The sequence below is a fragment of the Falco biarmicus genome, chromosome 4, assembly GCF_023638135.1.
Source record: "Falco biarmicus isolate bFalBia1 chromosome 4, bFalBia1.pri, whole genome shotgun sequence".
In the NCBI taxonomy this organism is placed as follows: domain Eukaryota; kingdom Metazoa; phylum Chordata; class Aves; order Falconiformes; family Falconidae; genus Falco; species Falco biarmicus.
The window spans coordinates 49,351,572-49,470,649 of NC_079291.1; the positions used below are offsets into that span (position 1 = coordinate 49,351,572).

Below are 119,078 nucleotides of genomic sequence, written 5' to 3' on the forward strand. Positions count from 1 at the left end.
TTTTGGTCTGCAAACCCTTGAGGTTAATGGTTGGGGTTGAAGAAGTTGGAGCACATGGCAGTGCTTTGAATATGAAAGGAGGAATTTGCACAATATGGGTGCATTAGTCATTTGCAGTTCACTAATTATCTGTTTTATGTTAATGCTAATGCTCCATGTAAGTAAAGTAAATTAACACGATAACATAAGAGAAGCAATTAATGGAATATATAACATTTGTAGCTATAATAAAACTGATTTTATTCCACACACAGAGAAAGGGTCTATTTAGATCTCTGAAATAAATGAGGAGCTTGCTGAAACCTTGCTGCTCTAAGTAACACCAAGGACAGACTCACATGACATAATATTGTTGCCATAGTAACAGGGATGTGCACCAGCGGAATCATGCCCATATATCATTAATTTAGTGCTCTGCTAACCACAAAATAATACCTCTCCTAATTATATTGTGCCTTTGATTCTTAAGAATGTAACACCACAATTATGTAGAGTCAACGGTATGAAATTTGAGGCACGATGGCTATCAGAATGTACAACTTTACCAGAACATATAGGTCATTGTATACTTTCTGGGATATGAAAAAAGAATACTAAAAAAAATTAAAAAAAAAAAAAAAAAGGAAAAGGAATCCACATCCACAAGTCTCCCATATCCACAAGTCTCCCCTAATTCTCCTAAATATGCCAGTGAGGAAGCTAATTGGATGTGTGCCATTTGGCAACATCCTTCTTTACAGTCTTCCTGAGGCTCTGTGATATCAGCCACTTCCCAAAGCTTGGAGGCTCAGCTTGATTTAGAACTGCATCTGGTGCTTTTGGGAAGCACACTTGATATCAGCAATCACATTGCACACACACAACTTCCCAAATATCGCATCCATACCAAGAACTCTCATATTGGCAGCCAAAAAGGGGGAAGGGAAAAAAAACAACAACCCAGCATAAAGAGCTGTGACTAAATTTACTGATGAGAAAACGCTGATGGTGGTGAAGCCACAGGATGATTTGAAATGTTAGTAATGTTACGAAGTCACCTTAGAAAAAAATCACCCTGCAGAATAATGTAAAGAAAGGCTATTTTTATGACAATGAGTGTTTCATCCAGGTGATGAATAGTTTCCAAAGGATCCACGAATTCCAGGAGGTTGCAGGATCTCAGGCTGCTCTCAGTCCTGTTACCTTACTTCTGTCATTCACTCTAATTCAGTCAGGTATTTCAGTGCACGCAGTGGAAACACACCATGTGGTCTTGCTGAAAGCAAAAGCACAACTCATCTCCATCAACACGTCAGCGTGAAAATGCCTTCTGGATCTGGAGTCACATTGTTTTATTTTCCTGTACCGTGATCCTCAAGCACATCACGCTGCTTCCTTCTAAGTGGGTTTGCATGACCAGCTCGCTCATTTTAAATCTTAGCTTCCTTCTGATTTGTGAAGAAGGCTGGAGAATTGTGCTGAATGATGGACTAATTTCACAGCTCATTTCTCTAGATGGAAGGGAGATCTCTGAGAACCTGCAACACCCCAATATCTTTTCTTACTCTCCAGTGCTGCTGACCCATTTTGCAGGACAGCAGTTGGGTGCACTTCTCCCTGTAGCCATCTTCTGATATTCCCCAAGATCGATGTATTTACATTATGTTTGATTTTCTGCTTCTTCCATCAAGAAGGGTGGAAGGATTTTTCCCTCGCCCCTGCCCCTTAATTTCAAGCATTTTATTAAAAAAAATAGAGACAGAAATACTGCTTTCTTTTAATATTCTTATCCTAATCCGAATTCAGTCCCTAGCCTCAGTTAACTGCATGGATCTCCTGAGGTGAGGACATAATAACCAGCGTGTTCCTTATATGTATTCAAGTTCTATTTTTAGCGCCTTTTAAACTCATAGGGGATTTTTTTTTTTCCTGAAAAGACAATGTAATTTGTATGCAGTTTTCCTAGTTATTATTCTGGGGGACATTTTTCTTCCAATGATGATTACAGTCCTACCGAGGCTGAGCGCCTCCCCTCCCGCCCCCCGCGGCAGCGCCATTGCAAGGAGCGCAGCGCCACCCAGCGGCGGCTGCCGCACCAGCCCCCGCCGCCCCCCGCGCTGCCCGGCTGCTGCGGACCCTGCTGCTCGGCAGGCCCGGCTCCGGGACAGGCGGAAAATAACAAAAAATATAAATCACAGGCAAGCTGAAGAAATCCAGTAGGCAAAGTCTGGGACTAGGTGTTGCTGTTGCTCTCTAGGCAACCAAAGGCATCGCTTCGATAGTTCTGTTTGGTAAATATGTTCTCTTAGACAAGGACTCGTGTCATTCACAGCACTGTCGATAAGAGCTATATGCGTGAATGGGTGGGAGGCTATCTCTGTATCTATATCATGTATGTATGAGATATATATATATATATCATACACACATGAAAACCCACTGCAGGCAAAGGTCAAATAAATTTAATGTCGTGCACTCCTACTTTTGATGCCTGCTTGCATTGTGTGTAGTATAGAACCAGCATGTGGCAAAGTAACCTGGTTTGCTTTCATCCTATTTCAAATTTGATTACTCCAGCTTTTACATTATTGAGGCATAGCAGGCACCTGATTTGTAATACGATATTAAAAGGGAAATTACTCCTACCAGTAGTCTTAAGTAGCACTTCTGGCTGCTGCTTCTTCCAGACAGGAGCCTTCTGACAGATCTGGGATTACAAGATGGATTTGCCTAAAATAACCTCTGGTTTAATAAATCAGCAACAAGAATAATCAGCAGAAAGATTAGGACACATACTGTGCTTTGGACCAGACTCTCCAGTACTTTTCTTGTTCCAGTGCCATCAATAGATATACTTGTTTCCTTTGTCTAAGGATCCAGTTGCATATTTCTTGAGTTCAATCTCTGCTACTTTTGGTAAGGGGAAGGAGCAGGGACAGGCTGTAGTGTTATTGTCACTGCCCTAATGCAGGGGTTGTACAAGAGTCTGCCCAGCTCATCACAGAATACAGCTTTGCTTGCTTTGATCCTCAAAGAGCACAGAAGAGTTGCAATGTTCAGCATTCATCAACGTTCCCCAAACACTCTAAAATCTTTGTAAAGTGCTCAGCCAGGCTGTAAGTCTGTTTGTGTCCAGCCTCTCATAAAGTATCCTCTGGGGACCACTTTTGCCTTCTTTAAAGAATGGAAAGGGAAGCACTGTTATACTGATTAGCTGTCCTTTGTCACTTTATGCTGAGGGCCTTTGGATGGAACCTGAACAACGGAGCACTGGGTCACTCTGTATCTTCTGGAGTCTTCTTGATGCAATTCATGTACAGCAAGTAAGAAATTCAGGCACTGAGAAAAAGCAATATATTGCAATTAGAAGGGACCAGAATTTTATAGACTGTTTTTCATGTTAGAGAAATGCTTTATAAAGTAGTGATTAATAATAGTGTTTATTGCAATTGTTTAGGCAAATGTGACAGTACTAGGCTCTTAGCAACAGCTCAGCCATATCATGGAGAAGCTGAACATATTTTTTTCCTAGAAGAATGAGGCTAGACAAAATTAAGGGGTACAAAAGGACAAGTGCCATAAATTTGCAAATCTTCAAATTACGCTATCTTATATAACTTTTGCCTTGGTGTGTGCCACAGCCAAATTTTTCCTCTCATTCTTTCAGTACGCAGCAAGATTCTAACGAGGGAACGCTTGGTAAATATACCTTTTATCCTGGAGTCCAAATTAGCTTCTGCATCTTACTTACCAGAACACTACATTTGAAAGGCATGAGGAGTTAACGGTGGCTTTCCACCTTCTCCTTGTAACATCATAATCATCTGGGGGCAGGGGTTGTGTCCTCGAGAATGTTGTTGCTGGACAGAAACAGAGTGTTATCATCTGTACCGCTGCTAACTATGTAACATTTCCATGCAAAGAAGCCCCAGATTGAGACTGGAAGTGCCTAGAAGAGAGATTCACCAAACAAACTTCCGAGCAGACACTGGAGGACATCATCATCCACTTGAAAATATTTCTGTCATCAGAAAGAACAGCTCTATTTTTCAAATCGCATACCCTCTACAAATTACTCCCTCCACTGTAATTAGGAACATGCCCCCAAGTATAAATAAAACAGACTGTAAAAAGCAGAATTTCACTCTGACATTTGACAGGGGCACTTTGTGAGAGGTTGATTAGGTTTCTTTGTACTTAAACTAAAAAATGAATCAGATCCACACTAATACTGACTCATTGCAACAAATTAGCCATCAGGACCTGAAGCTTTCCTATCATAACCAGCTAAATTACACCATCATATGCTGCATCGTTCCACATGAAAATGAACTGTGTGTCTGTTTTCACAACATAGTGTTGATAATTTTATCTTATTTCCCTCTACCTTTAGCCCTTCTACACAGAATATCTTTTAATTGCCATTAAAAACTGAGTATCACTGACTCAGGACAGATTTGGCATGTCTGCTTTGTTGTGAAACATGATGGCGCTGTATGAGTGCCTCTTAATGGCTGTGGTTCCTAAATATTCTTTTCAGGCCAGTCCCAGCATCCTGTAAAGTCAGTGGAAGTCCTTCCTTTGATTTCAGTGGGAGTTGGATGAGATCCTTAATTTAGAAATTACAAAAGCAGCTGGAATTTGAGACAATTCCTCAGATTGAAATCTACAGACCTCTGGGATATCTTACAACTACGGTATCTGAGGAAGGGGAACATGGGGTTTTATTACATAGTATTTCCCCTAGGAACTTACAGTGAATTATTGAAATAAGACATAAGGCTTTGAACAGCTTTACATTCAGCATTTCATGTTCTGAATATTTCCGGTTTTCAAATAAAATAATGTGAGATTAAACAGACATTATATGTCTTTTACTGAAGGGTCTTACAATGCTTTAGAAGCAGCAATTAAGCTTGCAAGGTATTTAAGTGGTGGTGCTACAGATGGTCACTAAGGCACCAAGACATTTCCAAGGTCACTCAATAAATCAGTGACAGCAACAGAACTAAACCCCAGGAATCCCTCTGGTCCCACTGCTCAAAACTCTGCAGCCAGAGGCAGGACCAGACTGTATCTCTGCTCAGTGGTCTTACTGTCCCACGTATTTATTTCTTTTTTCTTTCTTAGAGGTTTTTGTGAGTGTTGGGTGTTTGATTATACAAAGCAGGCAAGCTAATCGGCTGATGTAAATTGGCTGGGTTTGATTGACTTCCGTGCACTGCATCATCTGCAAAAGCAGCATTTGCATTTAGCTTTGATACAGAATGATGTGAAGTATGACAGTTTGATGCAGTTGGCTGCCGTCATCTTCGGGCCCTGCAGGTCTAATTTAAAAGACATTGTCACTGACTTCATTGGAGCTATGACAGTTGAAACTAGCTGAGGATCCAACCCAGAAATCTCATAAAACCTTTGAAAAATACAGAAGAAACTAGCATTTGATACAACAGGAATGACTGATATATCACAAAACATATTTGGGCACCTTATGTATTTGATAGTCTGTTTTAATTGCAGTTAAAGATTTGGTATGCAAATACCCCAAAAATTGATAGCTTCCTTTAGTTTGTTGAAAATACACAAATAAACAGAAATTGAGATTTGCTGACTTCAAAGAAGCCAGGAGTAAATGGCTCTTTGTTACTACATGTTTCTTTTTGCACAGTGGAAGAACTCTGAAACCATTCTCATAATGCGCTGCTATGAGACAATTTTCATTATCCATAAAAAATGTTTAGTTTAAACCATTAGAGAACATTTGGAAGGGGGAAACTGAGGCTGACAGCTGGCGACTTTGCCTTTGGCCACAGAACAGGTCAGTAGCGAAGCAGGGTTTATACTTCAACATTCCTCAAATCCCCATCCCATATTCACTCCTCCAGAGCTCAGGCTCCTAATTTAGGAGGCATGTATTTAGTGACACACTGTCAAAACAAGTCATCATTTTTCAGGGAGAGATAATGTGACTGGAATTTACGAGTACCAGAACCTTTGCCATGTTTGATCATCAGCATAAAACTCCGTCTGCCTCCTACTGCCAGATTTGCTCAAATTTGGAACTTTTCCACTAAGCATAATTGCACAGACCAGTAAGTCACCATTTCCCAGGTCAGCTCATCTGAGGCGCTGACTAAAGCCTCATCCACCTTCCACTTACAAAGAAGAACGGGAGCGTCTTTCTGAATTTTTTACAATCATTACTCAGACATACATGTTTGCCTTTAAAATCAAACAAAAACTTTTAAAGATTGCTATTAAAAAGAGAAAGACTCTGGAAACATTATGGCCTTTCACAGGCATTTAGATGTTATAAAAAAATATTTTATTACTGACTCATGACCAGTGTACAACATTTGGCCATATTCTGAAGGGCAAGAGAGAATGTCTGGATGGCAACCAAATGTTATCTCATTCTCTGACTATTTTAAAATATTCATTAAGGTGAACCTAAGCTTGTAAAATTGAATAATTATTTTAGCACTTTTATCATAATTTATAACATGGCCATTGCATGCTAGTAAGCAAGAAATAAGCTCATTGCTCTAAAATACCTAAGGAAAACTAGTTTTGGAACTGACTCATTTCAATGAAAACTCATAAGACAGACTGGAATAAACCAGAAGGCATGTGATTGTTATATAAAAAACATTCCCTTGTTAAAGATTTATATTCTTTTAAAGTCATTGTTATGTTCTTAGCTACTCTTTCAGAGAAAAAAAGGGTGAATTCTTCCACTCCAAAGCCCCTTGACCTCATGATAGGAAGTAGTTTCATGTTAGAAAAACTATAAACATCTTTTAACTAATTTGCTGCTAAGTAAATCTGAGCTTCTAACATCTATAGCTCTAAGGTAGTAGACTGCAGTTAAACTGCCAAGCACATGTTGGGTTAAAAATGAAGTTGTTCACTAGAACAGGATTATCCTTATGCTTATTACTTGAAATGCTTTGCCACATTTGCAGACATGCTATGTTTTCCCAGGACAGACATTTTCTGAAACCAAACGCCCCTTTTAATTCTCCCTTTTAATTCAGGTTGTTGATTCTAGATGCTGTGGGAAAGGAAATCTTGTAGCGATTTAAGCAAGCACCCAGCACTCATGTAAACGTTTATCCTCCTACAAAAACCGATGTTATTTTTTTTACAAACATTTCCATCTCTTTAATGTTTCTTGGTGCTAGGTTATTCAGTCCCATTTGATTTTTCCCATTTTCTCTCAGGCTGCAGTCACTTTTTTTTTTTTTTTTTTGTAGTCAGCAGTTTCATTTGATTTGTAGGACAATTGCTTTTAGTGCTTGGGGTATCATTCTTGGATTTAGATTTCATAAAAGATATGCTGAACTTGGCTTATTTTATTGTCCCTGGTACAGAATTTCACCCTGTCTTACAGGACAAAATCTGCTGAAGCACCAGAGCTCCACACATGAACTCTATCTGGAGATGTGATCTCCAAGAATTCTGGTTAAACAAGGAGTTAATTTATTTGAATAATTAAGGAAAGTTCTCTGGTTAAATCTCAGGAAAATAAACTGAGAGGCTCAGCAAGATTTCTGCATATGTTTAGGAGCCTATTAGTGTGGGAGGAATTAAAAGTTTTAAGATTAATTTTGTTATCTGTAAGAAATACATCCTTCTGTAGGGCGACCATACTTTTAAAAGTCAAAAAGGTTTTTGCTAGGTTCTCAAGTTCAGTTGTTAAATTGAGTCTATTTGGTAGGTATCGGTCACTTTTCAAAATCAAGAAAAGATGAAAAATCATGAACACAAAGAACTGATGGAAGTTTTTTAATAACAGTTAGTCTACGTATAATGTCAGACCTGCACTTGTTTGCTCGCAGCTTAGTCAAACAAGGGAGTAATAAATGATAACTAATCCATACTTATAATGTGAATCATGACCAATTGTGCATTTGAAGAGCACCACTATGTACAACTTGACACCAGGGATTTTTCACTCTGTCATGATAAATGTGATGCTTGTTTACCATCCCTGCTGCCTTTCACTCTATATTGACTTCACTTCACTGGAAGTAAATTTGCATCTGGCACATGGATAATAATGAATGGTCATTAAACCTTAATTATCATCTAATTCTTAATTATCATCTGTTTATAATAAACACTTTGGGACAAGGCAGTGCCTACAGACCAGGATGTGTCAATATTTCAAGTCTGAAGACTTGGTTTAGATTAACAAGTGGTGATACCTACTGCTTAGGAAATCCCTGTGACAAAGCGAGTGGACAGTCAGTTAAAGCATGACTGGGCAGAAAAAAGAAAAAAGACAAGAAAAGAAAAGGAAAAGACAAGACAAGAGAAGAAAAGGCAAGACAAGACAAGAAAAGGCAAGGGAAAAGAAAAGAGAAGAAAAGAGAAGAAAGGAAAAGAGAAGAAAAGAGAAGGAGAGGAGAGGACAGGACAGGACAGGAGAGATGTGGAAGTGAAGTTGGTAGTTCAGTATTTAGTAAAGAGGGAGGGACAAATAGGAAAAGACTACAAGGTGGAGCAGAGGCATATTTAGAAGTGATTCATGAGATCCTGAAGGTCTCTCCATTTCTTGTTCAAAAGCTTAAAGAAAATTCCGGGCAGTAAGGCAAGAAAATGCTTAGAAGTGTTTTATTGCTCTAGCCAAAAGTTATGAATGACTGATTTGGAAATGGTGCTTGTTCCTAGTGAAGAAGTAGCAGACAATGAACTGTTCCCAAAGATGTGTGTCAAAAAGACCAATGAATAGGAGCAGATTCAGACTGAGAAGCTAGGCCTTATGGCCTCCACTTGTCCATACCCATACTGTTTATATCCAAGGTAGGTGCTTACAGCTAGTCAGATGAATCCCATCCAAGGTACTTACTGCATGTGAGCCAAGTGTGTGAGGCCCAAGCACACCAGACAGTCAAGTGCCCAGAGGCAAGGGGAACGCTGCCAGGGCTGGCATAGTATAGACTGTCCATTTAAATTGTCGTGTAAGTCTTAGTGCTGATAAGAAAGGGAAATAATTCATCTGTTGATTAAAATGAATAGGATCTGACTAATCCCTCTGCACTTCTTTGCAAATCCAAACCTCCATTTCCTCCCACTGTTAAATGTTTATAATTTTATAAATATAAGCTGTCTTCCTTGAAAACTTGTTTTAATCCACAGAGGCTAGATATTTTTTATTTGCTCATATCCCTGAAAATGCATGATTCATGAGCTGTGTGTATTGCAGAAAATTTCCCAGTTTATGCTCTACATTTCACTTTTCCTCTTTCAAAGGTGCATAAGTAAATCAATCCTTCTGCTGCCCACAAGTCTCCATGATCTCAGCTGTATCACAAGACTCATTATATGAGTCAGGTTATACCAGGTAAAATCACCTCCCTGGGAACAGGGACGAGTGAAGGCTCAGCCCTTTCTAGTTCACTGTCCACCCAGGTCCTCAGTGGTGAGGAACGAGCATTAGGTGTAGAGGTGAAGCTCCTCTCGGGCTCTGTACCCACCTGTAGCCTCCGCCCACGAATTCTATAAAACCTAGCATTTTTATACTAAGCTTCTCTGAGAAATACAAGTCAACACTTCGAATATCAATGCTATAAAGAGCATTTCTTCTCATAGGAAAAAGGCTGCCGCATCTGCAGCCCTTTCCCAGGGAATCACTAAAAGCAGGTGATCACAGAACAAACAGGAAACATTGTAATACCTGCCAGAGTCCAGAGTCATGACAGATAAATATTGTCATAAACCTATGGCATGAAGCTTATTAAATCTTTCAGATTTTGTATTATCATTCACTATTGTAAAGGAGGATACTCTTAGGAACTGTATAAGCATCGAGCCGTATACGTTTTAATCTTACTAAGTCTTCAGTCTTTACAAGAAGTTTTAATATTTACCTGCTCTGTACAGCAATATATTTATTTTTATCTATTTTAAATTTGCCACCTTTTAATTTCATAAATGTCCCCATATTTTTGGGTTATGAGACAGAAAGAATAGATGCTCCTGATCTACCTCTTCTATATTGTTTATTATTTTGCATATTTTTATCACATTCCCTTATTCGTCTTTTTTATCCCAGTGTTTTCAATTTCTTTTATGAGTTTCTCCACTGCTCTATTCATTGTATACCTGAAGATGAAAAATGAAATAACTTTAAAATACTTAAATCAGATAAAATGGTTGAAGCTTACAAAAAAATAAAATTACAAACTTTTTTTTTGGGGGGGGGGGGGGTGTTATATTTTTTCTTAAAAAAACCTCTTCAGTGAGTCCAAGGACAGAAAATATTAATAACAAAATATGTTCTTTGAGACAAAGGCCCCAATTTGAAAAATAATATTATTGTTATTATATATATAAACACAGATAACATATACAAAATTGCTTTCTCATATACACAGATCTGAATATATACATGTACACATGTACATATAATAAGTTTGATTTAGCTGGGGGAATTGTAAGACCTATGTAAGTAGGTCAATGAAACAGTTGAGTTAGAATTGTGGCTACATAGATCTGCCAGTTCATGCTACACCTCAGCATGTTCCAGACATTGATTTCCCAGATTGTTTTAATAGAATAGACATGAAAATAGCAGAATTCTGGTTAAAATAAAATGTTCACAGTGTTATAGAGCAAACAACACAGTGCCTATAAACCTGTTCTGTTAGCAGGAAAATTAAGGATGGGTCTTACACCAGCTGCTGAATCCAGTCTTGCAAATATCACAAATAAGTAACTTTACTCAAATGCATTTATCTTGGCTATGTTAGTTTTCTCATCTTTAATCTAGGCCCCTGCTTCATTTGATTTATTGCAATCATTTCCCTTTTAAATCACAGTCTGAGACACCTTTTCGAGTTGAAATAGATAAATATTCTAGTTTCCTACAAGTAATGTCATATATTTATTTATTTTCTTACTCTGAAGTTGTCCTTTTACATTATAAATGACAGTGAATGCACTGTATTTGAACAGTAAAACTGTAATTCAGTCTAGAATCTCGGCTTCCTTTCCAAACATGGATTATAATATGGTTTACAGTGACAGCACAATCCTTGGCTGCATTAATGTCTTAAATCACCAGTAGCTTCCATCTGTCTACAGTTGATCAACACACACAAAAAATGAGAGCCAAGGTACAGCAAACATTTGCTGAAACTTTTTATGAATGTGTCCAGTTTATTTTACACTTCAAATAGATAGAAGTAAAACTGGGAGTGAGAAACATAATCTCACACAAATTAATCTCAGTTTCAATTACCATTCAGCAACACACTCCATGTCAGATCATCCGCCACGTTGCACCAAGTTCTTATTTGCTGAAGCAGAAATGAGCTCGGGAACCATGGTGAGTACACAGCCTGGCATTGATCACGGCACTTCCACACAACCCTGGGAGAGTTCAGGAAGAACAAAGCTCCCTTAAAGAAGACAAGTGAAGACCATATTTGCACTTATTCACCATCTACTCTAAACCAAAGGACAGATCAATGGCTTCTGCCTGTCCCTGCTCACTTCTGAGTCGTTTGGGCATCACCCCTTGACCCAGGCGTGAATACTCTTGTAATCTGCTGAAGTCAGGGCATCGTTTCCCAGAGAAAGAAAAATCTTTTCTCTCCTGCTCTTCACCTGTACTACAGTCAGCACAGTTGGATTAGTTAGCATTATCTATCCAGCATCTGTCCAGGGAGTAATGCGGTACAATACCTTTGACTGGGAAAAGACAAACATGATCTTTTCATGCCCAGTGACAGTGGAGATGGGGCCAATTTCTTAAAACTGCTAGCAAAGTACAGTGGAAACTGGTACCTTTGCAATGGCATTTTCCTGACATACATAGTTCATTTTCCAAAGGCTGATGTAATGCATACTGAGTTTCACCCTGTGATTATAGAAGAACTATAAGTGACAGAGCCAGAAGGGAAAAAAAAAAAAAAAAAGTCAGTCCTATAGGACTTCTGAAGGTTTCCAACTGAGATCTGAAAATTTTCCTTTCCATTACAGAACAGAAAGTCAAAATTTTAATAATTTTTAAAAATCAAGTGGCTGGATAAATTTCATGCTCCATTTAAACAACTGAAGGCTGTTTCATTTAGTTTTAAAAATATTACAGCAGGATACTTTTATTTTTTAAAGTTCTTCAGAATGGGAAATACCCTAAAACTGATTCCTTCTGCAGTTTCAGATATTTTATTTTTTTAAAAAATGCTGGAAAATTCAAATGCAGTTCTGGAGATGGAAAGGCTGATTTATCCCTTACAGACAACAATGGTCATATTATCTAAATCAAGGGCAATGTTTCAAATATGTCTTTGTATCATGTCAGTTTTGATGGGTATAAACTCTTGAAACTATAAGTCTAGCCTATGTTTAACTCATTCACTGCTCTTATAAGGCCAAATACTTCTGGTTATGCAAGGAAGGCAGGTGTCTGTGTGTGTGTGCACATTCTGCAAAGATCAGTTTTTTTCTCAAAGCCAGGTTGTGTCAATGTACTTCAGTATGGAAGAAGTTGAAGATAGATGTATCCTCGCCTGCAGATTTGGGGACTGCAAATTCAAGTTATGTTTGGATCAGCTGGCAAAGGGCTTGCCAGCTGCAACAGCGTGGCAGAAAGCCTATTTTTTTCAAACACAACATAACAAAGAAAGCTCAACTGTAAAAAACCAGTACCTGTGTAACCATTTCAGATGGGTTTTTTCACATGAACAATCTGCAGTGAAGCTCCCTCCATAGCAAAGATCTAATTCTCACTCACTCCCTTCCACAGATGCTCAGCAGAAGGACTATCTAAAGGTCTGCTGGAAGCTCAGGGTCTGATCCAAAGCCCATTAAAGCCAAGAGGCTGTTGGGCCCCAAATCATCCATCCTGCAGCATTTTCACGAGTCTGCTCAGTTGGTATCAACCGATCAAGACAAGTAGCCAAATATTTATCATCCATAACTCCACCCAGCCTGACCACCTGGTTGCATAACATGTCTGTGCTGCATAAAGCCTGAGAAGTTATTCAAATTCAGGTTTCCACTAACTCTAAGCTAAAACTGTTGGCAACTGTTATAATAAAACCTGACAAGATGTTACTCTGCCTACAACGAAGAGGAAAGCTATGGTTCTACACAAGGACTGTCTGAAAGAAAGAAAACAAACACCAACACCACAAATTTAAGAGGTTGCAACAAAGACTGACTTGGTGATTAAAAGAAATTTCTCAATTCAACACATGATGTAAGTTTCAGCATTGTTTTCAGCTGTTAAAATTCCTCAGAGGGACATTTTTAACCATGATTTTTTGTGCTTTCTCTAAGTGGCATGGCTCGGTACACAGGAGACCAAAGGATGAGGCCAGTACAAGCAGTATCCGAGCTGGCTGCCTTTAATGCCCTGCTCCCTCTTGACCAGGGCAGACAGATGACCATTAGAGATGAGAGTCTCCATGCCTATCCCACTTCCTGGTCTCTCTGTCTGCTGACATTGCCAGAGGGTCGTTTTCAGATAGAGACAAGAGTGCATCACAAATGCATAAACATGTCAAAATGAGACTGTTTAAAACTCTGTTTTATTACGCTGGAGCTCGCAGCAGTAATCAGGAATGAGTGATGAGTCTGGGTTTGGGGTTTGAGGATGGCCAAGTTTTCATTAATTTACATCATTTTTGGCCTTGACCATTCACTGTTACGTTTTTTTAACATTTCTGCTGGCACAGGCCTTATTGATCCCCATCCAACTACCCATCTCGAAACAGGTTTACCTCATGCTTTTCAAGAGAGGTTTTATTAGCATTGTCTAGTGGTGAAAAGAAAGCTCCAAGAGCCCGGTTTAGCTTTGAGTCAGAAAATGCCATGCTACTGATGTATTAAAAACCACTGCCATAAGTCAATGGAACAAAAAAGGAGGAAAATAAGAAATAATAGTGATAAAAATAAGAAATGAAAGAGGAGATTCTTCCATAATTAATAGATTACAGAGCTCTTCACTACTAATATAAATTCAGTTCAGATACCTTTGTGTTCTGGACCTTCTTGTTCTGCGTATGCAACTGTTTTTCATTATTAGCTGTTCTATCATGTCTTTATATAAATGCATTCTGTCACAGACCCATCTTACTCTGTGTCCTGTATGAAATACTTGCTCATTCTAGGTGATGAACAGATAATGAAGTCATTCATTACAGGCTCCTGGTCTACCCCGCCATAGTGTTACTCAGTTTATTCAGCAGAAAAAGTGGCTTGTGGACATAGATGCAACACTTTTGCAGCCATTCCAGTAGGAGATATGGTCCTGGGTGACTATATTTTCAACAATAAACTGCACAAGCCACATTCCCGCAGGTGCCTCTGCACGCTGCCTGCAGGCTGTCCTTGCTACCTGCTGGCTCACACAAAGGATTGCACAGGTACTCCAGGAAAGAGTCCCTGGTACAGAAACCTGCTTACCCCCTCAGGCTGGATGACAGTGCTCCCCAGGTAGTTTGGAGTTAAGGGTCCTATTCTGTCAATCTTTCTGGAAGGTATTTTTCAGAGTGATGTGCCCCTCAAGCTTTCCCCTGCTCCTTGCCTGGATCCTATTTAAGATAATAGCTGCAAATGTTATTTTGTCACAGAGGAGAGCCTGTTACTCCCCAGAGTCCTTAAAAATTACACATTCTATGTTACAAAATCCAGACAGGAAATCCAGCTACGGAGGAAAATGGGAAAAAGAGATTCCAGAAACCCTATAAAATACTTTCCTTCATTGGCAGATGTAGTTTAATGCTTAATGTCAAAACAAAACTGAATGGACTTATTTACACTTGGGAATGTCGAGAATTTCAATTTAAAACCTTTTTATTCTGTGGAAAATTCTAACTATAGTAATGATCAAAAATTCAGATTTAAAAAAAAAAAAAAAAAAAAGGGCTGAAATGAAGGAGCTTTCCAGAAGAAGGAAGGTCTAATTTTCATTTTGTTCTAATTTCCAAGTTCACCATTAAATCTCAAGAGATTCCTATCTGGCATAAAAGTCTCCACAAAGTCTCGCTACAGGATGGTGGTTTTTTTTTAAACTGGTTACAAGAATTAAAAATAGCTGACAAATTCAAAGAACTTCATAACTGAAACTAGTTTCTGTCACTGTGGGCTGAGAACATGATTGAAGAAAGCAAATAAATGCATTTAGAATTTCAATTATGTTCAGAAAAACACTTAAGTACATGCTTAGCTTTCAGCAGGGCCAAGCACAAGTGTTCAGTTAAATTTGGTTAATATGCTTTCCTGAACAGAGATAATTTTCTGCATCAGGTTGTTAATGAACAAATGGTAAGTGAGACTTTTTTTTTCCCCCTACATGTACAAACGTATCATGGTAATTTCAGACCAGCAAGTAATAAAACTATATTGTGAGGAATACCTTACTAAGAAAATCTACTATGAAATGTTATAAAAATATTAAAATAACAGATTGTTCTGCATTTGATTTCTCCAAATGATCTCATTTAAATGTAAATTTTAACTAAGTTATGCTTCCCTCGGTGGTATTACTGTTTAAACTAATTGCTGGCTGTTAGAACTCAAAATCATGTGTATGCAGCTGTGAATAATGAATTTCTATCGTCTCAGTAAAGAGCACACGTTTTTCTCTCTTGATGTCGCTTTGTCTTCATGGTATTATCAAAACTAGTTTTTCCACCAAATGAAGTTCAAGAGAGGTAACATAACAAAACTTAAACATAGATTTTGTAAGAGATTAGATAGATCTCTTCCGAGGAAAGCATCAGTAAGCTTGCACAATTTGACCTAAGTCACTATAAGATCATTTACTTCTCTCAGCACAAAATGACCTCTTGCAAATCTTTGCTGCCTGGCTTTTAATTTTTATATACTTCTTTTCTCTCATCAGAGCAGTTTATTTTTGGCAAAATTTCCAATATGAGAAGAAGAATCAACTCCACAGATTATGGATAAATGGTATTACTATGTTATATCTCATAACTGTAACTTTTTTGTCACCAATTCTCTTCAGTTTGTAGTTGGGAATACTGCACGCTCATGGCCTTTTTCAGATCCCCAGGTCTGTTTGAGCTTTACAGGCATGACCACATGCAAAGGCCAAGATTTGCCCCAGGCAAATACACATGTAAGCACACGGTGCAAAATATTTCCCCCAGGCAGTCTGAATAGATCAGGTAGAGATGGGGCTAAGCATGCTGGACAAATTGGAGAATAGCACAGTGATTTGTTCCCAAAACAGCATCTCTTACTCGTATATAGAATAAACTGGACAGGGAGTATATTTGTACTAGCTCTTTAGATCCACCCTTGGGATCCAAAGTACAGGCCTTCAGCCCATACATACCCTTGTGTACACTAAAAGCACACTGCCATCTATGCCGACCTCAGAAGCTCTGCTGAACATAGAATCACAGAAACATAGAATGGTTTGGCTTAGAAGGGACCTTAAAGATCACCTAGTTCCAACCCCCCTGCCATGGGCAGGGACACCTGCCACTAGACCAGGCTGCTCCAAGCCCCGTCCAGCCTGGCCTTGAGCACTGCCAGGGATGGGGCACCCATAGCTGCTCTGGGCAGCCTGGGCCAGTGCCTCACCAACCTCACAGTAAAGAATTTCTTCCTTATATCTAACCAAAATATACTCTCTTTAGTTTAAAACCATTACATGTTGTCCTATCACTACTGAAAAGTCTGTCCCCACCTGGGTGTGAAGCTCATTCCCCATTGTCTGCCTTCCCATCCTTTTTACTGTGCATCTGAAACCTGCCTTGATCTTCCACTCTGAACTTAGAAAATGTGCCAGCAGTCTTCTTGGTTCTGGTGTTTGGCTCTTCTGCCCTCCCCTCCCCTCTTCTGCTTGTAAGTAAATCCATCACTAATTTCTAAAAGGTTTTTAATGTTGCACAAAGAAAGGAAAAAAGAAGAATCACAATGAATACATGATTTTATGTTGGAATAATGTAGGCATGGAGTGGCAGGTGGTACAATCTCTCTGAAATTTATGGTTTCACAACATGGGTGACCTTGGAGAATTTTTATTCTATATTGCAATATTTGTGAAATTCTGAAAAAAAAACCCTAAAAAGAGTACTGTAAGTGCAAAACTAAATCTTGTGATGTGTTTGGATAGTATGGTCACAAAACCCCCCATAAATGCCGGTATAGACATGCAGAGAGATAAAGCTCCAATGAGAGTATAGTCAGAAGATGAAGTGTGAGTTCTGGCTACTTCTGAGAAACTGGAGATTTTGGAAAAAAAACAAGTCATCGTTTGAAAAAATAGGTGAACTGACTGGAACCCAATGTACAGTTTACATGCATTATTTAAAAGCCAGACTACTTAAAAACACAGTCTTCTTTTATGAATCTCTTGCCAGCAAAGCTGAAATATTTTACTTTGTCCAGTTTCCATGTTTCTGCCAGCACCACAAAATAAATTCATTCATTCATCTTGCTGCCACTTTGCTTTAAATTAATTTTCTAAATATTCATTTAACTTAAAATACAAGCTGCTGATGGTAAGTTTAGCCCAGAGGTGGGAGTTTTAATGATTTAGGAGACTAGCAACTGGGCAGAAACTTTCAGCTCTGATTACCAGTTTAAACCTAATCAAAGCGTAACCTCTCAAGGGCTGGTTATGAAATTCATCGACATCTTGCACTTCATTCCTTGAACAGGAAACCACTTTGTAACTGGCACTTACTGGTTCACTTGTTGGCAATCTAAGCAGAACAAGTAAGGATTTAAGAAGTTTGGGAATTAAATCTTTTCCAAGCATCGAAGAGTGCAGAAGGTCCTTCTGCCGCTGTAGATGACAGGCTCAGCTCCCAAGATGGAATTGCTGGGAGTCCTTTCACTTCCCACATGGGCTTCAGTTCACAAGTTAAAGCCTAACTTCAGTTTTTCTAGGCAGTTGCTCTGGGACTGTTAACACCCATAGTGTCATTATTTATCACTGTAGTTCATGGGCTGGCAGTACGTGTGTTTTAAGGCTCCTGTGTATAGTGCTAGGAAAACACTAACGTAGTAAAGAAATGGATCCTCCCTCAAATGGTATAAGCTTTACGGTCACCAAAATTAACACACCTATACCTAACACACCCATAGATAGACAAATTATACTGCAAGAGTTACCAGGTCACCGTATAGTGTCAACAAACTTCCAAGTACTGCACCCTTTTGTATATAAGTTCATGATTCCCCCCATTTAGAGAGCAAAGGATAGAATTCTGCAGTAGCATTTGGGAAATACTGATTTCTCATAGTCACTGCTGGAACATAAACTGTAATCATGGCAATCAATAAAGTTACATTTGATTTAAAGAATGATTTGATGCTCAAAATAAATGGGAACACTTCAATAACCATACATTTTGCTCTGTTTTTTAGTCTCCTGAAACAAATGGAAATTACATGAAAGTATATCACAAAGATATAATAAGAGTTTGGAAATGAATCAGGAAACAAGACTATGTTTCAGACCACAGCCATTATATTTTCCACATTGCATAATGTAGTTGCAGCATAACTTATTTTACTCACTTTAAATCAGGGTTAAGGCAGCTTAGATTGAAATTCTATTAATGTTAACTTAAAAGATACACATTGAATCTCAAGCAGCTTGAGACAAACCTAAAACACATTTTTCTTATATTTGTTCTTGTTCTTCGGAAGTGAATTACATAATTCTGACCAAAAAAATGGGCTTTCTCTTTGTCAAAGGAGAAAGATAGCATTTGTCACTTTGAAATACTGTCTCCATTGAAACAGATTTATCAGGAGAGTCAGTCATTGTTATATTATAAAATTAGAAAAAGAATGTAGAAAATACCTTGAACAGCATAAAGCAGGATCTGCAGCGGGGAAACTGTAAACCTCAGCCCTCCTTTTGGAGACTTGCTCACACTCTCCATAAATTCTCTGCTGACTATCTTTTTATTTGCTTTCATGGATTGCCTATGCAGCTATGGAACATTAGTTAAATTGAACCAATATAGATATATCATTTTGTATTATTGAAGGCAATTTTCTTTAATTAGCATAATAAGAGGAAATTAGATATCTTAGCAAGGGCCACTTGTGTCATTTCCCTGTGTACGCAGGTCTTTCCAGCTGATTGTTTTCAATCAACCTAGAAAGCACTATGAACAAAGCTGCTGGAGCGTACCAGTCTTACTTCCAACATTATTCATTTCATACATGACATTTTCAAACATTGTTTCTGAGATCCAGACCACATGAAAGGATTTATTTTGACTGTTTCAAAAAGTTTGCGGTCTATCTGTTCGCTTACAGTCATCATGGAAAGACTTATTCAATGACTATGTTTTTAGTGGTTTGCATTTTTTTCCCCACTTTTCCATCTTGTGAGTGAAGATGAAAGAAGAACCTAATTACTCTAGGATTAAACTTCTTTATATGAAGGACATTTCACTGTGACTTTGAACATTAACATAGCTAGAAAACACAGAGACAATAATTTTCATTTACCATGCAGGTTCAGATGATGCAATGTGCTGAATGAAAGGATGTAAAACTATAATTATATACATACGGCTTGTCAGAAAGTAAAAGGAATGTTATAATAGTTGCTAATTAACTTTTACAGCATGAGTAAAGTTGGTTAGGTATTTTTAATTATGAGAAGGTGAAAAAACATACTTCTGCACTGTGAAATAGAGTGATATTAGCACTTCCCCCTACCACCACCCGAGAGATCACTTAAAAACCAGATAAACTTGTATTTGAAACTTGGCATGTCAGGAATGACTACTGATCATGTTCTTTGATGCAATGTAACAAATTTGGTTGTCAAATAATACAGGGCAAGTGGCAGCTATGGAGGTATAGCTCTAAACTTTTAAAAATGTGTTGTCATATATGCACATTAGAAGTAAATCTAAGGATCTGTCACCAGAAATTACTTTTAGCAGTATTGCTTTTCACTTATTATGGAGGGTTTTTTCATTTTCAAGGGAAAACTTTGTTTTTGTTAAATATGAGAAAGGGAGCAATTTAAAGAAAACAAAATTGATCTTTAAAAGATCCCAGAAATAGTAAAAATGCAAGTTTTTGTTGATATTTTTTTATCATAAGACTATATAAAAAAATAAAGGTATTTCCATTTTCATACTTATTTTACACTTTTTGTGTAGATAAAAATAGTTTACATTTCTAATAAATTACAGTAGAAAATAAAGGAAGTTCTGAATTAGATATTTTTTATATACACCCACTGTCAAGCAGCCATGATTTACAAGCTTACAATAGTATAAAACTAGGGCATGCACACCAGGATAAGTAGCTAAACTCTATCTTTGGCTAAATGTTCTCATCTAGATAAGTCTTAATTACTCACCTAGAGCCAGTCTGATAACTTTATCTATAGTGAGCAACACCCAGCTTCACCAGAAATCTTATAATGACACTGGGGGAATGCTGACTGAACAGAAAAGTAAAAAAATCTGCCTTGTAATACGAATTCAATCAAAATCTGTATACACCACATTCTGCATTTGTTTTGAGGAATCTAAATGAAAGTTCTATCCATGTCACAAAGTATTGCCCGGTGCTTCTGAGCAAAATACTGATTTTTATTTTAAAATGACCTCCTACAAAAAGTCAGATTGTCATTTAAAAAAAATAAAATCATCCAGTGAAAATTCCATTTGCAGAGAGTTTTTGCAGTTGAAGTTTTCTTCTATTCAAGCCAAATATCCAAACCTCCAATCCTTTTTTTACTACTTTTTTGATTCCTCCTGCCTTCACATGAAGGATATCACTCATTGACAGTGGGATCATCTAATTTCACACATTTCAAGCAAATCAGTTTTCTTCTTGGCATAAAACTGTGCAGGACTATTACAGCTTTGCCATGTGCAAAAGCAGTCATGACATAAACCCCAGCATATCATGTGTCAACCATATTGCTTATGTGCCTGTAATTCTGAGGTATGATGTTTACATTGCAGTTCACAAGCCTTTGAGCCAAACTTTCCTGTTATTTATCACCTGGCTTTCCATTCTTTCCGGTACATGTGCAAGATTGTAGCATCTGAGGAGACATGTTATTTGATTTTTATAATAACCAATATCAACATCCCCTCCAGGTTGCATCCTTCTCAAGTAAGAGACTTACAAGAAAAAAAAAAAAACACAACACTTTATGCTCTATTAATTAGCATTTCTTTTGCAATGACCAAAGGCAAGGTCACAGAGAGTTGGAAAGAGACCAGTTTTGTAAACTTGTGCAAATTCAGTGCCCATGCATCTCCGAGCAAATCAAACCCAAACTACTTTCTGCCTAGAATTTTTAAATGTGAATCTCCCACAGAAAGCTCCTCCAGCTTTGATTCTCCATCTGGATTACCTGCAATTGCTTGCAAGTGCTTAGATACAAATAAGCACCATTTCCTTTCAAGATGAAAGATTTATTGGGTGTCAGATTTTATCTCTGACAATCACAACTCTGTATGCATAAGCCTAATGTTGTATGTTCGTACATTCAGAGTCCCATGTTCGCTGTGTTAAACAGAAAGTAGGTCATTGCCACATCGTAAGTGAATGAGCATAACAGTATAAGAAATCTATAATTTTCTCTTGAGGGTTCAACAAGGGAAGTAGGGAAAGAGATTGGATTAATTCTACTGAAAGAGTGTGGTTGGTCATTATTCTTTATGTGGATCAATATGAATTGAGTCTGAGCTATTCTAAAACGTACTGTTACTTTCCAGAAGGCAGGGAGCTATTTTGGTGGTGTGCTCAAACCATAATAGTTACATTTGTCAGATTATCTATTATACCTCACATCTCCATAAAAACTCTCAGTGCTCTGCTGTGCTGTTAGAATCATCTTTGGTACTTTTACTTGGAGGTGAGATAATATAGCTGGACCTATTCTGGGCAATTTTTTAATGATCAACCATTCTTTAAAAAATATACTGAGGACAATTTGGTTGTAATTACCCCTAGCCATCTTAGCTATTTTAAAAATTCATTTACTGTCTAATCTGAAGGCATCAGAATATGACAGGATTAGACCTTCAAATATTAGATGCCATCTTATTAACAAAGCAGTTACTGCTTAGGTTTTTCTCCCTCTTTAAATTATGCAGCTTGCTTTCTTAGCACCAGAATTCCTACAGATGCCCAAGATGTATGAAATCCCAGTTGCCTCTTGGGAATATGTTTCATGGTGCTGTTGATGTCTGCAGATCTGATCCTGTAAAGGGCTGAACAGCTTCCAGAATTATTAAGTTCCTTCTTCTAAGGAGTAAGATTTTTGCTGGTGTAAACTACTACTGAAATAAGGGGAAGGACTTCAATGGATCTATGATAATTTAAATCAGCTAATATTTTGCTACCACTTTCATGATTTCAGAAAGTGTTGAAGCCTTTCAACACCACATTGCAGGATGGAGCCCTGAGGAATAAAAGTTTAAAATCCCCTTACAACCTCTATCATAAGGACTATGTGCTTAGAATGTGTATTCAAGAAAGTGTTTAGAGCTGCATAATATATGCTGTGCAAATGTCCTTCCTCCTTTTGACATTGACACAGATTGCCTCAACTCATCGCAGAATTCTTCCTGCTTATAGCCAACTTCTTTTTCATTTATTATCGTCACTGTATCTAATGATAGTGGGTGCAATGTGCAGTCATTTGGACCAAAGCAGTGTGCTTATATGCATTCCTAGTAAATGGGAATGAAGCAAGAATGTCCAGAAGCAAAGGAGGACTGCAAGAAAGATATGGAGGGCACTGAAAAGTCAGCTTTTTGAGAGGAATATGTAAGGAGATTATTGTAATCATCTTTATATGAAGATAAAGCACTCGACCTTTACCTTCACTGCAGCATTTAAAGGACGGGTGAAGTGTTTTGTTTTTTAATTCAAAGACAAGAAATAAAATGTGTAAAAAAACACTTATTTTCAGTGTTAGCTGTATCAAGAAAAAAAAATCTATTTTCTCAGATAACGTTTTGGAGACACTGCTGCTCAGTAGATTAGTCAAAATGAGTGAAAAGAGTTGTGAACAGTGGCTAAAAATCCTTTCTTCTCTCATTTGTTCAGATTTCAGTCTCTTTTCTCTTGAGATGTCATAATTTCATTGTCTCTCCAGTTACCATAGAGTCTTTCAGGATGGACAAGAGCTGCACGCACATAAAAGAAGAACAAATGACTAAGCGAACGAAAGAAAAACCCAGGGTTTTTTTCTTTTTCAAAATTACTATTAAATGAGAATTTTATTCCTGAGAAGATAAGTACAATGGATTAAAATTAAAGCAATGCTGACATTGTGACATAAAAATGCAAGGTCATTATTCATTTACTACACCCCACTGAGTCACAGAATTTAGAAAACGTGCACTATCTCACAGTGTATTACCTAAGGTCCTTGATCCTGCTAACATGCACTTTAAATATGGAAGTAATTTCATGTGACTGTAATGGAAAAACTGGCATGCTTGAAGTTAAGAAGCTGCATAAGCCTTTGTGGGATGGAAACCCAGATGCACAAGGCAGCTGACGTGAATACAGAAATTAACCCGAATTTCTGTGTACTAGCTAAGGAGAAATAAATGTTAAGTTTACTTCTGCTGGAAATAATAGCTTAATTTTACCTTGTGGGTATCATCACACAACAGGAATACAAATAAAACAATATATTACATTTTCAAACTGAAACCCTTTGAAGTATAGAAATTCCAGTGCCTAAAGGTAACGTTACACACTTCCTCAATGTATTAGCATTAAATCAACAGGGAGCGCAAACATGCAAAACCCCTACGAACCTGGTCGTTTAGTGACGGCAAGTGACTAAATGTGGATTAGGGATTAGGATTTTAAAACAAGTTAGATCACTCCTCTGCAACACTGTCTTCAAATCTAAGTGACTAAATTATTTAAATGCCTGAATCTTACTGTTCTTCCCTTTGATCTCCTGAAAATCCTAGCCTAGCATTGAAATCTGGGTCCCATTAAAGTCAATAACAAGACACTCACTTAATTTTAGCAATATCAGGATTTCACCTGGGATGTCTAATTTTACCCCTTCCAGAACAAGCATTCTCTAGGAGCTTGTTTCTTCACCCACTAATGATTTCATTTAGAGCTAGACTGAGCCATAGGAGATTAGCTTGTCTTCAATCCCATTTAAGGTGAACGACCTTTAAGGAAAACGATCATATGGTGACAGTAAGGCATGAACAAAATAGCCCCAATAAAAATCACAGATTTCTGTAAGGAGGGCACGGGGGGTTTATTATCCTTTGAACAGGCAGAAGCCAGAACTGCTGATCTGTGCTGCCACCCTGCGTCATTCAGCACTCTGTCTTGTGATTTCCGTTGCTAACACATGAAGTATTTTCAGAGCAGTTAAAAATCCCTTACAATACTGGCCCCTTTTTCCTTTCCTTTGTATTGAACTTTGCCCAGAGAAAACACTCCACACTAGATTTCTATCCAGTAACTGGAATATATATACTCGAGTCGCATGTATGATGTATCAGCCTGGTTCCAAACACATGCGTGCCTCAACAGTTAAAAAATAAAATCTTTCATTATACCAAAGTCAAACTTATATTTATTTACCACTAGGGACAGACATCATTGCATGATAATTGTCAAATAGGTTATGCCCTGATTTAATTGGAAAACCACAATTGAAAATGATGGATAATGTTTTCATTATGTTTATTTCAAGGCATTGCTTAATCTTACTTATAGCTCATGATGGGGAAATATTTTAATTGGATTTCACTTGGCCAGTCTGGGGACAAAGACTGTCCTTTCATTTTCATGTGAAGTCCTTCAGGCAAGAAGATTTTGATCTTTAATCATGGCCTTTAAACAAAACTACAATTAATAAATACATAGTTTACATACATACATATATTTAGCTGTAAATTATAACTTTTAATTCGGTGCAGATGTGCAAGAGCTTGAATGGACATGGGAAAACCCAGCTGGCTGTTGCCTCACAGGACAGTAAGTGTTTCCCTCTGTTGAAGGATGCAAAGGGCAGAAACATTCATTCCTTTCAACCACAATGTTCCAGTTCTTTAAGAAAATATTGCATATAGAGAATCCTACAATCTATTTGTTAAAGTTAGCTGCCAGCACAACCACATGGTGCCCTCTCCCTTGGCAGACAGGACAGGTTTTAATTAAAGAATGATTTTTTTGCACTGGGCAGTATTCACTGATCAGTGAGTGCCCAAACATTGTTCTCTTATATTTGAAGTTGAGAGGCCTCCGCTTTCTTCTGGTTTGTCATTCCCTTTGGATCTGTAACAGCCAGGAAGTTTTACAGAGCCTCCGCAGTCTTGGCTTTGAGTCAGGCTGCGTTTTTTCATAGTTCAGTCATTTTCCTTCTGTATTACCTCTTTCCCAGGCTGCCAAGTAGGGCATTTCTCAGGGGTCCTCTCTGTTTTAGAGAGACCCTAGACACTGACTACACACCTACCTTTGCACTATATTTCACAAAACTAAGTTAAGAGATTTTTAACTGGTATACAAAACCAAGCACACAGAAAATATAAGACTGAAGATTCCTACCTAATTGTTAATTAATGAATATGGCCTTTGATCACAAAACATCATTTTCACAGTGTTGTTTAGTGCTGAGAATGGATAGTAAACTGGTATTCCTAGTAATCCTCGGGACATCACTGTTGTGATCTAATTTAGTGTGCTGTTTAAAGCCATAAAGGTACATAGGATGCTTCATCTTTTCATGAGACTTTGCATGCTGTTCTTCATAGTCATAGCTCAATTTTTCACAAATATTCATTAACTCTGGGTATGTCCACACCAAGCAGTAGAGTGCTGGACAGGCTAGTTGCAAAACTAGAAGCATTATAAATGCTTCAGTGTCCTGTTGCTCTTGTCTTAAGGAGATGATTTTGCCACGGTATGAGAATCACACTGTTTCTGTAATCAGACAAGTATGTCCACATGGGAATGCACTTTGCTCTTTAGCCATACCAAACTACTTGAAGCTAGCAGAGGAATCTGGAGCACAGTGTCATCTTGTATCACATAAGCGTGGCCTTATTTACACTGTGCTGTAAGTATATTGTTCTTCCTGTTTTAGGAAAAAGACTATTTTTGTTCCTATCTTGAAATATCTTCAGCTTGATTTTTCAGAGCAGTCAGCATTTGTATGGCACTTCATAGCTCCTTTCAGATCCGTTTGGAAACCCACTGTATTTTGCTTTCAGTTTAAAGCTAAAATAAACTCATTTCAAAACTCTGGCATGGCATGGCTAGTTTTGTAGAAAGGTAAGCAATGAAAACCTAGGCTAGACCACATTTTATGAATTTTGCATGATTTCAGTGGAAATCCACATCTCAGCCCGGGTCGTTCAAAAAGGAAATTATAAATTGCACATGCAATAACTGCACTCAGTTTTCAGAGAAGACAGTGAATAGCATAGGAAGAGTTTTATCATTCTGCTGCAGTGTCAGATTTTAGCTTTAGAATATAATCCCACCTATCTAATGAGCTCTAAGCGCACGGCTTGTCTCACGGCCAACTGTCTCAACAGAAAGCTCCTTTTGGCCGGCAGCACAATCAATGAGGTGATCGGAGTGGTAAAAGGAAGGAAGCTAAAACCAGAAGCGTGATGGGTAAGAAAGCAAGGGTTAAGCTGAGGCTTTGCCATAAGAAAGGGTGATAACATCAGTTTTAAATGAGACAAGCCTGGAAGCCATACTGTAACACAGGACAAAATCCTGCTTGGAGGTTTTAAGATACAACAGGGAGCACTCGCCCTCTAGAGGATTCCTGACCAGCAGCCAGCTCTTGCGCTTTCAAACTCGCACATCCTTTATTGCAGCTCGTGAATGGTGTGAAACAGTCCAAGTTACCGCAATTCCCTCTGCAGCCCTTCCTCCCCCCTGGCATCAGCCCGGCCGTGCTCCCTGGGCTGTGGAGAAGCCCGAGAGAAGGTGGCTAAACGCGGTGCACTTTCCCAGAAGCTGTCATAGAAAAAAAATTACCGTCAGTCCAGACACTAAACCTATCTGGAAGATGATTCAGAAGTTTCTGGTGCTATAAATTTGCAGTCTGTGACCTTCCTGGAACATATCAGAGTAGGTGTCACTTTCCAGTGCCATTTCTTGGGCAACAACTCCGCCGTGCTCCTCAGCCACACTTCACCTGAAGTTATCACCCCTTCCCATGGCATAGCCCCACCATACCTCTCCTCCTGCAATTTCCCTGGCCAGCTTTGACTTCCTCACGGGTGTGCAAAGCCCCCAGCAGCTTTCTGTTGCACACTGTATTTCATTCTACCTTCTCCACAGTCTCAAAAGGCATAGAAGGTGGGGGTGTTTTTAAACTTTTCCCCAATCCAACACCTACCATCACGCACACCTAAAATTCTCCACTGCCAATATCACTCCTCTAAAAACTGAGTCATTAAGACAGGTGAAGAAAGCAAAATCTGAGTATAATAAAACCTACCTTTGGTCGTGGAGGACAAGCATTTTTTGATCGTTCTGAAGTCAGTAATCTAAAGTGATATTCCCAAGAACCTTTAAGCAAGGCTAAATGGATCATTTAAAACTCTTAAATATGCATGGCATGGCACAGCACTTTGGAAGCAGTTTGTACTTTTATTTTCGAAATATGTGTAAATTCAACCAGGGTTCCCTAAGGTGCAAATTTTAAGGCTCAGTTGAATTTTAATTGCTTACTAACAACATTACGTAATTTTCCAATTAATCTTCTCTCAAAACAAGCTTACCCATGAGATATTATTCCAAAGCCTATTTGTGTAAAATTGTTATTTTTGAACATGAAAATGTATTTGATTTCCTAGCTGAAGTTAGTATCTTCTGTTTCGAACAATGTGTTAAGCAGGGTCATAAAATGTAACTGTCCAGTTTTGAAAATTAATGCAGCCCTTCTCATGATTAAATTATATCAGCCCTTCCATTGAAAACTGCCGATGTACCAAAAGGAAGTTTGGGGTCAACATTAGGACAGCAGAATCTATAATCTCAAACTGGATGTATTCTTTGCATGTTTGGTATTTTATTTGTTTGCACACATATGATATATACATGGCTGTTTTATACATTACATAGCACAAAGGTAAATATTTCATCTCAGCCAGTTATGTGAAGGCAAAATGTGTGTTTGGTGAGCTCTATTAACAATAGATAAATTATTGAAGGAAAGACATTTGTAAGCAGGCCTGGGGCATTTATGTTCAATGATTTTTGCATGTATGGTGATTTTTCTGATTGGTGTTGTATCTGACATTCAGGGTATACATTATTCCGTTTATCGAAAGCTATGTTGGTTCTGTTTTGAATGGCAAACTGCATATGCTTGAGTTATCACAATAGAAAAGCTTATCATAATAATGGCACATAAACTGCAAGAGAGCAAAAGCTCTGGCCCATAGCAGTGCTTCTGTATGCCAAGGTTAGACATTGTCTCATCCAAATGCAATTGCACCCTAAGTTATGTTTAAGAGTTGAATAAGTCAAAGTTATTATCATGTTCGCTTTTATGCTCAGCTGTTGCTCTAGGGATACAGTCTTCTGTCACTTACATGTTGCTTGGCCTTAATTTTTTTATTAGGTATTCATTTTATAGGGCAAATTGGAAAATGGCATTTAATGCTCCAGAAAATCAGTGCTTCTTTCAGATTTCCTACGTACAGAAATGTGAAGCATATGGTATAGGTAAAATGAAAAATATTGTACATATTTTATCGATGGTAAGTGTTGGAGGCTTCAAAGATTCCATATTCATAGCTACACATCTTTAATTAGTGTTATGATTTCTTTTAAATTCCTTTTTGTCATAGCCTCACAACTACATGCTGGATTTTTTCTGTTTGTGACTACGTTCCTCATAGTCATAGTGCAGCCTAGTCCTGGGTATCGTCTCCCCTGACAAAATGAAGGGACAAGCCTGCATACAAAACCTTGCTGTGCTGATCCTAATGTCGAGGGGCCCTTGATTTGATCAGCAATTTTCACATCCTCTTTATTCTCCGTTTGTGTGTGAAAGACATGTGAAATGACCTTCCAAACAAATAAAAACCTGAGTGAAATATAGATTCCACATTAGTATGGATACAAGCCATACTGAAATAATGGTTGTTTGTTTGTTTGTTTGTTTTAACAATGCAGATGACTGATGGTACAATGCAGCTAATTTCGTGAGTTCTTTGTATGCTGGTTTTGCTATGATCATGGTCAAAATGAGCAAAAGCAAGCTTTAGAGAATTTCCTGGTCTTGTGAAAGATTCACCCCTGAATTAGCTTCCATGCTGCCAAGAAAGCTAACTTAAAAAAAAAAAAAATTGTCAAAATGTATAAAACCACCACAGAGGTGACTGAGAAGTCTTTGTTCAAACTAGATCCATTTGTTCAGAAAATCTGTCTATGCAAAATAAATATATCTGAAAATTACCTTGTTCCGAAATTCATAATGAAGGATTAAGATAAACACATATTTGCATTTCAAATATATATATAAATAAATTTGCATATATGTAAAAAGTGTGACAATTTTACAGGAACTTCAGAAGTTGTTTCAGCCGTATATGTCAACACATAGGTGCTATGTGATTCTGACAAAGAAATTAATATTGTACCTGAGTCGTGTTGATTAATCAATGTAATTCTATTAACTTATCTGTAAAATAGATAATAATAGCAATCTTAACTCATGATTTCTTTGAGAAACTGTGAAAGTGAAAGACTTGATGACTGAAGCAGAGGTTACAGTGATGCAGAAGTCACCATTCACCTTAGCAAGGCCAGGGTTTCTTTTGTAAGTCAGTGGCAGAGTTAAAAGATTCCTGGAGTCATGACATACAGTCTTCAGTTTTAATAACTACTAAAGCCATCAAAAATAATAACTTGATTCTTTTTCATATTATTAGTGCAGGCAGCCATCCAACACTAAGCTTCTGTAGTAGGTTGCCTTCAATTATTAAGCAGTAAAAGGTGGCAAGACTTTAACGGGAACAGAGATGAAAGAGAATACTTTGCTTTAATACAAGAAGGGAGAGACATGTTGCTGAACATAATGAACTGTATACTATGTGGAGTACATCATAATGGGCTCTTTATTTGGGTTACATGTGGAAGATGAAACAAATATGTTCATACATTCCAGAGACATCTTTTCAAAACTTCAAACCATCTCATTTCATTCACTTTGGATAATATTTTACATCTGACAAAGCATGAGATCATTCAGCAGACTAGGTCACGTTGCCTACTTGAAGACTTTATGGATTATTCAAAGGAGAGAGACATACATGTCCTGAAAACTGTAAGTAAAAGTAAAATGTGCATGATAAACCCCTGGCTCCGTTCTGCAATCTTATTTAGGTAAATCTCCCAGTGATACATAGCAGTAAGCCACTGCTGCCAGAATGAGAGCTGCATGTACCCTGCCCGAAATGCAAGGATTACACAGGCTGCAGCTGTCTGTCAGCAGGCATGCTTTTCTGCCCTTCTGTGAGCACAGAGCGGTGGTAACGGTACGTGTGCACCTCCTTTCCCAGGCGGCTGTCATTATAGCTACAGGTAAGTATAAAGCACCATAAAGAACAAAAGCCATGGGGCAATACTTCACTGGTGTTCACTTCCTGAAATGCTCTTTACTGCAGTGTGACTGACTACACCATATGTAAGCTAGCAGAAATTGTTTGACCCATGAGATTTAAAGATTAACTGAAAACAACAAGGTTGTTGAGCAAATTAAAAAATTATGCAGTCTTCAACATTTCTGAAGTGTTTTGACTCTGAATCTTCAGAACAACGACCTGCATTTTAAAGTTTAACTTCAATGGTACAAAATGATGGCATGGAATACAGACATTTAACAAGACTTACAATTGTGTCTCATGTCTAGAATGTGATTATAAGAGTTGGCCAACTGCAGCACCATATAGACATTAACAGTGGAAGATACAGATGGTTTCTGCTTAGCGTTTGTTTGTAATAATAAAGTGTATGTCAAGTTGCATTTTGTGCTGCATTTTAAACAGCTGTGTAAGAGCCAGTACAAAATCTAAAACCAAGTACATCTTAAAATATAACACTGCTTTCCTTTTCTCAGAAACAGTCAGTGAACTGGAGAATGTTTTGATTACTTTAGCTTGATATCATTTGTACATCTTGCTTAGCTAAGAAAATTAGACTTGTAGCTCATGCTTTTCCTGTCTATCATTGAGTTCCCCTCTCCTCTACCAACTGACTTAACTGCAATGGAACCTGAAGAGAGCAGAAGTCCCAGGGATATTAAATTCCCTGTTTTGTTAAAAGAGACAGATGAGCAGCAGAAAAACTTAAGTGCCTAGATGAGGGAAAAGCGGGAAAAGCCCATCCATTCTATGTTCATTTTGCTGAGCAATCTGTCCATGCATCACCCCAAATCAGCTATAGCATATGATTGCCCAGGTGGCCCATATCGTGCCCAGGTGGCCAAGGCAGCCGATAGCATCCTGGCCTGTATCTGAAACAGTGTGGCCAGCAGGACAAGGGCAGTGATCGTCCCCCTGCACTCAGCACTGGTGAGGCCGCACCTTGAACCCTGTGTTCAGTTCTGTGCCCCTCACTGCAGGAGGGACGCAGAGGGGCTGGAGCGTGTCCAGAGACAGGCAATGGAGCTGGTGAAGGGTTTAGAAAACAAGTTTTATGAGGAGCCGCTGAGGGAGCTGGGGTTGTTTAGCCTGGAGGAAAGGAGGCTGAGGGGGGACCTTATTGCTCCCTACAGCCACGTGAAAGGAGGCTGTAGTGAGGTGGGGATCTGTCTCTTCTCCCAAGTAACAGATGATAGGACAAGAAGAAACGGTTTCAAGTTGCACCAGGGGAGGTTTAGATTGGATATTAGGAAAAAAAATCTTCACCAAAAGTGTTGTCAAATGATGGAACAGGCTTCCCAGGAAAGTGGTTGAGTCGTCGTCCCTGGAGGTGATGAAAAGACATGTAGATGCAGTGCTTAGGGACATGGTTTAGTGCTGGACTTGGCAGTGCTAGGGTAATGGTTGGACTTGATTATCTAAAAGTCTTTTCTAACCTAAACAATTCTATGATTCTATTCTGTTAGTCTATGATTTTACACTGCTAGCCCAGGCAACATAAAATCATAGTAGGGATGAGAGGCTCCTGAGGGCATTGCAGTATGGGGACAGATAGCGCAGAGTTGCTTTACTTCAATGTAATGGATGCAGCCAACAAGAAACAATATTTGGTTATACCTGCTGGTCATGGGACAACTTGTGTAAACACCTGCCTCTTTACATAGCAAACTTCCAATACCTAAAGTGGTCACAGATACAAATATGGCATTTTTAACTGTCATTGCTACTTTAGCATGTCAGAATACATCCAGCTGAGTACACTAAATGTGCAAACAAGCATTCATGTAAGTTGAAGATTAGTAAAGAATTGCTCCTCTGGCTATCGGAGTACAGACCAGTACAGACTTGGCTACACCATCCCCTGATGGTTCAGCTCTCATAAACATTAATTCACTCTCAAGCTCTCTTTGGAAAGAATAACCTAGACCTGAAACAAAATCTGATGAGATTATGGAGATAGTTTGCTCAGAGATCTCTTTTAAAAGGCAACTGCAACAAGATTTTACTGGGCTAGGCTGCTATCCCCTAACACAACCCTTGGACCTAATCCTGGGGCTTTACACCTCAGATTTCAAGGCCCTTTTCCCACACATGGAGGGATGCTGCACAGTTTTGTTTTATAAAATCATTGCTCCAGTAAGATGCATTACAGCTTTCTCACTACTTTAGGTAATTTAAACTGAAATTCGCCTCCCTTCAGCTATGTCTTAGGGCCACATAGGGACCAGAGAAGACCAAGAGCCAAGTCTGGATCTTAGTTTTTGTGTGTCTTCTCCGGCTTTGCAGTTAGAAGATGCTTTTTATCATGGAGGCCCACCGCTACCCTGACACTTAGGTATGTAAAAAAATGCAAGAAACCTGATGCTTAAATATTTTTTCTCTCCCTTCCCCTCTCCCCCCAAAATGAAAGGTAAGAGATAACAAGAAAGAATTCTTTCCAACATGTGGCAGCTGAAACTTAAACAGATGCAGAGTGATTCTCCAACTACTCCAGACAGCATCAGACATGGACTAGATCCCACCTCTTCTCAAAATATGTTTCACTTGTACTAAACCAAAGCATACATTTCACGTTTTTTCCATTACTGCAGCTCCACAGGCTCTAGCATGTGGTTTTGCAGATATGGGTAGTGAGCTCAGTTAAATGAAATCTTTAACTCTACATAAACTCCACAACTCCTTTACACAGGTGCTGTTCTTCCCTCACACAAAGAGTACACTTTGGCCTATGCCTGTGCTATGCATGTACCTGCACTGTTAAGGACTTAATATAAGGCTCTCTGTCAACGGGGTGACAAGAGCAAGACTGAGCTACCTTGTTAGAGCTATGTGAGAGACCACATCTGCACAGCATTAATGTCTAGTCTAGCTTGTCTCACTCTGGTGCAACAAAGAAGTTAAGAAATGAAATATAACCCAACTAAGGCTAAAAGAAAATTCATAAAATGTGGATCACTGCAGTATCAAGAACTTGTTTATCCTCTTCTTGGTGTGGTAGATTATAGCTTATGAATGGGTATGAGACAACAACAGTGGAATTTCTCAGCAGCGAGGCTTTTGTTTTTCTTCTGTTGGAAAAAAATGGACTCTGATGTTAACTGATGATCACGTATGTTACAGCTATCTGCCTACAGCAAGTAACATTATTAATGCTTAGAGTGAAGGCATTCCCAAAGTGTTTGTAAAAGGATGAATGAAAAGATTGATAAGACTATGTAAGCCACACAGCTGAATATTTCTGGGTATTATAAGCAACCAGCAAATGCCAAATAGGATCACCTTAGAATACAAGTAAGTTATAAATGGTTAAGCCATTTGATGGAATAAAATGCTGCCGGTGTTCTAACAGTTGTTAATTCACTGTTTTTGTCATCCCTAAAATTCATACCCCTCCAGTGTTAACAAGTGACTCGCACAGGTTTGAATATAGCATTAAATTGCAATTTGGAGGCAGTGTAGAGCAAGTTGTGCATGAAATTCTGCTTAACCTCTGAGACACTGTGGTGTCGAGCAACTTTCCACTCCTGCATTTGTGATATTCCATAGCAATGCTTTTCAGTTAGTGCTAATTCTTTGTCACATCCTGTTTCATAATAATAATATTGATGCGACTTCAGCTTTCCTCACTTATATGCATCATAGAATCATAGAAACATAGAATGGTTCGGGGTGGAAGGGACCTTAAAGATCACCTAGTTCCAACCCCCCTGCCATGGGCAGGGACACCTGCCACTAGACCAGGTTGCCCCAAGCTCCATCCAGCCTGGCCTTGGGCGCTGCCAGGGATGGGGCACCCACAGTTGCTCTGGGCAACTTGTGCTAGTGCCTCACCATCCTCACAGTGAAGAATTTCTTCTTAATCTAAATCTTCTGACCTACATCTACCCTCTTTCAATTTAAAATCATTACTCCTTGACCTATCGCAGCAGGCCTGGCCCCACTTTTCTTGTAAGCCCCCTTTAAGTATTGAAAGGTCTCTCCCATTTACCATGCTCTCTCCTTCCTGTCCCTGAATTCCTCACTGTCACACTATTTGTTAGCAGGAGAAGCTAAATATTTACATCTTTTAATAAAGATGCAGGAAAAGATGTGAAGGAGGGTAGTAAAATTATTTGAAATTTGAAGTATTAAGCAAGGTTTTTATCTTGACTGTAACCATGTTTTCTGGTCTGCTTAAAATAATCCTGAGACACAGAAGCACTTTAGATACACTACATCACGCAAGGCTTTTAGCAAGACACATAATTTTCTTTTTATTTTTCTCTCAAGTCATTGGTTGGGAACAAGCCCACTGCCGGCACTGCAGCAATGGGAGGTGTCCTGTTCTTGGGCAGTACAATGCAAAGCAGAGTTGGCACATGCTAGCCTCCGTCTTGGATAGGGTCACATAGCCTGGTGGAGAGCTTAGTCTCACCTTGTGGGATCTCTTTGAGATTATTTGTCCCAAAATCATGACACTGACCACTGTGCTCAGTTTTCATACAGTTTTTGTGGGGAACATTTCCCTCCCTTTTACACTACCATGTACTGATTTAATAACCTTCCAGCTGCCACAGACAGGAGTCCTGATAACGAGCAGACCGTCTCTGGGATACCCTCAAGTCCTAAGTTTCAGGCTAAACAGACACTTGTGAAGGTAGGAAGGAAGGAGAAGTACTACCATCAGCTTCTGGCTCTGCCTCTTACTTGCAATCTTGTCTAGAAGAAAACATGGACAGAGTCAATTATGAGGTATACTGAGGCCTGGGAAACTTTTCTTTGAATGTGGCTTTGTAAAATACCAATTTCAGTGCCCACTGAATGCTGGCTGACACCTGTGGTGCAAAACTCTTGGCTTGCTAATGTTTTGTTATTGAAGACAATACACTTAAAAATAGGAGTGCGCATAAATAGTTTTGGAAGCAAAACTGATACACAAGCAAAGGCTACTAGTAGGGCTCTGTGACATTCAGATACAGCTGAAGTCGAGGTTGTGGTCTCTTCCTCTCAAAGACCTATTCTTACCAGAATAGGTAAGATGATGGGTGGTGATCACAGGGAACCCAGGAAGAGAAGAGCTGGCATCTGGGATGTGAAAGTTTAGTCTTCTCAACCCATCGGCTGCCACACTGTTGCCATGACCTCACTTCACAGAGCTTTTACTCACAGCCTTCAGAAAAGGGTTGACAGGCAGATAGTTTCCTCATTATTTTGTCCACTGACAGAGCAAAATTTCTGACACACCAACTGTATACCCTTTAAATTTCTATCTTTCAGTAGACCTTGACTATAGCCTTTTTTTCCTTTAAATTCTGCTGACTGCTGCATAAGGAGATTTTTGTTGCTTCTGCCAACATGTAGTACAGGGCTGTGCAGAAAATCACCGGTCTCTCCCCTGGGAAGGTGAAGCAGTCACAGAGGAAATAATTTTTGTTAACTTTAGCCCTGAAAAAAAACTAGAAGAAAGGTACAGGCACAGTCTATGCTCTGCACACGGAGAAATGTTGAGATCTAAGTATGCTTAGTAAAGGACATCATAGAAAATAGTTTTCCAGCTGTAACAAGCATCTATTAAGTATTTTTCAGAGATTTTACCTTGGCAAATTTTGGGCCTTATTGTCCATGAAGACAAGAAAAGACACACTGGGAGGGACCAAACTCTGCTGCAGAGGGTAAAGAATGAAACTCCTTAATTAACCATGAAATATCATTTTCATTCCTGAACAGTTTTAGTTGACTTTTTTTAAAGAAACAGCTTGTGCAGGCATGGAACTCTTTAGCCCAAATATTTAATGTAGATAAATTTTTAAGTGATTGAAAAACAAACCTTTTGAAGGAAAATAACACTAAGTAAAGGTATATCTCTAGTCAACACTGAGGATTAAATGTAATTTCGTTTCCACCAGTGCAAAAGTTCTTTGAAGTAATTGCAGTTACATAGAATTTGTCACTAAATAACTGAAAGCAAAATCTGGACATGGTAATCCAAATGGTTTTATGTGATTTATCAAAACAAGTACACGAAGATAATTTTATACCTGTTATGCTTTTACATGGCAATGAGGTTTTTCTGAATTACCTTCTTGAAATACAAAAGTCATGTTTACAAAATACACACCCCCCCCCACATACACACGTGTGTGTGCCTGCACATTCACAAAGAATATAACGTACTACTCTGACATTACCAGTGCAGCAGTAATCTTACACAGGAAGAAAAAATAGTGTAACACATCAGTTTCTGTTCTGTTTTCCAGAAGAAAAGCTCTGATGTACAAAATACATCAAAGACAATAGCAGGAGAAAGAAAAAATATTTTTAAGTTATCTAAAGGGTAGTATAAAAGATTTCTATTTTGTGATTGAATTTAAGTTTAGGAATAATGTTTGATGTATTTTGAAACTCAGCCTGCTCAGATTGGTTAAATTTGTGAAAGGTTGCCTGTCAAACGCTATGTCAGTGATATGAAAACAGACAGCCAGTAAATCATCCTTCCAATATAAACGTCAACTAAAAATAAATAGACGTCTGCAGCAGAATGCCAGCCTGATATTCCATTAAGATCAATGTTCTAAACCATAAAGCAAACTAAATATTGATGACAAGAAATCTGTGAAAAGAAACAGTAGCTTACGGTCAAAGTAGGAAACTGTTAGTAAAACTAAGGAACTGAAAAATTAACAGAAAAAAATAGTATAGTCTTTTAAAATAAAAATTTCTGCAAGCTAACCTTCTTGTGACTAATAATAAACTATAAGTATACAAAAATATTTAGAAATATTTGAAAACTGAACCATGCAGTGTAAGTTCAGCGTTCTATGTGAGTTTCAGAAGTACTTCTTTTCATGTGTTTATTATTTTGAGAACATCGTTCATTAGATGTTTGTTATTCTTTGGTTTTAGCTTGAAACAATGTAGAAGTTTCCATCAGGACTGGTTCTTCCTGGTGTTAGAAACACGGTTTCTGGAATCATACACTGAAAAGAAACATGTACTAGAAGCAGCTCCTATCAAAGTGTTGTGACTTGAATTTAATCTGAAACAAATACAGAAAAAAAAGGACAAAAACCACAGGAGGTGAAATGGTAGAAGGTAGGGAGGAAATCAGGTATAATGAACATAGGGAGTAAACAAATTGCATTCCCTAGTACACAGCATCTAAGCTTTACAGGAAAGTTACTGGATCTTTTCACTAGCCTTAAAAAAGGATGAGAATGATATGTAATTAAGATAGATGACAGGTTATACAGGTTAATGCACAACATCCAGACTTTAACTACAGCAAGTTATTGGCTTGTTGATTTAATTTAAAAATTAACAAAATGGGAAAATTGCATGGCAAACACAAATGAGAAAACCAGAGGAAATGAGCAGCTCTGGAGTGATCAGGAGCCATGCAGGTAGTGGGAGGAGGTGTAGGATGTGCCTCGGGGCTGCTTGCCGGCAGCAGGGGCGGGCAGGGCAGGAGGGCAGCCAGAGGGCCCAGTCACTCAGGGGTGATAAATCCCTTACGTGACTGATCACAGCAGCAGCAGGAGGTAAACTGCATGCCAGACAGCCAGGAGGAAGAAGATGTAAGAGATGGTAGATACAAACATTCCCAGGATACTTCAAATTCCATTTTTTTCAGTTAACACCATAGCCAAAGAACTAAAGACAAGCGGTACAGGACTTGCCAAGCACCTGTTGTTCACTAGTTTTGTCTAAAATCCCATGTAGTCTCCTCTTTTGGCACCAGGCCTCATGTCTGAACAGATAACTGGGCTCTCATGTTCAGGATCGGTACTTCACTGATACCGGCCTTCTGGGAAACCTCACCAATGCATGATGTAAAATCAATCATCAAGTTACTACCTAAAAGTTGTATTAGTTTGCAAAATAGAAGGAATAAAAGCCTAGGCACATATCAGCGCTTTCCCGGTGGGTACAACAACATCCCGTGAACCGTCACAGAGGTCCTTGTTACAACACCGACCCGAGGAAGCGCAGCACATGGAAGCCGCCCGTCCCTGCGCCAGGCCCTGTGCAGCCCGGGGGCTCCGCTCGCAGGGCAGGCCCGCAGCACTGCAGCCTGGCCGTTTCCCTCTTAGGTCTATTTACTTTGCCCATTTTCCTCACAGAATCCTTGTAGAAAAATATTAAGATGCATTGGCAAGATGTGGGCAAGGAGAGTTGAAACATTTATGTCTGGTGTTGAGGTGCTGGGTTTTTTTACTTTGGGAAAGCAAACCATAGGCTCTACTCCTTTTACAACCAACGCGGCTTTTGATTCTCCTGAGAACTTCCTCTGGAGGCAAACGCCTTTCCAAGCGCCCCCCCGAAGGGCGATCCTCCCCAGAAAGGCCGATGTTTTGGGGTTGCACACCCACCGGCCCCACGACCTCTCCCTGCCGAGAGCCGAACCCGCGCAGGCGGCTCCCGGCGTAACCCCGCTCCCCAGCGCGGCCGCCGCAGCGCGGGGCGGGCCGCGGGCGGGGCGGGCGGAGCCTCCCGCCGCCGCCAATGCGGGCGGGGGCCGCGGCGCCTGCGCCGCTCCCGCTGTGCGGCCCGTCCCGTGGCAGAGGCGCTGAGCCATGTGGAGCCGCTACCGGGCGGCGGGCGGGCTGCTGGGCCGCGGCCGGTGAGGACCGGGTGGGGGTGAGCTTCGCGGAACGGGCTGGGGGGCCCCGCCAGGTCTCCCTTCCCTGCCCCGCCCGGCCCCTCTGCTGGCGCTCCGCGGGGGGGAAGGCCGGCCTGCCGCGGCCCCGGTCCCCGCCGCGGGCCTGGGCGGGCTCCGCGCTGCAGCCGGCCCCTTGGCGCTCTGCCGAATGCCGGGGACCGGCGTGCCGTGCCCCCGGCGGCGCTGGGGGCCCGCTCCCGGGGGCAGCTTCGCGCAGGGGCCGGCGGTTGCGTGCCCCCCGGCCGCCTCCCGCCTCCCTCCCTCCGCGGCGGGGTGAGGGACGCGGTTGCGGCGCGGCGGGTGCGAGCGCGTTGGTGCTGAAGCGCCGTGTTCTCTCAGGTCTCTGAATCAGAAGTTGCGGAGGTGGAAGAGCGTTCCCGCTAACGAACGGGCCCTGCAGTACCGGGCAGGCGAGCACATCCACGGGTTCACTGTAAAGCAGGTAAGCGGCGCCCTTCGCCTGCGTTTCGCCTGTGTCCGTACCGAGAAATTGTCCCAGGAGTCCGCACACCACGTACTTGCAAAGGCGCTTTGGGTGGCCAGTTAAAAATTGATGCAGTAGGTGCTTGCGGTTATCTCTGCAACCAGAATCCTTTAGGTAACGTTAACGCATGTTCCTGTAGGGAGCTCAGCCTCCTAGAACAGATCACACTCCCCCGGCGTCTCTGTGTCTCTGCAGATGCTGAATATTTGGTTTGGTCTTCTAAAAGTCCTGGCAGACAACTGAACTTCACTCTGTGCTGTTTCATGAAATACATTCAAGTAATATTTAATCTCCTAAGCTGCTTTTAATGCCTTTGTTAAGAGCTTACGTTTCTTTTCACTTTTTTAAAGAAAAAAGCAGAAGCAGAGAGTAAAGGTAACTTGCAAAAAGTGATTGCTAGTGAAAGAGAGTGGCGAAAGTGGGTTTCTTGATTATTATTTTTTTCTGTCTGCCCTAAACATTGCCATTTGAATATATACCTTTTCTTTGTATTTCTAATCAAATTGTTTGGGTTTTAATATCTGTACCAGAAGAATATAGTTGTATTCTTGCATTGTAGTGTATTGGTTATTTTCCATTTGCATACATTTTTTTTGATTTTTTTCACCCCACAAATCATAGGAACAAAGAATTAATTTAATACTATTGATGCATATTATATACAGGATCAACAAACTGATCATTGCAATACCATCCATGATTTTAGTTGACTTAGTTGCAGTAACTCTGTAATACAACTGTTTTATTCCAATGCAGGTGACAGCTGTTCCTGAGCTGTTCCTGACTGCGGTGAAGCTTAGTCATGACAGTACAGGAGCCAGGTATTTACATGTGGCTCGGGAGGACTCCAATAATCTATTCAGGTAAAACATTAATGTATGTATAGCACGTTCCATCTCAGCATCATATTGTGGTTTCTAAACTGTAATCCAGCTTCATAACTGCATTTTTTTCTGTGATAACAAAGAGGACAGTACTTGGTTTGTGGGACTGCCTCAGAGATTTTCAGGTTGGAACAGATGTGATGAGGTCTGTTGTTCTGTCTGGTGCTCCAGACAGGGTCAGCACTTAATGCAGGTGGAGTTCCTTAGACATTTATCCAGGTGGGCCTTGAAAACTTCCAAAGACAGAGATTATGCAACCTTCTGGGCAGCTTGTTCCTAGTGTCCATTTGGTGGGATGTCTTTTTCTTTAATATCCAGTTGAACCCCTCCTTGCTTCAGTTTATGAACAGTGCCTCTTGTCCTTCCATCATGCATATCTATGCAAAGAATCTGCCTTCATCATAACCTCCTTCTAGGTATTAGAAGGCACCTATTGAGTCCCCTCATGCCTTTCCTTCTCCAGGCAAAATTAACCCATTTTCCTCAGCCTCTTTTTGTGGAGCATGGCTCCAGCCATCTTTATGTCTCTCCATTAAACTGTTCCAAATTTATTATCTTCTCTTCTGTATTGGTGAGCTGAAAAGTGCACTTCCTGATAAACTGCCTTATAGTTGCAAGATGTAAACCAGTTTTTTTCTGTAACCTTCCATGAACTTGGTGGGGTTTATTGACATTTTTAACCTTATAGATAACTAAACACATTATTTTTTTTTTATGTGCTGAAAGCTTCTGTACCATCTCCAGAATTACAAGTGCAGAGGTTGTACACCCTCTGAAAGGGGTGGCTGAGCACTCAGGCGTTTTAAGAACTCAGTAACTCTGCATTGTGCTGTTTGTCCTGTTGGTTACTAGACAGTGATAATGTTCTCATGAATCGCAGCTGCAGATAGGAGGTGGGTGGACTTATCACAAACAACTGTGTTCCTGTCTGTGCTCTCTGTCTTCCAGTATACAATTCCGAACCACTCCAATGGACAGCACTGGGGTCCCACATATTCTCGAGCACACTGCGTTATGTGGTTCTCAAAAGTACCCTTGCAGAGATCCATTCTTTAAAATGTTAAACAGGTCGCTGTCCACCTTTATGAATGCATTCACAGGTGAGCCCAAAGTACATAATACTGCTTAAAATGCATGAGGTTTTACTGCAGTAGAGCTGTTTGTCAGCCCTCCTTAATTTCCCTTTAGAGAGCCATTGTTATTAAGTGTGAATAATGTGAGATATTAAAAAAACTAACAAGGCAACAAAATAAATCCTGTTTATTTGGCAGTTACAAAGTCCCAGTAGAGTTGGATCTTTGTAGTATACAATACATTTAATTATTTGTATATATACATGGCAAAAGCAAAGTTTTCATGGTAAAATAATTTCAGTGTTAAACTTCTGTGTATTTCTCAGCAGAAATATATTTCATTTAGTAAGTTTCTTCTTTTCCAGTTATTTATATGGATGAGAAATTAAAAATGAATGAAGGCAAATTGCATCTTAGAGTTTCTGAAATTATAGTCTTTTTATGTTTATTTATATGCAGCTAGTGATTACACACTCTATCCATTTTCAACACAAAATTCCAAGGATTTTCAGAATCTCCTGTCAGTGTACTTGGATGCTGCTTTCTTTCCATGTTTGCGGCAACTAGATTTCTGGTAAGATGTGGACAGCTTGAAATGTGCGCAAACCTTAAGTGAAATAAAAATACCCCCCCCCCCCCCCCCAAAAAAAAAAAACCAAAAACCAAAACCCAAAACAAACCCAAACCCTTCACATTCCCAACACTTCCTGTTATTAATTTTTTCAGGCAAGAAGGTTGGAGGTTAGAACACGAGAACCCAGCTGATCCTCAGACACCTCTAGTCTTCAAAGGAATTGTGTTTAATGAAATGAAAGGGGCATTTGTAAGTTTTGTGAATGTTTGGTTTAAGATCTTATACATGGGGAAGTGGCTTAAGTTTCAGATTATCAATGGCACCAGAGTTTTCCATTCCTCTGTTGTGGAATTTAAGCCCTCGATAAGGCAGCAATCTGTTACATGGTTAGTCTTAAAGTTAGCCCTTCAAAAAAGTTTGTTACATAGAAGAAAGCACCTTGTTAATGGATTTTATTGTAGAATTTTCTTTTAAATTGACATAACATAGTTTTATTATAGTATGTGGGATGTGTACAGTATGTGACAAAAGCTTATGTGAGGAGGAGTGAGCTCTGAGGTCTTATTATTGAACACTTTTTATTTTTAAACTGTTTTGATGACTTACTGAAATGTGGTGTTTTCCTCTTAAGACAGATAATGAGAGGGTATATGCACAGCACCTACAGAATAAAATCCTTCCTGATCACACTTACGGTGTAGTATCTGGTGGAGATCCATTATGTATTCCTGATCTTACATGGGAGCAGCTTAAACAGTTCCATGCCACACATTATCATCCAAGCAATTCCAGGTATCTGAAATTGATGACTAACTTTCTAGGTTAAATAGTGTATTAGCACCCTTTTTATATTTTTTGAGGGGAAAACCAGCAGTACAGTGTTGCCATTCACAAGGCCAGCAACTTAGATAACCTCTGCCCTGCAGCAGCTAGGACATCGTTGAAGCAAGGAATTTGCTCTAGGAAGGGTAATGAAAGGCGAATTGGAGGCAGGAAAGAGAAGTGGCTGATTTTTCTAGAGTGCATCTGCCTGCTTGATTATGAGGCTTTGTTTTGGGGATTTTATGTTTACAGATATTTTACCTTGAACTCATGTTCAATTTCCCCCAAACCACATACTAATAACTATTTGGCAATAACGTTAGGGAGTTATGATACGAGTAGCATAGATGAGTCTAGGGGTTCCTATCCTCCTTGAAGTCAACAGATTAGCAATTAATTTGTGACTTTTTTTTAACTTATTCATCTGCTCCTGAATCACACATTGCTGTATCAAGTTCTAAATAATGGATACTCATTTAGGTCAGATACTAATTCTGTTGGTACTAATAAGGTATTTAAGCTAAAAGTCAATTTGAAGGTGGTATGGAGGGAAATCCATAGTATCATTGTTTCTTTTGTACCAGTTTTATGGTTCATCTGATTAATTCACTTAGGGAACATCAGTTTGCGTCATGATAGTGAATTTACCATCCGTTGTTTTTCCAGTCATCCCAAGTATTCTTCTGCACCTGTGTTTAGATTTTAATTGGGAAATACGATTTACCGGAGACATACCCTATGCTCATATTTAATCCAGCGGAAGTCAGCAGCGTTTCTTGTATATACAGGAATGTACTTGGTAGACCGACCCACAGAACCCAGCCATGTTTTACAGATCAGTTAAGACAAATGGATCATCATATTTTATACATTATCTGTGACGAGTGTAAGAATTTTGCCTTCTGAAACTTTAGAGCACTGGGATTCTGGCTTCAATTACTAATATTTTTTTCTTGGAACATTGTATGTTACTGCAACTAAACAAATTCTAGCTTTTTGTGACCTCTGAAGCATAAAACAGAAGCTGTAAAATTCCACATTTTTCCAGAGTTCTTTGTATATGGCAAACTGGTGGGTCTTTAACCTAGGGGCCTTACAAAGCACATTCTATTCTAGATATAACTGAATTACTGGAAACACATGAAATTCAGAATATAATAAAAGCTGTTACTGTAAATTTCTGACAATCTGATGCTTAATCCCAATCTTTCATTTGAAATACAGATTTTTCACTTACGGTAATTTTCCACTGGAGCAACATTTGAAGCAAATACATGAGGAAGCATTGATAAAATTTGAAAGAATTGAACCAAATACTGACATCCCGAAACAGAAACTCTGGGAAAAGCCTGTAAGTTAAAAAAACCCAGAACACACACACACACCACCCCCCCAAAAAAAATACTTAAAATGAAACAAACAGAAAGAAACAGTGCACATCCAGTCTTGGAATTGCAAAAACTGAATGACTGGGTAATATTTTAGCCTAGCTTGCTGGAGTTCCTTTTTTTTATTTAGAAGTGTGTTTGTGCGTTTACTCATGAATATTGAACTTACTCATGAGTATCTGTAAAATCACTTGAAATCTTTGAAAGGAAGATACTATGAAGATGCAGGAGTCATTTTTTAGTTGTGACTTTTGCTCAAGTTCAGTCTGTATCAAATCTGTTATACTTTACAGAGAGAACACAGTGTAACATGTGGCTTAGACTCATTTGCTGCCGATCCTTCCAAACAGACGACTGTCAGTGTCAGCTACTTGTTGACAGAGTAAGTATATCAAAATTAAATTCTGAATTAAAGGCTTATTTTAGAACTTTAAGCAAGATGCAGGCATATTGCGTGTCCACCAGTCCCTCTTTATAAATGTCATCTTTAAGGCGATTAATACCATGGGAAAGCTAGACAAACCCTGCTTTAGTAAAGGAAAGTTTAATTACTAAGCAGAATTTTTGCTGTCTTTTTCTGTAGCAGCTAGATGTAAGAAAAACCAGCTATTATCTTACAGAACTGTTCAGTGGGTTAGACTTCTGGGAACACTGGCTTCCTGTGTTTCAATTCCCTGCCATGTGCAAGCTTTTCCTGTGTCCTACTCCTAATTTTGTCAACCCTTGCAGCTCAATTTAACTTGCTTTACTGCTAGTTATAACAAGTGAAAGATGCAGAACTCTCCTAGTTCACTGTTTGGTGCAGTGTTCCTAACTGACAGTCCTTTCACCTTTGCTCCTTCTACAGTGTTTTGTAGAAGTAATTCTCAGCGATGCTGGGTGTCACATATTTCTGGCTTGATGGTTTTTAAGAACTATTAATTTTTGTTCAGTATTACAGATACTTTTGAAACCTTCACACTAAGCCTGTTGTCTTCACTGTTGGTTGATGGGCCGAATTCTCCTTTTTACAAGGCTTTAATTGAGTCTGGTGTTGGTACAGATTTTTCTCCTGATGTTGGGTAAGTGTCGCAGTTTACATTTCATCAATGTAAGCAATATTAAAAAAGTTACAAATTACTATTAAGATGGGTGAAGTCATCTCTCATACAGGCAACTTATGCCAGAATAATCTTACTTTAATCTTAAAACATTTTTAAAGAGTTTCTACTGATGAACTGTAAAGCATTCTTCAGTGTAATTTTTGGCTTGTCAAAATAATCTGTCAGAAGCTATGTTAGTTCAAACAAAGTTGTACTGTTTAAAGCTTATGAACAAGAAAAATGGGTAGATAAAAACATGGTATGGCATCAGTGTCCTAATTTACTTGAGGTTTTCGTCTTGGCCGTTTAGTATTACTCAGGAGAGTTTGCTAGCCCTTCTCTGTACTCTATCTTTGCTTTTTTCCGTCAATTCTGTGATTTAGTAGTAGGTGGCTTTGGCACAAATGTACTTTTGCACAGTTAGGTGCCATTAATTTGCCATCATCTTGGTACAAAAGGGTATTTCTGCCAACACCTACTTTTTCAAGCTGTAGCTCTTGCAGCCAGTCTTCTGAGCTCATTTTGCACTGCAGACTAAGGGTGGGTGGATTGTCTTCACCTAAGTGCAGGCTCAGCTGCTCATCATAGTTTGCCTTTCTTGTCAGCAGAAAGAAAAAATGCTTTCAGGGCATGATTCATCTGACTGATTTTTAGACTTGAGGATGACAAAAATCATGCTGTTGTCTGCACTGACTGTGTCAGATGTTTGAGTGGGAAACCTTAATACACTCAACTATGGCTTTAATGTCTTTATCTGCCTAGCTTGAACTGTTTCTAGGTGAAGTCATGGGCTTCCTGCAAATCCTGTGTCATGTAGACAACTTAATATTACAGAGCACGGCAGTAGAAACCTGTCTTTAGACACTGAAGTGGTGATTCAATTTGGTAATTGAACCAAATTTACCTTAGTGACTCTGCTGATGAATTGATTTAGAAAAAGAGGTTTGAATCCAGAGATCAGTATTCCAGAATTCAACACTTGAGTCTGCTATTTAATTCCTTCTATGATTTTTAGTATGAAATAATGGATGTTTAGAGTTGATGAGCACCAGTTGTTTTTTGTTTGTTGGCTTTGTTTTGAACTGCTAAGTGTTCCGTATTTCTGCACGTGTCAATTTGTCTCTCTAAAGATGAGTTCTTGTGATTAACTCTGCCTGATCACATGGACAACATTACCTTTAAGTACCATTGAAACTAATTGCAACAAACATAGAACGTTTCACCTTCACCACTTACTTTACAAATACTGCTTTAAAAGTGCAAACTTAAAAGTACCATTCCACTCACCTGCTTAAGTAGAATGTATGCGTTTGGCATTACAGGTGGCTAAAATGTTCACCTTAAAAAAAAAAAAAAAAAAAAAAAAGAGAGAGAGAGAGAATTCTTTACCTGAAAGTACTTACAGGTGAATGAGAAGATGAATAGAAGAGACTAGCTTTTCTTCTCTAACTGTTGTTCTTTCTCTAATATTATATGCCATATGTTTTCTTAACAGTGGCTACTAATACTGAAAGTGAACAAAAAAATGCTTTTAAGTTCCATTTCTTGCCTCTTTGGTAATTATTCTTTTTTTCTGTCTAGCTTTTAAAATCCCGTGTGTGTGTGTGGAAGTGACAGGTGTTTTTTCCCCTTCTTCTGCCTTTCCTGGCAGTTTTGATGCTGAAATTCTGGTACTTGTCACTGAGTTGACTATGTTTTATTCTAGGTTTAATGGCTCAACAAGAGAAGCTTATTTCAGTGTGGGTCTGCAGGGTATTGCTGAAGGAGATATTGATACTGTGAAACAGATAATTGCTAGAACAATTGATGAAGTTATTGAGTGAGTAATACTAAATTTTTGAGAATACTGTTAGTTCTTTCATACAGTCTTCTACAATTAGATATTAGTAATATAATAATATATAGGCATATAATAATACAAGCATATATAATAACATGCCCTAAAAATTTAGTTTTATAAAAATAAATGCGCTAAAGAAGTAGTAATATTGTTCAGTACTCTTAAAACTTGTCTGCTGCTTCCTTTATTGTAGTTTATTCATCAGTGTAACCTTCAGGAGTTTAATGCTATTAGTAGAGTTTCACTAAATGACACAGCATGGTAAGATTATTTCATCTCAGTTTTAATTCAGTGTGGAAGACATTGTGTTTTAATGCTTCCTTTATAAATGTTTTAATTCATTTTCATAACTTCACTTAAATTGATTAGTGTTAATAGATATGATTTCCTTCTCTCATCACCCCTTCCCAAAGGAAAGGATTTGAGGAAGATAGGATTGAAGCTCTACTTCACAAAATTGAAATCCAGCTGAAGCATCAGTCTACGAGTTTTGGACTTGCCCTGACATCTGTAAGTCTGTATGTGTGCCCATGTGTGGTGTTTTTTTAGGAATGGATAAGAAAGCCATGTCTGCGTCTTTACGAAACATGGGGTCATTTTGTAGGCATTTGATATTTCATGTACATCTTTCTTCCTTCTTTTTGGTAGCCTTCAAACTGTTGCTGAGCTCCACACTGTATGACTTAATTAGGCAGTAAGCCTGTTGTCTTTGACTGAATGGTAGCTTTGATTGCAGTAGCACTGATTACTTCTGCAAGAGACATGCCATGCTGGCTCTTGGGACTGTATATTTTGGCTAGATGCCTATGTATTTTTAAAAGGACTATATTTTTCTATGGAATTTACTACTGGTGGTACTGCTGTAATTTAATTTCAAGATCTGTAAGTGAAGATTGTGCATAATTAAATTCTTGGCCTCAAATTTTGATACAAAAGCTGTATCGAAATTTTGATACGGAACTATTACAGAAAATGCATTCCACAGCAGAATGTAGTGTCTTTGAGAAATTGGCCAGTCACCATAAATTCAGGAACAAGTTAGCTGCAGTATTTACAATCAGTTTGGAAACTGGGGCCTCCTGCTGCCACTGATTCTCTGGTGTCCTCTGTGGTTTTTTCTTCTTTGCGGTTGATCAGCAGCTCTTGTGCTTTCTTCTCTCAAGTGTCGTATCTTCTTCAGCATGGACAAGAGTTAAATCCTTTGGCATGCAAGGTTAGGTAAAGAAGCAGGGTCCTGGCTTAACATGAGACTTGTAAATGGGAGAGCACAACCAAGAGCTGTTTCAAATCGAATTGCCATACAGTGAAACAGACAAATTGTGGAAATTTAATTGCCTGTCATGTTTCATAGTAGGATCTGACAAAACAGGACTGACTTTGATAGCCAAAACTTTCTAGCATGTCTTCAGATTGTGTGAGTAACTCTGTGATGAAACAGTTGTGCATATACTTTATCTTTCAACATTTTTTAAGTCTTGAGGTTGATTCAGCTGTTAGGACTTAATTCTAGAACAGAAAACTCTTAAACAATTCTTGCTTTTAAAGACAAGTCCTGCAGCATTTGCTGTTAATGCTCCCATAGAGAAGGGTTATATTTCAGTTCATTTCCCTGAGTTCATGTTTTAGAAGTTGACCTTGAAAAGGGCCTGAAAGGGGCCTAGTTATAATTAAAGTAACTGTAGAACCATAGAATGGTTTGGATTGGAAGGGACCTTTAAAGATCATCCAGTTCCAACCCTTCGTCACCCAGCTTGTGCTGATTACTGGTGATTGCCCCAGGCCGGGTGCAGGACTTCACACTTGGCCTTGTTGAACTTCATGAGGTTCATGTGGGTTTATTCCTCAAGCCTGTCAGGGTCCCTCTGAATGCCATCCCTTCCCTCAGGTGTATCTACTGCATTGCTCAGCTTGTTGTCAACTGCAAACTTGCCAAGCATGGACTCAATTCCACAGTTTATGTCATTAATAAACATACGGAACAGTATTGTTCCTAATAGAGACACCTGAGGGACAGACACCACTTATTACAGATGACCATTTGGATGTTCAGCCACTGAATTTAACTGTTTGCATGTGGCCATCCAGCCAGTTGCTTATCCATCAAACAGTCCATCCGTCAATCCCATATCTGTCCAATTTAGGATGTTGTGTGGGACTCTGTCAAAGGTCTTACAGGAGTCAAGATAGATGACATCAGTTTCTCTTCCTTTACTCAACAATGCAGTCAGTCCATTGTGGAATGCTACCAGAATAGTGAGGTACAATTTGCCTTTTGTGAAGCCTTGTTGGTTCTCGCAGATGACAACCTGTGGAACTTTAGATGTCATGTGGTAAGGATTCTCTAACTTCCATGCTGTGTTCCAGTGCTGTGCTAGCTTTACAATTAGAAGGACTTTCCTGTGTGATGCATTTATTTAAAACACAGTACAATAGGTGAACCATTGACTGCAGAGTGGAGCTTAAAGAGTTTTACTAAATGGGGTAACATCTAGCTGGTGGCCAGTCACAAGTGGTGTTCCCCAGGGCTCAAATTTTGGGCCAGTTCTCTTCAATGTTTTTGTCGACGACCTGGATACAGGAGTTGAGTGCACACTTAAGTATATTTCCTGATGATACTAAATTAGGAGGAGCTGTCGATTCCCTTGAAGTAAAGAGAGATCTTGATTGACTGGAGTGCTGGGCAATCACAAACTGTATGAAATTCAGTAAGGACAAATGTGGATATACCAGGGATGGTATAATCCTGGATGTACATATAGACTGGAGGATGAGGCTGGAGTGCAGCCCTGCAGGAAGGGCCTGGAAACATTCAGGGTCAGGTTGGATGGGGCTCTGACTTTAACTCTAGTTAAAGTTGACCCTGCTCTTTGCAGGGACGTTGGACTAGGTGACCTTTTAAAGGTCCCTTCCAACCCATACTACTCTATGATTCTACGATTAGAGGGATCTGGGGGTTTTCATTGGTGGTAAGTTCTGTATGAGTCACATAAAGCTAAAAAAGGCCAACCGTGCCCTGGGGTGCATCAAGGACAGTATAGCTAACTGGTCAAAAGCAATGACTGTCCCACTGTGCTCAGCATAGGTGCAGCCTCACCTTGAGTACTGTGTGCAGTTTTAGGCTCCATAATATAAGGACATGAAAATATTAGAACATGTCCAAAGGAGGACAGCAAAGATGCTGAAAGGACTGGAGGGCTTGTCTTGTGAGGAGCTGCTGAGGATACTAGGTTTGTTCAGTTTAGAAGAGAGGAGATGGAGGAGTGACCTCACTGCTGTCTACAACTCCCTCATGATGGAGAGCAGAGCAGGAGGTACTGGTCTCTTCTGTCTGGTGTCCAGTAATAAGACATGAGGAAATGGCTTCAAGCCGCATCAGGGAAGTACAGATACGATATTAGGAAAAAGTTCTTAATGGAGGCGGTGGTCAAGCGCTGGAACAAGCTCCCCAAATGTACTGGTTTTGGATGGGATAGGGTTAAATCTTTTCACAGTAGCTAGTATGGGGCTGTGTTTTGTATTTGTGGTGAAAACAGTGCTGATAACACAGGGACGGTTTAGTTTCTGCTGAGCAGGGCTTACATGGCATCATGGCCTTTTTTGCCTGTTACCCCTCCCTACCAGTGAGGAGGCTGGGGGTGGTGGTACAAGGAGTTGCGGGGGTACACAGCCAGGACAGCTGACCCCACCTGACCAAAGGGGTGTTCCATACCATATGGCATCATGCTCACCGTATAAAGTTGGGGAAGAAGAAGGAGGGGCGGGGGATGTTTGGGGTGATGGCATTTGTCTTCCCAAGTCACCGTTACGCATGAAGGAGCCCGGCTGTCCTGGGGATGGCTGAGCACCTGCCTGCCCATGGGAAGCGGTGAATGAATTCCTTGTTTTGCTTTTCTTGTGCACAGCTTTTTTTCTTACCTATTAAACTGTCTTTTATCTCAGCCCATGAGTGTTCTCACTTTTGCCAGTTCTCCCTCCCATCCTGCTGTGAGGGGAGCGAGCAAGTGGCTGTGGGGGGTGAGCTGCTGGCTGGGGTTAAACCATGACACCAAGGGGAAGTGGTCATGGCCCCAAGCCTGTTAGTGTTCAAGAAGCATTTGGATGACACTCACAGACAGTTAAACTTCTAGGTTGCTTACTGAGAACCAGCACTGAGTTGTTGTAATGACCCCACAGAAGCCTCAAATAAGGAGGCTTATTCAAGAGAATTAATGCGAGCAGGTTTTGAAACAGTATTATTCTTTAAAACACATTAGTGAATTTCCACAGAATAGATAATAATCGATACTACTGAAAAAGTCTGGAAGTCTTGTGATACCTGCTTGTAATTAAAGAGGTAAGAAAAAGGAAGGTGGTTTTGACAGTTCCAATGCATTTGTTTTCTCTATGCTTTTAAAAGCCTTTTCTTTTCTAGTTCTTGGGATTTTTATTTTGCTTTGCTTTGTTTTTTCCCCGTTCACACAGAGTAGAAATGGAGAAGGTTTTGATATCTTGCCCTGTGGTGTATTTGAAGAACTTCCAATAGCAACTTGACCAAACAATAGTCTCAAAGTAGAGAATAAAACTACAATACATATCCTTCTAAAAGAAATATCCTGAGGATATTTCTCGTTATTTAGTATCTTCTTTCTCTGAAGTCCCTTCTGTGTTACATGTTTGAGTTACTTCTTTATAAATCATTTCATCTGACCGATAAAATAAACTGGTGGACTGTAATATTTATTTTGAGACTACTTTGCCTCTGCTGTCTGTTTCCTTTTTCCTTCTTTCTTGGGCTGAAAAATTAATTTATTTTAAATGGGAGGGAAGAAAGAATATTACAGGATTTCCAGACTACAGATACACACCTATTAAATAAAATAGGTGGTTTGGTGTGATAAAATTAGAGGAGAGAATGGAGAGAACAAGGGACAGATGATGATGGAATAGTCCTTTGAATCTGAACAAAGATTTCAGCTGTTTTTTTCCCTGTCAAATATGTTAGAACTACTCATTATATGTCTGCAATTCAAATATAAATGATAATGTGGTTTTGGAACATAGATGTCAGTTATAGAAATGCACACGGATTGTCCTACTTACCTAATTATTTTTTCCCTTTCAGTATATAGCCTCCTGCTGGAATCAAGATGGGGATCCAGTGGAGCTTCTGCAGATTGCAGATAAAGTCTCTCGGTTCAAGCAGTGCCTTAAAGAAAATCCCACATTTCTTCAGGAAAAAGTTAAAACATATTTTAAGGTAGGCAAACTTATGGAAAAATATCTTCAGTATTAATTTTTAAATCACAATCTTGTATTGAAAATTAAACCGAGGATATTTTTTTTTTAATAACCATACTGCTTATTTTTAGGTGTAGATGAACAGCAGCACTTCTGAATGTGGCACATGAATTTTGAATGATTGAAGTGAGAACTTTTCAAAACAGAAAAAATGGTCTGGTTGGACATTTGGAAACATACATACTAGAACACTGATAAAACACTAATGTTTTACTGAGCTGTGGTAGTTCAGTAATGCTGTATGCTGATGATGTAGAAGGGCACATGGGTATCTCCTAATAAGAAGCTGGGCTGTGAAGAGGGAATTGGAGACCTAGTTATGTGTTGGCATAGCAAGATGTATCTGTTTTTCCTTGAAAAGACTTTGGTTATAAGTAAGATTGTTCTGGTGCTCCTCATGTTCTCTGAACTGCTGTCTGAATTTTGCTGTCAGTGCCAATTGCTTTCTGCTCTTTTTCTTACTTTATTGTCCATACATACTACTGGAGTTGGTGAAGACATAGAAACAGTAGAGGCATTATAACAGTGAATAGTTCTGAAGCCCTGAATTAGTTAATGTCAGAAAGAAAAAATCCAGTGGTAGTGCAGAAATAGGGGTGGGTGGTTGTTTTTGTTTTGGTTTTTTTTTTGGGGTTGTTTTTTTTTTTTTTGAGGGGTGGGAGGGTGGTGGTGGGGTTTTGGCTTTTTGGTTTTGTGTGGTGGGGTTTTTTTTCAGTCAGATTGTTCAAGTTGTTTTGGAGGGCATATCCGTTACAGGTAACGGCCAGCATGATTTAATAGTGAGTACATGCTGGTTCTCATATACTCTAAGGCAACAAGAGACAGTGGCATCAATTGAAATCTGTTTTCCTAAAGGCATTATTAATGTCTGGAAGTAGTAGGGAGCTGTTACAGTTTTAGCTTTTGTAGGGAAGAAATACAGGTGCAGTATTTTTGAAAATGTTAAAATGTTCTTTACTATGCAGTTCTGGTGAGGGGGCTAAGGCAAAAACATGACTCAGTAGGAAGTAATGAGAATAGCTGAATGTTCTTGTTTCACAAAATTATGCGCTGTTGTACATTGTGCTTGGAGTTTAATAAAGCAGGAAGACAAGGAGTGAGGCAGAGAATGCTGTTCATCCTGTCGATTTGAATATGTCTGGTTAATTCTGCATTCCCCTCTAAACTCTGTAGTCAGTCAGGTTTCTGTAGTCTTTCCGCATAAGCACGGGGGAGACAATCCAATTCTGTTTTATGAGTTTACATTGTCCCAAATTATTGGCAGTGTCTGTCAGTGACAGATGTTGCTGTTTGACTCCTGCTTTGAAATGGGCAGCTTTTGAGGTCACTATCTTTTGACTGGCCTCTCATTATTATACAAAATGGAAGCTGCTTGAGTAATTTTGTTATTAAAATTGCATAGTCTGGTATAAACAAAGAGAAATTCAACAGCGGTTGTGACACTTGCATAAGGCATGGAGTTCTCTGGCAGCAAGACTGATGCAAAGTATTTCTGAGCAGGATAAGGCATGCACATTTTGCATCATATGGGATCTCTCTGCACTCATGCTTGGGCAGGTTGAAAGAGGTGTTTAATGAAACCCTTCTGGATTTAACCAGATTCCCCATCTTAGAACGTTCTCCAGATAAAACGTGTGGTGTGCTGCTCTGTAGCTTTATGTACAGTTGTTTAACCCTGATGTAATTAAACTAATGAGTACTGTGTGTTGTTGAGGGACTCTGACTCTATACTAAAATTACACAGAAGGTTGTCCATGCTTGTTCTTGTGGTAAGCTGTCTCTCTTCCCCACCCTTGCAGCAGACTATTCTGTGTGAAGAGTTCATATCACCTGTTTGTGATACTTTTGATAATACGCAAGCCAAGTGGTGCAGACTGTTTTTATCTGCTGTCGATGAAGCAATAATCTGAGGTGAAACAGGAGGCAGTTGCCCTCAAAATTAATAATCCTTTGTTTTGGGATATATTTCTGCAGGATAATCCACATAGATTGACTCTGTCAATGAGTCCAGAGGAGGACTACCATGAAAAACAAGCAAAAATGGAAGCAGAAAAGCTGGCAAAAAAGGTCAATGCTCTTTCTGAAGAAGAAAAAACCGAAATCTTCGAAAAAGGTTAACATGCTTTTTCATATTTTTTAGGGGGTAGCAGCTTAAAAGCATAGCCAATTTTTTAGCTGATGCTGTATAGAATATCTTAAATTCTCAGGCACTCTCCAGCACTTGATCTGAAAGGGATGATTTTTGTGGGAAGTTTGTGTATGTGTTACGGGTCTACGTGGTGCAGTATTTACACTACAATGTGCGATTGGTGTATTCCATTAGTTTTAGCACTCAAAAATACAGTGATCAACATCTCCAGTTGGGCAGAAGAAAGGAAATTGTTTCAAAATATTGATCTGCTTATTCTTTTCCATGTTAACTTGCACTAAGTACAAGATGAATCCCACTAGTTACCTTGAAGCCGTTTATTTTTGAGCAGATGAGGTCTGCCTCATATTCCTATAAAACTTACATTTTGTGATTTTATTTCTTACCTTTTCTGCTTAAAAAGCCAACTCTAAAAATAACGTTGTTTAACTTACTCTGGGCAATAACTTAAACTTGGAAACCCAGGGCAGTCACTTGATTTTATGAAAACAGTGATCTAGTCACAGAAATCCTCCAAAAAAGCGGTGTTAATCTTCTAAAGCTTTGGTACTAGGTGGGGGATAGGGGAGCAGAAGATCGGATGAGGCTTTCTAGTAATGAAAGTAAATTAGAGTACTAGAGGTGACCAGCTAGAATCTGAAAGGCTGAAATATAAAATTAAAACACAATTTATCTGCATGAGTTACTGACAGAGCACTGGGGTAAGAACTGGGGGGAATGGCTTAGAAAGATGTTCTTACCTGCAAGGTCTGGGTTGCCTGGGTTGGTGTTCGCAGAGCTGGGTGAGAGGATGGCCTGACAGGTGTCAGTTCTTCGGGGTTTAAATTGAATGTTGCTGTAAACAGGATGTGAAGGGGCGATTGGAAAGAGAATTTACAAAGTGTTGCGATGTGATGATCTGCAGAATTTGTTTCAGTAAAGTATTTGAAAGAATTGTTGATAGAAAATTCTAAACTTCAAACTCTTGCTTTTTTGTGTCTGCATCACCTCAGTGGGTTTTGAATGCACTTACACTAAAAGCTGAAAATGACGAAGTGGTATTCTGCTCTCCTTACTAGGTTTGGAATTAATCGCTCTTCAAAGCAAACCTCAGGATACCTCTTGTCTCCCCGCTCTAAAAGTGTCCGACATTGAGCCTAAAATCCCATTCACTGTGCTGGAGACCACACTCGCAGGTTGGTGTAACCACTATTTTGTCCTCAGAAGAGCAGCACTACTGGATTATTACCGAGCTGCGTGCCCAGCTGTTGCTCTTTTTGCTCTTTGCAAAGCATATGTACTTACTGTTTCTGGTCCTTTCCCTCAGTCCGCTACCTCTGCAGCAGGCAGTTTGCACCCGATCTGCCGGAGCTTCTTGCCGTCGCCTCCGAGGGGCAATGCAGGGCTGTGCTCAGCTCCAGCCAGCCGCCTGCCTTCCCGGGGTCTGACAGTCAGAGGGGTCTCTCGGGGCATGCCCCACTGCTCTTGAGCAATCTCCCCACTTTCCAAAGACTTACCAGGGTGCAGCACTATTGGCAGCTTGTGCAGCGAGCCTTCCTTACTGCTTTCCCTCCCTACCTGTTTTTTACAGAATATGACATACAGGAGACATGGGGGGAAAAAGAAATCTATATCATTCTTCATAACTTCAGTCCAAGTTTCTCCCTGCTTTGGCAGGGGCTACCCCATGGACTGATAGGAGACAGGAAATTGTAGATCTCAGTTTTGTTACAGTTCTGCCAAAATCTTGCGGGTAATACTACTCTGTAATATGTTTCTAATGGACACTTCCCACCCAAAATTGCCAGCAGGTATCAAGTACTGTGTAGTTTTGATGCTAAAGTGACCTGGGTTTATGAAAATTCTAATGTGTATATTCTAATGCCTTAGCTTAGAGAGAATGTACAGTGCAAGAACCTGCTTTCCCCAGCTTTTGAGGTGGTGAAGGCAAAAAATAAGGGAGAAAAACGTCTTCACTTGTTTAGAAACAAATTGCCATTCCTTTATTTGGGTATTACCTCTGAAATGTGACCTCTCTCAACAGAGTTCTGTCTTCAGATTGTCCAGGTATCCTTTGCCTTACCATGGACAGGCAGAGTAAAACCCCTTCAGTCCAGCATTCAGTGCAGCTTAAACAAGAAGTAGCTCTGAAGTGTCAACAGAAAATAACTCTTGATGGGAAGATCTTGTAAGAAATTGTTTTGCTCTTATGTGTTTATAGTAGGAAGCTGTTGGTTGTTCTTTGCTTTTGTCTTTTTTTCATCCCTAGCTGATGAAATTCCTGTGCAGTTCTGTGCTCAGCCGACCAACGGAGTGGTTTATTTCAGAGCTGTTTCCAGCTTGAACACGCTTCCCGAGGAGCTCAAACCATACGTGCCACTCTTCTGCAATGTCATTACAAAGTGAGAGGTTTACTTTCTTAGAAGCTGAAGCAACAGGCTGTAAGCAAAAAGCTTACTGAAACAGTCTTGCTTTTAATAATTTCAGCATCTGTTCTTATTATACAAGGGAAATGCTGTTAAGTTGGTGTCCTGCAGAAACAGTGGTCTTCCCTGTTCCCTACGGAGTTGCCAACTCCTTTCCCCTTCTCTGTCAATCTCTGCATTGCCTTGCTCCTCAGCATCAACACAAGTATTTCCTGAGCAGATTGGAAAAGTCATAAAAATTAAAAATACCCTAGCAGAAGTTAAGGTTTTCACTTGGATAGGTTTTTGGTCTAATTTCACCATGCGAGTTGCAGAAACCCTGGCCCCATCATAGGAGAGAGTGGCACAGACCAGAACAAGTAACCTGGGCTGGGAGGAATCTGGTTTTTTTTATTAGTGTTAACAGCTTATGTGATGTTATTAATGTAGTTCCATGTGGGTGTTGGTAGCAAGCCTGTACACAGGCACACTTTTTAATACACCATTTTGACTTAACAGGACGTTTCAATGGAGAAGTTTGGTGTGAAGCTTTTATAAGATGTGAAATACTATGTTTGCTTGATAACGCTCCAAGTTGTTTAGTTACTAGATTAGTATTGCCATATGGATCCTGGTTTTGGCATCCACTGAAAATGGAAATAAATCTCTCTTGTTTTTCACAGGATGGGATGTGGAGCCCTTGATTACAGAGAACAAGCCCAGAAAATAGAACTCAAAACAGGTGGGATGTCAGTCAGCCCACATATCATTCCAGATGATTCACACCTGGATGTGTATGAACAGGTAGATTAATCATAAAGTTCAAGATGTTCCACTTGCAATAACAGCTTTATAGTTAAGGGTCAGTCGGCTCCCAAGCAGAGGATCACCTAATGTGTATTGAGAATGTATTGTATAAAAGGACTCGTGCCTTTTTGTGTAAGATAGAATTTTGACATTTGAATTAATCTAGTATTTCATCTTAAGGGGACTGCTTGATGTGGATTGTGCTTGATGTGGTTGTCTGTTTTAAGGCAGTGCTTCACTAGCATCTGTCACCATATTTGTGGGTGCTGTAAAAAGGTTTGGAAGCAGAGGGTAGAGGACAGAATGGTTTAGTTTTATACACAGAGATTGCTGTGGTTCAGATACATGGCATGTTTACAAGATCGTTAGGTGTCAGTATTGGGCATAACAGTCCTAGCAATGTTTCTTGAGGTTTATTCTTAGACTAACCTGGGGGTTTGCTGCTGTGTTCTGCTCCCCATGGATCCTGGAGTTGAATTAGAGGACTCCTTTGCAGAAAGGTGCACCCTTAGAGCGGTTTTATTTGTACTTGATGTGAAAAATAAGAATTTTTGTTTCTGTTAAGGAGGAACTGACAGGCTTACTTTGTGTGAAGAACAGTCACGTTTCATGTCTGCTCTGAGTTTAGTAGCACAGCCTGCATTAAACTGGTTTTGTGATTTGTAACATTGGGTTGGCATCATTGCATCACTTTCATGAAAGTTATTGTACGTTTCTTAGGCCATTGCTTTGGTTGTCTTGTGTGAAGCCTTTTTTTTTCTGTTTTGTTTTTATTTTTTTCTTCAGGGTGTGCTCTTTTCATCTCTGTGCTTGGATAGAAATCTGCCAGACATGATGCATTTATGGAGTGAAATATTTAACAAGTACAGTACATTGGTTTTCTTTTGTTCATGTTTTTGCATGTATTTTAGGGTTCTCTTTTTATTTTCTTTTTCCCTCTCCCCCCAACCATTCTCTTCTTAGAGGTTGTACTTTTGGATTTCTTTTTATAACTGTTTTTAGTCGTTCTCAGTTGCTAAACCTGAGTATTCCATCATTTGCATGACTGTATAGTGGATTAAATGGAGAGCTGACAGTTTAAAAGCTCTTTGTTGAACTTGGGGTGATGAATGATTCGTTATTATAAATTCCATTGGTGTGCTTTTGCATGAGACTTAGCAAGCTGATACTGCTATTTTTCAGCCCCCAGTTTGAGGAGGAAGAGCATTTCAGGGTGCTGGTTAAGAAGACTGCCCAGGAGCTGTCAAACGGGATTCCAGATTGTGGGCATTTATATGCCTCTATTAGAGCCAGCAAAAACCTTACACCTTCTGGAGAACTGCAAGAAATGTTCAGTGGGATGGATCAGGTAAAAAGTTGATGGCATCCTTCAGCAAGGCCGAAATCCTTGACTTGAGAATGACAGTGCTTGTTTTCGCTAATTCTTTCTGTTGGCTTAATCTGTCATCTTTCTGCCTTCCCTTCCCACACAGGTGAAGCTGATGAAGAGGATAGCAGAAATGTCTGATATTAAACCAATACTACGCAAACTACCACGCATTAAGAAGTATTTATTAAATAGTGACAACATCAGGTGTGTTCCAGCTAAAAAGAAAAAGGGCATTAGGTTAAATAGAGGCCATGGCCTGTGGATCTGCATTTCTCAGTGCACTTCATGGAGTACTGGGGTTTTGTGCAATGAAGAGCTGTGGAAAAATGTTACTACTTTAAATCCTCCTTGCTTACAGAGTTGTAGCTATGGCTTATTTTGTTCAATTTTAATAGGTATGAGAAACTTACGGCAAATTTCGTATGTAACTGGTACCACAAGTGTGTAAATGGCCTGGGCGATTTTACAGAAATACTCAAAATTCTGTCATTTTCTTTTTTTTTTCCTTCAAGGTGCCCATTGGACAAATACTGTTCTGTTGTTTTGTAACAGTAGAATACATTTTAGTTTGGATTTTTTTTCTCCTAAAAGGAAAACAGTGGCATTCTGAAATCTGCTTTACGAATATATTGGAAAAAATAAGAGGGCACTTTAAGGTGTTTAATATCAGACACATTAGTTCCAAAAATAAGTCCATTTGGAGTGACATAAGTTGCAAAGTTTTGTTTTGCAAAGCATGAAGTGATGAATGAAATTATGGAAATACCATGGTTTTGAACCATACAGATAAGTCTGCCTGTGAAGAGAGAATACCGAGGGCGTTAGTTTCTTTGTGAGACACTTGTATTTCGCAAAACTGATGTCGTCCTGTCCTGTGCACAGGAATAGTTTGACAGCTGCTGCTAAAAAGTCCAAATGTGTTCTTGGGCAAGCAAAAAAACCCCACAATTGGACTGTGACTTTTTTTTTTAATTGCACATCAAATGCTGATTTATGAGTATTTTGCTTTTTTCTGTGATAGTGATTATCAGTGACCGCAGATGTAACATTTTGATGATTGAGTAGGAAATGTTTAGGAGCACAAAGTGGTGCAAATTATAAAGGACTGTCCAAAATCGCAAAACCATACTTAAAAACTTGATATGTGTTTTTAACAGATGTTCAGTGAATGCAACACCTCATCAGATACCAGAAGCCTCTAAAGAAGTAGAGAAATTTATAAAGGGTATAGCTAGAAGTAAAAAAGAGAGAAAACCTGTTCGTCCCCATGTGATTGAGGTAAGACATTACTTCATTTGTGACTAGGGCATCAAATACAGTTGACTTACCTCTTGTAAAAACCACTGTGTAATCAGGAGATCGTTGAACTCTGGTACTGTGCCCATACAAAGATATCTGAAGAAATTTGCAAGAGGCAGCTCTGTGATATGCTGCAATGTGTTTTGCCACAGAGGCTGTCTTCACCTCAATAAAACGGGCAATAGCAATCCTGTGGATCAGGTGTCAAGCCTTACCCTGAGGTTACTGCTTTTGTTGTGGGATGTGGAAAAAGAAATTCTTCTGTTCTTTGTCACATGAAACTGTAATTTCTTTTTTAGCTGAGCTTTACTTGAAATGTTGGCCAAGAGGAAATGGTGCATGATGTGCAGTTCCTCAGTTGTGTAGAAATTTGTCTTGTTATCTGGGTGTTCAGGACATTTGGCATAAAATGTGCTTCATTCAATAGAGTTGCCAAAAGATCCGCTCTGTCAATACGAAGATTCGTCCTAATTTCTGATGAGACTGGCATAAGCTCCCAGTTTCCTATCCATGCGGGAAATGATAGTCTGAAACTTTCTCGGCCTGATTTAATCTCTGTCTTGTCGTCTTTCAGTGCCAAATTACTCTTGAAAGGAAATTTATTTGGCGTTTGCTTAGAAATTCAAATATAAATAAGTAATCAAGTAGCTTGCTTAGGTTTGTGAAGACACAGTCTGATGATAGTTTCGAAGAGGTTTGAGTGGCTGGGGTTGCACTTGTAGTATTCTTGGTCTAAATTGTTAAGTCATCTTTTAATATGAGAGCTGGGTCTCTTGTAGAAATCTTCAGAAGTCAGACCTGTGGGAAATGAAGCGCTTACTGGTTTGCAGATCACAAGGAAATTAGTGAATGTAAGTACAGTATTGTTGGGAATACTGGTGTTACAGAGCTCTTACGGGTACTAATGGTCCATCTTAAGCTGTTAGAGATTCTTTTATTAGTTAGAAGCACACCACTGAAATGTGCTGTGCCCTTCAGATCCACCCTCTGACTGGATTGTTTCCTTAAACTACCCATCAAACTTCTTAATCCTTTGATGTCATCCTTTTTGTTATCTTCCCTTTGGTTCTGGAATGAATATCATTTAGGTGACTCCACCATCTGTACGTACAGGCAAATACTCACTTGTGCCATCTCTTGTAAGTGATACTTGTTTTATTTGTAAACCTGGTTTCTTTCAGAACCGGGCTCGTGTGTGGTCACTTCTAGTTAGTTCCTTCCTTTCCTTCCTCTTCTCCCTAAATGATTCTGAATGTGAGTGACACCTGGCAGAAGAGCATTGGTGACAATTCAGTAAAAATGAAAATCTGCGTTTGGCTACAGGAGAGAAAACAGATTAACATACCCTGAGCTCTACTTTGAGAAGAAGGCAGGGAAAGCTCAGCTCACGGTTTTGTTGCTGACCAACATGTATACGTTGCTATGCTTGGCCCAACTAGCCAGAGTTGTGTGAGGGGCTTGGGAATGGGTCTCTGAAGTGAAGAAAGGCTTGGGAGTATTGAAACAGCGTCATAAAAGCTGCTGGAGATGTGTAAGGCTCTGCTCATGCTTAAGTAAGCACACATATACAAGTATGTGCATGTGTGAAAGAGGCAAAGAAGCGAGTGCTGTGAGGCCTGGAGACATGAAGAGGTGGAGGTGGGGTTGTAAGGAGGAATTGAGTTTATTGCAGGGGGTGTTTGTGCAGAAGTTCATATAGCTGCCAGTGTTCATAAATGGCTTGCATTTGTTGTGGATCTCAGTTTCTGAACCTCTTCCCAGTATGTAAAATTGAGTAAATGGATTAAAATGTGATGTCACCATGTACTAATGTGGACATAGAAGTGGAGAGTTAGGAACACTTGTTTCGGTCAAAGTAAAGGCGTGGCAGGGGAAGCATTATTACCAGCTCTCTGGTAGTAATACAAGGTCTGCACAGTTGAGAAGCTGTGTGCAAGGATGTATAGCCAATGTACAGTGTCCATGTACTTTAGTTTCCCAGGGCAGTTCTGTGTACTGGACTGCTGATACGGGCACAAGTGAAACGTCACTGGTTGCAGTGTAGGTCAGGTAGTGTGTTTAGCATGTCTGTGTCTGTATGTTTGGCAGAATGTCATAGTTCTCAAAAAAGCCACAGTTACCAAACGGATAAATTGTCTCATCTCTGCTACTGTGACAGTAATGTGTTTTTCTCTTAGGATCCTACTTTCAAACCATGCCAGATGAAGACCCATTTTGTACTGCCCTTCCCAGTGAACTATATTGGGGAATGCATTCGAACAGTTCCCTACACAGCTGCAGACTATGCAAGGTGGGTAGCAGAACCAGCAGGGAGCTTCTGCGTAGGGGTTAGGTGGAGCACAGAAAATGGAATGTCAATAGAACGTGCCTTGCAGTGCGCTTGCCACAAAATCTTTACAGAGCAACTTCTGCATGGCTAGGTCTAGAAACGCCCTGTTTTAGTAAATGATGAGATCAAGTAACGAGGGGCTGCTGTCCCTTAACTTCCAAATAAACAGTCCTGCCTACTTGGATGTGTCTGAGTTGACAATCCTTTCGCATGTTACAAAGGTTAGGAGGCTGCTCTCCTATTTCATCACAGTGAAATCAGTGAAAGTAGTCAAGGAATGTTCCAAAGCAGTGCCACTTAAAATGGTGTCGTATTATTTAGCTATTACTACGTTTTGAGTATTGTTACTGTTGTAGATTACAAGCAGCAATGCACTGCAAATAGGGATCTTTGTGAACTTTAGAGGAAGTTCAGAGTATTACTGTTGACCAATTCACGTAACATCTTCACTGTTGATATTTCTCTGATTCCAGCCTTCGAATTCTTGCACGGTTGATGACAGCTAAATTCCTACATCGAGAAATCAGAGAGAAAGGAGGGGCTTATGGCGGAGGTGCTAAACTTAGCCACAACGGCGTATTCACTTTCTACTCCTACAGGTAACAGCGGGTTAGTTCCTTCCTGTTCCTGTCTGTGGGGACCACTGAGTGCACTTGTGTGTGTTGTATTTTTGATTAGTTGTAGCTCTCTTTCAAGATGAAGTGATACCAAAAGAATGAAATGACAAGAAAGTGGTTCAGTGCTGATGATGTTAAGAGTAGTTGCTTAGGGCATATTATAAACCCCTCCTTGCTTTCTCTGGTTTGTGTCCTTGGGAAAGCCTAACTTATTTCTGCTGGTAGCAACCATTGTATCTCTGTACTTAGATGTGTAATGTCTTAGTACCAGATTTATGTAAAACTGGCTTTCGCTTGTTTCTTACTGGGTTGAGGAGGCCCTAAAAAAGGGAATTCAAGACCTAAATTTGAGACCAGGAAGTAGAATGATGTTCCCTAAGGTCCTGAGTTTGAAAATGTGCAGCTTCCTTTGACTGGCTGGAATCATCAGAGATTCAGCAGAAGGCATTGCTGGTGATGAGCTAGAACTGCTTTCTCCTTTTCTTTTCCTCTTTTTTTTTTTTTTTTTTTTGCCAGCCCAGAACAGTTACCTTGCATTGGTCTTAGCAAAGCACTTTTGAATGAAATTTGAACTTTGAGGTATCAAAGATCAGTTATAACCCCCACTAAAAATGTCGTGTGGCTATAGTGTCCTGGCTTAATTTCCCTAGACCAAAGGCAGCCTAGCACAGTGCTTGGTGGAGATTCCTTGCTAAAATTTGGGCAGCCTTGCCTCTCTATGAAGTTTCAACATGGTAGGACTTGTCCTGGTTGGTATTTCAGTAGTTGTTAGCCTGTTGCACCTGTTTTACAGAGAGCGAAAACAGGTGTAGCAGGAAAAGCAACTCTAGAGAAGATACGGCATATCATAAATATTACTGTTGTTGATACTAATGGCAGTTATGCTTACTAAGCTGTTGCAGCAAATTGATAATGCATTGTAAATGGTGCTGGTTTACAATCTTTTTTTTAATAGCAGTTCTCTGTACACTGTCTGGAACTACTTTTAGACAACTGAAATTGCTTCACTTGTGTTTTGTAAATTCAAAACATGCCTGGTTTATAACACTCTGTTCTTCTAAAAACCCAAAACAACACAACAAAAAACCCACAGAACCCAATCCTAAAACCTCCTCTTATACATAAAAAGGAAGTTTATAATTTGGTTTAATCCCTGTGTATATATGTTTGTGTGACACATTGTGAAAGAAATGAGAACAAAGCAATTAGTTTTTCGTTCTGTAAGGCTGAAGTAATTAATCTTACTGTTTTTGTTTTAAGAGACCCAAATTCATTAGCCACCTTGAAAACATTTGAAAAAGCAGTCGAATGGGCTAAATCTGGAGATTTCACACAAGAAGATATCAACGAAGCTAAGCTAGCAGTATTTGCTGCTGTAGATGCACCAATAGCTCCTTCAGATAAAGGTATATTCTCACCAGGCGCCCGGTGCTGCCAATATTTATTTTCTTTTTATTATTTACATTTAAAGGGAAGAGAATAGTTTGCTAAACTGTATCATTTGATAAAATTTGTACTTGGCAGATGCAAGACAAATGCAGTTCGAACAAAGCAGTCAATTCCTGTTGCCTCCTTTCAGAAATTCCACAAGCATTCAGTCTGTCTGCTGAAGTTTTTGTGTTCATACTGCTCCTTGGTGTCAGGTGAATACAGCCAGGAGATGGAGGTAGATATTAAACAAACAAGTTTAGGCTTGGGAAGGGCATGAAATGCAGGAAAATAAAAAGAAATACTGGTTTTCTGATTCAAAAAAAGCCGAAGGATTATTTTCTGACGAAAGTATGCGTATTGACTATGAATGTTACTAACCTTTTGTGCATACTTATTTGAAGATGTTAAAGCATAAGCCTGCTGCAGTGGAGGGTGCTATCTTTACATTTACAACATTACTTATGATGGCTTGGTAGTATCTTCAACATCTTTTCAGTTTGCTCACATGTTGCTTTGCTTTCCTGCCTTTTCCCTTCCTCCCCCATTCTCAGCTTAACTTGCCGAGTTAGAATATATTCCTTCCCTATATATAAGGGAATTATAAGGTTAAAATTAGCATTATTTTGATATGTACTTGTATCAGCACTATTAAACAGGAACACAAAACGAAGCTGACTTTCAGCTGACAGAACTTGGTTTTGGTCTGGGCAATTAAAAAAGTAATCAATTTTAGGTGCATACGAGTGAAATGGCTGCATATTGAATGTTGTGTTTGTGGAAGTCGATTTACGTTCTTTGATACTTTTACCTGTATCTTAGCGGAGCTATGGCAGGTTGAGAGAAACGCTGATAGAAGAACATTGTTCAGTAGGCCTGGAAGGTGCTGCAGAGGGAAGCACCTGTCCCTTCGTGCTGCTGTTACTTTGATCACTGGGGCCTGCGTAAGGACCTCAACAACCGCATCCAGCTGGGAAGCCAGCCCTGCTTTGGGCAGGGGGTTGGACTAGTTGACAAATGTCCTCCCAAGCCCCGTTTTATTCCCTGTGACTATTTGCATGACAAAATGTTTTTCTATTATTATTTTTATTGGATTTGGATTATTATTTCTTTAAACAGGGACCAAACCTTTGCATTGCACATATATTACAACTGATGGCAAATGTGAAGAGTTTGTTGTTCTCTTTTTATTCTCACAATAAAAATAGAAGCTTCACGAAATGCAGCTTGGCTAAAATGTTCTGAGAAAGTTCTGAGAGTCTTAGAATGAATCGTGCTTAGGTTTTCTGGATTTTGACAAAATCACTTACCAGAATAGAATATGATTTTTTTTTTTTCTTCTCTTCCCTAAATAGTAAACTCTTCCTACCTCAGAAAATCAATTTGTCCAGTTCTAACCTTTGATATTTGATTTACAGTTAGATACTGTCCCAGAACAATGGTCTAACAGTAGTGTCTGTTCTTCCCTCCCAGCACCTGTACCTTCTTAGTTTGCACTCATTCATGCACTTAACCGTAGCTGAGATTCCAGTGCAGTGATCTGTGGGTTTTGGGTTTTTTTTTTTTCTAGGAATGGATAATTTCTTACATGGGATTTCAGATGAAATGAAGCAGTTGCACAGAGAACAACTTTTTGCTGTGAACAATGATAACCTAGTTGAGGTGTCAAACAAGTAAGTCTGTGCTCAATTTAGGAAAATGTTTACTTGAAAAACAGGACAAAAACCTAACTTGAAGAAAACAGGTTTGTGAAAGTTGTCATGATAAAGTTCTGGGATTTCTTTCCTTGGTGTTCTGTAACCTAGAAAGAGAGACGTTAGTTATGTCCCGCTTACTGACTTTTAGCAGATGTAACTCCTCCTGCATTCTGAATTTGGGGGAGTTGTTTTATTTTTGAAGGATCCAGACACTGTCTGGAGAGCAAGTACACTCAGTCATCCAGCTCGTGGCTGTATGAGCTGGTTCTAGACTCGTAACATTTTGTGCTTTCTTAACTTCTGAACTGCACTTTGGATGTAAGAATTCACTACTGAAGAATGCATGGTGAAAGAGACGGGCTGGTTAGGGCTGCACCTTAGGAGACTGCTATACTGTGATGAAAACCCACTGCAGATCCTAAGGATGCTTTTAAATGCAGACAAGAGATACGTGTCAGACAGCACTTTGTCCTAAGATGAGAGTGTTTTTGTTTAGCTGAATGCAGCAGCTTCTCATTTGTTTTTGTTTTTTTTTCTTGCAGGTATCTTGCTGTTGGGAAGAGCACTCGTGGCCAAGCTATACTTGGCCCAGAAAACGCAGATATCGCCAGAGATCCCTCATGGGTCAAACGATGAATTGCTGCTGAACATTGAGCTAGTACAAAACATGCCAATCTGTGTCACTATATAATAAGGTATATTTAGTAACTTTTAAGTTGGACCATAGCGCTGTTAAATGTTCATTGCTGCTTTTAAGTGTCCAACATACAAGCTAAGCTGTCCTTCTTGAAATAACTATGTGAAAAATTTTCTAACCATACAGTATTTGAGAACGAGAATTACATGCTCTGTATGGCAAAGACAGACCTTAGTATTTTCTGAAGACTCACTCCTCCAACCATATATGAATCCCATATAAATTAAATATTTTTGTATATGTAAAACTCTATAGTTGTAAATGGTGTTTGTTTGAAGTAATGTCTGCTCTTGGATATATAAAGAACAATGTCTCTCATAGTGACAGATTCCATTCTTTGGTGTGGTAATTTCAGCTTGCTTTGCATAAGCCACCTGACAGTTAGAGGAGCTTTGTGACCATACGTTCCACCTTGCACCGAGCCAAGTTTGTAGTGAGTTGCAGCGTAGCGGACAAATCTCTGAGTCAGCATACAGTGCATGCTCAGTTCCACTTATTTTGCCAATTTGGGCAACATTCAGTTGTGTTTTGATATGACAGATGAGGTGGCATGAGGAAATGATCTTGGCCCTGTTTGTCAGCCTAATTTCAAAAATCTGTTTTACCCTTCATCACAATGGGGTTTTTGTCCTGAAGAAGCAGAGAAAGGAAGCATGAAGTAAGGACCAGCTTATACAGGGCTGATTACACTAGTGTAAGGAGAAAGGGTGCAGAGTTCTAGCCTAATCCTTAATCAGCAACACAACCCGCTTGCCCTGCTGCGACTGCTGCCTGCATGGTTGGGAAAAGGGCAACTGCTTCTTCCCTTCGCTGGAGGGTACAGAGAATCCTTCATGAAGCACCATTCCCCCCATTGTTTAAAAGCAGGCGCGTACAACTCATGATGTTTGCAACAGTATTTTATTTCACTTCAGATACATTTAAGCACATCCTGTAACTCGACACAGAGCTAGGCATCTACACTTATTTTCTGAGGTGTAAGTACTCTGAAACAAAGTGCAGTAGATGAGTAACTTACAGAGTGCATAGAACGGTGTTGCACTGAACTGTTAAGGGGTAGTATCAATAAATGGTGCTTATCCATTAGATGCTAGGGTTTGTTTCAAACATAACACAAATATAGGACAAAATCTGTGTGACATCTGAATGTCTTGTTTCACGTAAAGTGCTGGTACAATAATTTAAATGTTACAAAACAAAGCTGTAACAATTCTAAAGCATTGTTACTCACAATGTGCATCTATTACAATAATCTAAAAGTGATGTGTTTAGATGGCTCCAGTTTCTGCTTCCTTTGGGCTGTGCATAGCAACATGCTCCAGCTGGCCTGAATCTGAAACATCGTAACTAGTCTTGTACTTGGCCAGGATTTTCATCAGGGGTCGCAGCTTCAGCCACCATTGTTCCTTGGGGATCCTGTGTCTGGGGGGGGGGGGGGAGGAGAAAAAAAAAAAAAAAGAGATGAGGATTTACTTAGCTGCTTAGACAAATGCATTTGACAATAGTAACAGTCATGGCATTCCTAAGATCACACAGATCCTGACATTTATGGTGGGATGTAAATACTGACCCAAAATAGAAATGAGGACAGAATACTGAAGGAATGAACAGATTTCACTGGAAGATGTTCCTTATAAGTAAGCATAATACTAGATTTAGCACAAAAATGCTGTCCTGCTAAACTGTGCCAGAAGTAATGTAATTCTAAGTGTTACAGCAAAGACAGCTACGAGAGATTTAGAAGAACAGTGGACTCCCAAGAATTCCTAACAAGAGACTTCCAAGTACAAGGAGGAGGAAGACAAAGCTGTTAGAAAAGAGAATGATTGAAATGAATCACTGGCTAAATGCAGGCCAAAGGCAGAAGTGGAGTAAAAACGGTTGGAAAGGGCTGTGCGTCAGCACTGTGGAGGTTGGTGGTTTGATGTGGTGAAAGGAAGCCTGTGTCCAAATGCTTAAATGTAAGCAGCATGTACGTACACAAAGTCTGTTTCAGTCTTGAGCTCAGCCACTGGTTGGAAAACAAGGTTGCGTCTACGCATTCCCAGCAAACAGACAGAGTCATCAGTATTGGCAAATACTTTTCCTGAAAGGAATGAAATAATTCAGGATCTTTCTTACTCACACTTTTAAGGGCAAATACCATTTGTCCGTAATTAAACTGAATAGGAAGCTTATAGCAGCTTAATTCCAGTTACTGAATATTTAATGTAATGGTAAAACATCAATTAGTACTTTAATAGGGTTAGGAGATCTTCACTTTTTTTAGTTCAGCTTTGGTGATTAGCGATGAAAATACAGTGTAATTAGGCAACAATAAGACTGAATTTTAACATCCAGTTTTAAATTAGATTTTAGTAAATAGTCCTTTACAAAAATTCCCAAAGAAGACATATTACCTTCTTCTGTCTCCCATGTAGCCACCATGAAACAAAAAGGAAGAACAGATGTAACTATATAACCATCAATTCCTTCATACATGAAACACTGCAATCACACTGACATAAAAAAACAGCTATCTGAATTACTGACTTCATCTGAGGGGAAATTGTACAGCAGGAAGCACAGCAAGGCACTAATGAACAATAAAATCATACTGGAGGGGAACAGAAGTATATGTTGACTAACAAACTAAGATACGTTCATATGTTTGCATAGTACAGCAGTCCTACGTACTGATAGCTAATCAGAGACAGGGACAAGAGAGAGCACCAAATACTTCTGCACCTTTTCGGTAGGTTTCTTTCAGTTTTTTGGAGATCCACTGCATAGCTTTTGCAGAAATCTTTGTCCCGAAGTTCCTATCAAATGGTGAAGGTGCACCGCCCTGTGTGAAAATTTAAGCATGGGTTAGTTTAGTTACTGAACCAGTATTTTTGCCTTATTGTATCAGTCACCTCTGTTAACGGCCTGCTCTACCTCTTATGTAAACAAACCAAAAACCCCACCACACAAATCAAGCTAAAACACTGAAGATTTGTGTTGAGCACCTGCAGAACTCTCATGGATTCACTAATACTTTTTGCACAGATAAATGGAGGGCACTGTTCTCCCTTTCTTCCACTTGCCCTTGGTGCTGATCACCGAGCGCTGCCCAGGTATCTCACCGCCACAGGGCAACCTGGCTTCAGCATAATATAAACCAGGGAACGGCTGGAAGGAGGGGTGTCAGAGGGAGCCTAAGAAATCCAAGTGCTGACTCTGTAATCTAAGACCTCTGGGAAGCACAGCTCCCTATGGCAGCTAGAACAAGAAAGGCCATAATGCCATGTATGTAATACTGGGGAGAAAAAAACCAAACTGCATTAGGACTTCCTAGACTAGTAATTGCATTTTTTAATTTATTTATTTCCCCCCCTCCTCTGGCTTTCATCCCAAGTATTACAGCAGCCTTTCTACAGCTCTGGGAACCAAAGTGTTGTTTTGGTTTTTTTTAACCCCTCTGTATTATATAAAGTCTGACTTTTTCATCCATTTTCAATGGAGCAGATGGGACTAAAATTATATGTGAAGTAGCTCCAAAATAGTTCCAAACAGGCTGTTTGACTAATGGTGGCCTTGACCTTCAAAGTAAACTTTCCTAAATATTACACAGAAAGTGCTAACCTCAGCACTGAACACTCTGGAACCGTATGAGTAATGGGAATACATATATAGCTTGTAATGATTTAAAAGGAGAGATAGTTACTTCACTACTAGTACTTGAGAAATTTGGCTCTGCATTTATTTTTTACTCTACTTCAGTCTCGGTGATTAGAGTAGCCAAGCTAGAAATTCACTGCCTGCCTGCTAACAAGCAGTGCAGTGAGACAGAGATGCAAGGTGCAAAGACCACAAGGAGTGGCTCACTACTGTCTCTTCTACAAGACCAGTCCCTCTGCATATATTTTTATTAATGATACCTAATATCTTCCAGGGTTCAGAAGCCAGGCACGTTACAGATGGGCAGATAAGGGTGTTCTAAGGGTGTATTACAATAATTACAAGATACGTTTAAAAAAAAAAAAAATGTTCATTAATACAGACAGGAGAGGAAAATTAAATTAATTAAGAATCCAGTGCTTTTTTCTAGATTTTTAAGTAGGAACTACAATAAAATACAGTGTTAACATAAACTTCCAAGTTACCTACAAACAAAAATGCACATTTTTTTTCTTTAATCCTGAGTCACACTTGCTTGGAATGTTTGAATAGTATATGCTCTTTGTCCGTACAAAGTTAAGCTCGTCTGTAATTTTAAGGTCAGTTTTACCTGTTGCATGTGGCCCAGTACATTCTTTCGACAGTCAAACACTCCCTTTCCTTCTTCAGAATACAACTGATAAATGAAGTCAGTTGTGTAATTCTCATTGCAGTTCTCGTTTCTGTAACAATTAAGGCCAGATACAGTTAGCAAGTTTACTATTAAGTAGTAGATATCTTTACAGATATTGAATGACAAATATTTTTCCCAGTTTCTTGATACCAGTATTCATGGCTTGGATATTTTCATCTAATCATGTATGTTTACTTCCATGTAATGTGCTCATGATTTTAAAGTCTGCATTACTTCTACTACACTAACATCACTGGCAGGTCACGTGGAATCCATTGCTGAATAAGGTAGTGAAAAGTTAATTATGCAGAGGAAAAACTGCATTAAAACAAAAACTCACTGACATCCAACGTCATAATTTTGCCATTTATAAAAGCATGGATAATGAATAGTACCTTAACCTGTTCCTCACCAATACTGTAAATGTAGGGTATTTTTTCACCCCAGTTACGTAACTAGTAGAATCTGAACAAATATAATGGCATCCTCATACGACTTACTGTGGTATTCATTTATCAGCCCTTCCCTATTTGGCAGACTGAAAATAAATGCTCAAGAAAAGCTACCACCCGATTCAGGCTGCCTAATAAAGTAAAATTTTAAAACATGCTAATCAACATATTTTAACTGGTTTGATTTTTGAAAGACACTTATCTCCTGAAATCTAAGTAGGATTTTTATAGTAAAGCCATACTATATGTGCACACAAGTATGCTAGTTTTCACACTATCTTTAGTACAAAAGAATCTACAAAAACAAAGCTGACAACAAAACAGGCTGAAAACAGGATAAAATATTTTTTTAGATTATAGAGCAAATGTATTTACATAGAAAGAAGGAAGTTTTGGAACCGAGCTCCCAGAATCGATTTCTGGAGCAACATCTTCACTACACAATACAATTTACTAAAGGAATATAGACTTGGGAGTGTCTTTGCAAGTGGCCAAGCAGCCTACCTGGCTTGAAGTGCTCAGCATCACTGATGCCATCTATCAAAACTACTTTTGCTTACCTCAGCACTAGACCACGCTGGATACTGGTTTTCATTTTTTCAGTCAAGTGTTCCACGTTAGCCTAGAAACAACAAAAGTCTTTTTAATGAGCCATAGAGAACTCTAGAACGTCTTTAATGAGCCTATGTATCCTGTGAATTTCTGTAAAGTATTCCCCACCATAAAGTACTATGTACAAAATCAAATAATGAACAGGTTTTTGGAGATCCAGGATAATATACCGTGTATAGCTATTCATCTTGGGCTAAAACTAACTTCTTCCTCTACATCACAAATAACTGATTTTAATAGCAACACAAAGTCGTTTTTTGTATGCTGTACTGATACAGCACCAAGTTGGAGATCCTCAATATACATAAAAATATAGAAAGTGCCACAAAAGATCATAGCTTGTCCTTACTCCCAGTCCTTGCAACAGTCTGTTATAGTTACAGCGATGTACTGCTGTGCTGGTACTCCCGTGTATGAAGCGAAGAGTACATGCCACTGAGAAACGAGTGGGGAGGAATTATGATTCACTTCACATCCCTTTCCTTTCAAGAAATTTCAATCTTTTTAGCTTTGTATTTGTCCATGACCATAGCTAGGACCAACTACCTCGGAAGCGTAAAATCCTCATAGTAGACAAGTTCCATATCAGCTTACACCCTAATCTCTAATCCTTAAAGCCAGAGGTCTTTGTTTTAGGAACACCTCCAAACATGCTCTGAACAGCTGCGGTATCCAAGTCAGTATCTAACGCACCTTACGTACTGTTTGGTTCCTGACCTGGAACAGCCTTCTCACACAATGAACTGAGGCAATATCATAATGGAAAAGGTGGGTTTTTTTCCTTACTTGTTTTTTTTCTTTCAAAACTGCCCAGGTCTGTTCATTTACATGTAATTTAAATTTGAATCAAGACTACAAATTACACAATTCATCTCGTAGTGTTGAATGGCTAATACAATAATTTTGTCATTTAACTGAAGCTGATGCCAAGAATAACTGGGTATATATTCCTTTATATAACATGGCATAAGATCCGGCGTCATTATATCAAAGCGCTACAGACTTTTAAATACAATCTAAACTTTCTTTGTTGTTACATGAGCCGTTTACTTCAAATATACACATTATGAGATATATATATATATATACACACACACAACTATTTTAGGATCTACTGAAAAATAAGGAAAACATTTCTAATGCTGCATACCTGGAGCTCTCGAATATCAAACTGTTCTTCAAAGATATAAGCAGCATCAGCTCCTGCTGCAAGGGCCCCCATATTAGCCAGATAACCACAATAACCACCCATGGTCTCAATGATGAAAACACGACGCTTGGTACCACTGGCTGATTGTTTGATGCGATCACATGTCTAATCAAAGACAAGACATTGTAAGTTTAAATTAAATAAAACCATAACAATTCAGTTTTGGTTTTTTTATGTCATGCAACTTTACATCACTTTCTTGTAAAAGAATTTATAAAAAATAAATCTTTAAAAACTGCAAAATAGAATAACCCATTTAACTACAATAATTACCAAATAAAGTAATTCTTATAAATCATATACTGAACACCAGAGTCAAATTGAAATGTTTTGCTATTATCAATGCTTATTTATTTGCTTCCTGCAAACAGAAAAACAAGAATTAATTTTGATTTATGCGTGGAATTAAAAGTAGTGATAGTTTTTTAACAAAGACAGAAATGGATATAATGGAGCTTTTTAACCAATTCTGGCATGAATAAGTTTCTCTTCTTTGCTTTAACTCAATTCGTTACTGAAGAGTTTGTTTCTTCTTAGTATTGATTTTAAAATTCACTGCATTCCCAACCATACTTAACAGTTACAATTTCTGAAACTTAAGTCCTGAGCATGTATAGCCCCTATTGTTTACTTTCCAGCAATGATATCCCCATAAATACTACTCTTTCAAGCCCTACTGGTGCATTTTTCAATGATTTTTGGGGTTTAGTAATAATAACTTAATTGTATTTATATTTACTTTATTTATTAATAATTCATTTGATTAATTACAATTAAGTACATAGGCCTTAATGATTTTCTGAATGAGTAACTGCAGATGCTGTAATATTTAAGGTATTTCTGTTTCACAGATATTTACAACCAAACCTTCGTTCAGCTAACTGAAAATAATACCTCAAGCTGAAATTAACACTGTGAGCAATATGGTCTTTAAAAATACACCTAACAGACCACAGAACAAATAATTAATTGATACATCAGAAAACTTAATAAAAACCTAGGACCTTTAACAAAAAAAGGTTTAATGCATTGAGGGACTAAAACCACTGTATGCATTTATTTAGGTCCAGCTAGCAAAAGACACGTTATTTCATTTATTGTATTTATATACTTGCATATGTGTATGTTGCATATACGCACACCACCATGATTCACATGAATTTATTCTGCATATAGACGAACACTGTTACCCTAAGCAGAAAGTATCTCTGTAACAAACTATGTCACAAAAGCCTTGCATTGAACTTCCAGTTGTTTTTTCGAAATGGCTTTCTGTCTTTTACCTGTCTTGGATTTTACAATTCCTCAAGCACCTTACTTTCCCCTTCCAGATGTGGTTTCGTAAGAATTTTTGCACAATACTGGTTTCTGGCACAAAGTAAACAGTAACAAATTTATAAAAAAAGCCATTACTTGTATTAGTGGCAGGTGTAGCACTGAACCAATTTTAACTCATTTTAAAAATCTTGGCTTTATACACTGAAGTGATAAATACACATGCAAAGATCCCCTTCATTTTGAAAACCCCAAGCTTTCTAAAAGTGTTCTCCAACTGCTGCTAGTAGAGTGACATTTTCTGCCTTTTAAGAAGCTCCAGGTTCTAAGCAAGGATGTAAATCATTAGTTGCTTTTGGGACTACCCACTTTAGATTTATTTAGAAGGTTTTCCATCCTTGACTATACAAGAGACATAGTAGAAACTTTCTACTATTCTTGCTTTCTCAGAATGACTGTGACAAAAATACCCTAATACAAAAACACCACAGGTGGATTTTAAAGAAACATTAATTCATATACTACTCCATAGGCTGAAAAGGCCAAAGCTCAAACACCTGATGCTTTCAGAAGCTTTAAACCTGAAGACATGGTAACTCTTTCTGGAGTACTCTTTGGAGCTGCATTGCTAGTTGAGCTTTCATATGAACTGAGCCAGCTTCATGAAAAATCTGATACTCAAAACTTCACCAAATCAACAGTGTTCTACTGTTAGCATAAACTAAACATTCTAGCCATAATGAAATTCAATAAGTACAACCACCTTTATTTTTTTATTGAGACCATTACTGAAAGCTGTACAAATTGCAATTAAAGATAATAATGAAAACAGTGAAGTAAGAAAAAGCTGCAATACAAGCAATTATTCCCCCCCCCCCCCCCCCATTATGTTTTCTTGCTTTCATTTTTACAGGTGCATCACAATTAGAAGTGCTATTAGTTATAATTAGCAGACTTACCTACTTCTATAGATGTCAGGTTAAGGGAGAAGCAGCTAATGGAGTGCTAAAAGTACCTGTGTCCTGCCCATGAAAATAGTGCTACAATTTACCTACACTACATCTTAGGTCATCTTCACCCCAGGAATGCTGTATTGCATCTCCCAAAGACCAGGCCACAATATATTCTGACACAGCTCTTTCAATTATCTATATATAATTTTCACTCTATAGAAATAAATAATACTGTATCAGAGTGGGGAAAAAAAAGATGCAGTTCTCAAACCCTTGGATCTCTATTCTGATTTTCTTGGCCAATTACTTTATAAGTAGTTACCTGGATTGATAATGAGGGGTTTGATAAAATGCAGAGCTGTTCAGAGGTTTACTCATTTGTTTACATTAGACCTTGACTCAGGTCCCTTTGCTGTGGCTCCAGCAGCCTCAGTAGGATAGTGAAGAGTTCATAAAACAGTTGTACTCAATGGAAAAAGTTATGGCAGAATAAAACTAGAAAACTGATTGTTCTAATTGTAATGGAAAACTCATTCATAGTAAGTTCTGGCCTCAGACAGAAACAATGGCAGACTTAAGTGCTTATGCATGCATTTATATGCACTTAATATGTGTTAAACCTAATACAGTCTATAGGATTATTCATGTGTTTAGTGTTAACCGTGTACTTAAAATGCTCTACTACACTAAGCTCAGTCATTAGTCCCTGCAATAAATGTGGCATTTATTTGCAACACATGCGCTTTCCTCTTTCACCCACCCAAGTAATGCTGAGGAGCTAAATAAGATAAAAAACAAAATAAAAGGAAGCAAAATATTTTATTCTCAGTAAAAACAAATGCCCTAAGCACTAATGCACCAGTCTTGGATAACAGAACTAAGTCCCCAAAAGTTAAACATATAACATTATTAATTTTTATAAGGTTAACCTTTAATGAGTTTTGGCAAACTTAACTATAAACCATAAAAAAATAAGACAGTAACTGAAGTATTTTAGAAAACTTGACATTTCAAGTGTCTTTAGGTATCCTCATCTTAGGCATTTTACCAACTTTTAAAGATACGCGTTCTTACCTCCACAATAGCATTCAAGGCAGTGTCAGCACCAATGCTAAAGTCTGTGCCTGGTACATTGTTGCTAATAGTAGCAGGCAACACACAGATCGGTACACAAAACTCCTCAAAGCGGGAACGCGCCTCCTGTAGCTGCAGACAACTTTCATAGGCCTGAAGCAGTGGTACAAGTATGAGTGATACATTCCTTGCCTTTGGATTGCTTTGCTAGTGACTCCTTGCGTGTGATGGTAAATTTGGCTGTCCATCGGCTCCAAGTAAATGCAATTTAAATACAATTGGTGAGATTTCCTGGAGGGGATATCCTGTACATACCACAACAGTGCACTGGGGTTGCATTGGCACAATGCTCTTTAAAGAAATGCAGAAGATTAGTGCATGTTAATACAGAGTGAACGTGAAGTGTGCACAGCAGAGAGGTCTGAAGCAGTTGGGCAGAAAAAGACAGCACAGACTGGAAACCGTTCCACAAGAAACCACTGAGAGAACAAAGTCTGATACATGTTATGGAGTTTAGAAAGTTAACTAGTAGAACACCTACAACTTGAAGGGAACGCTTAAAGAAGCGTGCTTTTTTAAAAACTATGTTATCCTATAAAGTCAAGACATACATCTATTTCCACCAAGAGTAAGGAAAAAAAAGTTTTGCCCATGCCTTCCAAGAGCCTATCAACATCACACATCTGCCTCTACGCACACACACTGGACATTGGCCCGGAAAAATCCAGGAACATGTGCAATGGATGAGTTAATGAAGTTTGCAGGTACAGTTGAAGGATTCTTTGGAAAGCAGCTGTAGGTCCTTGGAAAGATTCCAAACATTACAAAATAAATCATCATTGAAAAGTATTAGGTGTTCTTAATGGACATCAAATGAATACTTAAAGGTTAAGAATTTGCTGCTCTTTTAAGTCAGTAAAAATATTTTTTAGTTATGTTTTCCAATTCTTTCTAATCTAAATTAATCAGCATCTCTCACGATGTGTGGCAATTTTTCAAACTACCTATGTAATGACTCTCCACAAGAAAGCCTGATTACATAAAATGTTACATTTTTCTTAATCTTTCTCCCAGAAAGGACCGATGTTCACAAAAGTCTCATCTTTTCAATTTCTGAAACCAACTCAGAGAAGGAAACCATTGCAGATCAAAATTAGATAGCTATCAAGCTATTTCCACAAATATCTATACAGTGACCGATATAAATAATAATTTAGGAGAAAATAACGGGGAAAAATCCACCTGTGAGAGTTCTGCTCTCTAGGTTTTTGTTCTAGAGAGAGCAGATCCTGTTCAGTGAGAGGACAGGACATATGGCGATAGGTGCTAAGTGCAAACTGACTTTCTAAAGTCTATCTCCACTTATTTCATAAGTGCAACTTTAATTAAGCTCAGTGCTAGGATGCATTTCCAGTTTAAGTCTGAAACAGTCTAAAAGATTGCACTTTCAGACCTGTAGTTCTGAGAAGCAGAGCAACAAATGGATTTTTTGATTTTTTTTGAGTGGATGAGACTTCACTGAGAAAATGTCAGTACCTGACTAGCCACCTCAGCTCAGTCAGGCTGCTTTGAATTTTTACTCCTACTGAAAAAATAAAGACATACAGTGAGTCACAGTGGTTTGGCAAAACCACATGGCTTCCTGGAGATCTGCAAAACATGAGTTTCTCTAAAAAAGTTTTACATTGAGACTTTTGGGAAACCAAGATGAAGGGAGATTTAGACCAAAAACTAGCATAACTGGTTAGTCTGCATTTATGGTATGTTAAGATGCAGTTAAGGTATGTTTTACTTGCATCAAATAAAATGGCAGTATTTAATGCAAGTGATTTCAGCAAACACATCCAAAGACTACCTTCACCAAGCATGAGCATTAGATATGCAACATCTTCACATCACTGCAGCAAAACATGAAAATGTTTTCAATAAAGGGTCACTTTACAATCACAAAGGGTAAGCAAGTGACTGGTCATTTTAGTAATTACTTTACCACTATTTTTTTAAAAATAAGTACTACAGTAAGATCATAGAGGGATACTGCACTATGTTGATAATTTGGTTTAATCATTTCACATCTTTTTACTGTGTTTGTGTTATTAAAAAGGGTATTGCCATAACCAAGGATGCTTTATAAAAATACAGGCAGTCAAGCAAAAATTGTGGTTTGTTGACTTTTTATGTTGATCTAAATGCAAATGCCCATTGAAAGGGATGGATTTACTGCCCTAGCTCCACATCCAGCTGTTGCTAGGACTTAAGTGGATGAAAATTTAATTGGTTAGCTGGCTCAACCAGGCTAACTTTCAGCTTCCTTGTTCAGATTAATGCAGAGCCACACATGCTAGTGCCAGCACTGGAAGGGTACATGAGTCCGTGTTTTTCAAGGGAAATGCATGGAGACCACATTAAGGCAACCTAATAGTAGCTTTCTCCACTCAGTGGCTGTTTGCTATTCTTTTTCTCACACAAATGACTGACCAACTGGTACCCCCTTTCCCTTTGTTGAAGGGAAAAGGCAGATTGTCAAAGAAACATGCTGGCGAGTTTTAGCCTCTTCCTTTTTCAGGTTCTGTTTTTCTCCACCTCTAGCCAATACCTTTTTCTTTTCATTTCCCCGTTTACTTCTACATCTCCTGAATCAAATGAATATTCTTCCATACCTTGTTCTGGTTTATTGCACTTTCCATCAGTTTCCTCTAGCCCATGAGTAGGCTTTGTTTTCAAATTAAATTTTCTTCCTTTCCACCCTCCACGTTCTGTAGCTGAAAGAGTCTAACCTTCTATTAATTCTGCTTAATTACAGAGTAGGTTTCTGCTTTTTAATTCCACCTGCAAAATGTATTCCTAATGCCTCTTTTTGATTATTGTCAGTAATCCAACTTTCATTTTAAAAGAAACTTCTATCCTTCATGGTTACGTAGGAAAAAAACTAACATTTCTTTATTGTGACATACCAGAGGTCTGCTATCTGAACTAATACTCTATTCATTTCACTGGATTAACAACATGAAGTTGCGAATATTGGTATTTTCATTAAGCTAGTTATTTTACTGATGCTTCTTTCATAGAAAAGTCAAAGTTCATGTCCTTATCCTGCAATCCTAAACAATTTATTTTGTGTGTCTAGATATACAAGCCTTAAGCACACCCTTTTCAGGTACAGAAACATCCAGCTTTCCCCAGGTATTTTATATTGGAGTTTTCATTGACAATTGTTCACACTAATATTCTGAAAACAGAAATAAAAAATACAGCATATCATAAATTTAAAACACTATTCAAAAGACAAAACAAATTCTACTATTCAACTGATTATAAGCTTATATTTTAAAACAAATATGGAAAAATTGGAACCTTTCGAGATGGTCACAGAATCTGCTGTAGAATCTAAATTCTAAATGTTAAGAAGCGTACCGTCCACTACCTAGGACTCAGGGAAAAGCAGAGTCTTGCTTAATCTCTTACTCAGATGTTATGTACCTGTTAACCTTCTATTGTTTTTCTTTTTAAATGCAGCATCTTCACACATTTTATCTGCAAGTGTCTCAAGGTACCATTTACATGCCTTGACAAGTTTCTAACAACCTAACATGGCCAAGTGTCTAGTAATGCCAAACACTAACAAGGCCTCATTACCCAGCAGAAGTGTACTTACCTTACTAAAAGTTATCAAGAACACAGAAGGAAGAACAGTACCACAGAAAAACTAAGTGTAATGACATTTTGGTGTTCGTAAGAGGTACTAATCTGAGAGCACTGAAAGATATGATGCGTTTATTGACCTAATAGTAGCAATAGGAATAAAAATGCTATAAACTAGATATAATGGACATTTATGTCCATCTGCTGCTTTCATTTACCACAGTTAATTGTATGACCTGCATTGAGCCCATCAGTCACATTTAATAGGGCCACCATCACTATTGAACCTGATCTGAACATGTGACATCGGAATGAAAGGATACATTCTTCATTATCAGTTTCAGTGACTTGTGCCCAAACAATCAAAGCAGACAACTGACAAGATAGCAAGCAGAAATGTTTCCCCAACACAAAGTTTGCGCGATCCCAAAAGAAGAACCAACTTAAATTTTTCCATTGGATTGAAGCTATATCTTGCAAAGCCACTACATTTCCAATTTTATTTTACAGAAAAATCTAGACAAAATAAAATGCAAAACCAACATGGAACCTATTAGTAAAAAAAGCCATCGTTTAGAAGTTTTCAACTACTGTATTGAAAATATGGACATAATAATATTATCTAATGAAGGCAAATGGTATCTAGAAACCTACATATAAAGCAAAACAGCAACAAGGAGAGAGAGACATTGACTGACTATTATATATCTCCTCTACACGAAATAACCTACAAAAAGAAGTCAGTTAGGTAAATAAAGCTTATGAAGAAAAGGAAAGAAGAAAAGTAGGTGTTATGCACAATCATTTTACTCACCTTAATTTGTGATCAATCGTTTTGGAAAGATATTTTTATTTACCAGAACTGGAAACAATATCAACATTTATAACCTAAGTTGTCTATAAAGAGTACGTTCCAGAGAAATTTTAGTTAGCTTAGTCTTGTTCAAGGCAATTTCCTTGAACTGTCCAAAACTGACATTTCCTAACTGAAGTGTTTATTTTGTTGGAGATAAAAATATTTATTTTTGCACTGTAAAAGAACCAAACCAAATCATAAACAAACAGGTGAAAGTTACGTTAGTGCTTTTGACATTGATAGCATTTGCAGAATACTTCAAATTGCTGGAAATAATATCATCATTTTAATCTTCAAATACATCTAAGTGGTACAATAACTGACAATTAATTTTCAAAAGCAACTTGAAATATTTTTTCCACTTTACATGACTAGTACGCTCACTGTTTTTCACTTTTTAAATTGTACCTCAATATGTACAATCAGTGAAAAATTCTACATCCTGGCTCCAGTGTGGCTGGAGACAAAAAACAGAAAGTACAACTTGTAAAGTAATATGGCAATTCACTAAGTTTTGAAATAATTCTGTTACTTCTTTGTAAGTGAAAATATAAATTCAGTTTTGAAGACAAATGCTTTATGAGGTCTTTGTTGTGTTTTAAACCAACTACAGACACTTCAATTGTATTTGCAATATATATGTGTCTGCATATTAGGCTGAAAAGAAAAACAATTGAAGGAAGCGTAATACTACTGCTATTGTTTCACAGGCAAAATTATGTCAGAATATATAGAAATGGAATTGCTTTTCTTAGCAGAGGTGTGATGGATTAATAGTTCTTAAGTGATTCAAATGAACTGTAAATATGCATGTCTGACAATTCGATTTGTATAGTGTTTGACAATGCTTTCTGTCCAACTGAGTTTAGTAGTGATCCATTTCTAATTTATATCATATCACTGGAATTTACTTTTTAAAAAATACTTCATAATACATCTCAACTCTTTTTTGTTATATCTGTTATTAGTAGAATTCATGTAATTCCTATTATCAGAGAAATATGGATCTTACATTCTCTATTAGAGCAATAAAAGTTACATAAATAAGGATCTCTTTTTGAACAGAACATTCACTCACCATTTGTTACAGCTAGGTATACTGATATTTTCATATAATGGGGATTTTTTTCCCCCTCTACGGTGCATCAAATGATCATCAGGTCTTAGCTTTAGGTTTCTTTCTTCCATATAGAATAGGTATATGCCATCTTATTTTGTAGTTTACAAATTTTGACATCATTGCAGTTTCAGAGGACAGCTAATGGAAGCATTTGGGACCCTAAACATACTTTTTTTTGAATAGGTATCATGACTGTGGCTGTATCAAGTAACTATGTAATTTTCCAGATTACATTTCCAAAGTTCTGGTCTATAAAAATATCCAGTTCTAGCCAATTAAGTCAGTTTTAACCAGAACTACTTTGTTAGTAAAGTGCACACACCAGAATAGACTTACATCAGTGATAGTGTTCAGAGCAGTATCTGCACCAATGCTGAAATCTGAACCCGGTACATTGTTGGATACAGTTGCAGGAACCATAACCATTGGAACACAGAATTCGTCATATTTCTCTCGGGCAGCTGACAATTCCAGAAGTCCAAGGTACGCCTGTTGGGCACAGGCATTGGGTGAAAAATTAGGATGAATAAAATAAGGGCAAAGTCGGGAGTGATAAAATGGATAGGGCCACAGGGGGAGCCATTTCTACCACAGCACACTTCAGCAAGTCAAAGCATTAAGGAACCACTAAAATCTAACACACACAAAAAAAAAGCATTAAAAACAGGTATACATTTGAAAACAAACAATTAATAGAGCATTCATTTTCAAGGGAATATACAATTTAGACATAACAAAGTGCTTCGTACAACACAAACATACTGCAAACTAGTTCCCCGATTTTCAGGTACTGTTACCCAATTAAAACCTTAATATTGCTGAATAGGGCTATGCCTAACAGATTCAAAAAAATGGATGATTCAATCCTTATCAAGAAGCAATAAGCATGGTCTTCTCTGGGAACTGTTGGCAAAATACTTTCCTGAACTGAGATTTCAAAAATGTTTTATTGTGGTAAAATAAAATGAACGTGAACTACAGGGGAAAAAAAGAAAATAATTCTCTAGATCAATTACAGATTTCAAAATGCACTATGGGAGAAAGAGTGGCTTAAATAAGGGACCACAGTGCAATTACTACTAAAGGTCAAGAACTTCTGCAAGTAAGTTCTAAGTATTGATACAATATAGACTCGAACTTCCACTACTGAAGTCAGTAATTATTTTTTTTTAATGCAAAAATACTATCATGTGATCTCACCTTATTTATCCATTTATCATATCCTGTTTTGCAGCTACTAATCATTGTATTGAATGTCAACTTTCCACAGAATCAGTGATTGACAATACTTCTGATACTGAACATTCTTTGTGTTGTATATCAAATATAGTTATAAACAAATGCACCTTACATGACGATTGGGTAAAAATGAAAATAGTCTATTTGTTTTGTTAGGAATTCTACTCTACTCTACACATAATTAGGCATTTCAGTGTACCTCAAATCCACCAATAACCATAAGGGCGTTAATGTTGTTAGTGCGCATCTGGTCAGCAATCTTCTCCAAATATTTTGCAGGAAGAGTACTAAAATTATTAAACCAAAAGAAAAATAAAAACAATTTACAATCTACAGCAATAAAAATTTCTTACTAAGCTGAAATAATAAACTGAGCAGGCAATGAAATATTTTTCATTTTACATATTTATCCATACAAATAATTCTTCCTGACAACCAGTAAGGAATCATGTTAACTGTAAAGAAACCTCAGGTTTGCAATCCTTTTAGCTGTAAGGACCTCAGGAAATTTTTACGCTGAGGTCCTAATTCCCATTTTCGTTTTCTCTTCAGAGCTGGTACAGTACTGTAAAGATAACCAAGTTGGTTAACAATTAAAAAAACTCCAACAACTGAGGACTTAAAACATCCTGTGGAAGGAAAACAGCATGGAATCATACACCGATTATATAAAATACTAGAATTCATCATATCAATTGGCAAAATATTGATGTTACCGTTTTGTACCAAGAATTGATCCTCCTTGACCAGTCCAGCCTCCAACATCTCCCCAGCTGATTTCCTTTATCTTTGAAGAAAAGTAAAAAAATGAGATTCAGTTAAGTAATTATCCAATTACTTCTCTTGACATGCAGCAAACACCAGGTACTACTTAATGTAAAGCTGTTGGAACAAGTTGCTGGGACACAGACAGCACCAAAAATGAACTTGGCATAAAAAGAAAACAGCATCAAGAGGCAAACTTAATTTCTCTTGAATTCTTAACAATCCTTTTCCATTCTGTCTATTTGTTTTTTTCTTCTCCAGAACATGATGAACCCTGCCTCCTTGTGTCATATCATGATCCTATTTTCACATCCTCTTCTACTGAATGTGAATCACAAAAATTTAAAACTAGGTCTCTGAAGTTAGTTTTGGGACCTATGGTTCCAGCTAGGCATAGAAATCATAAGTCTTGTATCCAATTTCTCCTCAGTATACCAACTGATTCTTAACATTTAAAACAGGGGATCAGAAGAATCTAACTCACCTGAGGGGAGAGGCAGGGAAGCTTCCTCCCCCAACAAGCACCACTGCAAAGTTTCTTACAGCAAAGGAACATAAAAGCAACAACTTGCCTCAAAGAATCAGTGATTCTTCTGTTATTCTGTGGAAAAGCCACCATATGCTAAACATTGACCAAATTTTGGAGGTAGGATTCATGTGAACCAATTCTGTAGCTCTGCAGCATGTGATTAGCAATACTAAAGATAACTTAATCTATAGACTTGAATAGTTGAGAAATACAGCTACAATTTGGGTTTAGTATACCATTTTGAAATAAAACAACTTACAGAATCAGTTCCACAACAGTTATAACAGAACATACCTTCTACAAAGATAAACATTAAAAAAAAAAAAAAGGTGGTGGTGGTGTGGGATGGGATACATGCTACTATGTAACACATACATGTAATTAATACTCACCTTCCCTCTAGCAAAACCTTCAAATCCATCAATGACAGCAAACATTTTATGGCCTTCAGTTATGCCAACTCTCACTGCAGCCCTCACTGCAGCATTCATTCCAGCTGCAGGGGCACCAACATTTAAAACTGCCACATTAAAATTAGTCTGCAAGAGAAAAATAATATTTAAAAAGCACTTTAATTTCTACAGAAAGGTTAATTTGTCCATCATACACAGTTGCTAAATACTGGAATGTAGGAAAGTAAAATTTCAAATCCCTTCAGCCATCCAAAAGTTGAAAGTAAGTAGGAGATACCTACACATATTTCCTGATCTGCAGAATATCACATACAAACAAAAAGTTTAAATAAAGAATGCTTGTTTTTAAATCAGACTTATATCACATTTTCATTTGGTTTGTAGGTTAAGTTATTCAGTTTCTTATACTGTAGCTCCACTAGGTTCAAGAAACATAAAATACGCTGCATTATTCAACCAGTTTCATGTGATCAAAGCAGTAATTTTTTCCAAAACCATCCAGAATAGCCAAGAAAAGAGCAGGAAATTATTCTAGCACTACAGCAGTTAGGTATGTATCATCAGTACCATGCAAAGCAGAACAGACAACAACTTTTAATTAAAGCACTGGCCAGGATTTTAGAGCAGCTGAAAATACAATAGTAAACAGTAGCATTCAGCATCTTTCACAGTACCATACATTTTCAGATGATGGCAGTTTTTAAAGCATTTCCTAACGCCTCAAAGTAACTGTGCTTATATACAGTGTCTCCCCAAGTTTAATGAGTATTAAAAGTAGCGGGTAATCTACTCAAATGGAAGTCTAAGAGATCAAATATACATTTATAATTTAAACCACAGGCAATGTAAGAGAGAAGGTTCTATTTAAAACATAACAAGAAATAATAAATATTTTGGTATATAATGCTTATTCCATACCTATGCATTTAGTCCCCATTTATATTGCTTTGTTATCAATCGTACTCTAAAACAACTACATCTAAATGGATGTAAGCATTACAGACTGAATAATACAAGTGGAGAAAATAATGAAATCTAGCTACAAAATACTATTAAAAACTTCTGTCTTGTTACAACATACCCAACTCCAAAACCACAAGAGTTTTAAAATTAAGAATGTTTTCTTTAATGGAATTACTACTTTGTACTGATAAATCCGGTAGCATTCAGATCACCGATTCTTTTCCAGAGGAACAAGTTTCAATACTTGCATTAAAAAGAAAAATATAACAGAAGACATTACTCATAAATGTGCACTGTAAGGGTAAACAAAGCAAGAGTGCTACTGTGTGTAACACATTAATAAGCATCTTTGAATTAAATTTTAACTTCAAAGCATGAAATGCAGGTCTGCTGTATATGAAATATGCCTTGAAATAGAAGGCCTATTTCCAGATAAATCACAGGCCAGTTTCTTTGATTAAGAAATGGTCAGCTGGTACAAATCAATACAGGTTCATTGACATCAGTAAGTGTTAATTTAAAACAGATAAAAATACAATCCATTGCCAGAAGATGTAGAAGGATCTGCAATTTATTAATTTGGTTTTATTTTTACAGCTTTGAAATTAATACTGAGAGCAAAATGTAAGTAAAGAATTAAAATTTTACACCTTTAGAAAATTTAAGCACTCTCTATGACTTTAGCAAACAATTTAAATTATAGCAAACTATGTAAGCAAAATGCAAGAAAACTTGACAGTCTGATTTTATACACTAAAATTCATCATGCTTTAGGTCAGCTAGATGACCTTAAATTGTTGGTAACTATTGGCATGACAGAATTATAAGAAATTGGTACAGAATAGCTCGAAGTTACTAGCTTTTTCCTGGAAGATGGGAATAAAACCCCAAAAAACCAGAACAGTTGTTAGGTAATGATCATGGAATCTTTTCCAATCAAAAAAACCACAAAAAGAGACCTAAAACAGAACTTACATAGTTTCTTTTTTAGCTCTGGCAAAATCAAAGGATTGTAGAAAAATGCAAAGGAAACACAAGCAGCATATCTGTGTGCAGCAACATTGCTGAACCAGAGTGTTCAGTAGGCTCCAGTGATCCGATCAGCTTAGCTTTTTCCTCAATTCCTGTGACATGCACATTTCATTTACTTTTTAATTCCCATCCAACCCCTTTTATTGAAGCACACAGATTTGGCTAATGTGGTCAAATCCAAGTAGTTAATAATTACATGCAACCTACATTTCCTTCTAATGCCATCCATCACAAAAAGATACGGCACAACTATTTTAAAACAAAATACAAAAGCCGAATGCTAAATTTGCTAAATTTGCAGTGGTACATACAAGAAACACAAAACGAAACAACAAACACCTGATCTAGCAAAGCAAATGTTGAAAACCCACCAAAAAAAATCCTGAATTCTTTGATCTCTGGAAGGTCAAACTTAGGTCCTTTTTTTTTTTTTTTTTTTGGGCGGGTGGGAGTGGGTGGGGTAGAGGTGGAGAACAAAGAAAAAAATTAAACTAGATTTATTTTATCGTAGTCTCCTTTAATGCCCCTATGACTTCATTTGTAACCAAGTTTCCTTTACTGTGCGACACTGACATATCACACAGTAATTTTTAATTTTTGTGAATTAAAACGGCTAGTTGTGATTATGTTACTTGTTCTCAACAGAATTTCCGAATAGATTTCAGCTATTCAAATAATCTTTTCCTATTTTCAATGCAATTTTTCTTCTTAGTAATATTGAGAAGATACTATTAATCATTACTCAAATGTTTAATTGGAACAGAAAAATCCAAAAAACAAAACAGTAACATAATCATGCAAATAAGATAGCAAATCATCACAAACCACAATTAAAAAAGGAATTAACCAGTGAGACAACACAGTCACTATGGTCAAAACCAGAATTATTCAATAAATCTTTCTGCCATTATAATATTTAATTAACTTTATAAAATATCCTATGGTACAGGTTTGAAGAGAGTATTAAGGCAGAATGAGGAGAAGATATTTGCTAAGATACCCCAAAAGCAGGATGTACATTGTACACCCAAAAAAAGGCCCTTACCTTTGGAAGCTCAGCGTCTGGTTTTTTGTGCGACAGCAATTTGTAGGTGTTAAGGTTGTTTTCAAAGCTCCTAAATAAATAAGAAAATAAGTAAGCTAAATAAAATGGTAAATTTTTTAACTCCTAGTTGTTTTAAAGGAACACTTGCGTTTTTCAGAAACCTTTAAAAACAGGTGTGTAATGTTAGCACCAAAGTTATTACAAATGCAAAACACGATAAAAACTGGGAATGAGAGAACACTGGAAAATACTTAATCCTGTAAGGTAATATGGAAAAAATATAAAATAACTATATAGCTGGCAAGTTAGTTTTACAGATCAGGGATAAAGCATTTTATTATCAAATGACTTGAAACATAAAATGGTCTGTTGACACATAAGAGTAGAAAATGTCTCCTCCAGCTTTACTGTTGGAAAACTACCAACTACTTACAAACAAGCTCACAGGATTGGCCTCAAAATCTTGAATAAACAAACATAGGGTTGCTACTGTTCAGCTCATACAAGGCTGCAGCTCATTTCTTTGTGACTAGTACCAGTAAAGAAGTCTGACCCAGTACTGAACTACAGTAGTAGCTGCAGGTAAGAATTTCAATTATGCTATCTAAGCAGCTCTTCTTCCGTCTTCTCTATTGTTCTCAAATACATAAAAAAATATGGATATAAAGTTAATTAATATAAAACATGAAGTGCCAGAACAGCAAAGCAATTTGGCTTTTCTAGAGCAAACAGACTGATAGGAGTTATTGGCCATACCTTCCACGAAGCCTCACAGCCTCAACAAATCTTCCCTCATCCATGGCTTTCTGGACTTCTTGAGTCTTGAAAAAACAAGTTGATTGCTCAATATGTTTACAAACCACAGGAAGTTGAATATTTAATATATTCCAGTAAATAAACCATTCTGAAATAGCTTTCCAAAGTGAAAAAAGAAATACTGACATTTCATTAATTTATGAGCTACCTCTTATCATAGGATAAATTACAGTGGACAGAAGAACAAGTAGAAGTAGACACCTAAAACCTTCCTGGGATAAAAAAAAAAAAAAAAAATCAATGTATCTATTTTGCATTTTCTTTTTTCAGTTTAAGCTGAACAATTTTAGTGCAGAAACCTGACTCTTGTGTATGACACGTAAATGGATGCAAGAATTTGAAGAATTTGTTTTAGCAATAAAAAAAGAAGCTCTGAGATGAAATTTTATAACGATTTTTTTAAATAAGTGTATATTTCTTGAGGTTGGGAGTTTCCAAATAAGTAATAACACATAGAGAACACACATGAAGTTCATTATTCCCAAACGTGGGAAAGTGCTGCACACATTCCCATCAGTATTTTAACGACAACAGGCAATTATTGTACACAGTGGTCTGTTGTAGTTAATGAATAACTATAAATTGGCTTTTTGCCAGAAACTCACCATCTGCACACACTCCATCAAAGGCAGACGGACAGCCTGGTTTCCAGACAGGGACACGACACAGGCAGGGGTAGCTGGAGTAGCTTCTAAAAGGGCAAGCACAGCTTCCACACCCATACGACTTGCCTGAAAATAGATAATGTATGACTTGTTGAAGCAAGCGCTTAAAATCACAAGGCTCCCAATTACAGAAATGGTCATGATTTCTCTGTAAATCAAGCTGAAACCAATTATCCCTTGGAAGGTGAAAATATTGTAGCTGTTTAATACCCTTAAGTATGGACAATTGTTCTTGCAGCTTTGCTACTTAAACCTAATATAGATTCCTTTACACGAAGTGCTTCACTCTTCTGAATTCGAGCTATTCAGACAGTCAATGTGAGGCAATAATTGGATTTTTCAAGTTAATCAGGTAAAGAACCACTCCATCCCCAAATAAATAACCAAAATGTAGTTGTACTATGTGGCGCTGTGGGTAATTATTTCAGGTTCACTCACCAAAATTCTGTCAAAAGCTGAAGGGGTTCCACCTCTTTGCACATGACCCAAGATAGTTACTCGGGTGTCAAAACCAAGTCGCTGAACCACAAGCTGCAAAGAATTTCAAGATATAGTGGTTTTGTTGTCATCACTATTTTATATATGTATATATATAGTGTTAGCACTACTCTGCTTTACATGCTATTGGAACAATAAAATTCTACATATACTATACATTAATATGTCAACAGTAATGAAAATACTACAAAAGTTAAGCCAGTCTTTATTTTATTCCTAACCTAGACCTAAATTCCAGGTTCCTAATCTAAAGGAAGCTTTTATTTAATAATGGCAAAATAGTGGCTTAGATTGCAATGCTTTAACTACAGTTACAACGGCTTCACTATGTACAGTCCTCAGCCTTATAAAAACAGGTCTTAATATTATAATTAGAATACTTGACAGAAGTCAGATTATAGTGTTTTGTTCACTTCACGTTTAATCTATGTGCAAGATCACACACCCCAAAAGATTCTGAGTAAAACTTCAGCGAAGATGACTTTTAACCTTAATTGACAAAGCTTTTAAAACTTGCAGTAAAAATTATAGTTTTAAATAAACAATAATAAGCTATAAACTATATAAAAAAATAAAGTAATAAAACTATTTCATTCAGTCAGACTTTTTTCCATTTCCTCTGTTTACATACCAAATCTAAAATCACAGGAAAACATGTATTAATACACCTTCAGTGAGCTGGTTAGGACTAAGTAATGGATACCATAAAGCAGAAAAAAAGCCTTAGAAATTAAAATCCAGGGATAGATGATTTTGAAAATACAGTTTTTGAATTTTTTAACTGGCTGAAATTTGTTGCAAGCAAGTAATGTTTCTTCCATAAATGCATAAGAGCTATCTGCTGTATGCACACTTAACACTGCTTGGTGCCAAATTTTACTTTGTAAAACTGCAATTCTGAACTAAGAGTCAAAGATTACTCTCATGCTGACAGCTAGGGAAAACAGAACTTCAGAGGCACAGGACAGAAAAATCCCAGGCAAAGTCAAAGTGTCATAGCTTCTTTCTGCTGATGACCATTTTTCAACTTCTTTCCTTAAGGGACCCTCTCCATGAAAAGCAGAATAATTTCGGGTGAAAAGTTCTTCTTAATCTTAGACACCAATGAAATTTTTGACAAATAAACCATGTACAAAAAAGTGGTAAGACTATGTTCAAAGTAGACAGTATTATTTCACTGTGAAACAGAACATTATTAAAATTTTACAAAAAATAAAGTTAAATAGGATTGTAATTTCTGATTTGAGCTGATTTCAGACTCCATCAATTAAGGAACCATGAAGTACGTGTTTTTGGACTGTCGTCTTACATTACAAGGAGAAAACATTCCAATTAAATGATTTCCCTGGATTCAGATAATAAAGCACAAATATAAAATACAATCAGCAAACTTTGTGATACACTGCTTTACAGGAACAGATTTACTTTACAGAAGTGCTACTGTTAGCAACAAGCACCATCTAAAGAACGAAACGGAAACTGTATGGTATAGATGTTGACACTTACATCCTTAACCTTCTCTGACGTTATAGGTTTGTTGTGGCAGTCAATAGCTCCTTCAGCTACAATAATAATATTCAGCCTTTTCTTTCGTGCACGATTCTATAATAAAAATAAAAGCATATCAATGTAATTTAAAAAAAAATGAAAAAATTACAGAGCAATTTTGTAATCAATTGCTCTACGTTAAGCTGCTAAGATTTGATACTTGATCACTTCAGAGTTCTCACACGTTTTATCTTCATACATTCATACACTGATGAAGTGAAATGTCTTATATCAAATTAATGAGGAAAGGTACATACACTGCATATATAGCTATAGTTTTATGTAATCCCCAGAGTAGGCCATCTAATGCTTCAAAACAATTGCAGAAAGTCCCAATCACGTTTTTAAATCAGTTTTCAAACAAACTTCTGCAAAGGCATCAGGGAATCCCAAACACAGTGATAGATTACCTCTGAGAGCTTAACACACATTGAATCTTCCCATCCTTCTTCTGGTGGGTATTCAGGAATAAATACCCAATCTGCACCACAGGCTAAGGCACTAACAAGAGCTAGATACCTAATAAACATAAAAAAAGATTAGACATTTATGATTCAGATTTCTTGATCTTTCATAATTATATCTGTATAAGACACAAACTGCTGAAGATAATACATACCCACAGTGTCTCCCCATAACCTCCAGAACAAATGTCCTCTGATGGCTGTAAAAATAAGAAAGCAAATTAACTGCAATACTGCAACTCAAAACTTCAGTCCAAATTCTTGAGATCAGAACCTGGCATCAGGCAACAGCTTGTGTTTAGCATGCTTACCAAACACAGAATTCATTAGCAAAAGAGAAGTCCTATTAAACAATGTATTGAAAATTATGTAACTTCCAACACATAATTCATTATCATTACTACTTTCTTCTAAAACATGTAAAGGCAGTTAGGAGAGAAGAGGTTAACGTTCACTAGAAATATAAATTATGCAGACCCATAGTTAAGAACTGTAATAATACAGCTGTATTAAAAAAAATAATCACTTAATTGCTTAAATTTTATCTAGGGAAAGTTTATATACAAACAGATACTACTTAGTGCTATCCAAAGTGTGTCTGGATCTTCTCTAGAAGTGTATGTTGGGGAAAGACTGAAAACATTAAAGAACCAAAGCCTGCCCCTAAAGCTGACACAGCTTCTATGATCAGATGCTTGAAGTGCTGCCACTACAGGAATGATGGAAAAGCTGTTACTAAAAAACCAAAAGAAACCAGGACAACTGAACGCTGCAGCCCAAAGGTGCTTTTATTCCTGCTCTAGAAATATTACAAATACCAGTTACCTAATTTCTATTTAAAATTAACTTACACTCTCTGCTATTGTACGGCAATAGGAAACTTAAGATTTGAAGCATAAACAACTGTATATTTGTTGTAGTTTTCTGTAATACCACAAGTTACCTTTGAGCAGTGGTCATAATGGCATCCACAACCTCAATGATTCTGTGCAAGGCTGAGTCAGTACCTATGGTCATATCAGTGCCACAGAAGTCATTATCTATGGATCCAACCATTCCCACAATGTTAAGGTAAGCATACTTCTTAACAGCCTCTTCATCAATCTTTCCTGTAAAGAAGTATCCAGAGAAAGAGCTATAAGGTTTTAAAAAAACATAACCCCAACATTTTAGACACACTGCTTGGATGCTCTACTTTTGTAAATTAAACATATCCAAACATCAAATTATGTTCAGATATTTTAGGTAACAAGGTTAGTCAAAACTACAAACAAAAGCCAATCAAACAACCAAACAAAAGAATCCTGCATAGAACTCCTTACAGTAATGAAGGAAACAAGAGCTTTTCAGTCCATTTCAAAGTGCCAACAGATTATCAAGTTCTGTAACCAACCTTAGAATTGATGGTTTGGACTTAAATAGCATTCACATTGTAGTTTCGGTGTATGACGTGCAATGAAGAAGTAAATGATGCAAACTGGATGTGATTATGGACATATGTAAACAATCAAAAACCAGCCTTAAACTTTTAAAGACTTCTCTTCCGCAACACTGAAAGGCTCTGATTTCATGATTAATAAGCAAATATAATAGAAAAGCTACTATTCTAAACTTTAGTCTGTGTCTCCCAAGAGATCAGTGAAAATGCTGAATCATCCAAGAGTTCTAAAGGATCTCAAGGATGAAATACCTTAGTTGCTTAAGTGTTTAAAACTACTCCAGTATCTGTTGATGTGATGGTAGTAAATGTAACGCCAAATTTTTAATATGGGATTGAAGAACTATGTATCAGTCTGTTTAATGTCTACTAGAGAAAGTAGTAGAAACCATAATGATAAATGTAACTTAACGTTCAAAAAGACAAATACAGAATTCTGAAGAAGAATCAAAATGTTTTCTATGAATGTATACCATGCATTACAAACCTCTTCTAGAGTTCCAAACGTAACTTAATAATCACGTGAATAAGGGATATCTGGTTGACATATCTTACTTATATTTCCAAAAAGCCATTGACAAGGTCTGTTGCCAAAGGATTTTGAGGAAACTAAGTAGCCACAGCATAAGAAAGAAGGCTTTTGCAAATAATAAATAAATAATGTGAAACAGAGGGTAAAAAAATAAGAAAATGAGGGCAGTAGTAAATACAAGTTCTTGTATCTGAGGAAGGTAACCAATGGAGTTCTACAGGGATCTGTGCTGTTCAACTTACTCAGCTATAACCTAGAAAAGGGAATGAGCAGTAAGGTGCCAAAGTTACTGATCAAACTGAATTATTTGGGTTCTAAAGGTATGGAGTGTCTGAGAAGAAATGAAGACGACTAGCAAGACACAGTGAGTAGTAAAGTATCAGATGGAATTCATTGTAGATAAATGTAAACCAATATATGTGAAAAATGTACCCTAACACCACAAACAAAATAATGCTATTTTCAGCATAATAACACAATAATGCTGTTTTCATTAATAAATCAGCTTCAATGCTCAATAGCAGTCAAAAAATAAAAATCAAAATATTAGAAAATATTAGGAAAAGAATAGAGAACAAAACAAAGATCATTATACTACTGTGTAGATCCATGGTTTGCCCTCATCTTGAATACTGGGTGCAGTTGTGGTCCTCCCCACCTCAGAAAGGACATGGTAGAACTGGAAAAGGTTCAGAGAAGGGCAACAAAGATGGTCAAAGGTATAGAACTTACATATAAGGAACAACTAAGCAAACTAGGACTCTTCCATCTAGAAAAAGAGATGATGAAGGGAAAATAAGACAGCTGTAAAATCTCAAGTGGCATGCAGAGAGGAAGCAGGACTGATCATTCACTGTTCTAACATAAAAATTACAGGACATCAAATGATACTAGAAGCCAGCAGGATCAAAACAAACAGAAGTTTCTTCACAATCCTCATCATTCGGTGAAGCTGTAGAACTCCTTGCTACACAATGTTTTCAGGAAAAATCTGTATGCTTTCAAGGAGACTGTATGCATTAATGGAAGAGAAAGTCAGTTAAGGACTGCTAACAGCGTCTGGTTCAGGAAATCCTGAAGACAGAAATGGATGGAACCTATCAGAGTATTTATATATATGAATAACATATAGCAGCAACACAGCATTATTTATGCTTATTCTGTTCTTTAACACTTCCCTATACATTTTTTCAGATGCTATCAAAGACAGCTACTGGGCTGGATGCACTTTTAGCAACAGCCACTTAATGTTGTGATTGTGATCTTAAACAAATAGTGATACACAGGGCAGGAAAGCATCTTAATTTGATAACAAACAAGTGTGTAACTTGTTGCAGGAAAGGAATTACCATCTCAGCTTTGATATAAGGGCAAAAGGCTTTCCAAGCAGAAAGTTCCAAGTTCAGACCCTGAAAGTACTTCATAACGGGGAGAAAAAAAAGCCACACGGAATGTTACCCAGTAACTTATTTGGCCTTTTTTGAAGCTTTATGGTATGTAAGAGAGGATGTACAGAAAAAAAATATTACTTTATGAAGAACGATGTAATTTCTGAGAATGTATGCATTTTACTTTTGAACTTAAGAAATATCCTGTGGATATAGTTTGCATGTGTATAATTAGGGTACATAACTACCCTGGCAATTGGACTAGAAGTCTAGAAGGTCTAAATGCAAACTTACCTTTCTGCGCCAGTTCTTCTAGAAGTCCGCTCCATTCTTCACGGAACAGATTTGCACCGGTTAAGCTACCATCTCCGCCAATCACACAAAGATTAGTGATTCCTCTTTGAACCAAGTTGTAGGCTGCCTGCAGGCGGCCCTCACGGGTACGAAAAGATTTGCAGCGTGCACTACCAATAACTGTACCTCCCTAGAAAAAGGAAGTATAACAGTCTTAATTTATAATCCAGTATTTTAGTGACTTTTTAAAGATGGATTAATGGCGAATGGGTATTTTGTAGCATAACCTCCATCTTTAATTTTACAGCAAGTAATAAAAAGCAAAGAATTATCAAACCTATGGGAAATTACGTTCTCAAGAGCAGATAGACACACCAGGGAAAAAACACTGAAAAATGACTGATAAAAGAGTTACTCTTGAAGGAAAATGAAGGAAAATTCAATAAATTATCTAATTGTTACTTATATGTGATGACAATAGTAAAAGTGATACAATACTAAGTAGTTAAGTATTTTAATGAATTTGCTTCAAAGCATGACATTTTTTCCCCTAATATCAAGAAACAGAAACAATAACAGGAAAGATGTATCCCTAAAGCTCAAAATTAGCATTTATTGTCATTCCACAGAATTATGGAAAGAACTGCATCCAAATTTAGTGCCTTATAGATCAGACTAATGCTAAATTTTCTCTTATTAATTATTGAATGTATTAATATGATTTAAAGAACTTTCTCCAAAAATGAAAGTTACTATTTTCAAAAAAGACTGAAGCACCCTGTCACTGAGGATGGCTAGGCATCTTGCTGAAAAGAAGTTATTTACACATCTTCTATGTTTATGTTGTTCAGTCACTCAAGAAAAGTCTGATTTTGATCTTATTTATTGTCACAGTAAAAAGGAAAATTAATCAAGACTGCAAAAATATTTTTTCCTGCAAACATATCTGCAGATGATTACCTCACTTTTGCACAAACATTTTCTTTAACTTACAATAAATCAGTCAGGCCAATCTAAATTTGAGCTTCAAATCTATAGAGGCTGTACTGATATGATCTGCCCTGTCAATAGGTGTTGCAGTTCTCAAGCCAGTCCTAGGCACTATTTTGCCATTTACATGGCAATACACAACAGCTGCTAGTGGAAGAAAAAACAACAAAAAAGAAAGTGGAATAAAATCAGTTCAGCTTTCAGATAAAAAAAGCGTACACAGGGAGATTTCTAAAAATAACAATCAGGACTAAAAAATGTATCTAAACTAGATATTCTCATATTTTAAAAAGCATAGTTCTAAGTGGAACACAGTCTATGTATTTGAATCAAAATACTACAACTTGTTTTGATTAAACAGAAATAAATCTTGGGCTGAAAAATCTTTTATCAAAACAACTAGACACATTCTTTAAGATGTACCCTCAGCTTCATTGTTGGTCTGTTGAATTCCTAGCAATCAAGCTCAGAAAGGTGTTGCTCTTATAGTATGTACGCTATATACATGTATAGGATGCCTACATCCTGCTCCTGCCTATGCCCTTGTGTGGCTTGGCTATGACACCTCAATTTTCTCTTAATCATAAATTGCATCTGGATGATGCTTTTAGTCATATGGTTTAGTTTTAGGTAGCCCTGTGAGGAGCAGAGAGTTGGGCTCCATGATCCTTATGGGTCACTTCCAACTCAAGTTATTCTATCATTCTGTGATTACAGATTCTATGATAGATGGGGAGGGTTAAAAAAACCAACCAAAAACCTAAATATATGTGGACAAAATATCTCACAGTACTCCCAAGTATTTGTTTGCTTTTTAAAAAAAATAATCTATTTTTCTCTCTGCTGTTTTATGTTTATTATATTAGCTCTACAGAAAGCTCCAAAGAAAACCAAGCTTCACCTGGAGGTAGTTTTCAGAGAGCTTGGTGCTTGCCAAGTAAGTCCTCTGTGCCAAACATAGCATCTGCTCTGGAAGAGGTAACATTACCATGCTCAGGAAAAGCGTAAGGAGATCCAAATGGCCTCCTTGCAGAACGTTGTAATATAAAATACAAAGTCACTGGAATTATCTGAGCTCTGGAGAATTGTACTATAATTACACCCACTACTATAAGTCTAAATCCACTTACACAGAAAGCCAACACGATTTTGTAAGAAAACACACGCCTTACAAAACACAGTTGTTCCATATTTTGGCCCTGTGATGTCTTTTTTATTAAATATAGGCTTGTCAATATGGTCTTAGGAGGCTGATGACATGTGATGCTGACAGTCTAGGATAAAGGTTTCCAGGATTATTTCTGTGCACCAAATACAAAATCACACAAAGATCTTTAGAAAGAGTCAAACATCCACACTGTAGAAACCAAGCTCTGCTAAAAGTGGTACGTACAGGTCACTCAGTCATCACTGAATTTGAATCCATAATTGCAGTGGTTGCCTGGATGTAGAATTTTGCTTCCCTGTTTAAAGAGAGAGGGTTTGGGTGCCACCCCACCCCTTAATACTTACCACTTGTAGGATACTTGAAACACTTTCCCATGAAACTTCTACAATATTATCACCTCCATCAACCATTCCCTGGTAACCCTGAAAGATAAAAAGTATTTCAGAAGTCTGATTTGAAAAATTTTGTAACATTTCCACTGCAATAATACCCACCTTGCATATTTTAATACAACTTTAAGTAATTAAAAACACTAAATAAAATATTAGTCAATTTACATGCAATAATATTGAAACAGGTTTCACATTAGGGGGAAAAAAAGCCAAATCCTCTTCCTAAAAGCTCAATTCCAAAGACAACCTTAAGAGAAAGTAATACTTTACAAAGATTACACAGATTATAAACTGGAATGGCAATTTATTTCTCCTTTCTTAGGAATAAATATTCATTTATGTTTTAAAAACTACAAAGATGGAAAAACTTTGAAAAGTATTATAAAATGTGCTTCCTAAAAACACAACCTCAGCTTGAGGTCATGATCTTAGAAAAAAAATCCACCTTTCTAACACTTCGTACACTTTCTCCCCCAAGGTAGGTAATAAGCAAAGAAAATAAAGTGCAACAACCAAAATCTTTTAATAAATGAAGAAGAAATCAGGTCACACAATATTTACTCTTCTCTGAAGGCAGTTACACAATAAATAGATGAAAGGAATTTAGTAGAAAAATATAGTTTTAGTGATGCATTTAAGAAATCCTTAATAGCTTAACTCACATGGTCATCAGAAACCAATGCACGTTGTAATATGGAAAGAACTATACTTAGCTGAAAGAAGGAAAACTATCCAGTGAGCAGCTGAAGGGTTTTGTTATGCCTGGCTTTAACAACTCTCTGCATAAATACCAGCAGAAAGATAGTGACAAATACAGGTTCTTTTCCATTAGGCGATATTGTAAACACTGATTTTAAAAAAGAAAATACATCAAAGTTCTAACCTGGAAAAACCTAACCAATACAGACACCAGAATAAAACCGGAGTTAACATTCAAGTTATTGACATTTATTTAAATCCAAAAGGGGAAAAAAAACCAAACAACCCACGCTAGGTTAAAGAAAACAGAAAACCACTGAACAAAATTAAACATGACAATGTTTATGCCTCCATTTTTAGATTATGTGTGCATATGGAAAAGCATGCTGAGGAATTAACCTTCCTTCTGTATGCAGTTCTTGCAAGACTGTACATCCTTAGTTTTATGGTTCTCAATAATAAATCAAGTGGAACTAGAAATAGAAGGGAGTTTAGTAGACAGCAAAACTGATATCATAAATTGGAGACATTTACTTCAGCGTCATCCAGAATATATGTAGATTTTATCCAGTAAGCCATAACTCACAAATCAACTAAACAAACTTCAAAAGCCATATATATTATATAAATACCATATCATACTTGGAGTCCCTCACTAGCATGATAGGATAAAAATATAAAGATAACTGGGACTCAGCAGAAGTACAAGTTACTCAAATTAAGTTTTCTAGGATTCTATTACAGATTCCAAGGAGAAAGCGTAGAAGTTTCTGCTCAGCGAGACTTGACAAATGAATTTACATATAAGATGATCAAGTAATCCTAAAGAGCTAGATGGAAAGTAAGCTGTCTCTAATTTCTGTCATTCAGTAATCCTTTCAATATTTTGTACGCTCTCCAGATAACTTCGATACATGTCCAATGTATACACATACACTCTTGCATACTAATGTATACACATGATGGCTCAAAGCTAAGACATTGTTTACAATTTCTCCAAAATTAGAACAAGTTGGAAAAGAAATAATGCTTAATCTACATGACAACTTTAAAAGAAGAAAAAAAATAATCTTTCTCAGATAAAGAAACATTCCAGTGGATCCAACTGAGCTTGATGAAGGGTAATAAATTAATAAGTTCACTTATCACAGGTTTGCTGGTTTTATTTCTTTAAAGCAAAGAATCCAGTGTTCCTTATATCACTCAGTAATAGATTGTAAGCTTCTCCTATCTGTGCTCCTTTTGGCAATTACAATAACAGAAAGATTCATACATAGGCAACAAATTCTGAAAGAATATTGTGATGTTGCATCCTAACCCAGTTTGTAACACTGACTTGTAACACTGTAACCTGCACTACAAGCTGACAAAACACAGTTCACATATTTGCTCCAATCATCCACCTTCCATTTTCACTTGAGAGGAAAAATAAAGAAAGGGCATTCCAAAAAGTAGTATGTACAGTAAATATATAAACCATTATATACATACAGTGAGACTCATGGATGAAAATTCCCCATTCATATTTCTTAACAAATCTAAAACACTGGGGAAAGCAAAGGGATGAATTACTACTTGAAATTATCTATAAAATTTGAAATACCTTATAGCTAGGCTAAGGATGAGCTATGACCAACTCCTGCACCATGCATCTTTAAAATCAAATGAACTCATCCATTCTGGTCAGGAGTCCACATCAGTTTTACTTTCCCTGAGTAGACCAGCAAGAACAGGGGCTGTATTAACAATTCCTCCCACTACAGGGTAAGGACAGGGAGCTTTTGGAACAGGCCCGATTCATTTTAACTGTCACATGAGTGTTTCCTAATGCAGTTCTGCTTGCCAAGTTCTGTATGTAAGCTAGCTCTGCACAATATAGCTCAAAATCCCACACTGTTCCTCCATACTATTAAGAGACACAAAAGCCATAGAACTAAAACATCTTTGTAGAAAAGCTATAGGGAGAAAAACATTGATTACTTATAACTGAAGTATTAATAATGACCCATTTATCATTTTAGATATTTAAACACTGATGCTAACTTGGGGACTGGGCAATCCATTTAAAGGTGGAATTTAACTTGAAATGTTTTATCAAATAGTTCAATACTGTTACAATTGTCTGGTTACTGAAAGTTAATGGCAGATGTGAATACAGACCTTAATAAAACGGGGGTGGGAAAATGTCAATTTACATTAAAAAAAAATCATATTTAAGATTCTAAAAAAAGCAGTTTAGGTACTCAGATACTAAAACTATGGGGCAAGAATGGAAAAAAGTAAACTGTCAAAAACACAGCAAGCACTACTTGTGAAGATCAACCCCATTTTATGCTTATTTCTTCCTCTACCAAAATCTGAGTATTCGAAGATGTACAATAAGAAATCTCCATGGGTCATATGTTCACAGGGTACATAAACACTGTAACTCCTGGAGAGTGCCAGACTGCAAACCTTGCTTCTAGTCTTAACTCTGAAAACAGAACCTTTGAAAAAGAACAAGCCATTCTCTGATATGTTACATGCGAGACATTTGGGGCTTTAACAGTGATTTAATTACTGAGCTTTTTTTAGCTCTTGCTCGACAATGTAAAATACTAGCGTCACTGAGTGCACAAACCACCACATAAAAGACACGAAGTTTTCCTCACAGAAATCCATGACTGCCATACCATTGCATTTCCAATGCTGGCCTCTTGAGAAAAAGACTCTTAACCAAGATGAAGAATCTAAAAGTTCCATAGCTTAGTAGTATGAGCACGCATCCACTGGGAACTATGTGCTTCAACCCTGGAAAAAGGGCAGGTTATTTGTATAAATATTTAAGACCTCAGTTTCTAAAATGAATTGCCATAAATGAGAGGCATTACTTTTTCTTCTCATTATAAATTAAAAAAAAAAACCAAAAGGAAAAAAGAAAAAAAAAACCACCTTAAATAATTTCTGATTAGTGAAAAAATTTAAACTAGCCTCCTAGAGCAGCCTGGTACTTCTACATGTACTTCCATCTCCCAGATTTTACAGTGTGAGTGAAATAAGTCCACAGGTATTCAAACTTTAATTCCGACTGTGGTAGATTTGAGGAATGATGTGATGTTAGTTAATGAGGATGAATAAACACTGTTCATATACTGAAAATAAATACTAAAAGATGTTAACATGAACAAAACATGAAACTAAGGCAACTGTATAGAGTAAGCATTGTTTCCACAAATTAATAGCAAAAATCTCAAATGTGCTAATTTCAATAAGATACACATTTTTTAATTTTACAGCTATAAAATTAGGTTTATATATATACACTATAAATTCTACAATATTGTCTGTAAATATATATGAATATGAATAATTTACTAATTATAGTTTTAGATAAAAACTACTGTATAATTTTTTCACGAGTTGTTTTTATTTTCCCTGTTTGGGAATCAAAATATGTCTGAATATATTGCTCATGAATTCCAGTATCTATTTCTTTCTTTGGGCTTTGGTAAACCCAACTTAAAAAAGGTTAGAAAATTACTTATATCTTGTTCATTGCCAATTTTTGTTTACTTTTCTTGGTAATCTCTCATCGCAAAATAAAGCAAAATGGAGCTAGAAAACAAAAGGGAAATAATGTTACTGTTTTACTTAGAATACAGGGCTAGTTTTGGCCACAATGTAGAAGACAGATGGTTTTACAGTCTTTTAACAGTGAAAAAAAAGTTCTTATGACAGAGAAAATTGCAGGAGAAAAAAAGCCTACAACTACAGCAAATTAGGCTTGAAAAGGCTGAGACTTTGACTCTGCTTTTGGCTCCAAGTAAGAAAACATTCTTCACCTTTCAGATGTTGACACTTCAGGCCTTTTCCTCACTTTTCAGAGCAGCTTCAGTACACATAACCCTTTACCTTGATGTATGTGTGTCTAGTTGAAATGCCTATTCAAAACATAGGCTAAAAATATACTATTGTCATTGCTTAACACACTGAAGTATGTATTTGATAAACTGTAATTTAGAAGGACCTTATTAAAAGTATTAAATATAACAACTTCGGGTATATACAAAAATATATCTCTGTATGCGTCATGCAAAGGCTTATAATAGGGATCATCAGTGACAAATCTTACCCCAGGATTTTTACTTTTCACTACACTTGTCACCTGCATCTGTTTCCTATTTCAAAGTGCTGAAATTAAATAGTTGTTCCATTTCAAAGTTTGCAACAGTTTCTCTGAAGTACTTAGATGTATTGTGAAAGAAAACTGACTTCATATGTTAATTGAAACAGCCAGAGAGAAAAAGGCTTAGCATTCAGTACTTCCTGAAACACAGAACTGAATGGACCACTCTAGAAGCAAAGATCTCTTTCAGAGCTATTACCCATACTCACAGTGAAACGTGCATTTTTCTCCTAGACTGCTCTGTTACAATGAAGGTAGTATGAAAATATATAATGGAAACTCAAACATTGACCTGATTCTTACAATCAATTTTCATTCAGAAATGTTTGTGACTTCACATTTGCAAGCTCCAGCAATTAACAGAGACACATAATAACATAAAATGGTGCAATTTTGCTAAGTTCAGAAAAACAGAAATATCCAAATTTCTCTGGAAACTTATCACTGAATATACTCTGTGATATAAAACAGTTTTTAAAGGGTGACAAAAGTAAACATACTGTAAGAGGAACTACAGCTATGGTAATTATTAAGTTAAACATAATTTAAAAAAAAATAAAATAAAATCCAAGTTATGGCCTTTAAAGACAGCCAAAGATCCCTCCTTATTTCCACAAAAGTTATCTGACCCATTTCAGCAAGCCTGCAAAACAGCTGAACACTGAAGGAATTCTAGAGTTTGGCCATGTAATTAGCACACACTAAGTATTCAGAGCTACTTGCTGTAGCACTGTAGTACAAAAGAATTTTGGAGCACAGTGCTCTGCTTATTTGCATTTCAATATACTTCACAACTCTTCAGTAAATGAACTATAGGAATAAGCTGAAAGAAAATGGATAAGTAACTACCTTTTAAAGATAAATTGTATATTTTGCATGTGCAAAACTTAAAGCAAAGTTCTTTCCTACAACTGCCATGAATTATAGTACTCTGTATTTTATACTAAACATTAAAATTACATTTTGCTAGGAATATTGCCTCCAAAATTTTACCCCATATCAAATGTGTTTATTACAATTTGTAATCACTTCAGACTTCTAAGGAGTTGTACAGGAATTCCAGAGTGAACAGAATGACTTCTTACTAAATATATTTAGTGTATTGTTTAATGTGCAAATTTTATAAAAACTGAATGTCCTTCATGTGGAAGTCTAACTATAACTTAGTCTTCCTGTAAGACATACACATATAGTATTATTTTAGCATTTCCATTAAACTTGTCCCATCATTTTTTCATATCAAGTAATTGTTACAGAAGTTAATCTTCATGCACATGCAGTCTCAAGTTTCAATCACAAAATTCTGATGTCTGGACATGCTACTGATGGCACAGGTTTTTTGGTGGGATCTTTTTGTTTGTTGGCTGGAGTTTTTTCAGTTACTACCTACAAACCAGGGAAGACAGCACCAGCCTGCCAGTGCTCTGGGTCAAAACCAAGTTGTGCAATCTGTGAAACGCGGGTGATGGCACATCCTTAATATGCTAGGAAAATGGACTGAGGAAAAGTCAAAGGGTTAAGAACTAGTAGTTTAACTAGGTTTGGGAAGGTATTTCTACAGTGCTATATTTGGGGCCAAACATCTAACAATACACAAATACACAGCTGACTGCTGGGTGCACAACCACCTGCAGTTCTCCAAGTGTTTTCAAGCTTCTGGTGGCACATCAAGAATTGCAGGTAATAAATCTGCATTTCTAAATCAAACATCTTTAGTGCATACCTCTTGAAAAGTACTTTCCATAGAAATAAAAAATATGTAATAAAATGTTGACACAACGCAAGGGAATGACATCTACAACATTTTCTAATTTATACTATTCACTTTTCATGATGTTTCAAGAAAAACTCAAGTATAGTCAGAAGACAAACACAGAACAAATAAAACAAAAACTAACCTCATAAACAAAATACACTTTGGCTTTTACATAGATTCCCATGCGTACTACTGCGCGCACAGCAGCATTCATACCTAGGAAGAAAAAGCAAAATCACATTGTTACAGGTTATCCAGTATTTTTTGTATACTATAAATTTTCAGTCTTTAAATAAAAGGAAACATTAATTCATTCCTAAATCAGCATCTATTAAAACAGAAATTTGCTTAATGACAGTGCAATCAGCCCATGTACATGAAGAGTGCAGAACTATTTGCTTTGTTGCAATAATTATGTGGATACCAGCATGAGTATCAATCAGAGATTAAATTGCTGCTGATTGTAAAACATCATTGTAAAATAACAGCTACTAAATCAGAAACAGGAAGTAAATTTATTTCACAATAATGATCAGTTTTCTAAATGAAATGCAAAACACTCAGCCAGTTAAAATTCAGCTTCTTCAAAGGAGAAGTTTTATTGTAACATTTTTTTTTTCCTGAGCTTTCTGAAGTAACACACATGTTTATACAGTATTTTGTGGGGAACACTGCCAAAGCTGACATGGACAGGTGCCCACTTAACGAAGAGAGCAGTAGCAGTAAACTAACACAAGACATGCTGCATAGACTCATTTGACAGAAAAATGCCTAAATGCCACTTTGCTTCCTGGAACTGCGAGCTCAAACTGGAATTCCCTGCTCACAGACATCTGACAAATCACATTACATATACGTATAAGTAAAATCTTCCATTTAACTCCAGTGGTCAAACACTTAACCTCCTGAGCAATGGTGAAAGTTCCACTAGTCTCCCTACGTGATCAAATGGATTTGTTATAACCCATCCCCTTCAGATACTCTATTACCCTAATCATTATTCAGGAAGTTCCCCAAAGTAATAAACTAATTGCTTCCATACCACTTAAACAGACTCAAGAGATTATGCGAAGCATGAGAACATAAGTAGTTAGGCTACATTGAAAGAAATAGTCTCAGCACATCAGATGAAAAGCAATGCCAGAAATGTGATGAACCAAAACATTGGGCCCCAATTCTCCAATTCTGTTGCACTTAGTATCACAACAGTAAAGTAGGTCACCTCCATGTTTGACATAGGTGTTAAGTGTTCACCTATGTGGAGATACAAAAAGTTGTTAACTAGAATATATAAACCCACAACACAGTAAGTCATAAAGATCTATTCCTACAAAATCTATCATTACTGGGAAAAAACCAAACCCTGGGCTATAATAGAAAGGCTTACCTGTCTAAATAAAGAATGAGTCTGAGGTTTTCTCAAAAATTTATTACTTAGGAACATAACAAAGTCCCTGAAGTTGCCCAATGAAAAACAAAAAAACCTGTTTGCCAAAATCAAAAGTTGCTATGCTGTCTGTATAGATGTCACTTAGCCTTAAGATTAAAATAATGAGTAACAGTGTTTTCACATCAATTCTGTATTAGGAAATAACAGCAAGAATTCTCTCAACCAGAGTCAGCCTTGTGGCAGACCTGGAAAAAGTTCTCAAATGCCAAGACAGCTAAAAGCACAGCTTTAGACGATGAACTGGATGATGCCAAAGAAAAGCAGAGAATCTGATGTGACAGGCTGTACTGAAAAGAAAGCTAGCATGCAGAGTTGCAGATTAAAACAGATCTACTACACAGAGCAAAGTTATCTCCTCAGTGAAGCAGTTTCACAACAAAATGAACACTCTCACACCCACACGATGTCCCCTAGAAAGCGGGGACAAAGACCTCTATTTAAGTTTTTAAAACTGACAGTTCTTCACAGCACTGCCATTTTCCTCAAACAGGGAAGCACAAGCTACTCCTTTCATCAAAGTCCACAGCTTGTTTCTATTAACGCACAACATTTGTGGGAGGTTTTTTTTGTTGTCATTGGAGTTTTTTGGTAGTTTGCGGGTTTTTTCCTTTTTTTGGGGGGGTGGGTGGGTGGGGTGTTGTAGCTTTTTGTTTGTGTAGAGGTTTTTTTAGAGGTAAGAAAAATTTTTTATGTTATCCATTTGGCTGCAGGGTTCTAGAATAACGGCTAAAAGGTTTGTTTTCTGAATGGAAAAAGTTCATCCTCACGGTATGAGGACTACTCAGGACTCTTAAAAGGACAACTGCCCTTTTAAGAACCCTCTGTTCTTGAGGTTCAGCTTTGTCACCTCTCCCATTTGGCACCTGAGAAGAAACACTAAGACTGTTTCAGATATCTATGTCCAGTTATAGACTCTGGTGTCTCATTCAGCAGTAGCCTCTGTATTGCAAGTATCCAATTAGAATAAAGAAAAAGCATCTGTGGTCCAAACAGGCTAAAGCAGAACACTTTTGTTGGGTGGGGGGTGGGGTGGGAAATAATTAACAAAATAGGAAGACATTAAACAGACATTCATGTGTCTACCGAAGTTACATACTTCTCTTATCTGTTTCTTGCTCACATTTCTGCTTTATTGGTCATGTATCCCCCCTTTTACCTTTAGCATGCACCTCTCAAGTGCATTTGAAAAGGTAGTTACTCTGTTCTCACCACAAATTCTCTAGATCCTCCATACCTTTGTTATGTATAAATTAGCCTACAAATATTGACTCAGCCTAGTGTTCATATTTCTTCTAAAAACAGAGTAAAACATAAGCATTTATTTCTCAAAATGACAATTCCATTCTTTCCACGTGAATGTATTTGTAATATAGCCACACACTTTCTTAATGAATATTTTCCAGTTTCCATGTATCTTACATGAAAAACTGGTAGAATTCATAATTTCCCTGCTGCAAAAAAGGGCAAAAGCCCAGGAAAAAAACCCATAAATTACAGACAGAAAAATCTTCTCAGTACCACCACCACTGTAACTTTACAAGTTTATGCAACATGTATCTTAATATTAGTTGACAATGTGTATCTTATCTCCTTACAGAAAAAAAAGGTCTTGCGTGTCTACTGGCAAGCTCCTAAAGAAGTGGCTTACATTTCAGAAAGGAAGGGGACTGAAGGACGTTATAATTTGATAACTACTAAATACATTAAGTCATTGAAGCTTTAGACTTCTACATGTTGGCTATCTAAATCAGAATACAGTGCTTGCAGCGATTCAAGTAGGTAAATACAGAGAATTTCATTAAGTCTCCACAGAACTTGTCTAACAAAATGTTGCTGTATTTGATTATTTGTGGAGTCTTACAACAGTATTTGTGAATTACCATAGTAACTATGAAATGTAATTATATGCTTATTACTGAAAAAAAAGAGATTTACTGGGTTAACCATGGACTTAGTCCCAAATAATAACCATAGCCTGATAAACATATAGGATTACAATAGCAGCTTCAAAAGAAAGTCACAAGTAAAACCAGTATTTTTATATAACATAAGAATTAGTTAAAACCTTTCTGAATTACCACTTGCATTAAAGCCTTCAACAGAGGAAATGATTTATTTTGTTCTTTTGGACTCAGCAAATATTAAGTAAACTGTAACTTCTTGCACAGTTTTCCATAATGTCTGAATTAATTTAAGAGTTGATAATTTACTGTCTTTCTTGATATTATCTATTCAATTGTCTTTGAAAGCAAGAGTTTTCATAGCGGGGTTATAAACCGTATCGCAGAAATCTTTGAATTATTTTAAAAGCACTCCCTTCCCCCAGAAGGGTATTCCTTTCCTGTGACTACATCTTGTTCCACATCCAATAGGCACCACTACACTATTTTGTGTTTAAGCCAAGTTTTCCTCACTTTAATCAGCTACACAGGCCTTTAAATAAATAACGGTAATACTAACCATATAAAAGAAAAATCAGAACTATGTATCTTGGACAAGCATCAAGAAACACTTAAGTACCACCAATTTTAAAGATAAACGTTGGCTTTAATGCACACTTAATGACTTAACACATATGTTTAAGTGCTACCCTGAATAAAGATCCACACTTAAAAGGCTATATGGCAAAACACACAAACTAAAGAAAATGTACAAACATTACCAAAACAGAAAGACTTTATGCAAGCATGTAAATGGATGTATCAGTAATTATGTAAAAAGCCTATAATCATCAAAGGGAAAGAGTCAAATACAAGAACTGAAGAAATCATTAAGAAAACAATTTGGGTTTGTTCCATTTACTTTTAATTACATAACAGATTTTGTTGCATATTATCACAGTAATAATTCTAGATACCTAAAAAAAACACTGTACAATTTTTCCTAACAGTAACACCATATTAGATCAGAGCATTCTAGTGCACAAATATATACAATAGCAAAACAACTAGACGACATACAAGTCTCCTTCAAAATTTAAAAAAAAAAATAAAACCTTAAGAGACTAGTTTCAAACATAGAATCCACTAGTTACGGAAGCAGTTCCTGCAAGACAGTAAGTGTACTGAAATAGTTAAACACATCTGTTAAGTATATTCCTTAGTTTACATTAAATTGTATTTATAGTATCATATACATGGACACATATATACATATTCTATACACATATTTATACACGCACAATTATTTGCTGGAAAAGGTGCGTTTTTAGGGGTAGGACTCAAAAATCCCTTGTGACTATCTTCCCATTACTTAAATGTTAACAAACTGTAATTTTGATGACATAAAAAGAGTATGTGCTGTTATGAGGGGGGGGTGTTCACTTTTTTTTGTTTGTATGTTTTTATATTTTATTTGTTCAGTGGCAAAATTTCTTTTTCCATGATACGCTACCAGGACAAGATCAATATATCTGCACTTGTCTTGTGATGTCCCTCTGAAGCCTGTAACACCTCAAAAGTAGATATACGTAGATCTTTGCCTCCAGTCATGCTTGTGGCATTCCAAAACTCTGGAATCCAAGAGGCCACAGAGTTATTTTCAGCTGTTTTAAGCTCAGTAGGTGCTGAAGGAGTGGAGGGTTTTTTTAGTTGAGTGGTGAGATTTCTTCTTCCAGTTTAAGTTACCAGGACAAGAGCAGTACATCTACACTGCTATATTAAATATACCTTGAAATGTTGGGAAGCCTGTAGTGCTTCAGACGTAGAGATATGTAGTAGATCTTTACTTCAGCAGTCACAGTCTATGATATTCCAGACCATTACCATGCAATCTGTAAGTCCCTTACTTAATGCTGTCTTCCACAACACTAAATCTTTCAAGTTTATCTCAGCTAATATGGTCACATTCAAAGGCAATAATCTTGAGCCAGTGAACCGGAACCCGACAGCAGCTCAAAGTAGCCACTAACACATCATTCCCCGGTAGCACACAATTGTCTTCTGTCAGAAGCTTTCAGATGACATTGTTCCTGCTGCTAAGCCATACCTATCACGGTCCCACACAATCAGCAGTCTGATTGGAGGTTGTAGGAACTAAGAGACCTACAGCAGCCAAAATTGTCTGTGGCAGCCACTGGAAATCCACATAAAATACAACCAGTGTACTTCATGACCTGAAGGAGACCATGGCCAGACAATCCCACAAAGTGAAGACAGAAGTGTGACTTAAAACCCATTTATTATCCCACCTTTTTGAGCTTGCAACCACTACAATTTAGAAATAGTCCAGAAACTGACCTAATACATAAACCTTAGGAATCAATTGCCAAAACAAAACTTCCTTTGCCCCTCAACTCACTTGTTATTATGGTGGAAAGTACTTGTTTTAATTCACAATTTAACAGCTGGCTACCTGAAATGATTAAATGCCAAGTTTACAGTGTACAAAAATATTTTTCCTTGTGAAATAAATCCCTGATAAATTCTTTAACACCACCAAAGAATATACCTATGTTTAAAACACGGTGAGCAAATCATAATAGTTCCAGTATGACATATATACATTCTAATATTCCACAGGTAGTAAAAAGGAAAACCAAAAAACCTTGCAAAGAAATACCACAAATGTAGGGAAGTAATTTAAAACTTAACATGTCTTACAAATAGAAAGGCTTGTGTAATTTACATAATGCTACTTATAGATTATTAAGGTGTACAATAACAGTAAAGGCAGTAACTTCTATTTGAAGATAATTTGAAGTATATTTTATTCTAGGCTAAGATTTACAGCCCAGTCTAAATCAAGGCACCTATTGATATGAAGATGATGTGTTTACTACAACATTAACGGGTGCTCCTTCCACTCAACTCTCTGTGTTTCGTTTGCATTACAGATATTCTGAAGAGTTTTAGTGTCTAACAAATTAAAACACACACACAAACAAACCCCAAAACAGGAGAGTGGAACTTTTTTTTTTTATACTAGTACTTTTTTTGTCTACTTCAGAGTTAGTTTTTCCTCACCTACAGATTACTTGAACATTCATTTTCAAATAGCTCTGCAGCAATAGCTGCATATTTCCCTCTACTTATACTTCACCTCTCTCACACATTTGCCCTACAGAGGGCAAATGACCTTGACAGAGCATGACTCATTCTGGCCCTTGTCTAACTCCTAACTTCGCATGCCAGCAGGTTTGAGGTTGCATACTTTACACAGCTATACTGTGACCAATACAGTAAGGGTTATGAACCTCAACTGTGTTGTGGGATTGAGTTGAAACAATCAAGTTCTAAAGCCTTTTGGTTTGGGGTTTATTTTTTTCCCCTTATTCTTCTAAGTTAGGGCAATAAAGCTGCCTACAGAACAACTTGGAAGTAATTCAATTCACTTTGGTCTTTGTGACGACCTCACCCCTCAGACAGCAACTTTCACAGGCTGTTACTGTTTATCCGTCCAGGAAAATATGCTTCAGTGGCAACCTGCCAGATAATAAAGCCTAGATGTTACGCATGGATTCTGCAGGTCCTTTAAATGCTTTAATTCACATAGTGGCAAGTGCAGATTAATACTTTACAAAAAGAGATACATCTGCTGTTGCATTATATAATCTCCAGCCACGCGGAAGCAAGTAGCAGGGCTCAGCCTCTTGCTGAACTCGCTCCTGCTGCTTGAGGCAATGCCCTGTCACACTTTAAAGCTAAAATGGCGATTTGGCGACCAGACCACTAAGACAGAGATGCCTTCACTCGCCGTCCTTTGTAGAATCATTTAGCAGTGGGATTGACGGCACTGAGTGCAAACTGTTGATGAAACTTAAACAAGTGCAACCCCACTAAGGGGCAACAGAAAAGCCATTAAGGGCATCGATTTGCGTTTTCTCCGAAATGGCAAACATTTCCCTCTCCGATTGGTACCAAATCCCTTCCTTCCACGCCTGATTAGAGATTCAGATAATCCCAGGTAAACCCGGGGGCTCCCCGTTATTCCTGCGGGCAGAGGGAGGGAAGATGCTTCTCCCAGCCCAGATGACGCAAAGAGGCGGAATCTGCAGCGACTCGCAACGGATCACGTACACACCGGCGGCGGGGAGGGAGCGCGGAGACGCTGGTCCATGTAGGCTACCACCTCATGGACGCGCCGGGAAGGCGAGGGGAGGAGCGGCGCTGCCGGCGCCCGCTCCCGCCCCGGGGAAGCGGACAGCACGGTGCGGGTGCGGGCTCGTCCCTCCGCGCCCCCGCGTAACAAGGTAGGGAAAGTGGTCATTAAACTGCCCAGCCCGCGCAAAAAGGAGAGGCTTCCCCGCACCACCCCCACCCCACCCCCATCCTCTTCACAAATGCGAGTAAGTGCCGTTTCTTTAAGTGAAAGTACTTTCTAGACACTGCCGGCCAAAAAAAAAATAAATTAAAAATTCGCAATTTAAGGGGAAGGAGCTAAAAGCAATCACCACTAAACAACCCTCCTGGCAAAAGTTCTCTCAAATAGCACAGAGCGTTGCACATCTTAATTAACTGAAATTTCAAACTCTTAATATATATAATCTATACGGTAGGAAATGGGAAGCGAAAGCGTAGGAAAACATGAGTTGATGACTAAGTACATTGCGATCGAGCCTCTCTTCTTTCCCTTCCCTCTTAATGTCTGTAAGTCTTTTGTTCACCCTGTCCTGTAGCTACGTCTCCCTCTACACTTCAGAGACTTAAGGAGGTGAAACACGTTTCCAGCACACTCCTACGGGGCTCTAGAGAGTAAACTACCAGCTGAGCGTTCGAAATCATGGCTAGGAACACGAAAGTGCTCCCGGTGCCAAAATGAAGTGAAAAGCAGATGAGGCGAGGGCTGGCAGAGCCCCAGCAGCGCAGCCAGCCTCCCACCCGCCGTGCGAGGCAGCACGACCTCCTCCCCCGCTCACATCAGCCATCCGCGCTCCCTCGTGGCTCTCCTCTCCCCACCATCTCCCGAGGGGTGAGGACATGGTGGTGGTGAAAGTTACTGGAGCGTTTCTACCCTCTTCCCGGCCCAGGCAGGCTCAGAGGAAACGTGATGAGAAAGGGAGGGAGGAAGCATGAAGATACGCTTGCAGCTCAGGCGCCCAGGCCGCGTAAAAATGATTTATTTTCCAAATCATCTCAGTAAGCGAGACAGCTCGAAGGCCAGCGCGCAAAGAGGAACCCCAGAACCCCCACAATCTCGTGTGCCCCGCTCCCAGACCCCGCGCTCTCCTCACCGCCGCCCATGTGCCCCTGCCGGCGCGGCTTCCCGCCACCGCCCCACGGGCGGCCCGTGCTCCCACCCCTGCCCGCGGGGCTGCGGCACCCACCGGCTCCTGCCCAGCCTCCCGCATGGGCGCCCGGCCTGCCTGGAAGGCCCTTCGCGCTCCTGCCTCCCTCATACCGTCCCCCGGAGGCTGCTCGCCCTCCCTCTCCGCTGCCCCCATTCCCCACCGCGCCCGCAGTTCCCCGCCCCACATTCTGCCTCTCTTTCCCGCTCGGCTCCTTCCCCTCGTCCTCCCCCCGCTCCCGGTGTGAACGGCGTGAGCAGCTACCTTGGGCATCGCCGCCGCTGGTCAGCACCCCGATGGCCTTCCCGGTGCCCGAGAGGTTCTCGAAGAACTTCGGCTGGTGATCCATGGCGCTGCGGGGGCGGCACCGGCGAACGAGACGGAGCGAGGTCGCTGAGGGGAGCCCCTAGCCGCGGGGGTCTGCCCTGCTATCCGGGGCGCACACTCCGCTGGATGAAGTATGTGGCCTCTGCGAAAAAAAAGAACCCGAGAAAAAAACGGTGTAGGTGTGTATCTACAGACAGGTAGACTGCTATAGAAAAAAATGAGGGGAGGGGGCGGCTGTGTGAAAAAGTCCGGGAGCAAAACAAAAAAGTGAGGGGAGAGCGGAGAGATGCAGCTCTCACATCGCAGCCACCCGCCTCTTCCCCCGCCGTGCCCGCGGCCGCTTCCTCTCCCCGCGCCCGCTGACAGCCCTGCGCGGCGCGGCGCGGCCCGGCCCCGCCCTCCTACGCCCCTTCAGGCGGACGGGCGGCCCGGGGAGCCAATGAGAGAGCGAGCTGCCGCGGGAGCGGCGGGCGGGGCGGGCGGTGTGGTTGCGCTGGGGGTGAGCTGGCAGGTGGGGGCCGGCGGGAGCAGGCGGGCGGCGGGGGCGGGGCCCCAGGTGGGGGTGGGAGGCCCCGCCGCGCCCTTCCCCCGGCGGCGCCTGAGGTGGGGGCGATGCGGGAAAGATGGCTGGCGGCTCGGCGGCGCGGCCGCGGAGGGGGCGGGCTTGACTAACTCATCGTCTCCACCGTAGAGACGGAGTAACGCCGCGTGTGGAGCCGCGGGAGCGGGTTCCCCGGGCGGCCTTTTCTGCGGGAGCTCTGCGGCGGCCAGAGCCGTGCTGGCGCTGCCCCCGGGCTCCCCCGCAGTGGGGCTGTGCTCTCCGGGCTGAGCCCAGTCGGCCGCGCCGTGTAGCCCGGCGGCAGGCCTGGCGGGCGGGGGCTGGAGTGGAAATGTGCCGCCGGCGTGTGGGCTGCGCGCTGCCGGGCGGCCTGGCCGGCCCCTTGGCGCTGCCCTGCAGCCCGGCCGCCCCGCAGCAGCCCGCGGGGAGCGCGGCTCCCGCCGTGCCGCCGTGCCTGCGGCGTGAGGCAGGAGCCCCTTGTGCCGGCTTCGTGTGGCGGGGTCGGGTCCGCGGCCGCCTTGTCAGGCAGGGAAACCCAAAGGCCTGGAGCTCCCTTCGTTCTCCTTTTGCCTCTCATCCCTTCTCGGGTACGCCTTGCTGCTGTGGCATCTCTAAGCCATGGCAGCCGTTCAGGTGCCAGCAAGGAAGGGAAGTTCCTTCCTGTAAGTGTTTACAGCTTAGAGACAAGGGTCGAGTCTAAGGGAGCAACAAAGATAAAGCAGTTGGGAGAAATTACTCTAGGTAGGAATCCCAGTCTTTGCCTTTTTTGTTCTCCAAAAATATGATTTTGCTTGGGGAGTGCTTAGTATTGGCAGAGAAGCACTCACTTGAACTCACTGCATTGTAACACAACACTGGAATACAACAGAATAATTGTTGATCACAGCAATGAGTGTAGTCACAGAAACAACTTCAACCCCCGATTTTGTTAGTTTAAGCAAATAAAGCTCTATTATCCCATATACAGTTCTTCACGGTACTTAGCATAAGTATTTGCAGGGTCGAGGGCTAAGTTACTTGCCCAAAATTACAAAGCAAGTCAGGGAGTCAGGAACAGCAGCAAAATGCTGACTCAAGTTTTACATTTTAATTGCTGTAGTAATTATTGCTTTTATTCAACATCTTCATCACATCTTAGTCTTGCCTCACACTGTACAAAGACATGCTCATCGTGTCAACTTGCACAGAGACACACGCAGAAGTACAGTCATTTGAATAGTTCAGTCAAAATTACTCATAGATAAATGTTTGAAGAAACCATACCTGCAAATAGATACCTACACCAAGTAAGCGGGCAGCTGATGTTTGCAAATTTACTCAGAGGCTAAAATGAGCGTGTGAATTGAAAACTGAAAAGACACATTGCCAAATAGTTTACATACCATCAACTATAGTGATTTTACAGAAAATGTAATGGTATTCTTTCTTGAATGTGAAGAGAGCTCAGAGTCACAGATTATAAAGGTGAGCTTTTGTTACAGAAATATGTAAACCCCCATAAAGTCATGCTCTCTTCAAAGGGTTGTGGTGTGAATTAGAATCACATTAGTTTTCTGGAGAGTAGCTCTGCAAAAGCTAAATTAAGCTATTTCAGTGATGCGGGGCTTGATCCAAAGCCTGTAAAATCAGTAGGAAGGTCTTTGGCTAATATAAACTATTATGACTATTTTAAGATCATGGACCAATGATAGTTTGTCATCAGAGTGACACTTTGAGGAAGCATTCGTCGGTTCTGCTTGGTTTGGTACAGTTACTTAGGCTTATTGTGTTTTGTTCACTGTAACTTAAGTATTCACCCTTTGGAAGTAGTCTTGCCCCTCTTGTTTCCAAATACAGCCTTGATGCTAAGGAGCTATTATTTTTTGAAGGTATTTTTTTTTCTCTAGTTGCCTTATGGTACGTAATGAACTTATAAGTGACATATTTTTTTCACCCTTGTGTAACCAGGAAGCTCCCTATGATTTCACTGTTTTCATCATTTAATACAGTTACTCATTGTTCTTCAGCAGAGCTCTCAGGAAAGAATTGTATTTTGTCGGTGTCAAGTTATTAAAGTAGAGGTGGGAGGAGAGGAAAGGATGTGGAACTGTTTGTTCCTGAAGCTGTCTTGATATACTTAAATATCTTAACAGCAGTACAATTGCCTGTAATCTTAAAAGGAGTGACTTCTTGGCTTGTGTTGAAGATTGTTGGGGGAAACAGTCTTGTTTAACCTTGTGGAATATAGTTGCAATGCACCTAGGTGCAGGTGCATAAATCATACTGACACTAAGAGAATAGGCTCTTTTGAGATATGCAAACTGATAATAAAGAAACTGCATATCTGAATGAAACCTCAGCAGGTTATTTGCATGCTACATTAGGCACTCTAATTGTCCTCTTACTGTAATACTAAATAGAGTCAGTTTACATGGGATAGGGAGAGGACAGGTGGGTTTTGACTATTCCCTGATAGTGACCATTGCAGATGCTCTGCTGCATCCTCTTCCCATTGCCTGTTTGTTGCCAGTGCCATCTAGATCAAGCCTATATGTCCATCTTGAAGTCTTTTTACTACCTAAGAAATCCTGATTGACCCTTTCAAAATACTTTGGATTGCTACCCATCTCATCTTACTGTGGCAGTATCTTTACACATGCTACCTTTGAACTATAAAACGGTTCATATCATGCATGTAACATCACAGAAGCATCCAGTTCTTCATTTGGCAAAACATCTTCCATTGAAATTAAGTTAAACTAGGAGAAACAAGTCATGTCGAAAGAGAACGAGATGATTGCATGAGTAACAGAGCTGAATGAATGGATTTCCAGCCAGCTGGAACTATTTTCTACAGCTAGACCTTTCTTTCATATGTGGGTTCTCTGGCATCTAGTGGTACGTGAGCCCACACTTCAAGTTTGTCTGAGGTGCTTATAGGAGCTGTCTCTTCTGCCCAGCTGTTGTTTTTTCATGAGACTTATGAATCATAAAGAAAGTTAACTTTTGCATATTCAACTTGTTAATATTATTTTAAAATGGGCAGAGAACAGAGAACGAGATGGAAGGTTTTAAACAAATTCCAGCATTTTCAAACAAAACAGCCTACTCATAGGATGCACAGATTAGCATGGAAAGAAGGAAAGAAGTCATCAAAATATAATTTCTGGGCAGATGGTTTCTTGAAAAGGACTGACTGCTTTCTTCTGTTAATACTACAATATTCACTGGCCCTACATGTTGCATATAAACCCTTGTACTAGTCACTTTCCTATTTATTTTCACCCTTCAATTGTGTCATTCTAACAGTATAAATTCTGTAGTACAGGGGCTGGATTCTATGGGGGTTCTTTCCTTTCTTGCATAATGACAGTCCTGGTGACTAATATGAAAAAGGCTTTCTTTATGCTAGAAATATAAGGTGTAAATGAGAGGAAATCCAGAACTAGTGTGAGACAAGAAGTATAGGAAAATCTCCAAGAGATTTGGAGGACTTGCTGTTAGAGTTGGGTGAGGGAGGAAGAGATATGAAGGCAAGGGAAAGATAACATGGATTTCAGAAGGGGATGTGACTGTATCCAGAATAGTTAAATCTTTTAATAAATATTCAGACAAGATTTTACCATGTATTTTTCTTGTGTTCATCTCTCATTGGTACTGATTTTGTTAGAGAACAGCAATTAACATAGCCTCAGAGATAGACTCTGGCCAATATAGACATTATGGAAAAAGTGATCAAATTATTAATGTTACTTCCCAGTGGCCATATAAAATGCATCAAAATAATTCTCACTCTAAACATGGATAATGTCCT

General features: G+C 38.4%; 2 protein-coding genes across 8 annotated transcripts; one reads left to right on the top strand and one right to left on the bottom strand.

Moving 5' to 3' along the window:
- Positions 1–39,039: 39,039 nt before the first annotated feature.
- On the top strand, positions 39,040–67,736 carry PITRM1 (pitrilysin metallopeptidase 1). 2 transcript variants are annotated; one of them, XM_056338538.1, is made up of 27 exons: positions 39,040–39,177; positions 39,556–39,658; positions 40,457–40,563; positions 41,533–41,684; positions 42,117–42,231; positions 42,384–42,480; positions 42,863–43,023; positions 44,278–44,404; positions 44,735–44,823; positions 45,374–45,502; positions 47,229–47,342; positions 47,777–47,873; positions 52,465–52,599; positions 54,615–54,753; positions 55,848–55,964; positions 57,038–57,170; positions 57,857–57,977; positions 58,767–58,843; positions 59,163–59,328; positions 59,453–59,553; positions 60,507–60,627; positions 61,428–61,499; positions 62,826–62,938; positions 63,451–63,576; positions 64,855–65,000; positions 66,593–66,695; positions 67,262–67,736. In XM_056338538.1, the coding sequence occupies exons 1-27, from the start codon at positions 39,131–39,133 to the stop codon at positions 67,353–67,355; spliced, it is 3,102 nt and encodes a 1,033-aa protein (XP_056194513.1). In that variant the 5' UTR covers positions 39,040–39,130; the 3' UTR covers positions 67,356–67,736. The 2 variants fall into 2 exon arrangements, with proteins under 2 accessions (XP_056194513.1, XP_056194514.1); XM_056338539.1 differs by having other exon boundaries at positions 39,083–39,194.
- A 561-nt stretch (positions 67,737–68,297) lies between these two features.
- On the bottom strand, positions 68,298–115,157 carry PFKP (phosphofructokinase, platelet). Of its 6 annotated transcripts, XM_056338541.1 has the most exons (24): positions 115,026–115,157; positions 114,664–114,868; positions 105,867–105,940; positions 99,057–99,134; positions 96,555–96,744; positions 93,846–94,011; positions 93,058–93,102; positions 92,849–92,957; positions 92,397–92,492; positions 90,831–90,923; positions 90,333–90,458; positions 89,668–89,732; positions 88,912–88,981; positions 88,238–88,285; positions 85,851–85,997; positions 84,881–84,951; positions 84,364–84,451; positions 83,262–83,414; positions 73,946–74,110; positions 72,744–72,805; positions 71,669–71,780; positions 70,144–70,243; positions 69,397–69,502; positions 68,298–68,838 (listed from the first exon to the last, which is right to left on the bottom strand). In XM_056338541.1, exons 2-24 carry the CDS (start codon positions 114,746–114,748, stop codon positions 68,685–68,687), a joined length of 2,403 nt encoding a protein of 800 aa, XP_056194516.1. In that variant the 5' UTR covers positions 114,749–114,868; positions 115,026–115,157; the 3' UTR covers positions 68,298–68,684. The 6 variants fall into 6 exon arrangements, 5 of the variants coding, with proteins under 5 accessions (XP_056194516.1, XP_056194520.1, XP_056194515.1 ...); XM_056338545.1 differs by lacking the exon at positions 88,238–88,285 and adding an exon at positions 77,308–77,460 and having other exon boundaries at positions 114,664–115,071; XM_056338540.1 differs by lacking the exon at positions 83,262–83,414 and adding an exon at positions 77,308–77,460 and having other exon boundaries at positions 114,664–115,071.
- Between the last annotated feature and the right edge of the window lie 3,921 nt (positions 115,158–119,078).

Coding starts and splice junctions, on each gene's coding strand:
- PFKP (XM_056338545.1), bottom strand. CDS start 114,748: ATGGATCACCAGCCGAAGTTCTTCGAGAACCTCTCGGGCACCGGGAAG. Junction 85,998..88,911: donor CAGACGCTGAGCTTCCAAAG/GTAAGGGCCTTT, acceptor TTTCTCTTGCAG/ACTAATTTTAATGTGGCAGT. Junction 83,415..84,363: donor TGGTTATTGGTGGATTTGAG/GTACACTGAAAT, acceptor TGTGCCCAACAG/GCGTACCTTGGACTTCTGGA.
- PITRM1 (XM_056338538.1), top strand. CDS start 39,131: ATGTGGAGCCGCTACCGGGCGGCGGGCGGGCTGCTGGGCCGCGGCCG. Junction 43,024..44,277: donor TATCATCCAAGCAATTCCAG/GTATCTGAAATT, acceptor TTTGAAATACAG/ATTTTTCACTTACGGTAATT. Junction 61,500..62,825: donor TCACAAGGAAATTAGTGAAT/GTAAGTACAGTA, acceptor TTTTTCTCTTAG/GATCCTACTTTCAAACCATG.